Here is a 125,225-nt window from a genome sequence, read left to right on the forward strand (position 1 = left end):
GATGGAGTCAGAAATCGGGAAATACCTAATACCATATTATATTACTTACAAATATCAAATAAACAATACATACACTAAGATAATATACTTACTATACATGCGTGTGTGTTTTCCATGCAACGATAGGTTATAAAATTGTTCACCCAAATAGTTTTCCTTTTTGTCAATCGAGCTCGTCAATACGTTTCAAAGGAGCTCATTTCAACAATTAACAAAATGTAGGTAAATAAAAGAATTACCAGGAAAATAGAAACGAAACATGAGATCCGACCCCAAACACAAGAAACCCTGATTTTTCCGCCATCAATGGCTGTCTAGTCTATCTATAATTAACCCATTCACTGAGCCGTGGAAACCTCAATAGGCCGAAATTACCACAGCGATAGTATTTCACACCAAAACTGATAGTAGTTAATGAGGACAATTCTATTTGGAATGTAATAGCCGTTTCGAAAACTAAATAGCGGTCGCCTAACTAATTGGCGTAGCCTGGTAATCCGGGGCGGGCCTTATAAATAGCTTTATCAATTGATTGGGGGGTTATAGGACAGGGCGTTATACGGAGCATCAAGTAATAGTGAGCGAAGGGATCTAATGTGTCATGGCTAGGTTCTTGGGTGAACATTGATTTCCAATAGTCAATTTGCTAACAATCTTGTAGTTGAAATATCCTACAATCTGGTATTGTTGATATAAAATAAGGTGTTCTAAAATTTTGCCACGGCTTTAATAGAAGGTAGAATGTTTGAAGATTACAATATTTTCATATCCCAGGCCAGTTAATTCAATTTGAGAACATGAAGAAGTTAAAAAAGACATTGATGAAGCGACAGGGCCAGTAAAAAAATAGCTCTTTCATAACAATGCGTAGATTTCTTTGTATGTTTCCTATATCCTATAGTTACTGGTTATGGTAATTTAAAAGTTATAAAATGTTTTAATTAGTACTTCATTGATTTCAATTGACGTTTCTTGGTAATTGTTCCTCAACCAAAAACATCTTTGAACAAAAGAGTATTCCAAAATATTTATGCCCCAGCCAATTCTACCTCTATAAATTATAATAAAGGTACAGGAAAAACGTACTAAAAGATAACATTTTGCAACAGAAATTCAACACATAAGAAATGCCTTCCAGTGTTCTAGAGACAAGAGGTACTCAAAAATGATAGCCGTTCCAAAAGGGGCAGAAAGACATTAAAAGATATCTTTTCAGGTCATGAAAGATAAGAGTGAATGTGAGCATGCAGCGACTGTACTCAAGTAAGTACGGTTTTCGTATTCAGTGGCAACAGTGAGAAGTATTTCCTAGTTTCCATTTTTAGAGATTTCCGACGACAGTATACAGAGTACTTATATTTTGAGTATTTTTGGTTTTTGATATTTTCTTTGCTACTGAAAGAAAATATCCCACCTTTGTGTTACTTTTGTAACTCAGCTTGCGACTAACCAAAAATTTATGTATAACTTTCGTGAGACTTACTGAATTCGTTTTTTTTTTTATATAGAATAGGCCGGTAAACGAGCATAGTATTTATTATGTTATCAGCTGATTCACATAACTATTTGACGAGGAAATCGACTAGTTTCAAGTCATACTAGAGGCTCATATTCATGAGCAGCATTCCGCTACACACGACGTGGCGATTGTCACGGGGCTACTGCTACCTAATAATTAATTAAATGTATAACTATTTATGTTATAGCTCAGTCTTATTTAAAACTTAAAACTTACAAAAGATACAACTCTAGTACACTAAGGAATTGAAAAAATAAATCGGGATGATAACGACCAAACATAAAGCATAAACGATCGACATTAGTACTTGTATATTTTGTACTCTTCCAACCAAATCTATGCCCATTGTTCTTTAAATTAACCTTTTCAACAAGAAAAAATATCCTTTAATAAATACCACCATTTATTCTTTATCTACTGACCCGAACGAGCTATATTAAAATACAACAAAAAAAGAAAACAATCTACGAACGATTTATTCCTTTCTTTCGAACTGAGTGCTTGCGGTTTTAAAATCAGACTTAAATTCTACTAAGAAAAGGGAATATCTTCTATCAGTAATATTTGAATTTTTTGCACAGCTATTAGCCAAATTGAAAAAAAAAGGGTTCAATAATTCCCTGGATAAATTTTCAAGGAAAAAAGGAGGATGATTAAGCCTCTCAAATTGTTGGTTTTCCTAATCTGTTGCGAGGTACACCTTGCTCCCTCATTTATGCACCATTCTCGTGATTATTTTCAACGTTCTTTTTCTTTGTTATTGGTAAATTAAACCTTATGGTCGGTGTTCATTATGGTTTATTTTCGCTCTAATGAATTTGTTTTTTCTTTCTTTTCATTGGAATGCTAATAGAGGGTGGTATTCTTTCTTGAACGGAGCGTATTTGTTTTATTTAGAACCTAATATTGATGCTCATGTACCTTTAATAAGTCGGTAGTTGCCAAAAAGAGACAGTACACTGTCTCTTTGAACGAAGGGATGTAACAGTGATTACTGAGCAAGGAATTTCAAGATCAATCCCTGATTTTTTTATAAAACAAAGACACGGTTTACCTGATGGTAAGCAATCGAAGCCAGCCATAGACACCCAAAACATCAGGGGCATTACAAGTGCGTTGCCAGCCTTTTGGGGTAGGTTAGAAATTTAAGGATTGGAAAGATTAAGGAAGGGATTAATCGGGCCTTCGGTAACTTCAGTCACACTACGATGCACACAACGTAAGCGTTATTTCACGTGAGTTCTGTGAGGCCGTGGTATCACTCCGTTATAGCTTAATGGCGAAGCATGGTTCTCCCACATTTATTTAATGCTTTTGACTAATTATTAATCTTGTTTGCTTTTTGTATTTAAAATTTAAAGCAATGCAATTTACTGCATTTACCATCACCATCGAACCTAAATTATCGTTGAGACTCGTATATTTACGAGGCGACACACCATTCCCGACTTGACAAATGATGGTATTAATTGCATTGAATTAAAACCCAATATACCTATGAGCGTACAAAAGTGTGTAGGTACCCATAAATTAACTTTGTTTATCTTTCATATATCTTCAACAGAACATGCTTATCAAATTCTAATTTACTTAGTAAAATGAAGTTTTTCATCAATTTTCTACAATCAATAAAGAAAATGAGCCACTTACCCCATAATTATTATCGTATCAATAATTATTACGCTGAATCAAATAAATGAAATGTTAATTTATGCATCTTGCCACCAAAACAAACCACACACGGCGAGCAACTGACAATATTGTAAAAAATATACCATTCATAATATTAATAGTATTGATAAGTTTTCATCAGTTGTTTTACAACTATGTGTTTATTTTTAATAAGTAAATAACAAAAATACAAAACAATGTATACCTTAAAACCAAAACTAAAATTAAAGCAACAAATAAAATTACCTATATTTAAAATATTGATCTATTATAAACACAATTACAATAAACTGTTGACCCTCCATAAGGATTGTCCCTCCGTCTAATTGTTACTGTCATGATAATTGTTACAGCTTATTTGCATGGTCAATTTTCATCGAGAAGGGATAGTTTGGTTAAGCCTCAGTTGTCGAACGGGTTAAGAACTTAGGGTTATTTACGATTAATTCAAGGGATTAATGAGGCTCACGCTAATTTTGTTGGGATGGAATAAATAAAATTTTATGACAATCTATTAATTAAGACTGTAAAATACTTCAGTGATTTGCTTAGGGTTAGTTTATACGTTGAAGCGAAACACATTGTAGCAATATAAAACAATAACTATAATCAAAGACACAACTCTCATAATGTATTAGTTCAACAATCACATCACACTAATATTGTTAATGTTTGTCCTTCAGTCATCTACTAAACGAATTTTGGCAGATAGGCAATGATAGTTGACTTGGGTGATGGGATCTAGACACACGGCAGTGTGTCCGCCAAGTTCGAGCAAAAAACCGACACACCGGCCGTGGGTTATATTACACGAACCATTTCGGGCCAAGTTCGACCCACCTATAACTCAAAATCTATTTTATCTACGCATATGAAATTTCTAGTATCTGTCGAGATCTACTTACTTATCTAAAATACAAAATTTCATTAATGTACCTACTGTAGGTCTTGAGATATTGACGTCAGAAAATCGTTATTTTTACTATACACTCACTGACTCACTCACTCATCAAAAACCTAGACCACTTCCAATGGTCGTATTGACTTGAAATTTGGCATGGAGTTAGGTCTTTAGGTTAAGGTAAAGGAAAAAATCTGAAAATGGCCAAGTGTGAGTCAGTTTTAAAAATAATGAAGGTGTAAATTCATGCCCCTAAGGAACTAAAACAAAAAAAATATCTATATCTTCCAATGGTCGTACCGACCTAAAATTGGTTACGAAGGTTGGTATTTAGTCAAAGTAAAGTAAAATAAGAAAAAATACAAAAATAAATGAAATCCCACCCAAAATTACAGATACTTTTTATCCCACGGGAACGCGGACGAAGCCGCTGGCAGAAGCTACGTACCTAATAATAATTAGCTAGCAGGTTTACCGGGGCTCCGGCTTGAAAATCAGGAGTAGGAACGGGGTGGTTTTTAGTCAATAAAAGTCTGACATCTCATCTGCCCTCTCATATTGCCCAAGGCGTCATTGGATGATTTTCCCCGCTCAATAAAAAAGATATACAAATATGACTGAGATTAATGAAATGAGATTAATTTTAGTATCTTACATAATCAATATTATTTTAAAATTGTCCTCAGCGTTCCAATTACAGTCCTTCAACTCTTCTTGGGTTAACGACCTAAAAACTTAATTCATCCGTTTAAATTGAGATGTCAGTTTCTAAAGACTACCCGAAAAGTTATTTTTAATCCTGACATTTCTTGTAAAAATGTTTCTTTAAATACGGACAAAACTGGAATTAATTCTAAGTAACCTAATACGATATTCCATTTATTCCAGTATATATTTATAAAAAGCCTTTGGCAATATCTTAAAACAGTTCTATTTTTAGATCATCCCTTGTCTGGAATTGCTTGATGTACAATAATAGGTCCGTGCCTTGTGACATGGGATTCATGTCGTAATTGGGTCTATATACACCTTTGTGAACCCTTTCATTCCTTTTAGGACCCTATGATATGTTTTGTAAAGACTTTCTTATGTATATTAAGTGTTAGACACCTTTTGAGTACCTAAGTGAATAAAAGATCCCAAAAACCCAATACGTGTTAGTTAGACTAGATCATCTGAACAGTTTCTCATGTATGAGAGTACTAGTTCGAAATTTATCCATCGATAAGTACCAATGTGACTTTTTCCGAGTTACATGTACTCTCTAAGATCATTTTAGACACCACTGAAAAACAGTGAAGGAAAACATCGTGAGGAAACCTAGACTTATAATTTCTAATTATAAGTTTAAAATGCTGAAAACCTTCTCTGTCTGAGAAGAAGCCTTTGGTCAGCAGTGGCCACTTTTAGGCTGAAGGTGTGAACTGAAAAATTTGCGACGCCATTTATGTATTGTATTTTGCTGAACATTGAAAAAAATGGCAGAAGTTAGTCCTTAAGAAAGTAGTTCTTCATTCAATTTTAGCTACTACACCAAAGGCCATTGACTCTAAGTTCCTAAATCAACAAAACATAGCAAATTGGTCACAATCTTGTCTTCCGCAGACCATTTGACAACCGCAGTCTAAATTATCTTTGTCATAAACAACGAGATTAAGGACGACCCCTTACATAATTTATTATTGTGTGGAGCCTAGCACTATTCTCCTATAACTCATATTCTACTTAATATTAAAGTTTTCGTGTAAATTACACGAATGTTCCCATTTTGGACTTATTACCTTGAAAGTAGAAAGTAGACAAATTGCTTCAACACCTAACGTGCTAATTAATGGGGTACCTACGCAATCTTGTGAGTTTAAGAAAGGCTTCCAAGGTAGTAGTGTTATATCTACTGTGTGATGTAGATTTATTTGGTTTCATTTGCTCATTTATTAAATTTAAAGACACAACAACGACTTATTATTTTTTATGGAATAGGGTGCAAAGTAGACAGGTCATCTGATGGTAAGTGAGCTGTGCCACCTATGGACAACACCAGAGAAGTCACAGGCATTATTGGCTAAATTTGACTCGTCATTATCAATTGAAAATAATTGAATCTAAACAAAATCATAAAAAAATAAAGAATATGATAAAAGTATAACAAAGAATTTGTTCTGTAAAAGGATTTAAGATTTGGTTAAGTTGGATAGATAAACTAAATTCTCTATGGGAATGCGTGAACACTCTAATTGTTTACATACTTGGCGTCACATAAGTTCAGGATCTTAAAGAACTTTTAATATGAGTCTTTCTAATAACGGGAGAAAATATTTCTGCTTCTTTACTTGCTGTTTAGCCAGTATACACACAAGGATTGTTAACAAAGGTTTTCAGAGGCGTTCAAGGGAAAGTTTTGCATTCAAGGTCGTCTGCGGTTAAAGAAGTAATTTTGAGCGTTACGTGAGATAAGTGTAGGTTTACTTTACTATATAGTTCAAATACTTCAGGTAACATACGAGCTGTTACGACTTTGTTCCAAGTTACAAGTTGGTTGGCGAAAAAGTTTCTAGAAATTTCTACCGCGTGCATTCCCTTTCATGGGTACCGCATACTAGGGTGGCATTCTTCGCATAGGCGGCAAGTTGTGGCGGATAACCACAGAAGTGTTGGGAACTGTACTGTGTAGAAAGTCGCTCGTCCATTTCCTACTTTTACTCTCGTTTTTCTTTCTGTTTTGTTTGTTTTAAGTTCATACGTCTACAAGCTTTGTTACTGTATGAGACATAATAGAAAATATACTGTGTCTTGCTCAAATCTACTCTCCGGTATACTAAGGATTAGAGTGCTGTTTCCACTAGAGATGTGCTATGTAGCTATGCTACCTATGTATTGTAATAGCTAAGCTGTGATGTGATCGTTTCCACTGATACTAATCTAGAGCTGTGCGAGTAAGATGTGCTACGAAGATACGCGATGTATCGATAGTAGGGAAGCTGCTCCATATGTATACTCATCCATTGCACGCATCTTCCATCCATGTAAAAATATAGCTTACCTAAGTCTGTTATGCTAATGAAAATGAATCGCAAGGTCAGGAAAATCATTATTGTTTTATTTATTTTCTACGTTCAAGATTTCAATTCAACAACGCCTACCTATCTTACACAAAACACACAAGACATCATCAAAAGGTTTCATAAAAAAGTAAATTGCAGTAAGGTAAAAGGCCCAATAGCCGGATCCATAAAGTTGACAACGACTCGTAGTACGGGTATTATCTATTGCTCAATAAATTCTTCAATGGCCTCAATGTGTGAGATGTTATTGGCGACAGGCAGGCGTCTATTTTACGCTCAACTTGACGGACATCAAGGATACAAACACGCACAATGTCACGCCTTTTATCGCCGAAGGGGTAAGCAAAGGTACACCTGCACATTACGACACGTAATGCCACTTTTCACCATGTATCCAGCCCCATGTAATAGGCAGTGAGCCTATTGCCATATATATTAGGCATAATTCTTTGGACATCAAGGATACTCATTGGCACATCGATTTATTGAATTTAATTAAGATTTGTTTGGATTTTTGAACGTTGAACATGAAGTCTCTAATTCATTAATTAATTTTCCGAACAGTTCGGCAAAATATTATTGAGATTTTAATTTGTAAATTCCATGTTTTAGTTTTTGTGCTTTTCTATTTATGCTTAACACAATAGGGAAGATGACGGGGTATGAAAATTAAAAATCTAATTAGTCCGTCTGTTAGGTAATGAAAAAATATTGGACACGTATTTTTATTTTGTCATGTAAGATAACAATACTTAGGTAAAACCAATCAAAGTTTAAGAATGGGAACAAATACGTCATTTCTACGTATAAAATGTACTAGAAGTGACGTCATGCGATATTTCAAATCGATAATACATCTTTGAATAAAAGTTTCTATAAGAAAATAAAATACACGTGTTTAATATTTTAAAATTATCTACAAGACGGACAATAAAAATTAGTCATCTACCCTATTATTAAGACTTCAATTAACCTCGAGACCAAAACAACAAAATTCTTCATTCATCATTTTAAAACATTGAAATGATTTTAAAATTCCTTATATCAAAATCTACATTTCAAATTCGATATACGAGTAATGTAGTTCTGAACGATACTCCGATACCAAAAGTGAGTTTCGCTGTTCCCCGAATAGCAATATGTTCACATTATAATATTAAATTTTCCTATTTCTATGAGCCCTTGTTCTATTATACGGCAGAATATTGTATGTACATTATTACAATACTGCGCTACGGTTTCAAATGTAGTATTCAATACGGTCGGATTATTTGCTCAGTGAAACGGATTTGACGGAATTCTACATAAAGGAATGAAAGGAACAGGAATGGTGATAATAATAATGTAATAATTTGGGCCTATTATTATTCGATACGAAGCAAAGGCTCTATAACCAACAAAAGCAAGCTTGAACGCTTAATTGGAGAAATTATTGCGAATTTAATTAAATCATAACGTACAAGGGCATTGTACGAAAACATCTGAATATACTGCTCGTGTACATATATCGTCACGTATTTTATCCCCGACGGGGTAGTCAGAGGTGCACATTATGACACGTAATGCCCCTGTACAATGTACTCCCACTTTGCACAATTTATGTTGCAAGTCCCATGCGGTGTGCCTATAGCCACATTTCCAGACTCCTTACTACTACTAAGAAAGTTTCGAAAAGCCCAATAATTCTTCGCCCGACTCGGGTATCGAACCAAAGAACCATTGCCCGGTAGTCGCACTTGCAACCTATTGGCCAACGAGGCAGACTCGCTTGTTTACAATAACAGAAAATTAAATATTAGATATATTTATTGAACTGTAAAACCGAACATTCTAATTTCAGATAAACTAGACAATTGACATGGACTGTAAACACCGGACATTCTAATTTCAGATAAACTGTAAAGACAATTGTCAATTTTTATTGATCTTTTTATAGGGGAAAATCATCCAATGACTTATCCCGCCTTGGACCAGGCAAGAAAGAGTGTCAAACTCTTCCAGACTAAAACCACCCTGTTCCTACTCCTCTGGAGCCCCGGTAAACCTGTTAGGCAGTCCGCAGTTCCGGAATTTTTTTAGTCTAGCATTCTCATAAAATCAAGTTTTCTTAAACCGCAGACGGACAGATAAAAACGTAGTGTGATTAAAATGTTACAGGTAATTTAAAAAACTTGTGAATTGAAAAAAACTTACAATGTGAATGAAACACTCGTCCATTATCACTACAGCTCGCAGCTTTACTTCCATTGGAACTAGGACAAAATCCTCTATAAAATGCATCCAATGCTAATACAATTTCCACTCTAGACTCTGCAAAGCAAAAGAAACAATAAGAAAAACATTAATTAGTTTACTTCAAACACCTTTACAAGTTCTCTCGTTCGGGAACAGTGCCAAGAATTTAAGTTATTTAATTTATTTTATTTAGAGAAAAGCATTTTCTATTGGTGTGTATTGATGTGAATCCTCTGTTTTAGTGTACTTGTTCTCACATGAGCTATAAATACAATTTAGATTATCTGTTTTTTATTTTGTAATCACATATTAAGAGTATGTCGAGCTAAATAGTAAAATACTTTCCTGTAGACGTCCTAATTATCAATGACTACAGATCACTTAGACAAGTTAGTAATCTTCTCATTTTGAATGTGTAGATAGAGTAGACAGATATAAAGTGTAGACAGATGTAGAAAGTATAGTGTCTTTCTGTGATACTGTGTGTTTATGTCCCAAAAATAACCAATTCCCAATATACCAAAAGCTTAATTTATATTTTCGTTAATTACACATTAATTCATCTTTAATCACGAAAACACTGCAGAGCTGAAAATTATTCGTTAAATATTTAATGATTTAATAACTGCACTGACTCTTCTCATTCCCGAATTTCCATTGGCGTAGACAAATTGTCATTACTTTACAGAATCATTTACAAATTCAATTTTCGCAGCGTATTTTAATCTGATTGCTGACGGAAACAATTTTGGGCGAAGAGTTTTTAATCAGAATTACAAGAATGGTTCAGCAATAAGTTTTTATGGTTGAGAGAGAAGCTTGGATTAGTTTTCAGGTGGACAAGATTTCGGCCAGACTTTGGATTTAATTTCCGAAATTCGAAAACTTTATTGCCTTCGCAGACTGTTCTCGGAAACTTGTTCATTTTGGATGTCTACCGCGAAATAAAGTTGGTGGGGAAATATTGTATTCTTAAGTTGAACGCGAGCTCGTCTGCCAACTTGGATCAAGTTGAGACTAGTATTTTTATTCATCGGGGATGTCTTTTGGCGTGGTTTGAAAGTTTTAAAGTAAGGTTTGGTTCGTACCAAATTTTACCCATGGGACAATAATTTTGTGTACAATTTTTTTGTTTGTCTTGCAAATTGGTCTTGTAAGTAGGTAAGTGTGTTTTAAACATGTCTAACTTAGTTTTTTTTTCTTTATAAGTTTATAATACTTTTCAAGTAACTTTGTTTCTTGTTTATGTTTTTGTGTTTCCATTACTAACTGATTTAAGATGACAAGATATTTCAATTTATTCAGTAAGAATTTAATTTAAAGAAGAAGACTTTAAACAATAATATACCTACATTTCAATGAAATGAAACCTCATACAAAGGTAGATGTCGGTATTACTATTCAGTAACATCTAGGATTAACTTGGGAAGACGTGACACATTCATAATAGATGAGACTCAACACGAACCAGTTCTTAGTAAAACCTTGAGGTTTAATCAAAGCAAGTTTCTACAATTAGGGAAATGTACTGGGCTGTGCCTTAATTTTGTTTTGTAGGTACCTGGCTTCCTGATGAAGGTGGTATATGTAGGCAGATAACTTTCAGGGTTAATTCATTATATAAACAAAAAAAAGAATGCTCGAGTTTCCTGAATAAATTTCATAGCTATAGAGGAACGTGGGAAAACAACAAAGAAATATTTTTATCGCCAAAAATTTTCCAATTCAAATTTAGAATTGCCGACCTCCGAAGTACAACTCACTATAAAATTTAGTTCCATTAACAAATCACATTAACAGCCTATAAATGGCCACTGCTGACCAAAAGACTCTTCTCGCACGAAAAAGGTTTGAGCATTAATTACCACGCTTTCTCAATGCGGGTTAGCAATTTCAAACTTTTAATTAGAAATTACAAGCTCAGGTTTCCTCACGATATTTTCCTTCACCGTTTGTCAGTGGTGTCCAAATAATCTTAGAAAGTACATTTAAGTCGGAAAAAGTCACATTAGTACTTGCCGTTGGTAGTTTTCATGAATCTCGTCATGTGTATGAAGCGGGTGTCTTAAACCTCTGGACCACCATAACTTTCAACATAATAGCCATCGTCATCATCAGTCAGAACACGTCCACTGTTGGACAAAGGTCTACCTCTTATTCCTCCATGTTAAACGACCATTCGCCATCTGCATCCACTGGCTGCCCACAACTCTGCGGATATCGTCGATCCAAATCGTGGGAGGTTTGACCACGCTACGTCTTCCAGTCCGGGTCGCCACTCGATAGCTTCCTGGCCCAGCGGTCATCACTCCTTAGAGCGACATGGCCTGCCCATTGCTATTTCAGTTTTCAGATCTGAGAGATATTGTCCGAATACTCAAACGCTACTCAATTTTAAGATCGCTCTCAAATATACATAGTTCTGTCACTACCAATTCTTTATAAAATGACTTAGCTCGATATTTCAGTACAACTTAAAATTGTCTAGCGTTTGAGTATTCGGGGTATCTCGGTTATTTCTGGTTCTTTGAATTTTAGATTAACAAATAATAACTTTAAATATGTAATTCTGCCATTGCCAAAACTACTATCCCACTAAACGGTCATGACTTTCCAACAATAGAAAACCTCACTACATTCACTACACAAGTTACCGACTACTTAAGGAATATTATGACTGAATATTGTATGTAATCTGAAGTTCCGTCGGTCGGTACATGAGGATCTCAAGACGGCATTCAGACCGTACCAGTTCATACATGAAAGATCATACTTGTATGAATATGTTACTTGTATCAGCATATAGGTATGTGTCTTATACCACTGCAGTTGAGAAGTGGAACAATGTGTTTTGTGCATTGAAGATTGAAATATATGCATTGCAATGAGAGACGTACTTTGATAATTTTTGAAGCTGAATTTCGGGAAGCTGAACTGCTTTTTATTAAGGTAAGTGTGGATTTTACTTTTAATTAGCGTCTGTATCATTATTCATTTTATATGTCTTAATTTTTTTTAACGTTACCCCGTACTAGGATTCCTCATGTGTCGTGGGTGCGATACAAATATACAAGTTCACATACGATTGACAAACAGACCCAAAACAACAATTTGTGGATCAGACAAAAAGAATCGAATTGCACGGCAGCCGGTTGCTATTTTGAACAAAGGTGGGTAAGAGCAAAGAAAAGAATGTAAAATAAACCTGCAAAAGAATAAAGTAATTTTTATCACATGAAAGATATACTGAAAAAACCGCTATAAGAGTTTATGATCAGATACATGAATATAAAGAAAGCATAAAAATGTATGTAAAAGAAAGTAGAAAAGTGATAAAAGCTGAATTTAAAAGTAATTTCAAAGAAATATATTCTTAAGTTTTCAAAATATTTTTATCAACTGTCACATTGAACCTAACTCCATTATGGTAAACAGTTCAATAATGGTCATTACTGATAATGTGATTGGATGCGACGCAATTGGATTACATAGAATTAATAGACGCGTTAGTAATGTATTGCCAACTCAATCAATTTAATTTGGCAGCGCAAAGCGACTCGATTGTGTTAACTATTAGATACACGTTACATTATTTAAATGTACTTAGTTGCTGTAATTAGAAGGTAAATTCAGTTGCTTTAATAAAAAAAAAATTAGGATTTCTTTTCGTGATTTTGTGAATATGCAGAGCAATTATTATGAATGCTAAAAGATTAATTACAGTATCTCAATATTTTTTTAAGGTGAAAAATCATCCAAATCTCGCGCCTACAGACGAGACCCGTGAGAGAAAAGCTACCTCGCGCTCTCAGGCGAGACCAAGCCTTGAGACGAGAGAGAATCTCCATCACCGTACAGACTCTTACTGACAAAAAACGACTTCGTTCCTACTCCTGCTTTGAGTGGGAAATTCTACAATTCCTAATTTTACCTTTTGTTGATTTCTATTTTCCCATTTGTTACTTATGAAAATTAACGATTGAGAACGACTTTATAACTGCATTCCGTAAATTCATACTTTAGAACAAAAATTAAAAATTAATTACCATACTATCGGCGTACTCAGATAACTGTTTGACGAGGAACTCGACCAGTTTCAAGCCACGTTAGATACTCATATTCAGCAGCAAAGTTATAATAAAAAAAATATTGCTACATCAAATAAAATCTGCTATTTTAAAACGAGCAAAAAGTAAAAACGTATCCAGTTAGCAATGTCTATAAGCCGGAACGAGTACGTAACACAAAGTTTGAGGGCTTTATCTCTGAAATCGTTGACAACATTCCAACTCGTTTTGAGAACAATGCGATTTCAGGAGTTTGTCGCGAGCTTGTTTATTTACTTTTGTGATAGACTTGTGACAACTGTCGATTGGGAAAGAATGCGATTCAGATAGGCGGGGACAGGATTGTTGTACAGTTTGTTTTATTCATTTATTGTTTGTTTTTTATTTTGTTTCCGGGTTCAACTTTTTTTTTTCATTTGAAGATTTGTTTGTTTTTGTAATTAGTGATTTGAGATAGAAGTAATTTAATTTTAAGTAAGCGTGGTGATTAATGCTTAAACCTTCTCCGTGCGAGAAGAGGCCTTTGGTCAGCAGTGGCCACTTATAGGCTATTGATGTGATGTGATGTACAAGGGATTGATACTGACTGAAGTCAATCAAACCCATTGAATATTCTATTCTTTAGTCAGATTATTATTATTTATAAGACAGTCATCTAAGGGACTTAGTCTGAAACCAACATTACTAATTTAATATTGTAACCAAAAACTTTCAAGAGTGGTTCCAGTCCAGTTCCACTCACAAACGGGAGTTAGGTGGAAACTTTAATGACGAATTTCCCTTTTGAAACAAGATAAAGCCATTGACTTTCGTTTCTTAATCTCCTTTTTACGATCAACTTCCTCTATCACATTTAATTTTATTCTTTGCTTTTAAAGAGATTTCTACTTAAAAAAACACATACTAAAATCTTATGTCTAAAAGCGAAATTGGCTAAAACTTTTTATATTATATCTTTTTGCACAGTTTTAAGTTACAAAAATTATGCATTAGCGAGTAGTTAAGTGAATTATCTCGTAAATTATCTTACAAAGCTCTTTATAACATGTAACTTTAAACTAAAATGACTCTCGTGGATAATATTTTTATAATTTCACACAAAAACTAAAAAGACATTTGCTACTTAAAAACAACTTTAACACTTAGCAAGACGTTGATCCAAAGAAAAAGATACTTAAACAACAAAACCTTAAGTACTAAAGTGTCATATCAAGTATGAATACTGACTTGTTCGACATATCTTTTAAAGCCAACTCAATATAATATGTGGTTCGAGAAAGTTCTAGAACTACTTTTGAAAATCTATCGCACTTCAAGTTCTTACACTTTGAAGTTCATTTGAATCTTTCTTCGTTTGAAATAAGATCGTTTTGAACCAGCTCTGACGTTCCATAATGTTAAATCTTTTTGAATTTAGTACCATATTGAATTTGGAATTCGAATTTTGAAGTGAGTTTCTGACAAAATGGCGACGTGGGAGTTTTGAGTGAGCGAGATGTTTCATTGTTTTTGTTTTCAAAGATTCCTTCAGTTTCGCTAAATTGTTCAACAAATGAATTACTTTTGGTTGTACTAATTAAATCAAACAGGAGAGTTTATTTTGTTTCCTGAAACTCTTGCTTTTCTATTCCTGAGAATTGTATAAAATCGTCGTCAAAAATTGTGTAAAAACAAAAATGTTTTAATGATCTTCATTCATTCAGCCTACTCCTGCTGTCGTAGACGTAGGCTACGCATGCTGCTAATGATGAAGAAATTAGTAGAGCTTTTCTTCATTAATATACGTGAGTAAACCGTGATTTTTAGTTGATCTTCATAGACTAACACTTTTAAAAACAAAACAATAGCTACCAAGTAGAAGTAAACTTCGTCTTCCAATAGAACTATTTAATGCAAAACATAGACCAAACAAAATCCTTTCTAAAACTTCTAACTCTTAAACGGACGCCAACGTAACACTAGTAAACATGCTACCTAAGATCGAAAACTTTAACATGGCCAATTTTCAACCAGACAAGTGGAAGAGCACTAGCTATTTACTGGAAAACGTCGAGAAAAATAGCAAGAAGCGGTTCGTATCAAAGTGGGTGAATAGCTATGCTGTCAAGGCTAACACATAAATAAAAGATTTTATCATCCCTGCACTGCTTCTGTATTGAGAAATTGAGCTGTAATTTGTTTGACGTAGATGCTTCGTATCGATCATTATAATCGTTTTGAAGGTGACTGCACTGTGTAATAATGTCGTGGTGGCTTAGAAAAATGTCGTGGTGACTCGGAGGTTTAAGACGCCCGTTTCTCATACATGAGGCGCGGGTTCGAAACCCTACTAATGGAAAGTACTTATGTGATTTTTTCTGAGTATATGTACTTTCTAAGAATATTTAGACACTACTGACAAATGACACATTTTATGAAGGAAAACATCGTGACGTGAATAATTTTTAAGTATTCGTTTGTTAAACCGGGTGGGTAATTGTATTCCCTTGAGCAAGCAAGGTGATTAGTGGTAAAGCCTTCTCCATGCAAGAAGAGACTTTGGTCAGCAATGTCCACTAATAAGCTGGTAATGTTTGTAAGTGAACTGTGTAAGACTCTTTTCTAGAACTGTTTCTTAAAGAAGTCCTTTTTCTTATCAACTCTTTATTAAAACAAATGCATGACCAAAATCTTTATGGCATGTATTTCATAAGTTTTTTTAGGCATTGAGCCTATCAAAAGATTTCATGTAAAAGAACCAAAAAAAAAAACACCATACAATAATAATTATTATCATTTTATAATTAAAGTTTTAATAATTCAAGCTAAAGCACATTTCCAGATTACCTCGTAATGCAGCTGTTATGAAACAGTGAATAAATGGGACGGTAATATTTACTACTCAATACAAACTCCCCAATGGAAAATGTATCATTTAGTAGGTCATTTGGTAGACGCAGTTATATTTGTCATACTCTGATTTCCAATCTGTGTTGGTACTATGTGGTACTTAATTATTTAGATATCTGTGGCTATGTGGTACTTAATTTTCCAATTATTCTGTACATAAAGTTACTTTTGACTTATATAACTTTCGTGAGACATACACTTATTAGGTTTACCAAGTCAGCTCCTAACGCGTTTGCTGCTCTTAGATATGAGTCCCTAGCGTAACTTGAAATTAGTCGAGATCCTCGTTAAATGGGTCAAAAGTCATATTGTATTCAGTCATTTTTAAATATTTTCTAAGCTTAGCTCTTCAATTTGCGTCGTTGATGTTCAATTTCTATACTGAATAATTATTTATTTAAGTCTATTTGAGTTTAAAACAATGAGTCTAAATTTACGAAAAATTCTACATAGTACAGTATCCTTCAACATAGTGTAGAAAAATCCCTTTTCTTATTCTCAACAAGTTTCAACAGTAATACGTATCCAAGTCAACTGCACTTGTGAAATCTTAGCACATAGCATCCTGCTTTCATCAAAATGCATTCAACTGTTTAGAAGCCAAGAGAAAATGAATTCATCTAGCAATTGCAGAATTCTGGAAAATTCTTTTCTTTTTGAAAAATTATTAAATTTACCAAAACAATAGTTCCTTTGTTTCGTCATGGAACAAATTCGTATCATACATAATATAATATTAATACCGAATATCACGCAACGTATCGAATTTACGAAATTCGAGCTCATTGACCAATATTCAAATAATTATTCGATATCTACTGAGAATTAGAGTAAATCATTACTTCTAGCAGTTATGATATGATAATTACTGTAGCAAATACTCGGTTTTAATGAATTAAACATGAATTACCTGGAAATTTAAAGGCTCTCAAGGAAATTTTAAGTCTATAGAATAGGAATGATGACGGGATATGAAAATTAAAAATCTGTTTTGTCCGTCAATTAGGTAGGTAATGAAAAATATTGGACACGTATTTTTTTTTATTTGTCATGTAAGATAACAATACTCAGATAAAACGAATCAAAGTTTAGGAATGGGAGAAAATACATAATTTCTACGTATAAAATGTACTTACCTAAAGTGACGTCATTTCAAATCTTAAAAAAATATAATTTTGGCACACAGCTAGGCATCAGACAATCATAATTCAATTAGGAATTTGTAGGTATTTCATAAACAAGAGATTCAAGTCATCCATTCATCATTATTATTTTACTTTCATTCAATAGCCTCTGGTCAATGCAGGCGAAATGTAAATAGTGTTACACTGCATCCATCAATATCTCTTCTGAGATGTCCATTAGGGAATATGACCCTCTACGAATAATAGATTATCTTGAAGATATTATCATAATGTACGTTTTTCTTTAGTAAATGTGTGATTTATTGCTATTGATGTTTAAAAAATACATGTTTGTTGGCCAAATCAAAATATTTTTTATTTTATATTATTTTTATTTAAATACTTATATATTATATTTTTTATTTAAATTAATAACTAAGTAACAGGGGATTGAATGAGTGCATACCATACAGCACTATAGTAAATTATGGTGGCACGACCAGGTTGGATGCGTGACCAATAACATTCTGTGCTTCTGTCCGAGCTGGTTGCCGCCACATTGGTTACGCAACCAAGTGGACACCAGCTGAGTTACTCTGTAAAGAGCTGTATACATTTTTACCGTAGTGGTGATTTGTTGCGCCGCTATAATTTCCCGGTGAAATATAGCCCTAACATTGTAGACTTCTAGCTGTATAAACCGCTGCAACTCCTGTAAGCCAGTATTTACTAAAGATAAGTACACACATACGTCCCCAGAGTAAAACATAGTCTATGTAAAGTAACATCAAAATACTAAGACTAACCAAACACTAACTAGGTATCAATTCCAATCCCCAACGTATTTACTGTCCCAGTTTACATAAATAAACAACAATACAAATTGTTGAAAGCAAAATCTATTTGCAAGTATGTAAACTGCTTAGAAACATACATTTACTTTCGAAGTAAACAGTTACATTTGGTTTGCTTGAAGTTTGTCTGTATTTGTGGAATGTTCGGTCCCAGTTCCGAACAGAACCGCACCTGACTTGGAATTTCCGAAACGGAATATTCGAAGAGCAATAAGTAAATAGAACAAAGTGTTAAGACTGTGTAAATATGAAGTTTTATTTTTGTTTAGCATTGTTTTTCTGGTGTATAACATGATTTCGTTTATTTGTTATTGTTACAAACTTACATTTGAATCAATGTAACAGTTTTTATCGAAAATAAAATATTATTAATAAACTTTTAGTAAAATGACACGTGTTTTTCACTTTTTAATAGTTACCCCTAATTGAAAATATTTTTTAATGGCAACTCGTAGTTCAACACGCTAAGGTTGTTGACTACTTAACCGGACTAGAGATACTTAGTTTGCAACGAATTCCTTCTAAAACTAGATACTATGGTACTCCTAAGAACTTTGAAAAATACTTGTAGGTAACCATTTGGCTACACGCACCAAGCACATAGGAAAAAAAAACAGAATGACTGTCACATTTTCTATTGGACCATTTTATTACTGACAACAAGAGCTTTACACTATGTCTGTAAATTCATACATCATGCTTCTACACAGATTTTTGAGTCTTGTTGCTCATTAGCAAGATTTTCGTAGAAAATTTCATCAAACCGAATAGGTTAACAGCATAGACGCGTGTCATACTACACGTGTTCAAACGTTATAGGTGACACGTGTATGTTTATTATTCATACACATCAAAGCCGGATCAGGATCAACAATTTCTGGATCACTAAATGTTACATAGTCGTGCGGTGATCAAAGTACTGAAATGCTATTTAGTATGCAGGTTAGGACATGAAGATTGATTCAGTACAGAGTCAGCAATCAATGGTTGGTTACTGAATAGACTAATGGTAACAGAGTGTGCTTTGTTAAAAACTATAATTATCTATTATATAAAAATAAGTCAGGTTTTCCTTCCTGACGCTATAACTCCAGAACGCACGAACCGATTTCCACGGTTTTGCATTCGTTGGAAAGGTCTTGGGCTCCGTGAGGTTTATAGATGAGAAAACACAGGAAAAATTCTAGAGAAAAGCAGGAAAACAGGGAAATACATTGGCGGCGAAACGGAGTTCGCCCGGTTTGCTAGTAATTTATAATTATAAGTCCGGTTTTCCTTCCTGACGATATAACTTCAAAACGCACGAACCGATTTCCATGGTTTTGCATCCGTTGGAAAGGTCTCGGGCTCCGTGGAGGTTTATAGCGAAGAAAATTTTGAAAATTCAAGAGAAAAGCAGGAAAACAGGGAAAATAATTTGTGGTGAAACGGAGTTCATGGGGTTTGCTAGTTTTGTATAATAATAGTTATTATCTCTGTGATAATCAATTCTATATACTTACTTGCATACTAAATAACTGTGCAACAATATACCTCTTCTTAACCTTTAAGTTAAAATACGTTTTGAACCATGTAGGTACCAAAATACATAAAAAATGTTACCTTTATACCTACATAAAGTACATTTTCATGTTAAATAGAATCAGGTAGAAATAGATACTCGAAGGTATTGAAATTGAATCCTTCGACCTCTCAAAATAAATACCATTTTTACAATAATTGACGGCGTGGGCAGCTTTGGTCCTAATACTATTCCACCCACTTACTCTATTAGACCCTTTACATGTGTAATACCGGAATAATATATGATGTAGCTACTTTTAAATATAGGTAAATGTCACAAGTATTATTCAGGAAAAGTAGATGTCTTGATAACTTTGATGTTATTTTAAACGACGTGATATCACGTCGTTTTTTCAAAATATCATTTTTGCCACAATATACTGTCAAACAAACTTAGTTTTATTTTAAGAAATTGACAAAACAATAACCGCAACAAATGAACTTGGAACCGTATTGTTTTATTATTTTGAAAGAGAAAACAGTATTACTAAATTAACAACAAATTTTCTAACCTATAAATAATTACATTACTACCAACAAAATATTTATAATTTAAGGATCATAGAATAAAGACCATACGTATGATGACCTTAAAAAACTAGCATCTGGATTACAAATATGCTAAGTTTTGTTTCAAGCGTAACAAACAATGAATGATATATTATGCATAATTTAAAAATAAACTTAATATTAATATCTTTCACTTGTTAAAATCACTCTAAAATAATAAAAATTCATCCCCCACCATTATAAAAGTAACCAAGAACAATATAGTTCCATAAATTGTTATGATTACATCGTGTAATTTTTTTCATCTTGTCCCGGCGACAACGCAGGATTAATGGCCAGACCTTAGGACCATTATTAAAGGCATATTTTAGTACATAGCTAAACATTTTTATGACCCCCGGAGAATGTTCCGAAATACATGCCTCTTTTAAAGGGAAAATGTGTTAAGTGTCTACAATTTATAGAACCTATAAATATAGAGGGTGTATTATTAAAACAGACGTCGCATGAAATGGTGAATGAAGTAATATCTTTGTTGGAAGATGGTTCATGTTTTAGGTAAGAAAATTCTTTGATGATACTTTTTTGGGGTTTTTATTTTTCTAGGTACGGTTCGTAAGTTGATTTGTTTGTGGACAGAATTTGTTCTGAGTAATTATGCTCAGAATAGCACTTTGTGTAAGAAATTAGGTACATGTTATACGCGTATTAGGAAATATTATTATTTTAGGCGTTGCGCAATGAGCGAATGGCTGTGTTTATATAAACATGTGCGTTTTGTACCATCCTAACTCATCATTGAAAGAAAAACAGTTTGTTTGCACCGTTGTAAAATATTTCAGGCGAAACAAGAAAATATTAAAAAAATAAACATCAATACGGCACTAAAAGACTATCGAGTCATGGCGCTGATTTCCACTAGCGAATTGATACAATTCAATAACAATATTATAAATACACAGAGTCGAAAAAAATTATAAAACATTTCAAAAGTTATACATTTGCAAAAACTTTAGATCAATACATCTATATCTTATGAGCAATAATAAGTACCTGTCTACTCTAAAGTATAACAGCTTTTCAAAAACAAAACAAATAATAAACTAATACGTGTATTTCTAACATATCAAAACTTCAAAAGTGGCGTTAAATAAAATAATTTCAAACTTCAACTTATCATTTATACTTCAATTGAACCATGAAATTAATATTTGAAAAGTACAATAAACATCAAAATTGAAAATAACAACAAACAACCGTTGAATTGAAAAAGAAAAAAATAAAATAACGGAAAATTGAATTCAATTTTAGAATTGCATCGAATTGCCGTTTGTCTATCAATCTAACTTCGTTATCGTCAGAATGGCAGGCAGCGTGTTTAGAAATAGAATAGCTTCGGAGCGTTTGCCAATAGTCTAGGCTTTCTTGTCAATTATTATCTTTATTACTATTTACACAAGATTTAAAATAAATATTCGATGGATTTCGACAGAAATCATTTTTAAAATTCATTGAAAACTCACTATTTACAATTTCAATACGGTTTCTTTCTATGATGGTATTTATTCACTACTAGCAAACCCGGCAAACTCTGTTTCGCCACCAATTATATTACCTGCATTTTCTTGAAGTTTTCCAGAATTTTCTTTTCTATAAACCTCACGGAGCCCGGGACCTTTCCAACGAATGCAAAACGTTCTGAAGTCATATCGTCAGGAAGGAAATCTCGACTTATTTTTATACCTATTATGGATCATCTTCTTTTTCTTCATCTTCTTTTATTTCTTGCTTAGGGACTTTTTGGTCTTGCTTGGATTTGCTTAGGACACTTAATTTTGACAAATTTTGTGTCAGCATCATAAAGAAATTGGCCGATTACTAAACAAAAATCTACCTCTTAAGTATGTGTGGCTTTTCCAAATAGATACACAATACCAACACGTACAGAATACACGCTTTACAAAGATATCCTCTAACGATAATATATTTATTACTTAACCGAGATAAAAAGAAGAATCATTCCGCGTTTAACGTCAGCCAGTTTCATTGATATTGGCTCAACGCCTGCGAACATGATTTGCAGTTTTCTTTTGTTACACGGAATTGTTTTGTATACAAATAAAAATGTTACGCTTAGGGAGATTTTCCAACAGAAATGTGCTATGTAGCTATATTGTGGGGATGTAATAGCTAAGCTGTGAAACTATGTGTTTCCACTGATACTAAGCTATGTAGCTGTGTTCGTAAGATGTGCTATGAGCCTCCGGTAACCTTACTCACACAACGCAAGTGTTGTTTCACGTCGGTGTCCTGTGAGGCCGTGGTATCACTTCGGTCGAGCAGCCGGGCTATTCGTGCCAAAGCATGGCTCTCCTACACATCAATACTGTATTTACTTCAACAAAAGAATAGTTTCGAAATATTTCCTATTTTGTTATTTTGCTTAACGTTTGGTCTAGTTTGTAGTGATTGCGGTCAGGAGCAGATACACATTTTGTTGTATAAAATAAAATAAAAATTTAACAATACCTATACAGAGATCTAAAAGTTTTGCTTGTACAATACATTGTATTCTAGGATCTGATAGTTTGTTGTAACGGACAGGTAGAAATGGAGTTCGGCTAGGAAACAATCTGAACACTATCTGGAAACTATATCTAGACATGAGTTATAGTATAGTGCATACCATTGCAGCATTGTTAGTAAATTGAATGCACTGTTTTGGTGAGAAACATTTAAACAATATACGAGTAATATGTAGGCAGCACACGCTGCTCATGATGAAGAGTCCTTTTGTGATTCGAAACTAGTAGAGCTTTTCTCCATTAATATTTACCTAAGTAACAGTGATTTTTAGTTAATTTAATATAATATATGACATCGAACCTATTCGTTATGGCTGGAGCATACTAATCTAAATTATTTGTTAATTTTTTTATCTTACTCACGGAATTATTTGACGAGTAACTCTGCTAGTTTCAAGCCATTCTAGAGGCTCATATTTGTGAGGAGTATTTCGCGACTCACGACGTGGTGACTATCGCGCTGCTACAATGCAGTAAAAAGTATCTCTGTGACTCGAAACTAGTAGTAGGTTAAATCACGGTTTATTTAACATTTAACATTAAATTTGTATTTGAAATTACTCAATGAAATGTTACAAGTGTTTCTTACAGTAAAACGTGTGTTGCATATTTACAAAACTATGCGTCACACTTTTATACTGACTGATATCGCCAAGAATTTGGAAACCAAACAACCACACTCTCAGCGTATCATTAACAACTCCTGAGTCAACAAAAGGACATCATTATTATCTGTTACTCAATACATCTTAAATATAGAAAACTAAGCCAAAAGAAAGATCCGAACAACGCGGTTCTCTGCACCACCATAAACACATCAATAAATCAAGTGAGTCCACCATATAGATAACATGGTAAGCACAATGGGGTGTTACACCATGGTTAATGGGGCCTGCACAATAGCCAGTGTGGTCCCATAGGCTTAATAAACGAACCTTCCCTTAGAACAAGGTATGCCGTTTCTCGTAACTGTGTAGTTGAGTAGTCATTTATTTTGGATATTATTATTGTTATGAGTGCAGTCTCACTAAAGTGTTGAAAATTTAGGCCAAGGTTATCTGAAGGAAAATCCTGATAGTGAAAATTTATAAAACTTTTTTTTTATGGAATAAACCAGTAAACTAGCAGACGGATCACCTGATGGTAAGCAATCGCCGCCGCCCATGGACAGCCGAAACACCAGAGGCGTTATAAGTACGTTACCGCCCTTTTGGTTCAACTTTGGCTCCACGAAACCCCACTGCAAGCGTTGTTTCGCGTCGATTTTCTGTGAGGCCGTGACGATTTCTCGAGCCTACTAAAAAAAACTGGTTCTATTCATTGCGTTCATATCTTATCGAGAATAGTCTAATCACGTTCAATGCCTTTCATACTATCATAGGTCGTATCAAAAGCTACATTTACAAAACAATATCAGTATCAAAGATATCCAATTCTCACGCTAAACTGCTTAGTGGCAATTGTTCGACCGTGTCGCCAGATGGCGTTGGCATAAACAAAGCATTTTACAGCCAATGAGCTTCGGTTTCCAACTACCCACTCCAATATAACGGGTAGTGTTATTAAAATTTAAATTAATTGGGTCTTGTATATGTATAGTTCACTTTGAGTAATGTTATGTATTCATTGTATTGTTATTGTTTTAGATTTCTATTTTAATATGTATTATTAATTGTTATCTTTAGTTTAGTTTAGTGAAAGAGTAACAGCTTGCATTAATACCACAAAATATTAACTAGCTTATCCTGCATGGTTTCATCAGCAATACTCAGATCTTATTGATCGTACTACAATGAATTATTAGTAATCAAGAAACTACTGACAAAAGAAGCACATACCGTTTTAACCCATTCTTAAAAAGTCCACCAAGATTGCAAAATAAACGCTATCCTCACTCGGTCACGCATAAATTGTCTCTTTTTTCTTTACACTTAAAGTTTATTTTCTATCACTTACTGAAGTACGGTATGGAGACAAATAATCCATTATTCAGTCCATTGAATATGTTTATTCTCGGTTTCCATTTTATATTTTTTTAGGGGAGTAGGGTAAATTCGCCAGTTCGCGTCCACCGAACAGTTCGCGTCCATCCAACAGTCACTTCCATGTTACAGAACGCCCTGTAAAAAATCCCGTAAAAAAGAAAACTACATCCATATTAGTAGTATTTACTCTACTTATGTTTAATCTTACACTTTTTAAGTATCTTACATTTATGGCAATCCGTAATATGGGCGCGAACTGGTGCGTTTACCCTATATTCTGAATCCTTGCCCGTCTAGTTTTCTCGCTTCACACAACAAAGCCATTTTATTTACGACACCGGCAGATGGCGTAAGTAATTTCGAATGTCTGTTGCCTTAATAACTGGGTGTTAAGGTTTCGATTGCGTTAATTTTGATTAGATTTTTGGTTAGCAAGGTCAAATTAATTATTTTAATCAAAAACTAATAAGCAAGACTGTAATTCAATCTTTTCTTTAAGGGAGGAAAGTCATCCAATAACTTCTCCCGCCTTGGACGAAGTAAGAAGGAGTGTCAGACTTACTTTTTTTTTCAATGGGACAAGCCCGCCACAGTTTCCCATACCGCTGCAACTCCTGTAAGCCAGGATCTACAGCAGATACATCCATGAAAACCGGAACACTGTCCGGCGCGTCCCAAGGACATGAATGACTGACCGCCCCGTTTCTACTCCTACTTTTCAAGCTGGAGCCACGGTAATCCCGCTAGGCAGTCCGTAGCTCCGGATCATCCCACTGTTCCCTGCAACTAGGTCTTAAAAAACATGACACAACACCCTATTTTATTTTCTAAAAGAGCACGTAGATACGTGTTTATAGTAAACACAGTTCAAGGATTGACGATATAAAAAGAAACATTATGTACACGTTATTAAATCTGGAATTCGATTGTGTGTGTCTCTTAAAACACAAAAGTAAATAAAAACTTTACTAGAAGTCGAGTTTAGTTATAGTCTTACATATCTCACGGGAGTTCAGCTAGAAAAATCTGGGTCAGTTCTTCAGAGATTACCGACACTATTCCTTTGTATTTCATTATTGCTTTCAGTGGAAACTAGACATTTATTTATGTGATCTGTAACGCTAAATATATTTTACACTGTGGGATGGGAGGTTTGTTTAAGTTTCATAGGAATTGCCATTGAGTTTTTAGAATTAAACCCTTGTTTACTCCTACATATATTATTATCGATTTCTGTTTTTCAAAACATTTGTATGTATGCTATAAGTTATAATAAATAATATAGTCCTATCACTAGTATTTTTTTAATCGACTTCAAAAAAAGGAGGAGGTTCTCAATTCGACCGTTTTTTTTTTTATGTATGTTAATCGATATCTCCGGCAGTTATAGACCGATTTGAGAAATTCTTTTTGTGTTTGAAAGAGTACAATGTCAGTGTGGTCCCATATATTTTTTTTTTTAATCTGACCATAAATGTGGAATATAATCCAGGGAACTCCTCAAAAATGAACAGAATGTGCTCTACGTTTGAGTTTAAGTGATGTATATTAGCTTATCTTTCTGAGTAACCATGAAATTCAGGACAGATAGTAGCATATCTGGTATAGAATGATGGGTAGCTTGATGTGCTGTCTGATTTACATGTGTATGTAGGTACCTAATCTGTTTGTGTTTGACAAATGCATATCTCTGGCAGTTATAGTCCGATTTGAGAAATTCTTTTTGTGTTTGAAAGAGTACGATGGCAGCGTGGTTCCAAATAATTGTTTTTAAAGTCTGACCATAAATGTGGAAGATAATCCAGGGAACTCCTTAAAAATGAGCAGAATGAGCTCTGCGTTTACGTTGAAGTGATGCATACTAGCTTATCTTTCTCAGTACTTTTTAGTGCATATTAATTTATTTTGGAATATTTATTTTTTGAAGTCGGTTTTTTTTTTTGTTAAAATTGTTTTTTATTTTCAAAGAAAGATGGAAGATGGAAGAAAATCGAGCTAGGAATGGACGATTCCGACACTGCTTATGATGCTGCTCACAAGAAAAGTAACAAAAATATGCCACATAAAACTGTAACAAATAATCGATTGATCATTTGACATTTTATTTGAACAGATATTCTCTCTGAATGAAATGCCTCCTTTACTCAGCCGTGGGAGAGTTACAACAGATCAATTGTATTCTTTATCCCTTAGGGTACGTTTCCACCACAGGTATACTATGCTTCGTTGACGTGGATGTGTTTGGCTCCCACCAATCATATTGTACTGGTGGAAACGGACTCATTTAAGCTATGTTTTTATATGGAAAGATGCATACTATGGATGGCGTCCCTACTATGGATACATTGCATACTTAAGCTGCACCTTTTTCTCACACAACACGTAGCTAAGTAGCTTAGTGTCGGTGGAAATGGTTACATAGTTTCACGGCTTGGATATTTTACATCTTCGTGGCATAGTTACATAGCACATCTCTGGTGGAAAGGCACCCTTAGCCATGTATTGATCAATAGTCGATACAGACTAAGTTAGTTCAGTTGTAAGCAATTCTGTTCTTTTCATACAAGTTTATGTAAATGTGTAGGCCCCGTATCTCTTGGGAAATCTATAAAAAACCTTTATATTATCTTGTAACATCGATGTTTTATACACAAATGAAGGTATCCCTGGATGAAAATGTCTATGCCAATAAGACTATTGTGTTTTCGATTTTTGTTCGATTTTATTCCGTTTTGGTTGTAAGCTTTTAGTATTTTCTTTCGTTTTCCTAAGCTCTCTGGGAAATCTGTAAGTGGATGGGAATAAAAACGTTTTTGTTGCTCTAAATACGATTAGTTTGACTTTTTATTTTAGTAATAGGATTTTCTGTGTTACTATAATTGTGTTTATTTAGTTGTATATTTAAATATTAAACATCTAGGTACTATGTTTTATTTGCCATTTTTAACTTTGCGTGGGTAAGTACACATACAATACATATTTTTTAACTGAATTTCCTCGAATGTTTTCGTGCCTAGAGAAGAAACTTTCAGATTCGTCTTCAGTTTCTCATTAACAGAACTAAGCCAACATAGACTACATTTTTAATTGTAAATGTATTGTATCTAAGTGTAATACATATTAATATGATATTATATTAATACAACAGCGTTCATAAATATTACTTAAATCATAAATGTTACACGTGACAATATTCATGGGAAGGAACCCTCGAGGGCATGATAACAAATAAATGTTTGTATAGGAACATCCTCAAGGGACAATCAAACTGAAACAGGAACGGGTACAGTAACTGTAACTGTAACTTTACTGTAAACAAAGATTGTGAACAAAATAATGGTATTTGAGGTTGAAATTATAGTGTTCCCGCACTTAGCTTAAAGTCCCATTAGTTTTGACGCAACTAACCAAAGAATGTATCAGATAGATTGTAAAAATAATATTCTTTTTTAAAAGAGTAACGATGGAGTTTCTTGCTCGTTCTTTTCTATTCGAAGCTACACTTTGGAACGAGCACCTAGCTTCACTGACAGACAGACTGACGGACAATTCAATCTGACGTTTCAAAAGTGTAAAAAGTTGGTGTACATTGTACAGTAGGATTTTTTACATATTCACTGTGAAAGTTGATAGAATATCACCCATGAAAAATTGAGGTAGGCCCCCAGTGTAAAATATATTAACAACACCAAAGTGTTGTTTCACCGAAGTATTTAATATCCACGTTCCATAATCTAGATTTTTCCGATACATTCATCAATCTAAAGCTGACAGATTGTTATAAAAAGTTTGATCATGCCTACAAAATACCTGTATGTAGTCGTTAGCGTAAAGTGTTTGGGCTCGAAAACGACCTAACAAGGTTCATGGAAAAAACCCTGAATACCTAAATATTTCTGAGCAAAATAATTGAAAGGTTACGATGAAAAATTTGTTTAACAGCCTGTACAATGAATTTATCGTGAATTTATATTTTTAAAACATGCATACATAAATAACCTCACGCCTGTGTCCCATGTGGGTAGACAGAGACAATGGAACGCTTATCGTTACGAATCTTACACAATTCTTTTTAATGGAATAAGGGGCAAATGAGCAGTCTTGTCATCTGATGGTAAGAGATCGGCGCTGCCCATGGACACCTAAAATACCAAAGACAGTTCGAGTGTCACCTTTTTCGCTTCATCATGAAAAGACTGATGACTGTTGCCCATCGGTTAAGGGTACTTTTAATTTATTTATTTTTAAAAACGTTTCGTTCTCATAAATATGTCCTTGTATCTTTAGCGATGTTTGTTACTGTTTCTCTTTGGTGGCATTTCAAGACTTCTACATTTATCGAATACAACATATCTACTAATGGAGTGAAGGTGTGAGTAACTGATTAGTCAGTTTTGGAACAGGCAGTGTAAGCTTAATCCGGTTAAAATTTACAGTTTTCATTCAGTTTGAGTAGGAATCAGGTAAAGTAAGATTGTATAGATTATAAACACAGTCTTAAAATTAAAATTTTAAACTATAATAAAATTAATCACACCATATTGTTTTCATTTCTCGATCGCTTTTACTTTGGTCTTACTTTACTACAGCAAAATCGACTTTAGGCTCGTTTTAGTGCCTAATTTTAATATCTAATTAAAGTTTAACAAACTGAACTCTCTTTCTATTAATATACGATAATAAACCCTAGAGAAATGTTCTAGAATTCTAGGTTATAAAGAATTATTAATATCAGGTCATTAGGAATTCAAAGCGTCTTAACTAAAATCTATGTCTATAGGCCATATTATAATATAGCAGGTAAAACCCCAGTGGGATTGTTTATTTTTTCTACCCACGATATTAAATACATTTCACAATAACTAACGTCATCAGAATCGAGTCAGTTATACTATATAACTGACTCGATTCTGATGACGTTAGTTACAGCAGTGGAATATATCTTGGAAAAGACTATTGAAAAACCCAAATTCTGTCAGAAGTCATTGTTCTACGCGGACGAAGTCGCGGTTAACAGCTAGTATTTCTATACATCCTTATTATCTATGTAACCTAGTACACACATTTGACACTAGGTGGAGCTAGTACGCAGTAACTAATATTATTTTGATACAAACTTTGAATGCATATTTTAACATGTTATGTGTTTTAGTACTTGACTTATTATTTTTTAAGTAGTTTAATATTAAATTGTATAGGTATACAATTTGTCATATGTGTGTTATTCCTTGTTTTCTCTGATATCTACCTAACTATTGACTTTAATATTATCTAAACGTTAATTAAAATCTATCACGGGCATCAGCTAGTTAAAATATAGAGTGGTTAAGTCCATAATAAAGTTATCATAGGATATTAATACGACAACAGCTCTAAATTTAATTTTGGTTAACGATGTACCAAAGGGGTTATAGTTGATTAGGAACCAGTTCCAGACCAATTAAGTGGTCCCACTGCCTATCTGGTAGTAACTCGATCAATACTAGCCTTTCTAGGTAATGGAATAATAAATTGTCTAAAGGTTTGTGTAGTTAAATGCTTTAAGGATAGGCTTTAGATTGAGCTCGACCTGGATGTAATCGTTTTCATATGACTGGATTTAATGTCTTTTTTATGGTATAGGCCGGCTAACGAGCAGACGGATCTGCTGATGGTAAGTAATTGTGACGCTGCTCGTGAACACCCGCTACTACACTGGAGTCACAAGTGCGTTGTCGGTGCAGATTTAAGTATTGTCGATTTTGAGGATTGAGAGATTTGGGAGAATAAGTCCTCTGTTGATTGATTACGCGGTAAAACCTGCTTTTATTTCGTTCATGGTCAAATGAGGAATAATAACAATTGAACATACCAATTATATTAAGATTTTAAACAGTGAGAACTCTTGGTTTTTTCAATAAGTATTTAATTAGCGTCGAGATAACTAAGTAATCTAAATTATCAGAATTATGTCGTGTCTGATCAAGTTAAGTGCGACCAAAAAAAGTAGTCTGAATGTAGATTACAGATGGGTTTATTAAGAACTTTTTCAGCTTAAATATTAACTTAAGAAATTAAAAATGCGATGTAAGATCGTGTAGTGATATTTGCACTAAACGAACCATAGCAGTGACGCCTTAAGTAAATTTTGTTTACAACACTCGAGACTTATGTTGCATTAAAGCATTTTGCTCAAGTTTTTTAGGTAGGCACTAACTCCTGAGGATTGAAATATTTTATTGACTATCATACTAATAGGACATTAGTATGTCCTATACTACGCAGGGTCTTTTTAATTATTTAACCGTTAATTATTTTACCATTTGCATTCGGTCGTCAGTGCCGTGAGGCGGCAGGCATCTACGACCTCCATAGAGGAGAGGCTTGCGGGCGACTGACTGTGGAGACAGATGTCCGCTGTATAATCCCGCTTATAGGCAGTAGGCGTTAGTGAAGTATTCCACACGCGCCACTCGAGGAAGGGAAGCAGCCCTCCAGCTCGAGGAAGGCCCTCCAGGTCCTCCTGACGCCGCTAATGTGCCAGGACCTGCCGCAAACATAGCGATAGGTAATTTTGTTAAGGTAAAACGGGTCACGGTCACAGTCAGTGAAGGAACACCGAGGTGGTTTAAGCTGGTAAGAGTCCGGCACACACCCCACGTCTTTCTCACGACACAAAAAGTGTCTGCGGATTCCCATCACAATAGAAAAAAAGGTCATTAGCTTTAAATGAGCTATTTTTAATATTATGTTAAGCGAATGCTAAAGTTCACATGCTTTTATTTAATTTTAATAAAAATACAATAGAAATCCTATTTATTTTTATCAACATGTAAACTTTAGTACATGGAAATTTTGTCTAATTAACTAATTATTTACCTACCTGCTTTATAAATAATTAGTCATACCTACTTTAAAACTGCCACTTGTTCAGTATACAAAATACTTGATAACATTATTTTCTTTACAAAAACAGAATTAATTTTGCCATAGGTCTTAAACCTCCGGGCCACCACTAGGTACACCTCCTCTGGGCCACCACACGTATGAACAAAGTTAAAAATGCTAAATAAACAATAACCAGAATCAGTATAATTTTAAAAACTTTATACTGTTCAATATCTATATAATTTTATTGTAACTTCCGTGAGACATATTCATGAGCAGCATTCCGCGACACACGACGCGGCGATTGTCGCGCTGCTCATGAATATGAGCCTCTAGCATGGCTTGAAACTAGTCGAGTTCCTCGTCAAACAAATACGTGAGTAAGCCGATAACATAATAATTAATATCTATATAGTTTCTAATTTCTATGCACTAAATGTACATAGTACATAGTAATGTACTATATTATGCAAAATAATGATTATACGAGTACACACACTTTTGTAATAAAAGTGATTTGTGTAAGTGGAACCGCGCATTCGGTAAATATTATTCAGTGCTTCATATCTGAATCGAAAACATGGTAATAACTGCATACATAGCTACTTTCAAAACTTTGCATATCTGGTTTCCAAATGCAGTTTTTGAAATGAGACATGTTATGACAAAAAATAACTACTTGTTTGTGTTCAAAAGATATCGTATACTATATTTTATTATCCCACAGCTTGGACTAAGCGGGTTTACCGGAGCTTCGGCTCGAAAAGCAGGAGTAGGAACGGGGTGGTTTTTAGTCGGTAAGAGTCTGACACTCCCTCTCGCCTCGCCCAAGGCGAGAGAAGTCATTGGATAATTTTCCTTCCTTAAAAATAAACTTTATTTTTCAAATTAAATTTTAATTATTTTTAATCTTCAAATATTTTGTGTCGTCTTTCAGCCCCCATTCAATTGGATGCATATCTACATAAACAGTTTTTTTATATATAAAATCGCAGGGCATTTCGCACTACAATACAATATACCACACTTAAAATAAAATAAACTTAGCACAAAGAATGACCAACGCATTTATTATCCTTACAGAAACCCTTTTCATTTGCATAAACTGTCTAATAACATTATCGAAGTTACAATAAGCCTGCCGATTTTATTATTCACATTCAGAATCGAAAAGAAATACTCGATTTTTCAGCATTTTGTTTCGTTAATAAGTTATGAGAGACATTTCAGTGGATAAAGTCGTCTGACTTATTGTCAAAAGGGATTAATTTAAGCCCTTTTTGTACCGATTTACCGATTTTGTTGTGAGCACCGATTTATTACCCTTTTTAGAGGCGGATAATTATGATCTCTTTGTTACATATTTCCACCTACGATATTGGCCTTTGGTTCCATCGGAGGTTATTAAGGCTACTTTTCCACCAGAGATGCTATGCTATTCTTTGTTGCTGTAGATGTGTTTGACATCCACCAATCATATTCATTGGTACACATAGCTGCTAAGCTATCAGCAGAGTCCAATTCCACTTCAAACGGAGTTCAGTTCAAACTGACGCAGCTAAGCTATAATTTTATATGGTCAGATGCGTGCTATGGCTGGCTTCTCTATTATCGATACATCGCATACTCCAGTTGCGCATCTTCCATCTTCCTCGCACAGCTACGTAGCTTAGTTTCAGTGGAAACGGTCACATAATTTCACAGCTTACCTATTACATCTTCGTAGCATAGCTACATACCGCATCTCTGGTGGATAAGCCGCCTAATCCTCAAACCCAATTAGATAACTATAAAAACATACTTTAGCTCTACTTACACGAGCATAACCTTATTAGCTTCTCGCTGTTTATTATCAAGTATTTTGTAATCTACACTTAGCAACACAAACTATAGAATATAAGCTCGACTCGTAGTTTCCCTGTACAAATTTAATAACGCGGTGTAATAGTAATTTAGATCTTAGTGTACCAGTGGCTTGGGAGTTAGTGACCGCTTTCGAACTGTTTCGCTATTATGTAATCCTTGTTTGTTTTAACACTAGTGCCACAGTACGGATACGCTTGGGAAAATTGGAGTGCTAAAAGTTGGTCCTTCGGTACGCGAGGGTATTTTGGCCAGCTTTTGTTTAGTTCGAAAATAATTTGAATGTAATTAGTAGTAGTATGGTGGTTGTTTTTATTTGTAAACATTTTAGTTAAGTAGATGATGGTGTCTGCTTCGTATAAAATCTTGAGTGTTACTGGCCGTATGGTTCTGGATTCAGTTTTTGAGTTTAGTAAAGCGTTATAGTAATATAGCTCGCTTACAAAATTATTTTTTGTTACAACATAGACTCTGAGACTAAAGAGAGAGAGTACACTAAGTATATGTCTTAGGCTTACCAAAATGATAGTGTAATAAGCGAACACTTGTATTTTATGATGACCTTAGCATTTAATCAAAATTTTTATATTTCGATTTGTTATGTCATGTTTGAATAAAATCACTACACAAAAACAAATTACTTAGCCATTATGTAATAGAGTTCAAAGTCGAACTTGAATATTAAATAGAGTGCGAAGTTGAAACAAAACAGAAATGTCCTTGCCAAGTTGGTCCTAATGTCCATTTCATTAACAGCGAACCTTTGAAGCGCCCGATTCAACGGCTTGGCGTAGACAATTTCAGATATTTATAGATAGTCTTACTTGCCAAGGCATAAGTGAATTAATCATGTTGACGTTAAGGACGAAATTTGAATATACCTTTGACAATAAATTTACACATTACTTGAATTTAACCAACTTCCTCTTAGTCCGATAGATACTTAAACTAACAACAATGTGTGATTAATATTATGAAATTCTAATGTGCGGCAACGTTTTTGGTTCTTGCTCACCAGGTTTTGCGCAAATGTAGGAAGAGTTTTTGTCCAATCACAGCAGCTGTCAAATATTGAACGTCCAATGGTGTGACACTAGCTAATTCCCTATTGGACGAAATATGACAGGTTCACACTACCACCATCTCATGAGCAAAAATACAGTAGGCCCCATTGGCTCATACCTACGACTTTAACAGCATACAAAGTTTCGAGATTTTCTTATAAAACATATCGATATAATGTATCACAAACTATATTCAATTACCTGAAGACATTACTGCTTATCATGAAAAACCCTGAAACCTTGAAGATTCCATTTCAGTTTTACAACACGTCATGTAACGTTACGGTCTGTCTGTCATAAAACCCGTGTCTTTGTGCGTACGGTCGTAATAAAAAAGTTAAGTGGTTGTCCAGTTTATATAGGTAAAAGAAACGGTTTTGTGCAGTCCAGCTGAAAATAAATTAAGTAACTCCTTCGATTTGTTTTAAGGGCTCTGTTTTTAGATTGCTTTGAAAATTGTGGTAGTCCCTCTTTTAAATAATAAATTAAGCATATACCTATCTACTATTAAGGTTAAGAATACTTGTCTTGTGACGATATTAGAAGGAGAGGAGGATTAACAGTAATCGCCGCTTCGTCGTCCTGGCAGTAAGCAGGTTGGTGGCCAAACACAGGTTTATCAAAATAAAATAAAAAAAACTTGTTTTGTATATATCTACTCAGAAAATCATGAGTCAAAGTATTGTGATTTATGATCGTAATAAATGTTAAATCGTAATTTTTAAATGTTTTTTTTAATTGCATATTTAAAAATGTATGTAATTATCAAGTTAAGTAAATAAATAAAAATAATAGACTAAGCTTTAATAACTGCTAAAAATAATTAATAGTTACAACAAAAGTATTTTCATTGACAACAAAAAACATTACCGTTCTAATCTGTTCTTTCCATCCAGTAAAAACTATGTAGATACATATTTTCAGTGATAGTCAAGAGCTGTTTGTGTAAACCCACAGCTTCGTTCCCCCAAGGACCATTACCCACAATTTCTGAAAGAAGGGATATTGGAGAGAAAAAACACCATAAAAATTACACGGTTTTCTTTGCGCAATGTGTTTTTGCTACACATTTTGATTTGATAATTTACGATGTTTGCCTTTCGTTCCGGTACTAAATCAGGCCACTTTTTTCTTAAAGGTTTTCCATCCCCCCCTTTTTTCATGTCTTCGCGGTAAGTGCTGGAGTAATTGTGGTTTCATTGGCTAAGGGTTTTGGGACAAAGTGAATAAATAAATGTGTTTGCTACTTTATTGATCCGAGTGTGAATCTTGGATTCGGAAACGAGATATTATGTTTTGTTAGGTACTTTAAGTACCTAGTATCTGCGATTTTGTCGGTCGAATGTTTGTAAGTGTCAATGCTGAAATTTTCTGTTCATTACCAAAAATATCAAAAATTCGTGAAGATTTGCCGATTTTCGAAATACAAAAATACATAGTTTTCTGTTGTACTATTTTCTTTTAATATTTTACTATGTAAATACTTTACCTGCATCTTTATTTTAGCAACCGGTAAATATGCAAATTAAGATTTTTATACAAAAAATAAATTACCTAAGTGCATCATTTGTAACGAATATAAAATTGTTTAGAAGTTCAAGGACTTAGGATACTGATTTCATAAAAAGTCAAAATTGAGTATTTATTATTCTTGTTTTCTGTTGCTTTTAGTCCTCGAAGGTGTTAAACAGAAGTGCATTATGCATTTAATTCCATATAACACTAGCTTTTTGCACTATTTATCTAATAGTTCTATATACATATACGACAACCACGTCTATTATTTTTATAATTATCCTGCAACTTATCTTGCGTGGTATAGTAACTTTGGATAGTTTTCTCGCAATGACAGCTCCTCCATCGTAGGTGATAGTATGATAATATGTAGTTTAATGTTGTCACTTATTAGTAATGGGTAACGGTAAAATGGAGTGGATAGAAACTCAGGGGGTCAATAGAAAAATGTTTTATTAGAATTATTAGTTTGTTTTCATATTTTTGTTTTGAATAGAGCCTTTTTGGTTTTAATAATGCATTAATAAAACATATTCAAATGGTGTAAACAGTTCTAAATTACGTGAAAACACAAAAAAATGTTGTTCCTATTCACCCCTGATTTGTTTCTATTCACCCCGTTTTACGGTACCCAAGCAAAATTTGAAGTAAATCCATGCAGAACATTACCTACATTATGTACATCACATGAGCAGCGTTCCGCGACACACGACGCTGCGACTGCCGAGTCTAGAAACTAGTCGAGTTTCTCTTCAAATAATTACGCTGAAAAATATATAATAATTAATTTGTTTCTTTCTAGCATCTGCCGGCGGCTACGACCGCGTTTCCATAAGATAATAATTAATTTAATATGCCTGACTAAAGTTATAATATAAAAAATGCAGTAAAGGTATGTTTTATAAATCGAATGACAATGAAGGGCTTTTATAATTACTAGCTTCCGCCCGCGACTCCGTCCGCGCGGATGTCGATCTTCGCGTGGAAGTTTTATTTCTCCATTTTGAGTAACTCTGACAATGACATCTTATAAATATCTATTGGACCCAAATATGGCGAGGCCCATAATAATTAAGGAGATCCCTCTTTTGAGCTACTACTGTTGAGCTCGCGTTCTGTAGAATAAAACTGAAAAATAAAGATTTTTTTCTTCGTATTTTTCCGGGATAAATAGTATCCTATTTTATGCCCAGTATAATTATACCAAGTTTCATCGATATCGAACTGTTAGTTTTCACGTGATGCCTGAACATACAGACAGACAGACAAAAACATTTTTAATCACATATTTGGGTTTGGTATCGATCCAGTAACACCCCCTGCTATGTATTCTTTCAATTGCAGATTGCAGATCATATCATATTATATTATAGCAGATATATATTCTTTCAATATTTTCAATGTACAGAATTGACCCTACTACAGATTTATTATAATATGAATGAATGAATGAATGAGACTGTTATAAACGTCAGAGTAGACAAATATAATCAGAAAGCTCCGAACTGCTAAGCTATCGGGAGTTATACGTGTTATTGTGAGTCAACCATAAGAGATAGACATTTGCTGTGGTGGAATATTTTTTAAACAATTTTAAGGAGAACATTTCCGTCATACATTATGTCTGTGTAGCTTTAATCATTAAGGCTGCACACGCGACGGAAGCTTAAAAAATGGAGTAAGTTCTCCTGTTTTCCCAACATTTCCCTTCACTGCTCTGCTCCTATTGATCGTAGCGTGATAAAAAGTATACTATAACCTGCCCAGGAGTATGAAGAACAATTGTACCAAGTTTCATTGAAATCTGTCGAGTGGTTTATGTTTCTATGACTAAAGTTATAATATAAAAAAAATGCAGTAAAGGTATGTTTTATAAATCGAATGACAATGAAGGGCTATTCAATAATAAATAATACTACGACCACAGTCAAGGCAAACCTCTAAGTTTATTACACTGTCAGAAATTATAAATTTATTGCGATAGAGTTAATGGATTTATGATTATTTTATATAAATAATAATGCTCTCATTTGTATTGTGAAGACGTAGTTTCTAATATATATGAGTAGACGCAATAAAACAATAAATAAGTCCTCGTTAGTCAGCCATTAGTTATGGATTTATTCCTTATTCTACCATTTGCCAATAAAATAATTTATTTGAAATTTATTTATTATTCATATTAATTGTCTTGTGATAACTAGTGATGACTACCTCGTTAGCTGAGTGGTTGTACGTGTGACTGCCGGGTAAGGGGGCTCCGGTTTAATTCTCGGGTTTTTGGAAAGTTTTTCAGTATACTTCTGCCTACCACTTTGGGGATAAAAGACGTGACGATAAATATTAATGAATAAATCCACCAATAAGTACTTTTACAGTTGACTGTTTTTTTATGGTGTAAACGGGTAAACGAGCAAACAGATCACTAGATTGTACGCAACCGGCGCTACCCAAGCACACCCGAAATACCAGAGAAGCTACAACAGTTGACGTTTAGCTGACGTACCTATGTCCGTTATCTAATCCTACCAAAACTGCTTCTAAAAATAATTAGTTGCCAAAAAAATCTTATTATCGTCGATTAATTTCAAAGGCGTACAATTTTTTTGGCCGTAACCATTTTGGTATGTCAATTAAAATACCGTATGTTATTAACTTAAAATTGTTCGAACCTGTTTACTTTTTTTAGATTTTTTACAGTTACTATTATAGAAAAACATGATTATTTTAAATTAGCTACAATCAAACTATTTTTAAATTATAATTTTACTCGATTTCGAAAACCGATCGTTAGACTGGCACAAGCAACTAGCCAATCGGTTTGAATGTTAAAAAAATATTTTAGCATAGCATGGTTATTGCGGACTACGAGTGTGGGAATTTTACCTCATTAAAACCACCCCGGTGGCCACCTTGAGCACCGATAAGGGGCACCGAGACCTCTAACTAGACCTGCTCCGGAGCCCCTGTGGTGCAACTGGATTTGTGCCTGTTACAGCACATCCCTAGGTTCATATCCAATGGCAGGTCTCTGAACAGCCTTTGTGATAATATTCCCCCTTAAAAAATACGGCAATATTAAAAAATAATCTTATACATTGATTGATGTTCGATTAATATTGACGCAGTTTTATCAAACAGCCCCGTTGTTAGCCAAAAAAAATAAATAGACTACGACAAATTGCTAAACGCCTCAGTAACAGCGCGTCATTGACATAGTATGTCAGTTACCTTGCGGTCACTAACCTGGGCAATGGATTGTCAACCTGTAATTTGTTAAAATTCGTATTATTAGGTATATTATCAGGGCATTAATAAATTAAATGTCATTTATTTTGTCTGTAACCCTTTTTAGGTGTGAAAACGTTAGGTAGACAAGTTCTTTTTTTTAAATATTTGACGATTTGTTTTATTTTTAGTTTTTAAACGTTGCTCCACACTAGTATTTCTTCTGTGTCGTGAGTACGTTTACTAACTTACAAGTTCACATACACATCACACCTGAAACAACAATTTGTCTATTACATAAAGAGTTGCTCCGTGCGGGAATCGAACCCGCTACTCGTTTCATGGCAGCCAGTTGCCCCACCACCGCGGCAACCGAGCATACAATGTTATGTTTGGATTAAAAGTTAAAATATGATAAAAATATTAATATATAATAAATATTTATTGTCATAATGTTCGGATGTTTGGTTTGACATATTATTCTGAATTGATGTTAAATGTTCTTATTGGCCACAAAAATGTTGGTTCGATCTTTAGTTGATCCGGAAATCATGACCTTCAGATCAACGTGAATTGCAGCTTTTTTATTTTAAAATATTTTCCTCGCATTTTATTATTTATTTTATTCTGAATAATAATTTTATTTTATTGAACTTTAATACAATATAATAAGTAGGTAATTTAAATATTACTATACATGTATCACATTTCGTAGAAATAAAATAAAAAGTATAAAATAAATTATTCAGTACTTAATTCTTTATACTAGAGATACATTGTACCCATATAAAATAATTAGCTTCACCTCATGCAAAAATGGCTATTAAATATCGCTTATTTTAATTGAAAAATTCAATAATTGATATTATAAAGTAATATAAAATTGCATATTAATAAAAAGGTCATCGACCCGCAGCCGACTCTTCAAAGTGAAAATAAAAACGTACTTACATGTCTGGTACAATCGTGATCCTAGACTCCGCAATTAGCTAATAGTTAATATATGCAACGTCACGCCTTTTACCCCGCAAGGATAGGCAGAGGTGTACGTTACGGTACGGACCAACGAGGTGCTGCCTCGTTGGTCCGTACCCAATATATGGCAACAGGGTCACCCCTATTACATGCGACTTTAACACAAATGTTGAAAAGTGGGTGTTCATTGTATAGCTAAAAGTTGATGGTAAATAATGTAGCGGTGACGCATGTTGCGTATTCCTTGGAATATTAGTTTAACATTGTTCTCACATAGTTGAAGCAATCGAAACGATGAAACAAATAATCGTATTGTGAACCTAATTGAAAAAATGTAACTTATGGAGTTTCTTGCTCGTTCTTCTTCATAGGAATCTACACTTTGGAACGAGCAAAGAGCTTCACTGTAGAACTGACCGACAGACAGAATTTTTTTTTTATATTGTAATATTTGCTTTGACGGTCAAAAGTGCTTTCCTGGTCGATTTAAAATAAATATTTTTGACTTTTAATTTTTGAAATAACATTTTAAAATAATTAATCGAGTGACTCATTTGACCAGATTTAAATGAAGTTCCTTAATTTATGTTTTATTATACCGATATAATATGTGATATCTCTATTAATCTTGTTAGAGTGGTTTAGGTCACATTGAATAGTTGATAGAGTGAGAAATCAATTCCATACTTCTCTGCCTTATTATTTTCTACGACATTTTGCCAATATTATCTAATTTAATCGACTTCAAAAAAAGAAGGTTCTGTCAGCATAGTATTTTACAGACTTAAGAGAAGGTTTTAAACGTAGTTTTATCTAAGATTATAGTATACATATATTATGAGCTTTAGGTGGAAAAACATTCGGTGGCCTCTTCTAGCACGGTGAAGGTTCGAGCGCTATTGGTGATTACTGCTCGAACCTGCTTGCTCAATGCGGGTTGTTAATTTCAAACTTATAATTAGTAATTATTTGCCCAGTTTTCCTTACGATATGTTTCTTCACCGTGTCAATGGTGTGTATAATATTAATCTTAATCTTAACCCGGAAAATGACATATTCGTACCTTCTTTCCGTTGGTAGTTTTAAACCTCCGGGACATTACAACAATGTATTTGTAAGTATAATCTTAGAAAGAACATATAACCCGGAAAATGTCATATTGGTACCTACTTTGCCGTTAGTGGGTTTTGAACCTCCGGGCCACTACGACAGTCTATTTACATACTTAACTATTATTGTGAAATAAGTATAACGTGTTTGATGTCATTAACGATTACAATCTGTACTTAATTCATGAGAACTTGTTTTATGAAAATTAATTCCGCAAAACGTGAAATTAGAAGGTCAAATTAGAATTGTCTTTATTATTTTTTTTACATTAATTATTCTGTCGTCGATCTTGTGTTTTAGAATAAAAATCTAGTATAGTTTTTATCATACGCCAATTTATTCGTTAATAAATACATAATAAAGTGTGGAGAACATATCTATATAGGCAACGTGATGCAATAAAAATCATATAAATCATAAAAAATCATAGTTACTTGAAAAATTAACAATGATTAATTTGACGATTAATGTTCACTATTGTCAAGAAAAATTATGTATATAGTTTTCGAAACTAGGCCGTGCCGGAACCGATTAAATGCACTCAATTCAGTCATGGTTAATTTAAATAAAAAGTCATAAAATTTGCATTTAACCTATTTAATTTAAATTGTTTAAATGCAAATTTAAACTACTAATGTTTTACTGAATAAACTACCAGAATTGTCTTGTACAATTGTAAATCAGTACAAATAGATGAAAAGACAAGACTTTTCATAATATTTTTAAAATTACGTTGTAAGAAATATACTTCAATCGCAAATTAATCGCGGACCGTACGTAAAACACAAGTTAAAGTGCGAACTTCCATTTTTAGTTTTAAGTCGGTTAATATTCCTAAAACCTCCTGAATCTTTAAAATACTATTCTGATAACCGCATTAAAATCGGTTCAGCTAAACGCGAGATAATGGCACACAAACATAAATACATACATACAAGTCAAACTGAAAACCTCATTTTTGGAAGTCGGTTAAAAATTGCAATAAACTGATATTTTATACAAAGTGACACCTACCCAGGGCGAAAACCCTGGGTGCGGCGAGAGGGTGTATCAGATTTTTACTGACTATAAACCTTGCTGCAAGCAGGGCCGCGATACATCATTGTGGTTCTCCCGCAACGCAAAGTCATTTAGACTGAATTCAAGAAATAATTTTGATTCAAGAAAATACAGAACCATAATAATTATTTTTGAACAAATATTGTCATATTGTAATCAACAGTTGTATTGTAATAATAATATTCTTGGATTTCAAGCACAAATTCTAGCTCTAAAATTATTTAAATATAACTCACTGAATTCGAATAATTGTGGAGCTGGAATGAGTCTTTGATATGAGACTCCTGAGAATATTGATAACAGAACACAATTTTGAGACGCTGACGTACATAACGACACTCTTGTCCTCATCATAACTAGGTAGACTATACCATATGGAGTAACCTCTTATAACCTAATTTAAACCACACATTTTTTATTGTCTTGGATGATGACTTACAAAAAGCGAAACAGGCCCAGTAGGTGACCCAAAAAGTAACATTATTCTCTTTGAGCTAATTTGAACACTCTTTACAAGTACGACATTATAACAGCCGCGCCATATGTTCGTAATTTTCCTAGACAACCTACAATAATACAGCTCTTCTGTGATCAAAGAATATGGAGCTGTTCACACAGAATTTAGTACTTCATTAATTCAATTATTTATTATATTTCATTTTTTTTTAATTTTCGGTGGTTGTTTCAAAATATTTAGTTGTATTATGCTTCTGAGGACAAGTACTACTTACAGTTTCATTTAAGTCATATGAGAGATCTCCATAGTGTATATAAACTAACTAGATGTAACTATAACAAAATAGTTGAAAATGTCTACAGAAAAACCCTTTTAAATAAACCAATTAGTTTAAAAAGTCAACAGGAAAACCTTTTAGAAAAATAAGAGATGACAATTTATTAACAATTAATCTTAATTGATAGGTAAATCACTTCATTATTTTGTCATTTAGTTTAATTGCATCGGTATAATCTCTAAAGCCGCTTCTTAATGCCCAGTTGCGCTGCGCCAACGCCTAACTGCGCACGCGCCGGCCGCATCGTGACTCTCACGCAACGGCCACGTCGAAGTATAAATCGAAAATCGAATTTAAAAAATACGGAATTAATTTTCGGTTTTGGTTCCGGGTTTTTATATATAATTTGAGTTTGATTTTTATTTTATATAAAACTTATAATTTGTATAAAAAGTCACTGTGATATTCTATGAATTTTAAAACTATTTTCTTATATGTAAAAAAGTGAATTGATATTTTGTGTGATTGATTTTTTTGGAATTTTAATAGTGAGAGAATATAATATAGAAATGTCGCAAATACCGTTGGTGCGTAAGGCGATAGTGGGGGCAGCGTTGGCCAATGCATCCACTTCGAGCAACCCCAATCCTGAGGTGGGTGATGAAGGCCAAGAAAATAATTGGACCCCAGCAGCTTTGGAAAGGGCTGGATCTACTTTGAAAGCACTGAATCGCATGGCCAAACGACCACCGGTGCATCTAGTGTTTGAGGATATTACGTACACAGTAAATTCACATAAAGGTAAGTTTACATTTACTTAATTACTTACATCATTAATTAATTAAAGAGCCAGTATCATTATAAAATGACATGAAAATTTTATTATACTTAGTTTAATAATGAAAAAAATAATATTGTAAAATGAATTATTATACATCTTAGAGAATGTATAACTATTTACATAATGATAATGAGGTCATTTGCTTGTACTTTTTCTACTTATGTTTGATCTGAAATGATCAAAATATCACTATTTAACTTTGACAACATTTTAAAGTGATTCGCTACAAACACTATTTGAATGAAATAGTTTTCGAATAACAATCACTTACAATTAGGCTGGGTTCGATAACCGCTTAAAATTCTTTTGCGTAAGTCAACAACATGCGTATAAACCCCAAATACGTACTATTTAAATTTTTGATTAGAATTTTATTTTTAATTGATTTGATTTCAATGCTTAGTTAAAATGAATGAAGGTATGACTCATTGTTTGTTCGTTTATAGCTTAATATTATACAATAGTTGTATAATAGGTCACACATTGCTAATTTCTGCAGCTGTCCGATTTAAACTGGTTGACATAATATCGCCATAGTATGTTTTTTTTCGTATTAGATGATAAATACTCGTTTTATTTCAAGATTATTTTTTTAGTATATTTAGGTTATACAAATAATGTCAATTTTTATATACAAAATATACCACAATAAAACTTGACGGAAGACGTTAGTTTCCGCATAATTTAACAAATTATAACGTTTGAATCATTTTAATTTGATCACATCGTTCAAAAATATTCCATGCATCTAATTACTATTGCATTGAGTAAAAAACTGTGGAATAATCTTATAACCGATCAAATCTTTTAAGTAATTATTATGTTGTTATCGGCTAACTTCCGTAACTGTTTGACGAGGAACTCGACTAGTTTCAGGCCATGCTAGAGGCATAGATATTCATGACCAGTATTCCAAGGCACGTTAGTAAGCCGATAACATAATAATTCATCTAGTTTGTCTCACGAAAGTTATAACAAGATCAAATATATTGACAAAATAATTAAAAATGTTAGAATAAAATTGATACAACACTGTTTTACCTACAAAACCAACAAAACTGCTTTGACGTCACTAAAAAGTTGAATACGAATTAAAATTTATTAACCTCGTGTATCCAAAAATCCTTGATTTCATAACCGGTCTGATGATTTTGATTTAGCAAAACTAGCTTCTACTTACAAATTCATTCGTATGGCTTACCTATGTCAAACGAGGTTATATTAAGCAAAATATCATTCAGATCAGGTCAAACATTTTGGTTTGGTTAACACAATTTCACATGAATTTCAAATTATACATCATCAGCCTATAAGCGGCCATTGCTGCCCAAAGGCCTCTTATCACACGGAGGACGTCTCACACTATAAGATTGTGAGTGAATCGAAACGTTAATGAAACAAACAAGCTTTCACAGAATTTGTGGAATATTTACTATGTCAGTATCATCCCCGTACATTGATATTTTTTTTTATTTTAGTCTATAAATATGTAGGTATAGTTTTTTTATTTATTTTTGGTTTAATTTTTCTTATCACTCGTCGAATTGTGTTTAAAATGCTAATAATCTCAAATGATTGCTTATATGAAAAAGCTGCTTATTTGTTTAGTTCTGAAGATAAATATTATCATGTATTTTTTCATAGTATCCTTACTTTTATCAACCAAACAATCCCTACACTGTTAATTCTACTTCCTACTCTTTTCGCTGTTAATGCTGATCAAATGTTTTTTTTTTTATTTAAACACAAGAACGTGTGTTTGGTCAAGGGCATCGAGTTTTAACTATGAGTAGTTTTACTTATTAAATCAACTTTTTTTTTCTAAGGAAAAATTTATAAGAGCCTACCGATTTTTTCGAGCGCGATATCTTCTAGTCTTGTAATAATTGTATATGTATATTTTTTATCTTGTCTGACGTTAAAAAAAAAATTATAAGGAATTAATTATATATTCTGTTTTGATCGATTATTGATGATACGTAAGTATACATATAGAGGTACTCAAACATTCTGTGTTAAAGTGGAATTCTTCCGGCTGATGATGATGAAGTTCTTATAATTTCGTTTCGTTTAAATGTGGGAGAGCCATGCTTCGGCACGAATGGGCCGGCTCAACCGGAGTGATACTACGGCCTCACAGAAAACCGACATGAAACAACGTTTGTGTTGTGTTTCGTTGTGTAAGTGAGAATACCAGAGGCCTGATTGCCCCCTTTCCCAATTCCTGATTCTCCAACAACCCTTAAATTCCTAACCCTCAAAAAGCCGGCAAGTCACTTGTAACGCCTCTATTTTGATTGCTTACCATCAGATGATCAGTAGGCTCGATTACCGGCTTATGCTATAAAAAAAAATGGTCTTCGCACATAGGTGTAAAAATCTAAATGGTTATTATCGTTTGATTGCTTTATATTATAGATCAATCAATCCAATTAAATTGTTACTGTTCATGAACTTTAGCAAAATTTTCTCGTTGTTTTATCTTTGGCAAAACAAAATAAAAGAAGAATAATATACTTAGTCGTTTAAATGTGATAATAAATCTTATCTTAGTCTTAAAGTTTGTGTGCATATTTGTTACTCAAATACTTCAAAACGGCTAAAGAGATAGGGATGATATTTGGAACAGGGGTAGATTATGGTCTGGGATAACACATAGGTTACTTTTCATCGAACGGAAACGCTGGTGAAGCGGTGGGTAGAAACTGTAAATTTTTTATATTTCTTATAGTACATTTACAAAATATATTTATACAAAAATATACCTATTAAAAAAAAAATAAACGGAGGCTGGAAATTATTGAATCATGAGTACAAATACGTGTTTGTATCCTTATTATCCTTCACTAATGACCAATCATCCTATATAATTTTCAAACAAAAATATCACCTAAAAACGATTAACATAAGCGACATTTTAGCTAAAAACTTCCATACATTGAACGCTACCGTATCTTTAGATGAGTAAGTACTTGATTAAAAATTAACATGTCATAATGGCGTACGTTGCGGTTGCGACCACAAGCAGCCTTTTTTTTTTTTTTTTTTGAGGGTGCCTCCAGTATGGAGCTCCAGGGTAGGGAATTAAGCGTTGGCGATTCCAGAGACACCGCCACAACGACCCCATTGCATTCCCCGTCGTGAGGTCTCTTACGCGCATGATGGCGTCCACCGTGGAGCGCCCTCTGCGGAAGCCGAATGTATCCGCGAGGTCCGGCCCAACAATCACGAGGCGGTTTAAATATCCTTCACTAATGACCAATCATGGGCCTATATAATCCGCAGGGCGCCCCGGCTTCTTCAAACAAAAATATCACCTTAATACGAGCCTCTAACATAAGCGACATTTTAGCTAAAAACCATACATTAAACGCCACCGTATCTTTAGATGAGTAAGTACTTGATTAAAAATTAACATGTCATAATGGCGTACGTTGCGGTTGCGACCACAACCGTGCAGCCTGCAACCAAATTAAGTGTTGGTTGCATGTTTCACACGCCCACACGTACTAGGTATGCTAAAGTAAGCCTAGAATTTGGTTGCGATTTAGCGTTTTAGGCTAGCTAATTAGTATGGAAGGTTTTTTAACGTATTTTTTTTTTCATATTTTGAAATTAGAATATCAAATAAGGGAATGGACTAATGATAAATGTAAATGGTTTCTTTTTATTTTTGGTAGGCTACTGAATCTCTGATTTATTTTTGTCGACTATACTGCCAGTGTCTATATGTGGGGTGTCTCTGAAATCAACAACCACGTGGCACCAGGTGATCGGCAAGGCTCCAACTGTTATCAGAAAAAAAAACCTACGTCATACAGAAAAAGGACACCGCTTTTTCGTGGATAATACAGAAATCACGATAATTTCAAAATTGTAGAACTTAGATTTTTTTTATATTTTTCCCATATTAGTTGAAACTTGACTGCCTCGTTGGTCGAGTGGTCGCAAGTGCGACTGCCGAACAAGGGGTCTCGGGTTCGATTCCCGGGTCGGGAAAAGTATTACTGGGCTTTTTTCGGATTTTCGAAAAATTTCTCAGTGGTAGCACGGAGTCTGGAATTGTGTCCAGGATATGGCAATAGGCTCACCCCCTATTACATGGGACTTTAACACAAAATGGTGAAAAGTGGGTGTACATTGTATAGGCATTACGTGCCGTAAGGTGCACCTCTGCCTACCCCTTCGGGGATAAAAAAAAGGCGTGACGTTGTGTGTGTGTGTGTAGTTGAAACGTTGCCGATCATCTGGTGCCACTTGGACGTCAACCTGTATAAAAGTTATAAAGGTCTTGATTTCTGATGAATTTAAGTGACGTTGCCCTGTAATTTGTTTTTCCAGAGATGCGATAAAAATTAAGTTTAAAAAATTCAGTCTTTAATTGTGACTAATTAAACAAAATGCATAAACTGATACAATAATTAAGTCTCACCTCCATCACTTCAGGTAGACAAAAATTGCAGCGACAATTTTATTACTTAAAATTAAACAAAAACCTGTCTAAAAAACATGAATCTTTTTATTTTTCTAAGCCAAAATATTTTCAAAATAACTTTGTGTTATTTATCATGGCCTTTATATTAATTAATAAAGCTAAAAAATAAATGATCAATGCGATTTTACAAGGCTAACTGTGACGCAAATTTATATCTGATTAGTCAAAAGAAAAAAAAATTGTGTGATTAAAATTAACTTAATAAAGTTCATAGTTTGAACTTTTCACACGTAGACAGATAGACATACGAATATATATTTTATTTTGTCCTCAGTAACCGACTTCCCAAAACAGAGGAGGTTGTGGCACCGACTTGTAAACTATCAGTGAATAGACACAAGCAGTACAATGATGGTTATTTTTTGGCTTTTAGTTTAAGGTTTTTAGTTTTTGGAAGTCAGTCTTTTTAAACGCAGTTTTAATTTTGACTATAAGTATGCCTTTTTTGAACTCTATTGAGGAGGTAGTAGGATTCATTTATGCTCATTTAAATTAGCCAAAATAATATCATTTGCGTATTCATGTTTTTCAAAATAGATTAAACAATTTCGATAAAATTGATTTAGCTGGGTCAACGACTTCATTTTTTGTTTGTATTAAAAAATCTTTGGGAATCAAGAATTTCCTTTGAATATGTTGATTTAAATTGTTTCCTTGCAAATCAAGACTACTTTATTTCACAAAAGCGGTAATTTTTCTATTTTTGGACTGTATCTTATATTAATCTTTGGACTTTGACTCACAAAATACATAATAACAACGTTATTTTAAATTATTTGTTAGTAGGTAAGTAACCTTTGGTCAGTAAACTTAAAAATACAAATATAAAGAAAAGGTTTGGTCACGTTCCTACAATATTACGACAGAAACTATCCATCTTTTGATTGCACCCTTGTGTGAGATTCATAGGAGAACTTTCATACCGTTTGCCGTGAAAAGTTTTTTCATAGTCATTTTCGATAGAATTTATTGTGAAAGGAATTTATTGGTGTTTCTAGATATTTGGTAGAAGTAATGATAAACGTTCAGAGCTGTAGATTACCTAAAACAAGGTGTTTGAATTGAAGAAGACTAATTTTCTGAGTTAGTCTTTTATCATAGTTATTACTAGCCGATACCCGTTGCTTTTTTCGCGTAAAAGTAGCCTAACTTTTATTTTTTTAACACTAGGATTTTTCCTGTATCGTGGGTGCATTTACAAACATACAAGTTCATATACACATGACATCAAGAGTCGCTCTCCATGCGAGAATCGTTACACGGCAGCCAGTTGCATAGCCCCCGCGCCAACCCTGCAGTTCTCCATAGTATATCAGTTAACCAACAAAAGTCCCGTCAAAATCGGTCTAGTCATTTAACAGATTAGAGAAATAGACAGACAAAAATTAAAAAAAATATATTTTGGTGTATCTTTCGCACGACCATTTTAGAGTGGGTATTGAAATATTACAGTCGGACACTCCAAAATTTATTAGTCTAGATTATTTGGATATTTGCATTCATATTGACACACACACACATCTCTACATCACTTATATAATAAAACTATTATCGTTTTAAATAACTATGAAAATAAATCGTCTTGTCATCATAAAGAAAATATAATATTGAAGAAATTGCTGGAAAACCTTAGCGTAAATAATATGTTTATGGAAAAACCAAATGGTTTTGTTATTGTACATCATGTCATGTACGTAAATATAATTGTTTAAACGTTATTATTAATAATTATTTACCAAGAAATAAAATTATGTATTATGGTGATATATTATTTGGAATAGGGATAGATTATGTATGGTCTGTAAATAACACATACACAACAATATTTACCTAGAAATAAAATTATATAACGCGGTTTCGCTGTATATAAAGAGTTTGTAAAAATATCATAACAAAATAACCTTTAGAAAATACGGAATACCGTTAGTATTAGATATTCACTAAATCATTATTATTTACATATCGTCAGACTTGTCTTCCATTGAGGTAAACAGAGACAATTTTATCATAGCAAAAGAGCTAAATTAAAAACAATTTTGTCATATTTTTTTGGAATTATTTTGTTTTTTTTTTGTATTGTGTACTATTTCCTGTAATATAATTTTACATACATTTAACTCTTCATGCATACTCATTTATTTAATGGTATTTCTAAATCAAACCTTTTTTTAAACAAGTAGTAACAATACCGTAAATTTTGTATATGGTACTCACCGAACATTAATTTTTGAATACACTACAAAACAAAATTAAATGGAACGGAAACAATTATTAGAAAATTACCAGTCTTGTTTCATTGTGTTTACCGATGCGTTACACAGAATATGTCACATAGTAAGTAATTGTTCGTATGTTTGTTACGTAGCTGTACTTAAGTACAGCGTAGGTCACGTGACCTTGTAATTGATACTTTGTACTCGTTTACTAAGTGGGTATCTAAGTAATACTTAGTAAGTATGCCTAGGTTAACGCTTAGGTCTGTTTAATATTGTCCTTTATTAAATTTTGCATTTAAAAGACTGCCCAGTTGGTCGAGAGGTCACAAGTGCGACTGCCGGACAAGGGGTCTCGGGTTCGATTCCCGGGTAGGGCAATAACATTGCAGGGATATTTTCAGGTTTTCGAAAATTTCTCAGTAGTAACACGGAGTCTGAAATTGTGCCCAGTATATGGCAATAGGTTTACCTCCTATTACATGGGATTTAAAACATAAATGTTAAAAAGTGGGTGTACATTGTATAGCGACATTACGTGCCGCATTGTGCACCTCTGCCTACCCCTTCGGGGACAAAAAGGCGTGACATTGTGCCTATTGTGCATTTAAAAGACTTTCAAATGTATTTTAAACATTGATTCTAAATCAGATATAGTACGAAAACGAGTTAAAAACATAACAATAACAACTATTTTAGTTGTCGTAATCGACCAAAATTGTTACGTAAATGTCAAATATTTGCATATTGCATAATGTCTTGCATATTTTTACTCTTGATTATATTAATAAAAAATAGGTAATTGTGTCACAAATAGAAACTTAACATTAAAAATATTGAAACAAATGTTTTCGACTATTTTTCTCTAGTTACGGGTATGTTTATAAACAGCAAAAACTTCAAATATCCTACATCACGCCCTTAATCGGAATAATACTAAATGAATAACTACACGAATAAAAAAATACGTAATGCCGCTATACAATGTACACCCACTTTTTACCATTATTTTATGTTATAAGTCCCATATAATAGCCTATTGCCATAAACTGGACACATTTCCAGACTCCGTGCTACTACTGAGAAATTTTTGTTAAACCGTAAAAAGCCTAGTAGTACTACGCCAGATCCTGGAAATTCAACCCAAAACGCCCCACCTGGCAATCGCACTAGCGACATGTCGACCCAAGGGGCCAGCCATAATTAATATAAAAACAATGTTTTTAAAATATTTGATCAAAAATTTTCCGAAAGAAACATTTTTTATAATGCACAGAAAAGAACATTCAAGAAGCATTTCGATAAATTTGGCATTGAATCAACAAAACGGGTTTCTCTATTTAAAAAATAAAGTAATCTTGTAAACAATCTTTTGCATGATTGCTCTCATAACAGATGTAAACGAATATTTAAATAATTAAACTGTAGTTAATTCAAGGTTAACTTGAGTCAATAAACTTAAATCTCTATGAAGTACCTTTTAAGTAGATTAAAAATGAATAAATAAACAAAGTTTAAGTATAATTTCTTCAAGATTCTCAAGATTCAAGACTCTAAACAGAATAAAAAAAGAACTGTCACTATAAAAATTTCTTGAAAGTGATGTTTGTCACATATTTATACATAAGTAAGTTACTAAACCGATTTTGTTAAAATTGAGTGAAGAGATAGAATAGAAAATAATCGGCATATTCAAATCACGCACTGGTTTGTAACGTCAATTTGCTCAACCATCTATCTGCATTATATTTATGCCATCTTTATAGTACATATTCATGTTGAATATTTTCTGTGGACACTTTGTGACCTGTAGACACATACTAAAACTGCAACAAGAACAAAATAAACAACTTGACTTTTAAATCGTGACTTGAAAGTGTGTCTATATTTGTCACTTTATCTACAAAAACTATTAAACACATTTTGATTGGCATCACGATTCTAAGATGAATTTTTTTGGCGATGACGTGAGTGAATTTATTGACGGAAATTGTTATAAAATAATAATTTATAGAGGGGCAAAGCTTGTGACCCTGACTTTGGTAAAGAGGCCTAAATAAAATCGTAATATAAAAAAAAACATCCTAGTATAAAAAACCTTGATTATTACTCATCCAGAAGTCGCTACCATAATCTTTAGTTTGCGCAGAGATGCAGCCGCCGGATGGGATGGTATTACAGCAGGGCTTCTTCAACAATGCAGCAATAGATTGGTACCAATTATTACACACATCTGTAACATCTGTATAGAGAGTGGTAAATTCCCCAAAGTTTTCAAGAGGGCAATCGTCCACCCGATATACAAGGGGGGTAACAGAGACAATGTGAATAACTATCGGCCAATATCGGTGCTACCAGTTTTATCCAAAGTGCTAGAGAAGATACTTAACTCCCGTCTAGTTAGCTTCTTAGAACATCGCCACATATTAGCGCCAAATCAATTTGGCTTTAGAGCTAGAAAATCCACGGAAGACGCGGTGGCATCACTTGTACATATTGTTAAACTGGATAACCAGAAAAAGTGCGTAGGTATCTTTCTAGACCTAACCAAGGCCTTTGATACCGTCTCTGTCCCCACCTCTTAACAAAACTGGAAGGAATGGGTATACGTTTCATACCTTGGAAATTTTCAAAGACTACCTTTCAGACAGAACTCAGTCGTCAAGATTGATTCGTTTGTAAGTGACGACACTTCCCTTGCTTTCGGGGTGCCTCAGGGTTCGGTTTTGGGCCCCACTCTGTTTCTGGCTTATATTAACTCCCTCTGTAAACTTAGTCTTCCAAACTGTTCAATATTTACCTATGCCGATGACACAGCCTTGATTATCCATGACAGTAACTGGCGTTCAACTATTGCACTTGCAGAACAGGCACTTGGTAATGTGATGAACTGGTTGGCTGATAATCTTTTAACTTTAAACCTAACAAAGACCACATACCTGACTTTTTCATTAACATCCTCCAACCAACCTTCATCAGAATCCCTTGTACTCAAGGCTCATTCTTGCACAACCACCGCTCCCTACTCGCTCTGCGATTGTCCAACTCTAACCAGAGCTGACACTATCAAATATCTCGGAGTGTATATAGATAGCCACCTTAATTGGAAATATCTTAGGAAATCTGAAGTCGCGTGTACGAAAATTAATTTATATTTTTAAAAAATTTATCAATTGACACTAAAATACTAAAAACAATTTATTTTGCTCTTTGTCAGTCCATACTAGGCTATTGCATTTTTGGGGTGGTGCGGCCTGAGCTTCAATTGGAACGAGCACAAAGAGCTGTACTAAAAGTAATGACAAGAAAACCGTTTAAAACCCAACCTCAGTACTCTATGACAATGTCAAATTCAACGTCAGCTCTTCCAAACAGTTTTAACACTACATTGCTATACGAACAAAAAAACGGCGATCATATAACGTAAGGTGGAACGCTTTAGAACTACTCTATAGTCGTCATTATTCATTGGAAGCCATCTTTTAACATCCTGAACGAACACTGTAACTACCCTCTTGCAAACATGCATGTTTGTCATTCGGCTTATGCTGTGACGAAGACCTACTCATATTATCAATACTTTTACCTTAACAAACTATAAACACAATTTATTCTCGCGCTAACACCATTCATACATAACTACACACAGCAAACACAACACAACTAACAAATAACAAACAAACAAACATACATTACACAACACACAAACAGGCTCTTGTGGAAATAAATAACATCAATAATATAAATATAGATTGGAATAAACTGACATCCGCCACCTTCTATGGTAACTGACTACCTGACTGTAATGTAATTGTCTAAGAGCAAACTTAAAGAGCGCTGGTACCCATAACACAAGTTAAATCTTAAATACCAGAGTTCACATCAACACTGTACTTAATGCAGCGATAAATTAATATTGTAAAAAATTAATAGTGTATTTCCAAATGTTTGTGAAATAAACCGCCTATGGACAAGACAAAATTATGTCATAACATGTCCACGCGTAATATGCGTGCGAAATTATAAATGTAGAAGACGCATGTTTTTTTTACCGGTTTTTTATTGTCCTTGTAATTGTTTCAGGAAGGTAGATAAGGGTCAATGTTGTTAAATGGGAATTTTTAACAAATTCCTGTGGACCTTAGGTTTGGATATAAATTAGGTATAAAGTTATCTAGTATTCACAATTTTTAATGATGTAGAGAACTGGCAATATTGGGTTGGCAACTTTAAACTTATTTTACATTACGGATAATTTCTCTTAACCTGAGGCATATTGTACTCTTATCAATATCCTCGAATAACATGAACAAAAGCTTAACAACAACACCGTTACCTCTCTAAAGAAAATAACTTCGAAAATATTTATAATTACTCACTCAATGAGCTAGCACCCTCTTCATTTTTCTTTGAAGCCTGATCACCAAAGAAACAAAGGACACCCTTAAAACACACCCTTTACTAACAATAACAAGTCTTAACTTTAAGTACTTGACGATAACTAATGAACGAAGTTTCCCTATTGCCTTACGCTCTCAGTCTTTCAATGTATTTGTTCGGCTTGTGACTTGTTTTACCTATAAAACTATAGAACACAATTTACGCCCAAAGTTGGTTTTTTTTACGTGTTCTCGCGAGGAGACCATATCTAGGCAAACGTAATGTAGGGCGGCCTCCAACTATGTATGTATAGTGACGATCTCCACAAGATAGCTGGTGGTGGTTAGATACTTGAAGCTGAGATTAGATGCATAAAATATCCAGTTCAATGATGTGTAACTGGCTCTCCAATGGTCAAACATAGGCTACCTATGTCCAGGAGTTCGGAAAACGAACGATGATGATCAATTGAGACATGGAAATAGTATTTAAACTTCTATTATTTAACTCAATTTATAAGAAAGTTTGAACATTCACAGTACTGCTTTGAGAATGCGATGGTTGATAAGACCAAATGACCATGCTCTAGGTCTATCATATATCTAAACGTTGTTAGGTTACGTAGCAACTAAAATGGCCTTGAAACAACTAACCTAGGTCATTGCAAGAATAGTTTGTAAATAAACACTAGGAGTATACTTTACTAATGAGCTAGGTTTATAAACACGCATATTATCTTAGTCATTCAATAACATTAAAAATACCTACTGACACAGTACAATTGTAAATCGTATGTATGTTGTATACTAGTTAGTAAATATGTGCATGTGTATAGAAATGTCTTAAACCGAATGTAATAGTTTCACTCCATTTCTTTTTGAGGTACTATTGCAATGGACATTCAGTTCGGCTTTTACACAATCATTCAGTTGAAGTCGTTGCTAGTTGCGTCTCATGATCATCAAAATTATGTTTTCTGTGGACAAAATAATTTGTTAGTAAAGTTAGATCTTTTTAATCAAATTGTTTAAAAAGTTTTATTTTAATATATGTATAAAGCAGATTGTAGATAAATACACAACATTAATTACGTAAAACTATTAAGACCACAGCAAACAAAATCTAGAACTCGTACTATGGTATTTGAAACCCTTTTTGTGGGGTATAAAATGCAAATTACGTTCTTATGATTTTTTAAGTACTCTTAATACTTACATATATTATGCCGTAATGTGTACACATTCACAGTATCTGCCTACTCCTTCGGGGATGACGTTGCATTTTTTAAATTGAATACATACTCGTAAACAACTCGTTATGAACAATTTATTATTATTATTTAATTATATAGTTAACGTAAACTGTACTGAGTTAATAAACTATATCTTGTCAGTCAACCAGTCTCGATCGCTCTGAGGTCATTGACATCTCGAACATTACTTTCATTTCTTTCACTTTAATACTAGGTATTAACTTAGCGCTTGAGCATCTAGATATTATTTATAATTTCTGCCTAGATTATTTTATAATAGCTACGATCACGTAGATAGTTAGATTGTGTAATTATTGCATAATTATCTTTTTTAACTGCCTGCCTCGTTAGTCGAATGGTCGCAAGTACCACTGCCGGACAAGGGGTCTCAGGGTTTGATTTCCGTAGCGGGCAAAGTATAACTGAGTATTTTTTGGATTTTCGAAAAATTTTCAGTTATACATGAGACTTATAACTTAAATGGTGAAAAGTGGGTGTATCCTTGTGTAGCGGCATTACGTGCCGTGATGTGCACTTCTGCTTACCCTTTCCAGGATAAAAGGCGTGACGTTGCGTATATATATTGAAATTACGTCACTACTATTTGGAAATTTGTTACTTGCAGCTATCTTGAAATTGAAACTTATGTCTCAATTATTGAGTTCAATTTTGAGAACATGTTATTGTATTAGGCTTTTGTGTTTCCAGAAATCTCTGTAGTAGTTCCTTTAGAGTTAGGAATTGTGTTTGTTATAGTACAATAGGCAGAATCTCTCTTAGATTGGATGCCAACATAACTCCAATTCCAACAAAAGGATGTGTAGATATCTATACAGCTTTGTTTACTTCTTCGGGGAATTTAAGGCATGTTGTTATATTTATAGTATACTAGCTTCTGCCAGTGGCTTCGCCCGCGTTTCTGTGGTATAAAAAAGTATCCAATCATTCAAATTAGCTCATACTCTGTTTGAATATCAAATTTGAGCAAAATACGTTCAGTACTTTCAGCGTGATTGACGGACAAACATTCAAACAACCGAACAAAAAACTTTTACATTTATAATATTATTAGTGTGTTTGTATAAAAACTATCATGACACATAGAAAATTGTAACAATTCGACGAGATTATAGTACTCGACTACTGTCAAACATTTATGAACCCTGTCGTAGCTTGAAACTAGTCGTAACGTAATTCTAGCTGTATCACCTTATTTAGTCAGTGAAAAAATTAGTTACTTCCAATCATCGCTATTAATAGAATTCTGTATTAACTATTAATAATCGTTATTATGTATTACGCAAACATGTATGCACTTAGATAAATAAACAGACTTGTATGTGTAAACATACGCAATATTTTCATTAATTTATTTACTAGTAATTATTCCTAAATGCTAATTAAATGTCATAGTTCAAGACACATGTGATTATTGATGTATGTTGGCTATTGATATTCTTAGTAATCTGATATTGTCAGGTTATACTTTTTTATTGGTCGCGGTGTGGCTAGTATAAATGTAGGAGAATCATTGCTTTTTATCCATATTGATTTTTAATGGAATAGCAGGCAAATAGTAAGCCATCACAGGTCCACATCGTACGCAACGGATCTTAGTTTGCCTTGTATAGATACTCATACAACTGCGTCCACTGATCTGCACCGTACGGACCGCATCATCAGCAATGCCTACATGCGATGATTACTGATGACGTCATACGGAATGCGTACGATGCGTGCGATGCGAGCCTGTGGATGCTTACCTATACAAGCAGTCGGTTTACGGGTGGTAAGCGATCAGCGATACTCATGCAACAATACTGTTTTACAAATCAAGTTACAGGCTTCACAATTTATGGTTTGAACAGTGTTAGTGGATTTACAGATGTCGAAAATTTATTTGATGAAGTTTAGTAGCTCCATTTTTTATAAAATTAACAATAACAGTTGTTGCTAACCAAGATTAGTTTAGTAACTAAACCGTCTTTGTTAAGTATGACATAAATAATTTTGTTTGTGCTAGACTCTAGTTATTTTTTATTGACAAAAATGTAAAAATCCTATCCAAATAAAAATAAATACTACAAATAAAAATTCATTGTGCGAATAATAATAAATATAATAATCGGGTAATCGATTAATTTAATTGCGAACTTCATATCGATAACTCGGCACTTATTCACTTCGAATAAAAAATAATTTGCGCCATAAATCCGGCGCGAGAGGCGCGGTGGCGTACAGTTTGCACCTCGTTACGTGTGGAAAAATTAATAAAACCTACCGCTGCCAACGGTAGTCACATCCGAATGCATTCGGCGGACACAATGACGTATGACACCTAGAAGTGGCTGCTCTAATATAGTAAAAATACAAAACGTAACTCCATGCGATTTACCCGTGCGTACGGCGCGTCACGTCGCCTCAAAGCGCCACCAGACCACAACAGATAAGGCCCAGTAGGGCTGATACCTGATCCGGATCTGCTGACTACCTAGCTGGTTTACCGGGGCTCCGACTCGAAAAGTAGGAGTAGGAACGGGGTTGTTTTTAGTCAGTAAGGGTCTGACACTCCTTCTCACCCCGTACAAAAGTGCGACAAGCCATTGGATGATTTACCCCCTTAAGAAAACCGTGTGATTGGTCTGGTTAAGCAATAAACAACCTTAACCTGCGGGACTACCAGTGGTCCTCTCAGAAAAAAATGAATCCGTGTAGTGATGTCAGACTTACACAATTATCACCATCTGTAGGTATTTTCCTTCTTTTTCTAGTAAGTGTCCCAAGGGTATCGTAAGAACTGACTAAGGGATTGCACATTTGATGTAGACCAACCGGCAGTACTTTCTGATTAAACCTAAACCCTTTGACCACTTACAATAAGATTTTTTTGTATTGACATTAAGTATATAATTTGGTTATCTTCTGGTTTTGGTTAAACATATAATAACTACTTGGTACTTGGTGAACTCACCAATATTCAGTTTTATTTAACGTTTTACTTCCGTGGTACAATAAGTGAAATATTGTTTTTATTGATATAATCACATGTTTATTTTCTGATATAGTATCAGGGCCTTTAATTAATAGATTCTCTTTCCTGTTCTCGAGGACAGCAGTTCTATTTCCGTGTCGGTCGAAGTCTCTATGAATAATTATAATTATCAAAAACGAAGGAATTTTTAACAACAGCTGTTGTGGGTTATGCTGTTAAGATAATTCGAAGTGCCTCGTCTGCCTCGACGGCCGATTGGTTGCAAGTGCGACTGCTGGGCAAAGGGTCTCGGGTTCGATCACTGGGCTTTTTTCGGTTTTTCGAAAATTTCTCCGTGGTAGCATGGAGTCTGAAAATGTGCCCGGTATTTGGCAATAGGCTCACAACCTATAACATGGAACTTACAATATAAATTGTGAAATGTGGGTGTACATTGGCATTACGTGCTATAATGTACACCTCTACTTACTCCTTCGGAAATTGAAGGCGCGACGTTGTAAAAAAAAGTTATGTATTTCTTTTTAAACGAGCTATATGTATATTTGATTTGATACCGATTGTTTTGGAAGAAGATTCACAAAGAGGTACCTATACTTCATTCCAGCAGGAATTATTTTTTAAAAAATGCAATGAAATATTTAGTACCTATTCTCAAAATTATCTTGGAACTCATTAAACATACGACTGAGGTTTATTGGTTTTCTTCGAAATCGTATATAGATCATATCACACCTGGGCAGATTATAACAGATAACTTTAAGTGTCATCAAGTCTGTAATTTAATGTCAAAATGTCAAATTGATTAAATAATAATAATACGATAAAATTCAATTAATCCGATATGAAAACGGTTTATTTTCCATTTTTTTTTTTTTGTTGGTATAACAACTCGGGAAATGGAAGTATTATCATGATGATAAAATTATCACTAAAGTTACAATGTTGCAGTATAATAAGCAACAACCGTATCTTAGGTATCCTATCCACAATTATTGTTTCTCATTGAGGTGTGTATAGGTACATACATATGTGTTAGTATTTCAATGTCATATTATTTCGGCTAATAGAGAAATTTTATTGTTCTTTAATTTGATCAGATGAAAACACTAAATGCGAGAAAAATCTGTACATAAATTAAAATAAATACTAATGTACTCGTATATCAAAGAAATAAATGAGTTAAATTCAAGAGGACATCAGAATAACATACAGGCTGTAAACAAAATCGAATTTATTTTCAAAAAATAAGGAATTCAATGTTAATTTTATGTAATAATAGTAATCAACTGCTTAAGGCTAATATTGCATGAATAACACGAAAACAAAAACGACTAAACTTATAAAAACAAAAAAAAAAATTGTAGCGTTTTTCAAGAGCATTCCGTTTACATCCTGTATAGTATATACCAAAAAAAAAATAACATCACAATTATTTACCACATCCAGTCAACCGACATCTTCGTACACTGTATCCATATCGATATGCAATTTGGCAGTTTCGCGGCAACGGTACGAATATGCGATATTCGGCAAAGCCATCGCGATTCCGGCCGATATATACGGAGTACGTGACAGAGAATCTGTCTGTTCGCGCCATGATACCGGCTCACGTTTATTTTTCATATTTATCTCTTTGTTTATACCTGTTTGTTTGGAGATAGTGTTTAGACTGGTTTCGAAGTAGATACGAAGATTTAAGTTGGTTAATGGTTGTGATATCTTTTGGGTTTAGATAGTTTTAAGTATTGTAGTTGGTGAAGTGATAAACTAAGGTATATTAATATTGTAAGCCATGGAAATTATATAGAAATCTTAATCCCCAATAACTAAAAATATATTAGAAAACTACTAGTTATCTGCTTGCAACTTTACCCGTGTCGTATGGTATGGTCAGAAAGGAAAAAAATCACATGCCGTTTGCGTTGGTAGATTGCTCGCACTCTCATGCATGAGAAGCGGTCTTCTTAAACATCCGGGCCACCACGATCATTAAATATATAATTATACATAAATATCTTTACATAAGGACATAATTTGTGTTAAAAAACTGATCAATTCTTTATATTTTAAGTCTATAAATAAAATCTTTCCTGGTATTTGCAAAGCAATTATTACAAATAGAAAATTACTATATTTGCATAATCAATAAGAAACACCTATAATAGTTCACTTTTTCAATCGGAAAAAAGACAATAATAATTATTAGGTAAATAGCCTCCTTGAAGTTAATAGCTGTGAATAAATTCAACATTTAATGATAGTTAATATTTTAATTACAAGCTTCGGAAGTCATTGAAAGAATGCTTAGAATGTCATTTTATTTTGTAATCAATGTCAACAATCATTAATGAAATGCAACTGATAACAAGTTTAGAAGCCTTCTGTCCGGTTATGCAGATATTTTTCCTTGTGCAAAGAAATAATAGTAGATACAATCGTAAAAAAATAATTATGATTTTCGGCTTACTCGTTTAATTATTTGACGAGAAATTCGACTAGTTTCAACCCATGCTAGAAGCTCATATTCATGAGCAGCATTCCGCGATACACGACGTGGCGATTGTCGCGCTGCTACTATTATTTAGTATGTCTCACGGAAGTTATAATATAAACCACCTGTACACGCGGGCGCATGCGAGCGAAGCCGCTGATAGAAGCTAGTATTATGACAATATGGTAGTTATACTAGTAATATTATTACAAGGAGTGTTTATTTAAAATAAACTTCCTGTCCTAATTCAATATTCTAATTGTAGTTACTTAGAGTCAGCATAATGTCTTCTACTTTCCACCACATTTTTGGGGGGGGTGGGGAATCATCCAATGACTTCTTCCGCCTTGGATGAGGCGTTAGGGAGTGTCAGACTTTTACTGACTAAAAACCACCCCGTTCCTTCTCCTGCTTTGAGCCGGAGCCCCGGTAACCATTTTCCCCCACCTTCAGACTATGATTCTTAAATAAAATAAAATAATACACTGCACGTTTGGTGCGGTAGCTGGGCAACCGTCTGCCGCTTTTCATACATGAGGATGCGGGTGCGAAAACTACCAACAGTAGTAGGTACAATATGATTTTTTCCGATTTAGGTATACGTATTTTTAAGAACATTTAGACGCCACTGACAATCAGCGAAGGAATACATCGTGAAAAAACCTTCGTGAGTGTCAGAGTCTTACTGACTAAATACCACCCAGTTCCTTCTCCTACTTTGAGCAGGAGCCCCGGTATCCTGTTACGTTGTCCGCAGCTCCGGATCGTGAGAAACCTGGACTTAGAATTTCTAAATATAACTTTGAAATGACCAATCTGCATTGACTAGATAAGAGAGTGGTGTTGATGTTGTTGTTGATATTAGTAAAATATATATGAAGACGGATATATTATGCCAAACAGTTTCGTGTTCATCATAAAAATTCACTTTAAATATATATTTTTTTAATATTTTGTCAAAAATGTCATACGATGACGATATCAATATTTCTTAATACCTACATTAAATATATAAACTACAGAGACCGTGTATATGTAAAAACATTTTCCTCTTAGTATAGGTTTTTATTTACTGAAAGGTCAATGGACTCTATATCAAGAACTACCATTTTTTTTATATTTTTTCTTGTAACCGAGCAGGAAAAAAATGGTTCAACCAGAGGAATAACACAGAGAAACAAAAAAATACTCTATATTTCGAAATCAGAAAAATACTATATTAACAGATACAAATAATGATATAATGACTGACTCGTTGGTCGATTGGTTGCAAGTCCGGACAAGGGGTCTCGGGTTCAATTCTGAGGTCGGGCAAAGTATTACGGGGCTTTTTTCAGTTTTTCGAAAATTTATCAGTGATAGCACGGAGTCTTGAATTGTCTCCAGTATATGGCACTAGGTTCACCCCCACTTCATGGGACTTGTAACACAAGTGTTGAAAATTGGGTTTATATTGTATAGCGGCATAACATATTATCATAGATAATGCGCACCTCTGTCTACCCCTTCGGGGATAAAAGGCGTGATGTTGACAGTAAAACAAATATAAAATCGCGAACTAAAGCTACTATAATATAAAAATAAAAGTTTTATCTATTTGTGACATCGTTCTCACATTATATGCTAACCTTATACATATTATAAACTACCGATTCTTTAATATATTCCGGACGTTAAACGACTTTTTCTGCCCACTTTTTTGCCTAGGAATGCATAATAAATATGGGTAATGAAAATTTAACTTAAGTCAAGAAATTATTAAATAATAACCAATCTTGATCCACTATATATCATTAAATTTAGGAGAAAAAAACTACCAAACAGAATGTTTCATTTTTATGTGTGAATATAATGGAACAATCATTAACAATTTTGTAATCATTCACTAAATCTGTCACGTGTTTGCATAAATTATGAAGTGGAAGCGCAACTAGTCTTGTGAATTAATTGATATAATATATAAGTAATATAATATTGTAAAGCTGAAGAGTTTGTTTGTTTGATTGTTTGTTCGAACGCGCTAATCTCAGGAACTACTTCTTTGAATTGAATAATTATTTTTGTGTTGGATAGTGCATTTATCGAGGAAGGCTATAGGCTATAAAACATCACGCTATGGCCAATAGGAGCCGAGCAGAGCGGGTGAAACCGCGCGAAAGTAGCTAGTTGATAATAATCATCGACAAAAACATGCACTCTATCAACACGGCGCTTTGAGCGGTCGAGAACTAGAATCAAACACGTGAGACCTTACTTTTTGTACATTTTATATGTGATGATACACATTTAAGATCCGCATAGTAGATATTTTATTTTACATAATAATATATCTATACAACGTGTAACAAAATACCTATATACATCAAGAAGCACTGAAGAATACAGGTTGCATAGAATATCTACACAAAGTTTCAGCTTAAAATACGCTTAAAAAATTGGTACCAAATGTGTGGTGTCACATGGTTCTTGATTTTAAATCACACAAACGTGTCACAACACTACTCTGCAGGAGTCACTCGCTATTTACGAAACGTTTCTTCTGTAAATCTGATCCTATCTGCCTAATTAAGATCCGCATAAAAAAATAAAAAAATATTGGAAAAATTCATAACTTCATCCCATGAAAACATGAGTTTAAAAAACCTGTCCCGTATAGTTTGTTATGTTATCTAGAAACCGTGCACTTGATATGTATACCTCCTTTTTGTTACACCGTTTATATTATGTGTATATATAGCTGAAGAGGTTGTTTGTTTGAATGCGCGAATATCCGGAACTACTGGTCATTTTTGAAAAAATCTATTTGTATTAGATAATCTATTTATCGAGGATGGTTATATGACATCACGTGTATAATAAAAATGAGACTGTCTGAATGTAACTAGTGTATAATAAAAATGATTCTGAATCCACATTCACACACAAAATTTTGAAATGACGAACAGGTTAATTAATACTTTGGACTTAGAACATTTTAAGTCTTATTCAATATATTTTTGTAATAGTACAATAGTTTAAGTTTAATAACGGATTACTGCGCCTAGTCTAACTGTAAAAAATGAGCTACAATTCGAATCTTGTTTGTCCAAGCGATCCAAACTTAATTTGACCTTGATATTTTTGATTCGGTCTAAGAGATGTGCTAGATCGCCTTATAGGTCGAGTTTGTCGATCAAAAAACTTGAAATTCGTAGGCGTTAGCACATCACAATGTCGAACATGTCAATCTTCAGTGTTTTTTTTATTGCATTATGATGACTTCAAATAACAAATATTATAACAATAATGCTGATACGGTTTAGTTTTATGAATCAATTATTGAAAATTATATAACATGTATTTTGAATTGTTATATAGTATATATTTTTTAATATTCTATTTTAATTTATGTATTGTTGTGTGAGCAACAATACTAGTAAGATATTACCATATTAATTACTTCTATATATTTATAAACAGGATATAATATAATATTCGGATCGTATTTATAAACAGGGATAAGTAATTAACTTATAATTTTCTTAAAATAACTTTGGATTCAAAGAAGGAACCTTCACGCTTATGTCACTCAATAATATTTTAAAAATAGAAAGCTAAAAATAAAAACAAAATTAAGGTGGAATGATGCTAATGTCCTTTGTGAAGGTTGCACAAAAATAACTGAAGTAAAACCGATGCTATAATTATATAAATGCATATTTTTAGCATTTGTTTATACATAATATACCGTATAGGGAATCTATAATATCATCAACTTTTTTGGGAACGTGGGGCTGTTCATACAGAATTTAATACTTAATTAATTTAATCATTTATTTTGTTTCAAAATAATATTTTTTTATTTAAATATTTGAATTAAATTAAAAACCAGAACACCATAGATAACTCAATAACCAAAAAACGTCGGACTTAACTTCAGACAGAATAACTTCGATCGATAAGTTTAAAAAAGAAAATCAGAGAGAACGTAAAAATAAACACATTACAGAATCACAAACATAATAAATAAACAATTTACATATATATACGTTATATGTAATAATAAAGTAAGAAACTAATTTCCCGCTACAATAAAACAGCGGACGACGGACTCCTCAAACGTTCGACAGGCGAATTTTAACAAAATGGCTCCTAATTAATTCCCCCCCGCCCCTCTCCTAACAAGTTGGTTGCGGTTTTCAAATTGGAATTTCTTGAATCAACGTGAACAATTTTAAGTGGCAAGGTTTAATTAGTTTCGCAAAATGTTCAAGGAGCTTCATAGAGCTGGTGATCTTAGAGAAATATGGTAATTTATAGGTGTTATATTAACAGTTATTTTGTGACTTTATTGTCAGTTTTTGGAATGCGAATATTGGACATGATTTTTAGTATTTTTTAAGTTTCGTGAGACACACGACGCGGCGACTGTCGCGCTGATATTGGCAGTCGCGGAATGCTGCTCATGAATATGAGCCCCTATCATGGCTTGAAACTAGTTGAGTTTCTCGTTAAATAATTACGTGAGCAAGCCAAAAATGTATTAATTATTTTTTATAATCGTTGAGATTAAATACAGTTAGTTAATTTATGAAGAACATTATATTATTATATATATTGAATTTTTTATTTCGTAATTACGTAGTTTCGTAAAATACATGTTACATTTGAAATCGATATTATTAACGAGTCAGTGTGGCGTTATACTTGATAGTTTTTAATGCAATAAATTGCGTAAAAATCGTTGAAGAAGTAATAATTTTTGTTACGTATTTTATTGTTTGCTAGTTAACATAATTAGTCACAGCAGGTTTATTCACATTTATTATGTTCAATATTTTCTAATACTCATTTACTGCACTGCACGTATAAAATACATAAATCTTGATTTGTTGCCAGTAGAACTGAATCTTTAAAAAAAGAAATAAAAACTAACTAGGCGTTGAAGAAATAATCCCCATCGGAGTCGTGAGATAGGTTACCCAAAAGACTGGCAGCATTGCCATGTTGCTTATGCTTAACTTTTGACCAAAGATATAGCCAGCCTATCATTTACCTACCAACCATGCATGGTTAACACATGCATCAACCATCCTCTTTACAACATCTTTGTAAAGGAAATATGCACTTGGGCCCCACAGTCCTAAAATGTCAACCCCGAAAATATGTGTAAATATTAATTTGCCAATATATAATAACAAACCGTAGTTTAACCGGATTCTAGTGATAACAATTTTATTAATATGTGAGATCTGTCTTAGTCATAGCAACGTGATATAGCTAAAAAAATATGTATATAATAATAATTTCGTTTCAAACTACAGTCTTCTTATTACCATATATGCAAGATAAATGTATAAGAGTTTCTGGTGTTTAAATTAATTTAAAATTACTCAACCAGAGAATAAATTTAAAATTTGAAACTATAATTTATTCGCTAACGAGTTTTTTTTTATATTTTTGTTATTACTTGCACTTTTTTGTAGGTGGATGGTCATCCAATGACTTGTCCACAGACAGGGTATACTCTTTATCTATATCAACTAATATATAAAGCTGAAGAGTTTGTTTGAACGCGTTAATCTCCGGAACTACTGGTCCGATTTGAATATTTATTTGTGTTGGATAGTGCATTTATATCGAGGAAGGCTATACAACATTACGCTATGTCCAATAAGGGCCAAACAGAGCGGGTGAAACCGCGGGAAGTAGCTAGTCCTTTATATTACTGACTTGGTTGATATGATACTCTTTATCCGATGTGAAACAACGCTTGCGTTGTGTGAGTGAGGTTACCGGAGGCCCAATTCCCCGCAGTCAACCCTTAAATTCCTTACCCCCAAAAAGCCGGCAACGCACTTGTAAAGCCTCTGGTGTTTCAAATGTCCATGGAAGGCAGCGATTGCTTACCATCAGGTGATGCGTCTGCTCGTTTACGTGTTTCATAAAAAAACCTTCAAATTATCTGTCAAACGTAAAGATCGTGGGAAATTATGAAACAAGAGGTATTCATTAGAGGCATATAGTCCTGCAACGGAAGGTTACTGGCTGTTCATGATGTTGAAAAAAAAATATTCTGCTTATTGTATCATAAATGCATTAATAGCAGTACCTATTATACTCGTATTGTTAAAAATCTTTATTATGAGAAGTAATATAACCATTCATTATTGTTTTAAAAGTTATCGCTGTATGTGACAATGGGCATTATTAATTAATATGATTGTGATTTTAAGATTTGTCTTTTAATTATAAATAACAATAATCGATTTAAAGCCGAATCCAATTGAATTATTCGATTCGTTCGAATAGATTGCGGTGATACGTGAAATGTAATAAATTTTCCACCCAAGTAGGTAATTTTTTTCACCCAGAAATACGAGTAGGTAAATTAATTTTGAATATTATTTAAATGAAACTAATTTTGAAGAAACCATTTTAATGTTTTATTGCGAGTGTTTCAAGTTATATGAGGCAGTTAAAATTTTCACACAAAACCGTCTGCCTAAGCACAAATAACTTAGGAAGTAGAACAATCGCTCCTTAGATGCGTTAAGTTTGTATTCCACCTAAAAGCTATAAATATTGGTATTTACTAGTATTTTTTTCGTCATAAAAAATTAACATGATTTGATCAGATGTTTATCAAAATACAGAATGATATGTTGACTTAGGTAAGTTGTAACTAATTTGTATTTTAGTAAAAAATGCTTTTATTTGAAATGGATGACCGAATAAAAACCCAGTAATACTTTGCCCGACACGGGAATCGAACCCAAGACCACTTGCTCGACAGTTGCAACTGCGACCACTCGACCAACGAGACAGTCCAACCTAAAACAATCTAAAGCATATAAATACATACATAAATATCATAGACTAGTTTTAACTAAAAACATTTTGACAAAAATCCTCTGCATCGCATCGTGAAACAGCTTTGACGATCCATTTGGCGTAAACATTATTCAGTTTCGTCCCGTTTTTAACACGAATTTAAATAGCACAAATTGTTTCTGTGTCCCCGCTAGTGTTTTAATAAAACTTTGGTGGTTGACATTCGGCCTGTGGTTTTAGATTCCGTATCAACAGTTGTATGTGTATTATAAAATGAATTCTAAACTGGATTTATCATTAAACGATGAAAAATTCAAATACATATGGAGGATGGCTATTGTTCGTGAGTAGAATATAGTGCCATCAATTGGATAACAGTTGTAATTATAAATAATATGACAATACCATAATATACTTGAGTCAATAGTTCGGTTAGGTCACTGAAGGGAGCGTAGTGATGTGTCATGGACAGTCGAGGGCCGAAGACGCGAAAACGTATATTAATTATAATCAAAACTGGATTTGCGTCGCGACATAAATACTATAAAATATATTCTTGAAACAAAGAAAGCCTCTAGCATTTTTTATTCTTCATATCTTGATAAATATTTTCTGCCACAAATATTTTATTAATTGTTGACGTATGTCGTAAGAAAGGCAATTTAATTACCTTTACAATAAGAGTATTTTGTTGCAAAACGGATATTTATTTTTAAAGGTATAGAGGATTTTAAAACGAAAAAATAAACCCTACTGGCTCTGTTTCTATGCTCCCAGGTGTATATTCTATACTTAAATACTATCCTCTATATTATGTACTATTACATTCATATTTATGTATTTACTAGCGGACCCGACAGACGTTGTCCTGTCTACACGTCTTTAATTTGAAAATTTTAAACTTTTTTAATAAGCTAAAACATTCTGGACCTTTTTGGTGAAAATTATTATTCAAATGTTATGACAATATCTAACGTCATTAATATTTGACACTGCGATGGTAGCGACGTCAGTCGGATCCAATGTAAAACATTCCAAAATCAACAACTACTAATAAATTAAAAATTAATTAAAAAAACATTGTCCAGTGGACAAAATTGTGTATCTAAACCATTCTCAGATCCTCTTGAACACACACAAACAGTTTCATCAAAATCGGTCTAGTCGTTTAAGAGGAGTTCAGTGACATACACACGTACAGAAGAATTATATATATAAAGATTGTACAACTTACGTTCCGAATATAAATTGATTAGGTAAAGTAGGTATTATTATAAATATTTTTTAAATAAATTAATGTAAATTATATTCAACCTAAACTTGACCTTGCAAAAATCTTTATTATAGCTTTGTCAGTGTCCACGATCTTTTTTCAAAGAGGGCATATTATTTTCGGCAATAGTCGCCGAGATTCGTTGAGATATACGACCTACATTACCGGTCTTGTCTCTCAGTAAGATGTATAGCTGGCTTCCTGATACCTTTTGAAGATTTTCCAGAGGTCCCAAATACGAGAGACGCTTTGTTTTCATTCCTTTTTTGAGAAAAGTCTTTTGAATTCAGATTGATAGAAAATACCTAGGTTAAACTCAATAATTTATCGCTGAACAATATTTCGATTCCATATTTTATTTAGTAAATATGTACATATCTACGTAGTTTGAAATATTTTTGTTATAACTTTCGTGAGACATACTAAATTAATTAATATGTTAACGATTTCTCACGTAACTGTTTGACGAGGAACTCGAGTATTTTCAAGCCATGCTAGATTATAGCTCATATTCATGAGCAGCATTTCGCGACAATTACCGCGTCGTGGGTAAGCCGATAATATAATAATTAATTTAGTTTTAAATAAACCATAATATAAAGATTCTGTCACCGTTTTCACTATTAGTCACACTCGTTTACTTTAACTAAGCTATATCTAAACAGCAAAACAATTTGCTTTCCAAGAGTTGCCGTTACGGTCAACCACATCTGCGGTCATTAGAAAAAATCTAGATAAAGCCTCTCATTTTTATAACAGTTTCGACTTTCTATTTACCTGCTTCGTTTGTTCATCTAATTTATTTGTTAATTTCTTTATGTACTTAGTATATACATAGGTATTATAATATTTTTTTTATTTTAGTGTTCTTGTTCTTGTTCTTGTAGATTATTTTAAAACATTAGACACGTATTTTTTGTTTCTTAGTCAGTTCACATTTCACGGAACATGCGTCGCATATCATCGGTCGCGTAACGCCAGAACAGACAAATGTATAGAATGGCAATTGGCCGTTCACACTCGGAAAAAAATATTTTCGAAGATAAATGGATTTGAAATATTGATTGACATCACTTCTAGATATACGTTTTATACGTATTTGTTCGCCCTCCTAAACTTTGATTTGTATTATCTAAGTATCATTATCTTATATTATGACAAAATAATAACAATACGTCTCTAATATATTATGTTTTCATTACCTAACTGACGGACTAAATAGAATTTTAATTTTCAAACCCCGTCATCATCCCTATTATCTTCAAAAGAAAATTGCTACCTCGGTTTCTAAATCAAACCTCTGAAGTCATTATTTGCTGATTCTATGTTAACAACTCAGCTAAACGACTGACTATTGAATTTTTTTGTCACAAGAAGTAAATATCTAGAACACAATAAGATTTTTTGCTAGAAAATTGTGACCGTCACGGCGACCCTAGCGTCTAAGAGAAACTGGCGTCATTTTGTCAAATCCGGTACGATTCAGTAAAAAAAAACAAACCCAAATCAATCAGAGATCTCTTAGATTCTATTTTTATTGCTCTTTATTAGATATTTACTTTCGTTTGTCGTTATTACATTCTTCGCTGTTTCATTTTAACTTTACGATGTCACCAAGATGCGAGGCTGTCGTATAAAAAAGAATTGGAAAGTAATTTTTATTAGAAAATACACTTGAGCTTAAGATCTCTTTTTCTTGAAATTAAATTCACAATAAACATTTGTTTCATTGTGTGTATATTTACACTAATTTTGTCAACGTTTTCTTTTTAATTTTATCGCCCATTGTTTTTGTTAATAATATACCCATTTATGTAAACATAAACACAATTAGATGTAAATCAAGTCAGCTATGGTAAATATTTTGTAGGAATTATGAAGATTAAAATAATATGAATATTATTCAAACCGTCTTGAATCACGTGCATAACTGAATTCAAGACAGATAATTCAGATATTAATTAAACACAGCACATGTTTCTAGTCACAACAAACCCGTCAAGCAATTAAAATAATAAGACTGAAATACCTTATTAGGTATTCCTAACCAGAAATTGTATTGTGTACCATTTTTTGTTTTGTTTGTGTAATGATAAGAGGATTTGAATTTAATGAATACTTACAAAGGTAATTTGAATTTATTCATAAAATTTTAGGACGATTCAATGTTTTAGCTTTAGATTGGGAGAAGGAGGATATTGTGAGATTAATCGGAATATACGATTCAATCACGTGAATTAATGGAGAAAAGATATACTAATTTCAAGCTAGACCGGGATTGATATGAATCTTATTTTGAGGTATAAGCCGGTAAACGAACAGACGGATCACCTGTTACTAAGCTATCGCCGCCGCACATGTACTACTCCCGATACACCAGAGGCGTTACATGTGCGTTGCCGGCCTTTTGGGGGGTTAGGAATTTAAGGGTTATTGGGGAATCGCGGATTGGGAAGGGTAATTGGGCCTCCGGTAATCTAACTTACACGAAACACAACGCAAGTGACGTTTCACGTCGGTTTTCTATGAGGCCGTAGTATCACACCGGACGAGCCGGCCCGTTCGTGCTGAAACATGGCTCTCCCACACTTAAAACCAGTGAATGATTTAACTTTTGTCTAATATTACGGTATAACACCTCATGAAATTACCCTACACATTGTTCTTTACAAATCAATCTCCAAAAAAGATTGGTTACGTCAAGTCAAGTCTATGTTGAAGAAATATTGGCTACATAGACGGTAATACGAACAAGCCCAAGGAAACGGGTGTTTCACGGTATGGGCAGAACAAATTACACCAATTTCCATATTGTTACGTTCCTTACGACTTCGTTTTAACATTTTGTGGGAATTGATGACGTGTTGCTCGTTTGGGTGTACCATATATATTTATCATGTTGAATGGACAAATAAATTTGGATGTGTTTAGTACTTATGATGGTAATGTGAGATGTGGGAGAATAAAAACAGTAGTCTTACGATAAACTATAAGCAAATTATTTGGTTTTTTTTTCGAAGTAATTGGATCAAGTGTCATTATAAATTATTCGTCCAGGTTTTCTCATCATATTTTTATTATCCGAATGTATTTATGTTTAAGTAATCTTTAAAAAGTTGCCGTTGGTAGGTTTCGAACTCGCACTGCCTTACATGAGAAGCAGGCGTCTTAAGCCTCCAAGCCACCACGAAATTATTTTACGCTGTTTTTCGTTCCGAGTTGGCCTATTCGTGCCCAATCATGGCTCTTCCACGTGATATTTTATACATCATCATTACGTCTTGCGAATAATAAAATACTTGTATTTTAAAATTAACTTTTTGTATTAAAATTTCATCAATTACTTAATTGCTACAGTTTAATTACTCGTTCTTTTAAACCCTTTTAAGTGGGCACCTACTTGTGCGTATAATACCTATAGGTAGGTATTTATTATTAAGTTTTTGCATACATCAATAAAATTGGTTATCGATAAGGATGTTATAATTATAACTACAGACCGTACTAAAATTTTATGACTAATATTTTAGACCAGTATTTTTTACATTATTTAATTATTTTTATTGATACACGTGTCTGCTTCCTTGAAGTTAGAAATATGTAGGTATTTTCAAGTACTTATTTATAAAATATTCTTGTAGATTTTGTAGCTCTTAGATATTTAATGGTTACCAAGTTTATTTTGACGTAAAATAACGATGCATGCGGACAAATGTGAGTATCAAGATTATATTTTCTGAGTAAAGGTTTACATAAAAATAATAAATATGAAACTAGATTAGGAATAAAATCAAGATCACGAGATTGAATATATCTAATTAAGAGTTCTTGTTTTGTGAAACGGGAAGTAATAAATAATCAATTATAATTACTATCAATCTTAATTAATTATAATTATACACGTGCTGTTGAACTGAACTTGATTTTTACACCAGATTTTAAGCTATGTATAATGTGTACAATTTAAATAAAATTGAGTTTTAGAGTGCTTTTCCATCAAAAATGTGCTATGATTTTTAATAATTTGGTATCAAAAAATTTCACAAATCACTTGCTGCATCTGTAACTAAACATAGAATCGTTAATCATTAGGGTGCTTTTCCACCAGAGATGTGCTTGCTATGGATGCGTTTGACTTCAACCAATCATATTCACTGGTACATATTTATTACTAGCTTCCGCCCGCGACTCCGTCCGCGTGGATGTCGGTCTTCGCGCGGAAGTCGGTCTTCGCGTGGATGTTTTACTTCTCCATTTTGTTACCCCGTTCCTACTCCTGCTTTTCGAGCCGGAGCCCCGGTAGTCCGCAGCTCCGGATCAGGCATCAGCCGTACCGGGCCCCATCTGTGGTGGTCTGATGGCTCTCTGAGGCGCGCGCGGAACGCGACGCGCTGCTCGCACGGGTTTGGTTCTGGTAGGCGGTGAGCTACCCTTGCTCGCCGTCCGCAGACCCGCACTTACGGTGGCCGGAGATCGTCCCGCGATCCCTGACGCCCGGAGTGTCTCTCGCGACGGCTGGGGCGTGAGGAGGTTTGTTCTCTCACGCGCCCCGCCTCCTCCTCCAGTTGCTATTAATTTTTTCAATATTTTCAACGTACAGAATTGACCCTTCTTCAGATTTATTATATGTATAGATAAAACTACATGCCTATAACTACTATAATTAATCATACCTATACCTATAATTAATATAAGTACTTACGCCTTTACCTACTTAATATAAACTAAGCGTAATTCATGTATATCTTTGTTGTTTCTGTACCGATTTCTATGATTCTTTTTTTATTAAATAGGTAATAATGTAAACATTTTTAATTAGGAATGAATGAGTGTTATAAACGTAAGAATAGGTAGACAAATATAATCAGAAAGTTCCGAACTGCTAAGCTATCGGGAGTTATACGTGTTATTGTGAGTCAACCATAAAAGATAGACATTTGCTGTCGTGGAATATGTTTTAAACAATTTTAAGGAGAACATTTCCGTCATACATGATTTCTGTGTAGCTTTAACCATTAAGGCTGCACACGCGACGGAAGCTTCAAATGGAGTAAGTGCTCCGGTTTTCCCAACATTTCCCTTCACTGCTCTGCTCCTATTGATCGTAGCGTGATGAAAAGTATACTATAACCTGCCCAGGAGTATGAAGAACAATTGTACCAAGTTTCGTTAAAATCTGTCGAGTGGTTTTTGTTTCTATAAAGAACATACAGACAGACAGACAGACAGACAGATAAAAAAATATCTGATTGCATTTTTGGCGTCAGTATCGATCACTAATCACCCGCTGATAGTTATTTTGGAAATATATTTCATGTACAGAATTGACCTCTCTACAGATTTATTATAAGTATAAATAAATAATTTATTTCTTATATTTATTTTTTGATTTTTGAAATAAAAATATATCTATGTCCTTTTTAAGGTTCTAAACTATATCTGTACCAAATTTCAACCAAATCCGTCAAATAGTTGCGGAGATTAATGGTATCAGCATAGAATGTTCGACGTGATTCTTTAATTTGACATAACTTTTTTATTTATGAACCGATTGACATGAAACAAACACTAAATGTAAATTTAAGCATCCCACAATATATTCGTGAAAACCGCATCCAACTCGGATCAGCCGTTTCTGAGATTAGCGCGCACAGACGAACAGACAAACAGACAAACAGACAAACAGACAAACAGACAAACAGACAAACAGACAAACAGACAAAAAAAAAGTTAATTACATTTTTGGGTTCGACATCGACATAACAATAACCCCTGCTATTTTTTTTATTTTTATTTTCAATGTACAGACAGCACTTTTCTACGATTTTATTATATGTATAGATTTCAACGTACAGAATTGACCCTTCTTCAGATTTATTATATGTATAGATAAAACTACATGCCTATAACTACTATAATTAATCATACCTTTACCTATAATTAATATAAGTACTTACGCCTTTACCTACTTAATATAAACTAAGCGTAATTCATGTATATCTTTGTTGTTTCTGTACCGATTTCTATGATTCTTTTTTTATTAAATAGGTAATAATGTAAACATTTTTAATTAGGAATGAATGAGTGTTATAAACGTAAGAATAGGTAGACAAATATAATCAGAAAGTTCCGAACTGCTAAGCTATCGGGAGTTATACGTGTTATTGTGAGTCAACCATAAAAGATAGACATTTGCTGTCGTGGAATATGTTTTAAACAATTTTAAGGAGAACATTTCCGTCATACATGATTTCTGTGTAGCTTTAACCATTAAGGCTGCACACGCGACGGAAGCTTCAAAAATGGAGTAAGTGCTCCGGTTTTCCCAACATTTCCCTTCACTGCTCTGCTCCTATTGATCGTAGCGTGATGAAAAGTATACTATAACCTGCCCAGGAGTATGAAGAACAATTGTACCAAGTTTCGTTAAAATCTGTCGAGTGGTTTTTGTTTCTATAAAGAACATACAGACAGACAGACAGACAGACAGACAGACAGACAAAAAAATATCTGATTGCATTTTTGGCGTCAGTATCGATCACTAATCACCCGCTGATAGTTATTTTGGAAATATATTTCATGTACAGAATTGACCTCTCTACAGATTTATTATAAGTATAAATAAATAATTTATTTCTTATATTTATTTTTTGATTTTTGAAATAAAAATATATCTATGTCCTTTTTAAGGTTCTAAACTATATCTGTACCAAATTTCAACCAAATCCGTCAAATAGTTGCGGAGATTAATGGTATCAGCATAGAATGTTCGACGTGATTCTTTAATTTGACATAACTTTTTTATTTATGAACCGATTGACATGAAACAAACACTAAATGTAAATTTAAGCATCCCACAATATATTCGTGAAAACCGCATCCAACTCGGATCAGCCGTTTCTGAGATTAGCGCGCACAGACGAACAGACAAACAGACAAACAGACAAACAGACAAACAGACAAACAGACAAACAGACAAACAGACAAACAGACAAAAAAAAAGTTAATTACATTTTTGGGTTCGACATCGACATAACAATAACCCCTGCTATTTTTTTTATTTTTATTTTCAATGTACAGACAGCACTTTTCTACGATTTTATTATATGTAATATAGATAGCTTAGCACTGGTGGAAATGAACTCAGCTAAGCTATGTTTTTATATGGAAAGATGCGTGCTATGGATGCATGCTATAGATGTGTGCTATGGATGGCTTCTCTATTATCGATACATTGCATAGTCGACCTCCGCATCTTCCTCGCACAGCTACATAACTTCGTATCAGTGGAAACAGTCACATAGTTTCACAGCTTACCTATTACATCTTCGTAGTATAACTACATAGCGCATCTTTGGTGGAAAACGTAACCTTTAACGCCATTAGTAATTTGAAGTTGGATTCAAAATTAATACTGGCAATTTTTATTACAAGTTTGACCCTCGTGTGATTTTCTTTTACCATAGTTGGTGGTATACAGGATGGTAGACTCATTATTTTATATTTCTTCAGCGAGTTGATCGAATAATAAAGAGAAATTTAAATATTTAAATAGGTACTTAAAAGTACAAACAGTTTTTTTTATGTACTGCACTTATTTAAATTAATATAAGTACATTCTTGCATTCACTTGAGAAACGCAGTGAGAGGTGAAGAGAGTGTAAAATGACTTTCCTTTTACAATTGCGACATCGGATGATTCCGTCGTCAACCGAATCAAGGTAAACGACTTAATTTCTTTTGTTCGCGTGCATTCGTCTTTTACAAAAGAAAGGTATAAATCATTTCCTTTATTTACGCATATTTTGACCTTCATTTTGATTTACTGTCTCGTCGGAAAGTTCACTGACTTCATGATCCTGGCTTCAGGTTTTGTGTCTAGATAAATATGTATACTTAACATCTATGAAAAATATGTGACTTATAATTAAAACATTGATCTAATAGGTGTATTCAGTGTACAAGGTATTTCAATAAAGTTAAAATGTTACACACACAAACGCCTTTTTATCCTTGAAGGGCTAGGCAGAGGTACACATTACGGTATTTAGGTAATGCTACTATAAAATGTACACTCAATTTTGCAGACTCCGTGTACTGAAAAATGTTCGAAAAACCGAAAAAAGCCTAGTAATACTTTGCCCGGCCTGAGAATCGAACCCGAGACCCTTTGTCCAGCGGTCCTACTTGCGGCCATTGGACCAATAAGGCAGTCAACTTATTTTAACTAGGTATAAAATTATGAATTGATGCAAGTTTATTTATCCTCGTTTTTGTATTATACCTAAACACTGCTGAATTATGACTGAATACAATATCACTCTTTTATTATTTTTTGTCATAAAATAATGTAGGTAGTGTTTAAATGAGTAATTTAGATGACAATAAAATTGACAATGGTCGTATATTAGCTTAATAATAAACAAAATCCCACGAAATTATTAACTCTTTTAGATTTTATCAAATCAGAACAGGTAAGTTTAGTAGTAGGTAACCTGCACTTTGAAACAAGTAAATAACTTCACAAGAGGGCTGACAGACAGACTGACACGTTTAAATACTTTTTATGTTCGACGTTCAAAAGTGCCTTCCTGGTCCAGTTGAATAAATAATTTTGACTTTACTTTCATTTCTTTTTTGGTAGTAACTCTTTGAAAGCTAGTTTGATTGGGGCTGTAGTTTCGAATATTAAAAAAGTCTATATTTGAAAATAATAAGAGGTATAGATAGAATTCCTCTAGAATTCTACTACGTCTTTAATTGTCGTATGTCAAGCTGAAAGCAAGATCAGGTTGATATCCGGTATTAATTTATTTATTACAATGGTATTAGGTATATCAAAAAGTCCCGGAGTTGCGGACAACTTTACGGGTTACTAGGGTTTATTATAGGAGTAGCAACGGCAGTAAATAGGTAGGTAGTTTTTAGTCATTGGTCTATTTTCTTCTCTCAAAAAAGTATATCAAAAGTTAGACTATGTAACCTGGCCTTTCCTAAATTAGTCTTTATCAGATTTCAGCGACTATCAAATATTCTCTTATCCATCGTTTATAAATAAGATATTTTTTTAATAATTTGTAATTATTTTTTTTTTGCCAGGCACATAATATTTTTTACAAAGTATCCTATAAACCCCTAATAAAGGACAAGCTATTAAGCTTGTCCCTTATAATTAAGCCTGTATCTATATTACTTCTTAGTACATCTAACAATAACAATATCAAATCAAAACAAAAGAACGGCTGGCCACGACATATCTGTTTGAAACTAGAAAAACACGTTCTTCGACATTTTCAAAATTGATCGACTTTTAAATAGTATGAACTGATCTTTCAAAAGGTGCAATGGACAACTAGATTCCTATCAATATTTAATACCAACGGACTGACCTCGTGGCGTACTGACTAATGTCGAGCACAATTCCATCTTAAACCGTAAAAGCAGTTGTCACAGATATTTCAGTCGGAACTCTCAAAGACTTTGGAAACTACCAGTGAAAAATTAAAATGAAAACTTCGCTACGTAACGCTAAGAAACTCTTAATTAAGAGGTGCTTTAGGGGTGGTTGGTGAAAGCGGCTATTAGATACAATAAAACAGTTTCCTGTATCATCAACAACAGACAACTGCCTCTATAGATGTTCGCACCATGATTGCTTATCATCAAGCAATTCCTAACCTTTAGTAAGTAGTAATATAATGTACAAACTTACTAGCTTCTGCCAGCAGCTTCGCCTGTGGTACCGAGGGATAAAAAGTAGCATATGTGTTATTCCAGACCGTAATCTTCCCCTGTTCCAAATTTCGTTCCATTCCCTTCAGCAGTTTTGGTGTAATTGAGTAGCAAATATTCAAAATAACACATAAAATTTTGAATTTATAATATTAATTAAGTAAGATTAGTAAGATTGGTGCTATAAAAATAAGTTTCAATACGAATATTCATTTAAAATGGCTTATGAAATTGAAATGATTAACAAAAGTTGTTTTTATTCAACAACATTTAGTCTCATTAAAACCAAAATGCAATCTTTTAAAAATTAATTATCATTATTAAATCTTAAGTTACGACTTAAATACCACTTAAGTGCATCCGCATAATTCTTCTAGAAACAAATTGACGTAATTTTTGCATAACAAGATATACAGACATTTGAGTAAGTAGGTACTAGAGTACCTACTACCAACACAACTATACGGACACTTCAATCTACTCAAAATATATGCACTTGGCCTCTCTTTTAAATATTAAAGAAGGTCCAAACGGTCTTCTGCTATCAATAAGGTTCACGTTTTACTGCATGGCGTCTCACTCTTCAACCAAACTACTCAATCCTTACCTTTCCAATTTGTTTTCTTTTATGGTTGGCCCATGGCATTTACTCGTGGTATGTAGTTTTCTAGTAATGAAAAATGGAAACATAATATATTATATTTACCACAATTTTGTAACTTGTACCGTGTCTTGATAACATAAAATCATTGATAACATAACATAAAATGATGACTTTATAGGTTTGAATCTTTATTTTTTTAATTGTAATAAATACACAAAAGAAATACCTTTTTGAGGGAAATATACGAGTACAAAAACAGTTTTGACAAAATAAAACACAGTAGTTAAGTTTATTTGGAGAAACAGCTCCTTCACTGTATTTATTAAGCAAACGATTCCCTTAAAGGCGTTATTAAACTTGTAAATTATCTGAATATTCACTTAAGTATAGTTAAAAGGTCGATTTCGATACATTCACATCATAAAATACTTCCTTGTAAATAAATCATTTACGTATTCAGAGTTGACGAACTCAAAGTATTTTTTAATTTAATAAATTTATACGGAATATTCATGTAATTATATGCATTTTCTTTGTAAATAAATTATCATTATATTTGTTTTATGAAATATGCATCACCTGATGGTAAGCAATCCCCGCCGGCCATGAGCACTTGAAATACCAGAGGCGTTACAAGTGCGTTGCCGGTCTTTTGGGGGTAAGGAATTTAAGGGTTGTTGGGGAATCGGGGATTGGGAAGGGGTAATTGGGGTAATTAAAAATTACCTACATATCTATTGTTATTACTGCCTCGTTAGTCGAGTGGTTGCAAGTGCGTTTGCCAGGCAATGGCTCTCAGATCAGCATTATCATACTTCGATCTAATGTGTTAACAGCCAAAATCTGTTCGCCTATTCAGGAAATAAAAAACATATGCTGTCATTACCTTGATCGAGGCTAAAGAAACAACTTTGATAACTTGATCTATTTAATTATGTATGTAGTCAGACAGCAGATAAGTCAAAATTTTGAAGGCCAAGGTCTATAAACTGGCCACCATGATTGTCCATTGTTGACTAAAGGCCTCATCTCGCACGGGGAAGGTTTGAGCATTAATCACCACGTATGCTCAATGCGGGCTGGCGATTTCAAACTTGTAATGATAATGTTTAATCATTAAATGAAAAAAAAAAAACAGTTTTATTGTAACTTTCGTGATAATAAACTAATTATTATGTTATCGGCTTACTTACGTAAAGTTTTGACGCAGCAGTAGCAGCGCGACAATCGCCGCATCGTGTGTCGCGGAATGCTGCTCATGAATATGAGCCTCTAGCAAGTCTTGAAACTAGTCGAGTTCCTCGTCTAAACGTTACGTGAGTAAGCCGAAAACATAATAATTAAAATCCAGTTTGTTTTAATCGAAATCTCAAAAGATTATTTCCGTCTTTAAAAGCATTGAACCTTATCGATTTACTTAGTAACCATTCAACCAACAAGATAGTCCGAATAAAAAGACTGATGATGATATTTATTCAAACTTTCTAGATAATGACTCTCAGCAAAACAAGTACTTAAGCCGTTAAGTACCTAAGCCATTGCTCAAAGCGTAAGAACATTATGATTGCACAGTTAGTCATTTTACAACAGCCCATTTCATTATCTTTGCAATATCCGTCCTGGTTTTCCATTTATGCAATCTGATCCTACGTGATGTTACTTCGATAGGTGACCAGGCTCTCGCACACCTACATTGTAGACTATTATTTAATGTAAATTTCTTAATTTTACTATAAAATTGTTGTATATTGAAGTTATAAGTTGAAATTAAAGTGTAAAATTTCGTGTATGCTAAAATTTTTTTTTCTTTAGGTGGAAATTTATAAATATCGTGTATCGTAAAGAAAAATATAGTTTAGTTATATATTTTTCGAAACTGCGGACTTCCTAGCGTGTTTACCGGGGCTCCTGCTAGAAAAGCAGGAGTAGGAACGGGGTGGTTTTTAGTCAGTAAGTTGTATATTTGTAAAGAAAGCCTACCCACGTCACCGTAGAAAACCTTAGTGTGGGGCAAGGTTTTAAAAATACCAGTACTTAGTTGACACCTTTAATAAACACAGATATAACGTATTTTTTTCTAAACAATTACGATACATATTATTATTTAATTAAATAGTACAGTCGAGTGAGATAAATTACAAGTTAATAGATTGCAGTTAGAAATAACATATAATTTAATTTAATGTGTTAGTGTAGTATTACCCTCACACGATACACCTTGGTGACGCATTTATAGCACGTGGAACACGTGATGATAGTCTGAGGATCTCAAAGTTATTATTAATTTTGTGATTTTGTTTATTATTTTTATAAATAAATTACCAAAGTTACATAATATATGTATATATTGTATTACTATTTTTTATTTACATATGTAGCTTCGGACTAACTAGTGGGTTTACAGGGGCTCCGGCTCGAAAAACAGGAGTAGGAACGGGTGGTTTTTAGTCAGTAAGAGTCTGAAACTCGCCAAGGCGAAAGAAAACAAAATAACAAACGTCCGAATTGAGTACCTCTTCTATTTTCGCATCATTAAAAAAGCCTTCTTTCTTATTGTCAAACTATTACAGCGACAAATTGTTAAAGGCCTTTATTTATAAAATAATGTACTTTATTATAAACTTTGAGAATACTAATTAAATTATGACAACCATAAAATGTGTCATAAAATAAAATTATAGTTGTCAAAGGATAAAATTAATTATCACTTGGCTACTGTTTAATTGCGCGTATGAATGGAAGAAGCCTTTCTGTTTATAATACCCGTATATTATTATCCACTAGTTGATATGCGCAGCTTCACTTGCGTGGATTGCAAACTTAACTTCATTTAAAATAAAAGTAGCATACGTTGTTCCTTAGTATATCAGCTACTTGCCAATAAATTGCTTGCCATTTCCTCTGAAATGGCTGGACCGATTTTGACGGGACTTTTCATCGGAACCAAATGACAGACAGACAAAAATTTTAAAACATGATATTTTATTCATCGTATGTTTATTCATATACGTTTAGAAAAAAAAAAAACATTTATATCCGATTTTATTTATTAGTCTACATTTAATTTAGACTTTTAACCGACTTGATCTGTCCCAGATCAAACATTTCCATTTTATGTGTCACTATCTGCTCCGATCCGGTTTTTCATCTATTGGTCGTAGCGTGATGTTTTATAGCCTTTTTCGATAAACTTACTATTCAATACAAAAACTAACGTTGGTCTTATGACCGATTCCCGTTTGGCGACAAACTAGTCACCGTCGAATTAAATTTAATAAAAAAATTCAATTACACATCAAAACGTATTTTGACGACCGCAACATAAAACAAAAACGTAATATTTTTTTAACACGTTTATAAAACAAGAATCACATTTGATTTATAATGTACCTACCTATTCAATAGCATTGACGTAAGGCACAAACCACTCCCATTGTAACAAGATGATTTTTGAAATAAACAAATAGTAAATAAATAATATTTTGTACCTAATTCATGATTAAAATTATTATGACGTATGAAGCTATGGAACATTCATATGATCTAACTGTACATATCGAAAACAACTGGCAGAAGCTAGTATTAAATACCTAAAGTATACAAACGTACCTATATGAGTTTGTATTTTACCCTCATGTATAACATACATACGATTAATTGTAAACCATTAACTTGTTAGGATAACTAAAAATTTGGGTTTACTCACATACATAAATGGAGTAAAGATCTACTAGTTTCGAGTATCACGGGACTCTTCATCATGAGCAGCGTGCGCAGACACGGCGACGAAGCCCCGTCTATTCATACTATTACAGTGTTTTTTAGTTATGCATTTACGATTGTTTTAATAAAAACTTGTTATGTAGAAAATTATTTTTCATGACATTTTAATTAGTATTCAGAACAAAAGAGATATCATTTGCATGAAATATTATTATTATTAGTTGCGACTTTTTTCTGCGACTAATTGCGCTGCAGTTGCTACAAATCGGTTTGCTCACGCCATTCTCTTATTGTTGGCTTGTCACTTGGTATCTTGCTTAATTAGCATTTATATTATCTACTTCAATATTTTATTTTTATATTTATTTATTATTTTCCTTAAACCAACAGGTGTAATAAATAGATATAAAGACTTAAAAAAATATTAAAACATAATATTGATTTCAGATCGAAATGCATATAGTTATGTTAATAGACAAATAAATTTAAAAATCTAGTAGGTATTCGTATAATTCAAAAAATACAAAAGCATAAAAATGAATCAAATGTATAAATAAATAAATAAAAGAAAAGGAGGAAATATTATTTGTTACCAACTATTGCTTGTGACTTCGTCCGCGTGATTAATGAACCCGGAAAAACTTAAAGTCTTTGATTTTATTCTAAACTAAAATATTTTTACTAAAATAATAGTAGCCTAAGTTACTTCTTAGTACATAACCTACCTACCAATGATAGTCATATGAAAACCGGCACAACCGTTTCAGTGATTACCTAGAACAAACAGACAGACAGAAAAGGTGTATCGTATGTACATTCATACGCATGTAGTAAAAAGCGGTTATTTCAAAATAATATATGGAGACAACAATTTTATTTATTAGTAGAATAGTGTATCATGCAGATGTAGATTAATAAAATGATAGTACCGTACCTAAATAGGCTACAATCAAATATTTCATCTACAAGTAATTTTTTTTTTCTTTCTTTCCAGGAGAACGCAAGATTCTTCATAATGTCTCCGGGGAGTTTCGTTCTGGTGAACTTACCTGCATTCTTGGTCCATCTGGAGCGGGAAAATCCACACTACTGAACATTTTGGCTGGCTATAAGTAAGTACTGTATCTATATAAGGTCTTGACAAAATACATAATAGTTGAGACTTATCAAAGTCAAAATCATTTATTTCAAATAGACCAGGAAGCCACTTTTTAACATCAAAGCAAATATAATAATATTAATAACGTCTGTCTGTCGGTCAGTCCTCTAGTGAAGCTATTTGCTCGTTTCATAGTGTAGATTCCTATGGAGAAGAACGAGCAAGAGACTCCATAGCTTAATCTTTTTCAATCAGATTCACAATATCAATCTTGGTTTATTCTTGGTATATTTCGATTACTTCAACTATGTGAGAACTTATAGATTTGGATTCCCAAAAACTCTTTTTAGCTATGTCCTCCTATGTGCATGAAGATTAATAAAGTAAATTAATTTTGATTAATAATCATTATCATCGTCATCATCATCATATCAGCTACAAGACGTCCACTGCTGAACATAGGCCTGCCTCAATGACTTCCAGATAGGCCGGTTGGAAGCGATCTGCATCCAGCGGTTAATTAATTAATTAATTTTGATTGTGTCAATTTAACATACTTCTTGTTGACGTCAACAAATTAACATACTTGGATGAAGGCAGTATTAAAACAAGTTTTAAGTATTTACGTATTTCTTTTGCTGGGGTATTTTTGGACAGTAAACGTCACAGATCCTTACTCTAGATCATGAAGATAATATGGCCGCGATAATTAATGAGGAAAACAAACAGTCCTCAATAACATTTAGCTTGGAATATTCCACTTGTAATATTCAGAGATATCAAAACCCCTTCTTACCACCATATTTAAGCTTCCTGTGAATCGATAAGAAATACGTTTTATGCCAGAAACTGCCTAAATTTTATAGTCTGTTTAGCGTCATCAAATAAAACGCTACATTAATTTTGAATTTATTTAGATGTTAAAGGTTTAATTGAGAAGAAAAATATAACAATAAATATTAGTATGCATCATTAGTAGAGTAATTGATTAGTGGTCTCATAAAGACTGGAAATAACATTATTTTACATAGACTTACAGCACGGCAGCGCCTGGGTTAGGGTTATACCTTTTAGGCTCTGAATTATTTCAAGTTTTGTATATCTGTATAGGGTTTTTTTGAGCAGGGAATATCATCCCATTGCTTCTCCTGCCTTGGGCGAGGTGAGAGGGAGTGTCAGACTCTTACTGACTAAAAACTGCCCCCGTTCCCACTTCTGCTTTTGGAGCCAAAGCCCGCTACGCAGTCTGGAGCTTCGCGGTTTTTAGACTTTAATTGTAGATTTTCGAGATTCAAATAAAATTGTAAAATGATATTTATTTTACAATTTTATTTCGATATATCCGATTTTTTTATTTGTAAAGGTCAAAGACTTCTATACTGTTAGTTATCAATTACACTTGTATTTAATCATTGAGATCCGGAGCTACGGCCTAGCGGGTTACCGGGGCTCCGGTTCGAAAAGCAGGCTCAAAAAAAAAATCATTATTCAGATATGTATGACATAATGATGGTCAGGTGAAGTCAGGTCAGGTTGCTTGTAATAATTTTTAACTGTAATACTATACTACCATAGGCATTGAGTTTATTGAACTAAAGTGTTTTTGTTGACTAAGAAAAAACTCAGTAGGTTTCCACGGATGTTTTTAACTTCTGTAATTTTTTGTTGCCTGTCATTTACATAACAGTGTTGTTAAACAACTGCTAACAAGTTGTAAAAACTATACGACATACTTAGTTACATTGATATAAACGTTGAGATAATTGAGTTTAATAAATAGTGATATTAAAACAATAAATGTTTTATATTCATTGTTATGATAGAAGTACATAATTTTGTATCTATGACTAAAACTCTCAAAGAACTTCCAAATACATTAAATCATTTTTTGAATAATTAGGGACCCTTTCCCACCAGAGATGTGCTATGCTACGCTGCTGTAGATGCATTTGGCTTCCATCAATCATATACATTGGTACACATAGCTTAACACTGGTGGAAACGGACTCATGTAAGCTATATTTTTATATGGGTGGCTTCCCTACTATCGATACAAATAAAATACAAATATTGTTTTATATACACATATTGTATTCGCATAGTGTATTCTCATACTCGAGGTGCGCATCTTCCTCGCACAGCTACATCGTTTGGTATCGGTTGAAACGGTCACATAAAACTCACAGTCAGCAGTCGGATCACACGCCGACCGTCAAGCGTGAGTTTCAAGGGTTCAAGAGTGACCTTGGCAAAGCAGCCTAACAAACCTTCATAAAAGGATTGGCCTAGTAATAACCTACCTTATAGGAATGGTAAACGATCAATTATGACAATTATTATCATTAAAAACATGCAATAAATAAGCCACTTCAACAGGGCGTGAATAATTAAAATTATATCTTTGCTAAATCTCATTCAACTTTTAATAAAACTATAAAAATTGCCAATGGTGTTATAAATTGCTTCGAATGTCCTATGTGTAATAGATTTTTTTTTTTTATTTACTAATTGTACAATATCTTCTCCGCAAAATAAAAATACGTGTCTAACGTTTTAATAATAATCTACCAGACGGACATTAAAATAAAAATTAGTCGTTTACCCTATTACTACTTACGATTGATTTACTCGTGTAACCTTCTTTTAAATTGCTATGTTTTACATTTATATCACATCTGTTTAACACACTTTAAAAGGATAACTAGGTAAAGGTTTACGAACAGTTCACCTAGTTTTGACCAGTAGATAGACTTTGTACATAATATTGTACTGTAAAATGAGGACAATACTCTTAGTACAAGTTCGGTTTACGTTGAATGAAAACGAAATGAGAGTGCGTTCGTCGCCCTTATTGGCCAACATGAATGAACTTACCAACCAGTAGTAAGTTTATAATTTAAGTATAGATAACTTTTAATAATGTGTACAGCAAGGATGTACCCTAACTCTAACTCCAAAATGCCACATGTAGCTTCTCTGTTAGGGATATCCAAGATCAGAGTCGATTGCTTACCATCACGTGGTGTGTTACTGGAACTGACACTCGTTATAAAACTAATATTTCAATATTTTTTTATAAGTCGTCATTATAGAAAACCCTATATCGCTTTACCAGTGAATATCTGAAATCCTTTACTCTACAAAACTAAGAACTTTAAAAATATACATTCAAACTGTACTTAACATCATTTTCATTATAAAAGACTAAACCAATTAGACAGTCTAGCATCTTCTGTCTTCTTATCTAGTTTTAACTTGGAAATTAACTCAAATTCATTAAGCCTATCGTCTTAGCTCGTGTAACCTCAATATGTCAATCTCATATAAAATTACCTTAATTACTGTTAAATTGACCTTCTCATTAGAATAATAAATTGATCAAAGGATTAATTTGTTATTGCATAATAGTATGACGTCAAGATAAGTTAAAGTTGTCTTGACATCATCGTTTATTTTTGTTTAAATTTTTAACATGTGTCCTTGAAATTGAATCCTGAATTCAATTTCAAGGACACAAGGTACTTGATGAAATTGAATCCTGAATTCAATTTCACACTTTAATGTCACTCGATTTTTTTTTATTTCTCAAATGTAAAGAGAACATTTTATATTTTATTAATTTAATTAATTTACAAACAAATGACAAAGTTGCAAATTGAATCATTGAGTTATTATTATACTGCTATTTTACCAGTCATACTCGTATTCATTGGTACACATAGCTTAGTACTGTTGGAAAAGAAAAGGGCTCAGCTAAGTTATGTTTTTTTTTATACGGAAGATACGTGCTATCGATGCGTACTATGAATGTGTGCTATGCAGGGCTTCCCTATGCAGGACTATCGATACATCGCATCGAGCTACACATCTTCCTCGCACTGCTACGTAGCTTAGTATCAGTGGAAACGGTCACAGTTTCACAGCTTAGCTGTTACATCTTCGTTGCATAGCTACATAGCACGTCTCTGGTGGAAAAACACTCTTAGATACAGCTATCTTTGAATGCAACCATTGTATTTTCATTCGAAGTGAATGTGAACGATTCATTCAGATGATATAGTTCGGGTTTCCAGCGAATACGAATGAACTACATATTTGGTTATACGTTGGAATGGCTGTGCGTGGATTCGTTCGTTCGTTTGGGAATTTCGGCCATGCACCAAAAAGCAGTGGAAATAGTTCTCGAAACTATTTCGTAGCAATATTTGTTGATTGTACCCGTTTTAATAAAGACATACATACGTACAGAAGCTTTCGCCTATCTCCCATGAGGGTAGGTAGAGATAATGGAATGCCAATTGCTACGAAGCTTACATACTTCCTTCGCTTCACCAACAGTCATCATCATTATTTTCAAGCATACTCGTTTTAATGAAAACACTTAAAACTAATATTAAATAAATTAATTGTACTGTACTGTTTTATATACATAATTCTGTTGGTTTTAGCAAAAAGCAACAATACAAAACAATACGGCTCATAGTTTTTGTAGCAGTTGAATCAAAATAATAATATGAAATGAATGGAACAAGAATCAATAAATATTTTTATTCAAATCCTCTAGGAGACTGAAATAACCTTTTTTTTCTTTTGCAGTTCAAATGGAGTAAAAGGTAGAATAACAGTGAACGGTCACACTCGTGAAATGAAGCTGTTCAAGAAACTCAGTACTTACATCATGCAGGAGGATCTCCTTCAACCAAGGTTGACAGTGCAAGAGTCCATGATAATCGCAGCCAATTTGAAGCTTGGCAAAGAACTGGGAAAGGCTGAGAAGGAACTAATAGTAAGAATGTCATTTTTATTCTTCATGGCTTGTTTTAACTCTTCTAATGTTGGAAGTTTAAATAATGGCGCTGATTATACAATCATGTGATATATTATCTGTCCAGTCTGCTCCTGAGTGGAAAAATAATATTAAAATATTTTTATGCATCAATTCTACATTCAATTTGACAAATTTTTATCTGTACCATATCATACATTATCGAAACTTTATTTATGCAAAATAAAATATATAGATCATATAAACTATACAATAATAGTCAAAAGCACTTTAAATGTCACAGTAAATGGCAATATTGATTGTAGGAAGAATGTAGGTATTCTCGTCATAAAGGAATGTCCTTTTAAAATTAAATAACCATTCAGGCAATTATAGGTTTAATCAAGGTCATTTTTATTTATTTTTAGTAGAGTCTCGGAAGTAGGAAAGGAGTTTATGTAAAAATATTATTATCTGCCTCATAATAAAGTCTTTTTTTTTTTTTTTTTTTGAGGGGGGCAAATCATCCAATGACTTCTCCCGCCTTGGGTGAGGCGGGAGGGAGTGTCAGACTCTTACTGACTAAAAACCACCCCGTTCCTTCTCCTGCTTTGAGCCGGAGCCCCGGTAACCTTCATAATAAAGTCTAGGAACTAAAAGAAGAAGTATTTTCCATGTATCAGACAAATTTGTGTAATAAAATAGTGTACAATGGTTGTCATATGCGCCTGACCGAGTTAATGTTTGCTTGCACCTAATAAGAAGCGGGGTAGTAGCAGTTCACGGCGCCGGCGCAGGTTGTGGAACAACATCAAACGCACCATTTACACGTGATGTGTCACTAAGCTGTGATGATATAGCTTTTCTATTAGATTAGACATTTATGGAGCATGGCTTAATGTTTTTCGGGGTGCAAGCAAAAAAATTTCAAAGATTTTTTTTTATACCTAAATCGAAACCTAAACCGTCATAATTCTTTTTGTACATATGTAAATACGTAACATCAAAAATACGATAGTCATTATTATTATTTTTTGGAAATACTAACGAGTAGGTTCTACGAAATTCTTATCCTAGCTTAGAATAAAAACAAGTTAATCATAGTGTATGAGAAGAGCTATTAAATAAACATAACGATATAAATCAGTCTCAGTCAGAAACCACGAAAATAAATACCTACAAATAACTGTATTATAAGATAGAAGTCATTCCTAATTAGAAATTATACTCTATCTAACTTTAATTAAGTATACTTTGCAGTACCTTTTAAATCGGATTGAGTCACGTTTGCTTTATATTGGACCATGAAAACTTTTAGATTGGATACTGAAGCAATCAGTCACTGACCGCTGATCTGGTTAGAAAGAGTAGGTATAAGATGGTCGATGATTTTTTTTAAACGAAGCCCCATACTAGGCTTTCTCCTGTGTCGTCGGTACGTTTACAAACATACATGTTCTCATACGTATGACACACAGACCCAAAACAGCAATATGTGGATCACAGAAAAAGTATCTGCGGAAACGAACCCGCTACACGTTGCGTGACAGCCAGTTGCCCAGCCACCGCGCCAACCGTGAAGTCATGATAATTTTACTTTATGCTTAAGATCTTAGATAAATAAATCTTTATCGAAAAATTTATAAGCTGAACCTTATGCTTGGAAGTATAAAAAACCACTCAAAGAATCTTCTGCCATTTTTTTTTACTTCTAACGCATTAATTATTATGTTTTTCGGCTTACTTGCGTAATTATTTGACGAAGAACTCGACCAGTTTTCTTAAGAATTTTAAGCCATGCTAGAGGCTCATATTCCTGAACAGGCATTCGTAAATAATTACCTGCGTGAGCTGAAAAACATGAGAATTGATTTGGTTGGTCTCACGAAAGTTATAATTTTAATGCATTGTTTTAGGTAGAAGAAATTCTTCAGACTCTTGGTTTATGGACACACAAGGCGACTATGACTGAAAAACTTTCAGGTGGTCAACTAAAGAGGCTGTCTGTTGCACTGGAGTTGGTCAATAACCCACCTATTATCTTTTTGGATGAGCCTACAACGTAAGTACAATCTTTCCATATATGTATTTCTACTTATTTTAGAAATCATTGTAGTATTAAATTTAACTTTCCTATTTTGATATTCATTTTAAAAAATCTCTTTTTATATAATCTTACTAACTACTACTAAATTTATTTAATCTAACTGACCTGTTATTCTTGTTTCGAAAAAAAGCTACATCCGCATGTGGCATATCACATATGCATATATGTATCACTCATACATAGATATAACTGTGATATATCAAAGGTAATATTGGCACCTTGCTAAGCAAGTTTGCAAACGTTTTCACAATGATAGAATGTCCACCAATTTACTATCTACATTTAAACAGATGATTCAATTATAAACAGATTAGCATATAAGTATACCACATAAAGGGGTTTGAGTAACTTTGTATGGACTTGTGGCGTCATTTATTTTTTCAGCGGCCACCAATAATTTTCATGTTACTTTGTTCTGCTGTGTTCATTATACATATATGTTCAATTATTTTTATCCTAAGTTATATCGAAGCTGAGATATTTGAGTTTGAAGAATTTAAAAATGTAGTCTCTATAAATACTTCAATTACCGTCCTGTGTGAAAAAAAATCTTAGTTATTGTATATTATTAGAAGATTGATATTAGTTATTGGCTTTACTGTTTCTCGACCTCTCGTCTATCAATGTGACGTTAGTATTGGGCCCTAGGAAATAATAAAAACACAGTATTATACCTTATTGCATTCATTACATGATTTTTAAACACACATTTACATATTAACTTTCTTAGTCCATTACCATCGAATAATGGTATCTAAAAATTGTGCCGGCGGAGTCAGATTATTTTGATATCTGCCCCATCCCATGTACCATATAATGGACATTATATGCGAACAGCAGTCTAAGGTCCGTTTTCCGATTATACATGAGCAATAGTAGCCCAATATTGCATCTAGCCCTTGTGCATCTTGCCCTTCCAGTGTTTCTACCAGAAAGTCGACCCATGATATGTGTGACCAAAAAAAAAAAATTATGTAATATTTTAAATAGATTCATAGGTAGTCATACAGACCTTTGCCAAACAGGGGATGTACTATGCTAACTAGACACATAACGCTCTGTAATGTCTAGGTACGCATTTTTCGGGGGGGTTTGAACCCCCAACCCTGGCTACGCCTATGGTCGTTATAATTATCCACAAGTCCACGAGAGATTAGAAGCGCGCCACACCATCGGCCCATAGATAAAGAGTGCAATAACATTTAATAACTTCTTCGATTTCAATGACCAATATAAAACCAAATATCTCAGTTCCGATATGGTTTAGAGAAATATGACCATAATAGCTTTTGATCGCTGTATTCTGTTCTTTCATAATATTTAAGTTTCATTACTGGCCGCTCAACTTCAAAACGACGCCAACTTTACCCAAACCCCTTTATCGCTACCAGATAAATTAAAAATATCCAGCTCTAGATACCTTCCGAACAAAAACATCACAATTCATTTACTGTGCCAAAACCACAAATAACGTAAAAACATCCCATGTTTTTCAACCCCGATGACGTTTCTCTCGTTACAAGGGGCGAGTTAAAAAAAACAATTAGACACAGCCATAACAAGAATAATGCGAACGTTTGAGGAAAAACATAATCCTCGGATTAGACATGAGTAATTGGAGTCATTATGCTTCCCTCATATGTTAGTAATACAATTTTTCTGGACCAAACCTTCTTATGGACAACGAAAATTCCCTTATTTAATTTAGGTAACCCTTATTTCGTAATGAGGTAAACGTGTTTTCTTGTTCGTCATCCGGGAGAAGGCATGTAAAAAATTGGATTGTATCAAATAAACATCCAGGTAACCCTTGTTTTTTGCTTTCCAGAACATTAGTCCATTTCGGACATAGTCCATTTAATTTTAACCTTCATGAAAATTCTTCCAATAATGCTTCATTACAAATTGCCTGTTAGTTAGGTATAGGTACATAAGCTACCCTTCTAATGTAACTAAAGCGATTGAAAGAGAAAATTCCCTAACAAAATAGACTGTAATCTGTATTCATCCTGAATCCGAGCTGAACAGCAATCTTTTGAAAGCTCGATATCTTTGAGGCAATTCATTAATATCTATTGCCCAAAAGGTCTGACCCAATCGAAAAGCTAAACAAAATTATATAAGCACAATGGGAGGTAATTGGCTTAATCACTAAGTCCCCCCATAACCTTTTATAGGACGTTTAACCTGAAACGTGTTTACGGAATCACGGTCATGTACTCAATCCATCGAGAGTGGCCATTTTGTCAAAAATTGTTAGTAGAACCCTTGAAACTGATTTGTGGGACCTTTTTGAGGAGATCGGGCTTGTGTTGCATTAATTTGATCCTGGTCCTTCAGGCCTTATTTTGTAGTATCGATGAGACAATGTATGATTACTACTGAAAATTAATGTTAAATTTAATCGTTCTAAAAAATTATCTTACGATGAAAAAAAATTGGACCCGCTTGTACTTTTTAAATGTTTCTTTACTTGAACTAATTCAACGATTATCAGTAGTCAAAGTCAAAGTCAAAATTATTTATTTCAAATAGACCAGGAAGGCACTTTTGAACGTCAAAGCTGTCGGTCAGTCCTCTAGTGAAGCTATTTGCTCGTTCCAAAGTGTAGATTCCTATGGAGAAGAACAAGTAAGAAACTCCATAGGTTACTCCTTTTCAATCAGATTCACAATACAATTCTTGGTTACATTGTTTCGATTACTTCAGCTATGTGAGAACAATGTAAAACTAATATACAGTCAAAGTGACAGAAAAAGAAAATAACCCAGAGGACAATAAAAATTAATGCAGTCCGGAGCTGACCAGTCCCAGTTGACAGCGCCCGTTCACGAACATGACACGTACACCAGCACCGCCCAACTCAACCATGTTGCAGGGAATCGAGCGATCCAATGCCCGTGCCGCCGCCAATGAGACCTTTGAGTGAGCATGACAACTCCAAGCTGACATAAATGCATTCTACTAGTCTAATTTGATTTCAGTTAATTACAGGGCTCCCACATTTACAATAATTGTATAAAGTACAGAATACATCGAAATAACATGGTTATATTACTACGTTTTATTAGTTAGTATCATCTCTGTTTAAATACGTGTAAAATTATCTTTTTAAATAGCGTGTTAAAAAAGGTCAAGTAGTATAAAGAAGTTAATTATATAATTCAGTAACAGGCGAAGCTACAACGCAAACTGTACTAGATTTCAGAGATCCAAATAAAAGAAGAGTAGCGTTCTACAGCTATATTCATACTCCAGCATTTTCATTCATGGTGCACTAATTTATTCATTATCTTTTGTACCATATGGGATTTACGTGTCGGATCTTTATTCCGATTTGATTTAGGATCCATGTTCAATTGTGCCCAATAAAACAAAATGAAAGATCTCAAATATAAAATGTAAGTGATTAGAACAAATTCTGTAGATTAATTTTCTTTGTTCAGGAATTTTTAATTAATGAAATATTTGAAGTCTTAATATATGATGTAATTAAGTTAAGATTTATAGAAAAAAATACCAAAGAATCATCGAAATCTAGGTTTTTTATAGTTAGTACGTACAATGAATCGGAATTGTTTGTAAAACCTTTATTTAAGTTTTAACAAAAGTAGGCCAGAAAATTATAAGACAACTTACCATATTACATTTCTTCTCGTTACCTTAATATCTATCCAAACTTCTTTAAAAATATATTTCGTCTCGAAGGACCAAAAAATCCTTAAGAATAAAGATTTATCTTCTTACCTAGCCAATTTGAAAATATAATGATATCCAACAAACCTTTTGTAGTTCATGGTTGAATATGTTATTATATTATTGTGGCCGAGATATATAATAAATCTAACAAGTATTTATTTATAATAGCCTTGTAACTTAATATATTTCTTGCGTGCAAACCGTTAATGGTCCTTTGTGAGGTATACTTGGCCATCTGCATCTTAAGTTTTTACCGCAAAAAGCAATTATTTTAAACTAAGTTCTTTGTTGATTGTGTCATTGGTGCTTCAATGTAATTAAGTTGTTATGTTATATTTATTTATAATATTTAATTTTAAATACTTAGTTGATACAGTGGATAGAAATTTTTTGCAGATCGTGTAGTACCGACTAAGACTAATACCGACGATAATTATTAAAACTTTTCGGTTATTGAGAAATCAGCCATAGCAACCGCATAATATAACGTAACATTTTATAATCTATATTTGAACTATCGGCTTCGTTTAGACTATCAACCAACTTATTTTTTTTAAACATCATAGTTTTAAATCTATGTAAAATATTTTAAACACATAAAATCACATTATACTAATATTATAAATGTGAAAGTTTATTTGTTTGTCAATCAATCACGCTGAAACTACTGAACGGATCTTGATGAAATTTAGTTTACAGACAGGGTATAAGTTGCCTTGGGTGATTGGATTTTATCCGTTTTATCCGACGTTTTATCCCAAAAGAATGCAGGTGAAGCCACTGGCACAAGCTAAATATATTAAATCACTCGTATTTTCAGTCGTCATCACATTTTCATACACAAAACATAAAAGTTGCCTACCTCACAAACTCGTGCCTGTAAAATTTTGTAACCGGCTTTAATTTTAACCGTATTTAACTTCATGGGGTCATAACTCAATTTCATTTGCTTAGGCATGTCAACAAAGCGTAAAATTTAAGGATAATAAAACAATGCTCTTTGCCAAGTGTAAAATACTGTGTTTACTATGCCAGTGGAAAATTATTGTAATATTCAATTAAATTGTACTTAAAGTACCAGAGCTATGTTTCGGCACGAATAAGCCGGCTCGACCGGAGTGGTACTACAGCCTCATAGAAAGCCGACGTGAAACAACGCTTGCGTTGTTTTTCATTGTGTGGGAGAGGTTACCGGAGGCCCAATTAGTTCCCTCCCCAATCTTCCCAAACCTCGATTCCCCAAAAACCTAAGTCCTAACCACCAAAAAGCTAAAAACGCACTTGTAACGCATCTGGTCTGTCGGTGTAACGTAGATTTGATTGAACCTCGTTTTATTTTAAGATTTTATTAAGTTTTTAATAATTGCCAAAAATGTTGGTCGCTTTTTCAAAATTAGCGTTAAAATAGAACTAAAGAGCAATAATACTATTTGGAAATAAAATATTTACTACTAAAATAACAATAATATTTTTTTTTATTACAGTGGTCTGGATGTCGTCTCCATTCGTCAGCTGGTGGTACTCCTTCGACTCCTGTCTCGTCAGGGCAGGACCATTGTGTGCACAGTCCATCAGCCATCTGCCTCGCTCTTCACCCTCTTCGACAGAATCTACGTATTGGCTCGGGGAATGTGTTGTTATCAGGTATTTAGTGTTGCATCTTTTGTAGGAGTGGCTGAATATAATATTGTGTCACCTTTTGCAAGTTTTTTGGTCATTGCCCGGTGTCATGTAGGCCATTGTGAAGTGTTTTGTATAATTAGTTAAATAACTAATTACACAAGTAAATGTAGATTTTCAACCCGCATTGAGCAAGCGTGGTGATTAATGCTCAAACCTTCTCCGTGTGCGAAGAGGCTTTTGGTTAGCAGTGGCTACTTATTATAGGCTGTTGATGTTGTTGTGACGTGGAATGATGATTCACAAGTCTTCATATTGTGACAAATTTGTAACAAAATTTATAAAACCTGAAACGGAATGTTTACACTCGTATTTGTACACTCCTTATTTTACTTATGTCAGAGACTAGAAATTATTTTTATCTCTATACATACAGAACTAAAATCGTTCCTCGCAAAAGTAGTTAGAGAAAATACATAACTGAATGATAGAACTGAATTGACTCCGTTCAACAATCGGCCTTGTGTCTTAGTCCAAACCAAGTGTCTAAAATTTAGTCTGATGTTGGAAACTGGAGCATGAAATCAAAGGTCCATTAATAAGTATTTGTATCACGCACACAATACCTTACAAATAGTCAAACCACTACGAAACTTAGATTGTCTTACGAACTAATTATCCAACTTCCTATCAGGAAAGGTGTCAATCAAGTGAAACTTCCCTTATACCCAAATCAAATGGTTTATTCATTAAAATCGTCACGTTTTGATTTACTTATGTCACCAATTTAATTGTTTTTGCCGTATTTTCAAAAGGGCTTCGGTTTTGTAGTACGATTTTGACGTTTACGATATTTGGGTAATATTGTGGTGTATTACATACAGTATACGTCGTAGTGGCCCGTAGGTTTAAGACGTCAGCTTCTCATGCATGAAAATGCGAATTAAAAACCTACAAACGACAAGTACCGATGTGACTTTTCCGAGTTATATGGACTTTCCAAGATTACTTAGACACCACTGACAAACGGCTTATAATTCCTAATTATAAGTTTGAAATCGCCAACCCGCATTGAACAAGCGTGGTGATTAATGCTCGAATTTCTCCGTATGAGAAGAGGCTTTTAAGCAGCAATGACCACTATTGATGTGATGTGTTATAATATTTTGTTTATGTTTATAGAAAGTCAGATGACTTTTACATATTGAAGCGCATTAGTATCTAAATAATAATTATTTTATCTTAAAATTATAATTTATTTAAAGCGTTATAGATAATTATTGTATGTTTTTATCGTATTTTACTTAAACACGTTAATTCTCTTGTTAGGAATTCTTGTTTAAATATGTCCAAATTTTTTTAACTTAATTAATCTGACTAAAGACCTACATTAATCGACCTTCAACATTTTTTTCATACTTTAAACCTAGGTGAGTAATTTGAAATATTTTTAGTATTAAACTTTTTAATTAATTTAAATGATCGTCATTAGTATTCAGATAGGACGCCGTACACCTGACGCCAGTGATTACTACAACTAGTTTTCATAGAAATTATTTTATTTTAGTACTTAGGTACTTTTAGTTAGAAGACATTAGAAGTAAGGAATTGTACATAGATTAGACTGGAACAGAGGCCCAACTCAGTTGATAGAAGATACGTAAGTACTTCTAACTCCTCTGGTATTGCTAGTGTCCATGTGCTGATCAGTTTTCCATCAGTTCACGCGTTACCTCGTTTGCCCCATTAGAATATTTATTCACAAGCTTATGGGCCCCTTGATAGTAAACGGTCTTGGACATTACAGCAACTGTTTAATAGGACCATCATTTTTCCAGATCCTTCCAATTTATCTCATCCGAACGACCTTGCGGTTTACCGGGGCTTCAGTTCGAAGTAGAAATAGAAACAGCGTGGTTTTAAGTCAGTAAAGAGTCTGAAACTCTCTTTAGCCTTACTCAAGGCCAAAGACGACATTTGATGACTTTCATGACGGTCTATATAATCAGTTGTATAAGAAAAGTCTGATCGAATTTAGTTTCACTAAAGAAACTGTAATGGCGGCTTGACAAAAAATATTTATTACCTTTTTATAAACAGACAATGGCAACAAAGTTACATACTGTGACATCAGATATCACTACCAGGAATTTAACTAAAAACTATTTGGTATTATTTTGTTATAATCAACAAAAGCGAAGCAAACAAATGCGTTTAACGACTTGAGTTTTGTAAGCTTACTTACAAAATCTAAAAATAACCACTAAAAGAATCAGTGTACCTATTTTTAAAGGCAAAGATAAAGAAATTTATGAATAACTGCGACTATAAAAGTTCCAACCATCTAACTCCCACATACTTCCATCGTTTGATTTATTCACAACTAACACTGAAGCGAGAAAACTTTTGTAAACATTTGTTTTATTCGTCTTCTCAAGTTCATAAGCTGTTTACGAGGTATTGATTCGGTATCAATTTCCTTTTCAAAAGTTATTTTGATATAGCGTAATATAATACGAATATTATACAATATTCCAGGATGGGTCGTATTTTTAAAAGTAACGTTGAGTTTTCGTGTGTTTTGCTAGGATTCCTTTGTAATAAGAGATTTATTTCTGTAGACTGTCTACTGAGCTTTCATTGACGCTGCATAGTATACGGTATTATTATATGAGTAATATGCCAAATACCTGACTCACGGTATTTTAAAAAAAGAGCAAGTTAAATTGGTTCATTACATCTAAAACTACAGCGTCACCGACAAACATGACATACATAAATATAACACCCATTTTGCATAGATGTTTAAAATCGATCGGGTTGACTGCACGGTTGGTGCGGTGGCTGGGTATCCGGCTGCGGCTCAACGTGTAGCGGGTTCGATTCCCGCAAAGAGAAATTCATTGTGAGATCCAGAAATTGTTTGTAAACGCGCCCACGACACTGGAGAAAATTCTAGTGCTGGGCAACTTTTTTTAGGTATCTATGTAAATTCATGCCGATTGATTTATTGGTCAAATTGATTGTAACATTTCAATCCTTTCAAATTTAATAAGAGCAATCGCTTATCAAAATGATTGTCTATTAACTTTAACGATAAAATTAAATACTGTATCTAATTGACATCAAATAGATCTTGAAAGTTTTTTTGAAGCTTAATCTTCATTATGAGAAATGAGGCATTTCATTTGCAATAATATCGCATCAATTACCAAATAATGAATAGAATATTATAATATTACTAATACTAAAGGGGCCACCAGAGATCTGCTATGTAGCTATTCTAGTTGTAAAATAGCTGTGCGAGGAAGATGCACATCTTGAGTATGCGATGTATCGATAACAGGGAAGCCATCTAAAGCACACATCAAAAGCATGCATCCATAGCACGCACCTTTCCATACACAAAACATAGCTGTGGAAGCCAAACGCATCCACAGCAACGTAAAGCAGCACATTTCTGGTGAAAAAGCACCATAATGATTGACGATACTATGTTTAGTTACAAAGGCAGGAAAATGATTTGTGAAAGTTAAAACAAAATTAATATATTCTAGACATTTTCGACATCAATCAGCTTAGCAAAATTTATTTAGGTATACTTGAATTATAATAATATAAACTAATATTTCTATCCATTTACTTCAAGTTATTATTTTGTTACCTCAAGTTAACAAACAAATCCTAAAAACACATTTACTTAGCTCTCACTTAACACGTTTTAATACAAGGGCGGTGACTACATAAACTTAACAGCTACGATACGTGTTTAACCCTAAAATGATGTCTCGATAATAGTCTGTCATAACTTCGGAGTGTTTCACTTAACCCTTGCGTGAGTAATGGTTCGGATATAAAACCCTTTTATGACGATTACTTTAAAATCTATTCGATTTTGCGAGTTTGTCACTCTATTTGAGAAGTTTCTTTTATATTTTTGTGTGATTTATGTATTTTGCATACAATGTTTAGGTTTGAAATTTGACCGTCTTTTGAGCTTGTTCGTAACAAGTTCAAAGTCTAGACTCAGCTCAGTATGAGCATGACTCTTCTAAGCATATTTTATAATATTATTATTTATATAGTTATAATGAACTGCGTCAACGTCCTTATCGGAATAGATTTTGGATTAACTTACTAATAAGCGTTTATAAACTTATAGGGCAATATTCTGTACCCTTAGTATGAATCTGCTATACGTTTAAAGTACTTAATCAAAACGAGAGCGCCTTTGGAGCACTGATTGTCCAGCTCAAATAAACCAGCCAATCAGATCGCTGGTCTTTCGTTTCAATTGGTTTAATTGTAGAACAAACTCATACTAAGGGTACAGATCGCCCTGTAAGTTTGTTAACGCTTATTAGTAGGTACAATAAAATCCTGTAAGTAGTAAAAAATATATCGAGAAAAAGTATCAGACATTTTTAATTCAAAAAGAACAGTACTAAAAGCTCTAATCTTTCTTAATACTACACAAAACGATTCAACTCGAAATTAATCTACATAGAAACCGAATCCCCACAAAATCTGATCATTAAAGTAACAATGTTATAAGATTTACTCCACAATTTAACACCAGCATTAAGGAGGTTTAATGCCAAGAGACAAGTTTAGTATTTAGTACTTAAACGGGTATTAAGATCATGCTAAGTTATTCATGACTTAACTTTGGTTGGGACATAAAAACTTGGACTATAAAATAAACATATTATTACATTTGACTCGATGTGAAGTTTGAAATATTAAGGTAGGTCCAGGCAGGTGGGGGGGCTATGAACGTTTACCCAAGGAGTCCCTAAAGGATTAGCAAGCACGGTGATAGTCTTTATGAGCTTGTGAATGCAGGATGGATGTATATAGAGTTTCTTGCTCGTTCTTCTCCATAGGAATCTACACTTTGGAACGAGCAAATAGCTTTGCTAGAGGACTGACCGAGAGACAGACATTTTATTTTAATATTGTAATATTTGCTTTGACGTTCAAAAGTGCCTTCCCGGTCTATTTGAAATAAATAATGTTGACTTTGACTTTGACTCTGACAAAAGCGTTGGAAAGTAGACAGATATGATATGACGATGTAAATGTGATATTTTTGTAGAATTAAAAATAGACGTTATAATGATTGGAGTGACCTCATTTTTAATAATGTTGTTAGAACAATATTATGTTGCTTTGCTATTACATATAACAATATCCATTTTGCGAAAAAAAAACTTTACATTTTTTATAGAATTGTTCTTATTTTAGCTACATTTATGTATAGCCTAGAATATAAAACTAACAGTTTAGTGGAAAACTAGGATTATTTATTTGAAATTTAGTATTACTCCTTCAATAATAACGAAATTTATTTTATTCCAGGGTGCACCTCAGCTTCTAGTACCGTACATGGCTGAAGCCGGCCACATTTGCCCCAAAACCCACAACCCAGCAGACTTCGTACTGGAAACTCTGGTGACTGATATCGAAACATCAGCTCCACTATCAGAGTTGTGCCAGAATGGAAAACTTTGCAGAAGACTGGACAGAATGATACCTAGAGGCCGGTTAGTAGTTGATTGTTTTTTTTTTTTTTTATTAACACATTGAACGATGTGGTGGTAAACGGTGGCCGACGTTAGCGGAGGATTTGTCTTCAACAGTTTTCTATTGGCAGTCAAAGATTTAATGGAGTTTATGAAATTACCACGATAGATAGGTAGACAGTCAATTAATGAACGGTATGCTATAATAATATTAATACGATAAATTAAACACAATTATAACGGTTTACTTGTGAGATCATGCTTTGTTCATGCCAAAGAAAGGATCGACTGAAGTGATACATCTGTGTCGCAAGAAATTCGTTTCGCCTTATGAATGAGGTTACTGAATACTCAATAAAGCAAATAATATATCACACACAGAACCTCCCGTCATTTTATACCCGAAGGAGTAGTTAAAGGTACATACTGTACGACTGGCACGTAAATTTTTTATAACATAAATAATTTATTTTTTCAGAAAACCCGTACTGCATTCAGAAGAGTCAATACAGAGAATATTTACGGAGCACGTGGCGAAAGACCAGCTCTCCAAAGTTGAATTCCCAACATCGTTCTGGGCACAATTTCTTATACTGAGCAGGCGAATGTTTATACAGAACAGACGAAATTCGGTAAGGAAGACTTTGTTTCAATAAAATTGTAATCTTAACACATTGAACGCCGTGGTGGTCACCGGTGACCGACGGTAGCGGAGGATTTGCCTTCAACAGTTTTCTATTGGCAGTCAAAGACTTAATATCATGTTCGAAAAGAAGCCAAACATATACTTTGATATTATATAGGGTTACAGGTTAAAGAGACTTTGATCCTTTAAGAGACATGATAGTTTTCATCATTTCTGACCGATTTGACCAGGGAACTCCATATCCCAAAATTTACCGTTCTCAAGTTATCGGCCTTTAATTTGCTTTTATTAACTATTCTAAGCGCCTGTTCCAGCATCTTCACATAAGTGCCCGATAAACTTATGTGACAGATAATGTACCTATACATATTACGTTCTTAATTCAAAGTATCTGACACATAGCGGCTAACCAGACATTGGTTTCAGACATCATTACCATTTCAAGACTCTATATTAATTTGTATAAAAATATTAATTGTAAAAAGCTCAATATCACATCTTTTACGACTAGACCAATTGTATAGTATTGTTTTTTATTTTTTAAATTAATCAAGTATTATTTTAAATTTCAGGCCTCACTATGGATTCAATTAACACATCATGTTTTATCAGCTATACTCCTGGGCAGTATATTCTTCAACGTGGGGAATAACGCGGCGAACCCTGTAGTCAACTTCAAATTCTGTCTAAGCTGCCTGGTCTTCTTCATGTATACCCATACTATGATTCCTGTTCTCATATGTAAGTAGAAATGAAACGAACTTGCATGGTTCTCACTCTTTTTTTAGAAAAATGATGATCTGGAATAATACATAACCTACTTTTAATCCCGCTAGTACGCGGGCGAAGCGGCGTCATTTTGATACCTAGCTTCATTTGTTAAGATTTCAAAAGGGACTTTGACTTTGAAATTCTATATGATTTTGTAACCGATTTTCTACGTTTTCATTATAAAAATCTGTTTCCAAAACGTTTCAATTAGAGTAAATGGTGTGTAAGATAATAACTTTTTTTTCCATTTTCAGTTCCGTTCCAAGTACAGTTACTTCGACGAGAATACTTTAACCGCTGGTATAGCCTTAAAGCGTACTACGCGGCTTTAACATTAGCCAGTGTTCCAAATATGGTAAGAACATTAAGATATTTTGTAATTTAAAGAAAACACTGATTAGAAATGTTTTGTTGCCTTACGTCCGCACCACAATGTGATTTGTTTGCAGCAAGACGGTAGGATGTATGTCGTGAATGTTTAAAATTTTGTAAGACGATGGGAAGCTCATGAATTAATTTTAAAATAAAAAAATATTCTTCTTTTTTAATATTTAGGTAATTACATAACGTGAAGCATTATATATCGCTTTAACTGTATAATATTTTGGCTTGAGCTGTGAAATTGTCCATGTTTATACTGATAAATAAATTGCTTCATTATGTTTCTGTATTTGATTCGTGTTATATTGACTAGGTTTAACCTCGATAAAAATAGAAATCTAGTCTTGAAAAGAATTACAACATGGCAATGAAAAGTTGAATTATTATTTTTATAACATCGCACGGATGTGATTTAAACCCTATATTTTATATTCATGTACTAGTAGCGTGATCATATTTTTCTTTTTCTATGAGAACCTGATCATCAATAAATAGCAATTTTTAATCTTACATTTGTCGTGGTAAGCTTCAAAGAAAACCTTGGAAACGGGGATCATACAATGACTTCTCTCGCCTTGGGCGGGGCGAGAGAGAATCTTAGACTTTTCCTTACCAAAAACCACCCCGTTCCTACTCCTGCTTTTTAAGCCGAAACTTCGATAAACCCTCTAGGTAGTCCGCAGCTCCTTAGAAAACCTAAGCTTCCTAAAAATCGTTTCCTTTTAATATAATAATCGTTCTCTTTTCAGATAATACTTGGAATATTTTTCTTGGTTATTTCTTATCTGATGTCTGGTCAACTGCTGGAATGGAACCGCTTCGTGTTGTTTTCCATCAGTGCTTTGCTCATAGCGACGTGTTCTGAAGGACTTGGATTGGCTGTAGGATCTGCTTTAAGCGTTACTGTGAGTTTTTTTTATTGATTTATTTAGTATGTTTTCCGGGTGGAAAGCTTACCTATGCCCAGTAGTGGGTTAAAGGATGTATGATGTGACATTAACCAGCAAGTAACGATGCGATGTCGTCTTCTTCCAAAAGTCTAATTCAAAAAAAAGTGTTAGATAACGTTTATTCTTTTTTTTTCATAATATTCAACTGCTTTTACTTGTTTAATAGGGATGAAACGGGGTTTGAAAATTAAAAATCTACATATTTAGTTCGTCAGTTAGGTAATGAAAAAATATTAGACTGGTATTTTCATTATTTTGTAAAGTATTTGTTTTCAATAAATAATCTGCAAGACGGACATTACAATAAAATTTAGCTATCTACACAGTTACATAGTACAGTTAGATAGATTAGACATTTTCTGACAGATTTAACTAATTAATGCTTTGTTACAGAACGGCTCCATAGTGGCTCCAGCAATTGCAGCTCCTCTTCTCGCCTTATCCTGCTACGGTATGGGATTCGGACCGTACATCGAAGGCACAATGAAAGCGCTCATGTCCGTATCATTCCTGCGATACGGCGTCACAGGACTATCAATAGCTCTTTACCAAAACAGACAGAAGATGGAATGTAACCAAGAATTCTGTCTTTATTCAGAACCTAAGTTATTAATACGAGATCTAGGCATGGAAGGGGATACATATATAATTCAAGTTGTTGGTCTAATAGGATTCACTGTTATACATAGGTCATTAGCGTACCTAGCTTTAAGGTATCGATTAACAAATGAATTTTCAAATAAATTCATGTGTTATGTTAGTAAATTTTTGAAACATAGATAATTAGGTAAATTCGTTTGTACATATTATTTATATGAACAAAGAAATTTGTATAAATCTTTTGTAAGTGATCTCGATTAATAATGTCTTGCCAGAGTTTTGAGATCGTAGTGGAGCGGAAATTTTGACTAATTTACGTATGATTTGTGGTCAAATGTAAGATGTTTTTGTGTTGTGTTTGTAGGAATTATAAAACTGCGATCTTGCTGATAATTGAATGAGGCATTGAGGGTAAAAATATATAAATATCCACTGAGTATACCGAAGTTTGATATCAAGTGGAACTTCAAAATCCGAGAATTAAATGATTATAAAATTTAATTAGACAGAACTTTGACTTTCTTATCACTTTTAATAGGTTGATGATTAACTAAAAAAATATGTGTTCTCACGCAAATTAATATAGAAAAGCTCTACTTGTTTCGAGTCACAGTAATTTCTCCATAAATTTGCGTGAGTAAACCGTGATTTTTAGTTAATTTAGTATGTCTCACGATAGTTATTATAAAAAAAGGTTGATAATTTCTAAATTCTTAGCACAAATCCTTTAATTTTATCGTTAGCCTTGCCTGAAGGTTGTAAAATAGTGTTTAGTAACTTATACCATAATTAATACTGTAACAAATTATGTATTGAGGTATCTGTGATAGTTAATATAATAATTGTGATGCGATAATGACTTAATAGATAATCATAATGATAATGATAATGTAAGAATTGAATGCCAAACCATTTATTACCTATTTCCTGACTTGTCATATCCCATTCTGTCAGCTAATAAAATTATTGTATAGAATGGGATTTTTCCTAAAACTAAAATCATACACTAATAAATACATACATAAAAATAATGTATAATATAGAAGAAAAATAAAAATGTGAATCGTATTTTTTACCAATGTATTAATAATAAAAAAAAAATCTACAAAAAATAAAATGAGAGTAGGTAGTATTTTGTCCATCGCACACATTAAATGAATAGAATTATTTATTTTTAATAATGTGTTATGTATTAAGCGACTGTGGTGGGGTTATAAAAATAAATAATTATGTTTCCTGAATATTTTTTTATTTCATTATTTTACCCTTTTTTGTAACTTATCTTATAAACTAATATTAACAGTCATTTTTAACAATAAAATGTTTTTTAACATTTAGAGGTATATGTGGTGTAATAACATAAACTAATCTATATAATATTTAATACTACTTTAAAATATAAAGCTGAAGTCTGTTTGTTTGAACGCGCTAATCTCCAGAAGTACTGGTCCGATTTCAACAATTATTTGTGTTGGATAGAGCACTTATCGCAGGAGGCTACAGGCTATAAAACATCACGCTACAATCCTTAAGAGCTGAGCAGCAAGTGAATTCACACGATAACAGCTAGTTATTTTATAATTGCGTTTTCATTTCTTTCTCTACCATTTCTGGTTCTAGAGCAGGAGCAACCTTCTGTGGTGGTCTTCTTGGTCCTGAAAACATAAAAATAATATTTTTTTAATAAATTGATCTCAATCTTATTAAGCGTGGGAGAGCCATGCTTCAACACGAATGAGCCAGCTCGATCGGAGTGATACCACGGCCTCACAGAAAACCGACGTGAAACAACGCTTGCGTTGTGTTTCGTTGTGTGAGTGAAGTTACCGGAGGCCCAATTGCCCCCTCCCAATCCCCGATTCTCGAACAACAACCCTTAAATTCCTAACCCCCAAAAAGCCTGCAACGCATTTGTAACGCCTCTGGTGTTTCAAGTGTCCATGGGCGGCGGCGATTGCTTACTATCGGGTGATACGTCTGCTCGTTTAGCACTCGTGTTTCATAAAAAAAATCGTTTTGAAATAAATGCATTTTTTTTTCTTTTCTTTCTTTCTTTTCTCTAGACCTATAAGATAGCCCCATGCCCCCCTCACACCTTGTGAGAGTGGCCAACAGGGTGGTTTCAGTAAGGTAAGAATTCAAGCTCACTCCTAGTCTTTTTCCAAAAAAGGTACTTATTAGTATCTAAAAACTTACCTCCTCCCATAAAATGTTTGATGAGTACAGAACACGGTGAGTCGATCAGAATAGTGACTATGAACGCCACTATCACTGCCAACAAAAAGTCCGCAAAGAAGTTGTACAGCTGAAATGGTAATAAAAGCCGTATTAGTATTTTGGTGTTTGCAATAATAAGTTCCTAGTTTACTTATGACTATTACTTAAGCGGTACCTACAATAGGGTTTATGACGAGGTATGAAAATTTAAAATCTATTTAGTCCGTCAGTTAGATAATGAAAAAATATTAGGTACACATGATTTTTTTTTTATTTTGTCGTACTTAACATACTTAGATAAAAACTATATATAAGAGACATCTCTCGGCGTATTTGTGAACTATGCAGGGTTTAAGGTAACGTTCTCTAGATAAAAGTACTAGCGTTGAAGTTCTACTGAGTGCCAATAGATGGAGCTAAAATCAACTATGAACATTGAAAGTGAGCAAAATAGTGTTACTGTACTTACTACTGTATAGGTACTATATGTTATTAGTTTACACGAAATTTAAAAATATAAGCAAACAGATAAAATTCTGAATAAATGATTATAAAAAAGCAATTTGTAAACATGATTTTCTCCTATTAAATTTGATTCAACGAAAATAACTTACCGAAAACTGTACATCGAAATAGATAGGTACAATTGGCATTGCAAGGACGACGAACATAAGAGGATAATGCACTAGATACATAGCGTAGGACAGACGTCCTAGCACTTTCCAGGCACGGAGGCATAGTACCCAGTTCACTGGTCCTGAAATAGAAATATAACATCATAATTATTATTTACTATTTATCATAAATAATTTTCCAACACAACAATTATTCCCTACCCCAATCCTCTATTTCCTAATTACCATTACATTTCTAACCTCCAGAAGACTGGCAACCCACATGTAACGCCTCTGTTGTTTCGACTAATGGGTGAGGGCGATTGCTTACTATCAGATGATCCGTTTGCTCGTATACCGGCTCATAAAAAATAACAAATGCTTCTTTTTCCAGATAAATCACTGAAGTTTCCAATTTTTGTAGTATATTTATATGGTGTAATGCCTTACATCACGACTCGTGAGAGTCGGTATTCCACAATCCTCCCGCCCTGAGACCCTCAAGGAAGAGGAGGATCGCGTTCCCTATCGACGTATATAGTATTCCCTAAAACTTTAGTGAGGATGGTGGTTGTATGGATGGCTGCCTGTTTCTGTATGATGTGTATATTGTAAAGAATACCTATAATATATAATTATGTATTATGTTTTTATAGTGTAACATGAAATCTTTTGTTTTATCAACATGACTGCCTCGTTGGTTAAGTCGCAAGATCAACACCTAAACAAGTAAAATATAACCAGTAAAAAGCGGGTATACATTGTACAGTGGCTTTAGGTACATGCCATAATGTGCATCTCCCTTCTCACCCTTCGAGGAAAAATGGCGAGACGGTATAAAATTGAAGTAAAGTAACTAAAATAGTACATACCTCCGTAACCATGTTCACAAGCGAAGATCATCCATCCAATGAACATGGCCCACGCAGGTCTCATGAAGGAATTGATCATGCTGTCAGCAAATTGGTTCTTCCAATCAAGCTGCATGATGGGGTACGAGGAGTATATGATGAGCAGCGCTATTACTGTCGTACACACCCACATTACTGTTGCAGACCACTGGAAAGTGTGAATAAATTATTATTATTATTCATGAAAATATGTAGAAAAAAAAACAACCTCACAAACTGTTGCAACTCCTGTAAGCCAGGATCTTTAGAAGATACAACCATGAAAACACCGGAACATTGAAGTCCAGTACGTTCCAGGGACAAGAATAACTGTCTTGGATCCCGCAACAAAATAAATCAGACGAAAAAATTTGACGAAAAGTAAATAAAACGATAGTTTCCACTCACGCGTAAATCTCATCGCATCAAACCAAACAGATTTTAGCAAATTTAATGGTTTTAATTGGTACTGAGACAATTGTATCGTAATTGAATGGGTCAAACAGCTGTTTGATATAAAACTTATGTAATGCTTATATTTACTTACAAAGTTAATAACAACTTTCGTCCCTCGATTTAGATGTAAAATGTATCCAAATATGAGTCCCACGAAGAATGGTGAAGCTCTCGTCAATGTGTTGACATAGTAGTTAATTAAATAATCTGGAGTATCGTATGGGCGCCTGAAAATAATTAAATCAATTTGTATCATACATTTCTCTAACAATTTGTTTACAATATTACATCACTCTTCACTGCTGATATGGTTAAAACAAAATTTGGTTATCCAGAATAATCCAGATTTAACAATTAATTTTGGAGTGAGGGCTTATGTCGTAACATAGAAGCAAGTAATTGTACATAAGCACAAACATTTCGTTGTGTTTTTAACTCAGGTCTTTGAGTTAACCATGAGCTAAGTCTCATGTAATCAATTGTAATAAGAACACATTTGTTTTTAAGACAAAGAAAATCTCTCAAGTAGGTACTGACTAAAAAAAACATCATATGAACTTTTACATCGACAAAATAAATAAGTGTGAGAGAGCCATGCTTCGGCACTAATGGGCCGGCTCGACCGGAGTGATACCACGGCCTCATAGAAAACTGACGTGAAATAACGTTTGCGTTGTGTGAGTGAGGTTACGGGAAGCTCAATTATCCCCATTTTCAATAACCTTTGAATTCCTAAACCCTAAAAGGCCGGAAATGCACAATGGCATGTGTAACGCCTCTGGTGTTTCGGATGTTCATAGGCGGCGGTGATTGCTAACCATCAGGTGATCCATCTGCTCATTTACCGGCTTATACCATAAAAAAATATTACAGTCACGAATTATTTTCAATACTCACGAAGGTATAACAGGTCCAGATTGGAACTCCTTTATGAAGTTGTAAGTGGTAGCAGCAGCAAGGACTGCTATCAAAGACCCAACGAGTGCTGACCACGCCAATTTCCTCTTGCCCGTCAAAATCCATACAAGGACTATAGGTGACAGGATATGTAGCTGAACGTCTATGGCCAGGTACCAGGAATGTGAGAGACACTGCACACAATAAATAAAATTATATTACTGTTGCCTTGTTTGGCGAGTGGACGCAAGTCGGATTGCCCGTCAAGGGGTTTCGGGTTCGATTCCAGGGTCGGGCTTTACTGGGGTTTTTTTGGTACTTTCGATAATTTCTCAGTAGTAGCACGGAGTCTGGAATTGTGTCCAGTTTATTGGCAAAAGGTTCACCCTTTACTACATAGGACTTATAACACAAATGGTGAAAAGTGGGTGTGAATTGTATAGCGGTATTACGTGTCTTAACGTGCATTTCTGCCTACCCCTTCGGGAATAAAAGGCATGGCGTTTCATTGTTGACTGGCCTTATTTTCTAATCACATTTATATAAAAAAACAGTATATAATTATAGGTCAACTTAATCCTTTAATATTTATGTTTGTATGTATATTTATTCCATATATTATATCGTAAAAATCGGATTTTACGATTTGTATGAAATATTATACTTCGATAAGATATTTGTGCCAATGTTTATTTATCTATATAGGTTGTATTTTTTGTCTTGTATCTGCACAGTTGTTGTTAATCTTTGATTTAAGCTGAATGAAAACTAATACATACGTGTGTATTATACAATTAACCGCCTATACTTTTTTTAAGGCAGTTCCGTTTCAAAAGCGGTTAAACCAAACGCGAGGTATTCGCACACAAATACACATAGACACAGGTCAAAATAAGAAGCACCTCTTATTTTTATAAGTCGGTTAAAAAGAGAATTTTATGACCTTATCTTAGGTATGAATTTATAAAAAACCAAATACTGGCAGTATTTCGTTTTGAATGGAATTCAGATTATGTAGCCTATCCACTGAATAAGTACCGTATTATTTGTCATTATTTCTAAATGCGGGATACAAAAAAATATTTCTAAATTTTATACATAGATTCTATACGTACCATATGACTTGGGTTGACATAATTCTGTATGTGTAGCAGCGTCGACCACCAATATACTCGGCATCTATGAGTATTCGTCATCTCGACATTCCAATATGGACCGTCAGCCACTCGGTTGAAGATTGAAATTTGCATTAGAATAACTGCAGCAAGCACGGGGAACATTCGAAGCAAACGATTGAGGTAGAAAAGGTGGAGATTTTTGAGTAATTTTACTGGAAACAAAACAAAACATAATTATGATTTGTTTTAAAAGTTTAGATGGATTTTTTTTTCGATAGAAGTAAGATGTCGTTCGTGTTTTGCCAGGCACCAGGCAATATCCCTAGGCTTACTATTTTTTTGTTGAACAAAACATTTAAATAGTATGTTTTTAATGTTTCAAACAAATACTTTTGTACCTAGCTATATCGATTTGATATCTCGCGCGACGTCACTTCTAGGTACATTTTATACGTAGAAATGACGTATTTGCTCCCTGTCAAACTCACTTCTAAACTTTAATTAAGTATTGTTATCATATTATATGCCAAAAAAAAAGAATCGTAGGTATAGAATATTTTTCATTACGTTACTGATTGGTTGAATAGATTTTTAATTTTCATACCCCGTCATCATCCCTATTAAGGCTACATTGTACAATGTTAAAATATGTTAAAAACCTATCAAGTAGGTATTTTGGTGTATGCTTTGTTGGTTGCCCTTAAATAAATAAATTCATGGACAAAACAACTACTACGTCTAATAAAAATTACTCATTAACAGATTAGAACTATCGACAAAGGACACTTAGATATCTAATAACATTGATACGTGATTTGTGGCGTATAGTTTTTGTTAATTGATTAAATCAAAAATACCTACTTTGAATATGGGGGAATTCTTCATATCATATTATTTATACTATGTATTTACATCATTATTTTTTTTACACAGACTAAATCAATTTATAAGGATTCCAAACTCTATAAAGTTTTTTAATGTCGTGGTGGCCCGGAGGTTTAAAACACCTGCTTCTCATGCATGAGGGCGCGGGTCCAAAACTAACGACAAGTACCAATGTGGTGATTTCCAAGTAATATGAATTTTCTAAAATGATTTATACACCACTGACAAACGGTAAAGGAAATTATTGTGAGGAAACTCGGGTTGAAATTTCTATTTATAACTTCGAAATGGCCCACCAGCATTGACCAAGCGAAATGTCGTGATGCATTTTCAAACCTTCTCCGTGTGAGAAAATGCTTTTGATCGGCATTTGCCACTTATAGGCTGTTGATGAATGAATGTGAAAGTTTATTGGATAATAATACAGAACAAAATGTTACTTACAACTAGTCAATTTTCCAGCTGTAGTATAAACAAGCAGAAGTCCACTTAGAGTGAAGAAAGTGTCCACAGTTATAGGAGCTGCTGTGATCCAGACGGATTGGAGTGACGTCATCCACTAAAATTTCCAAAAAATATTTATCTTCAAAAATAACAATTACATATTTAAAAGTATTGTTTTATTCTCGCTTGAATAACTAAATTAAATATGTTTCACGGCTTTGCGAGTAAGCCTTAACTTAAAGACTTAATTAAGAGACTAACTTAAAGAGAAATCGTTTATCGCGCAATGCTGCTTATGAACCCCCAGTCTGGCTTGAAACTATTCGAATCACGTTGTCAAACAGTTATGGGTGTAAGCCGCAAAACATAATTATTTAACCTGAATATGATTCGTTAGATTTCGAATAAGAACGAGAATAAGAAGTCTTTATTAAACCTTTTTGCTACAAAACTTACAGCTAAAGCATCAGCAGGGTTTCCCATAATCTGACTTTGAGTTTGAGTGACGAACGTGTGGCCAATGATGACCCACATCATAGCGAATGATCTGATGCCGTCCAGACATTCCAAGGTTCCAGGAACAGGGGTGTACGTGACCAGACGACGAGTGTTTGTGTAAGCGGAGAAGGCCACCCATAGCTTGTTGATTTTCTTCGGATCTGTTAAACAAAAAGTATAATTTATTAGTAAGTCATGAAATTAACGTCATACTTTACAAATTTAATTTAATCATTATATACGTTTGGCTTCAAGTTTAAAATCGTAATGTGAAAACTGTTTAGACATCTCTATGGATAGATTATTCTTCAATGAATATTGCATAATTGCTTTGGATTGCTTATTTTGAATGAACTATTAGTCTAACAGTATCCATCAGACCTGACCAGACCAGAGCTATTAGACCACTACAGATGGAGCCCAGTAGGGCTGATACCTGATTCAGAGCTACGGACTACCAAATTGGTTACCAGGGTTCCGGCTCAAAGCAAGAGTAGAAACGGCTTGGCGTTTAGTCAGTAATAGTATGGCATTCTTTCGCCTCATCCAAGGCGGGATAGGACATTAGATGATATTCTCCTATCAAAAAAAAAAAAAAGATTTGATTTATTTATTAAACGTATAATAGGCTGGTATGTCTAATGTAGTCACACGTGCTGTTTATCTATCTAATTCGCAATTTTGTTGTGACATACTCGTGTATAATCACAAGGGAAATACCGATACAGTAATCGTTCATTTTGTACGAGATTTAATATTTTAATTACTACTTACAATTTGATACTTATCTTCGTGATAAGGTGGAATGGAAAAACAAATCTTATTTTGTGATTTCAACTATGATAACGCTTCAAATGTCTAATAGACGTAGAAACATGAGGATAGCATATTTGTTATCTACTAATAGGTAGTGTACCTATTTGTATGATAAGGTGTGCTGCTATGAATCCGGTAGTTAAGTAGTTTATAATTTTTTTTGTGCCTTTACGTCACATGAAGTATCTATGACATTCTTGTGGTTTTACGTTTTTACGTAAATAAAAATTATTTACGTTAATTTATGGGGTAAATCATCCAACGGTTTTTCCGGCCATGGGCAAGGCGAGAGTGAATGTCAGACTCTTACTGAATAAAAACCACCCCATTCGTACTCCTGCTTTTCGAGCCGGATCCCCGGTAACTCGCTAGACAGTTCGGAGCTCCGGATGTTCAAATAGCATATGCCCGCGACTTCGTATGCGCAATCCAGTTTTTCTATTCCCATGGAATTTTCTGGATATCGTTGGATAAAAAGTGCCTAATGTCTACTGTCTTCTGATTTTGAAGCCAAAGAGATTTTGCCGTTCGCGAGTTATAAAGATTTTAAGGACGTGAGCAAAAAATAAAGAGAATCTAAGGATGATAAGATTTTGAACTTTAATCCCAATACAAATAAAATTCAATTTTCATATCAGATTTTACATAGGCAATTTTCCAGTACGTGACGAAAAAAAATCAAGATTATATCTACAGTAGTAGTACTTGGACTCGCAGGTGTTACAGATTAAGACAATGATTAATTAAAAAATAAAGATTGATTGCATCAAAAACGGTGATTCATAAAAATATTTTTAATTTTCGATGAATAAAAAAATTCAATATTGTTTATGCGCTCGTAAACTGAGAAACACACTTAGTATTTTTTTTTTTGTATATGCCAGTAAATGAGCTGCCTGGACTTGAAACGGATTACCTGCTGGTTAAGCAATCGCCGTTACCTATGGAAACCCGAAAAATCAGAGGCGTTATATGTACGTTGCCGGCCTTTGGAGGGTTTAGGAATTTAATGGTTGTTGGAAGGGGGTAATTGAGCCTCCGGTAGCCTCACTCACACAACGAAACTCAACATAAGCGATGTCTCACGTTGCTTTTCTGTGAGGGGCCGTAATATCACTCCGGTTGAGCGGGCCCATTCGTATCGAGGCATAGCTTTCCCACACTTAATAATATTGCATAAAGCCTAATTTACGAAGAATTTCGTCTAGTTTTGAATAAACCTGAGTCAACGATGACTAAGTAGTAATAAACTAAATGCGTAATGCAAGTACAATCGTGTGATTCATTTTTTAGATTACTAATTTAACCAAAATCGGCAGCTTAATACTATAATGCCATTTTCGAAGTATGGACGTGACAAGAGTCATTAAAAATTTTAATATGTTGATGGAAAATTTAATACTGATTGTTTTTGTACTAAGGTCATTGATTTGGAACTGAACAAAAGAAAGTGTCACCTTATTCGATCATGATTAACCTACATAAAGTAAATATATTATTATCATTGCACTTTCTGAATGTAACTGATATTAATTTAAGTGATATTAACAACGATTTTTAGATTGGGATATCGTAAACAGTGCCTAAAAAAGTATTGATTTTATCCACATTTTTGTAAATTAATATTTTAAATCAAATCAAATCAATTTATTTGTTCACAAGGGTGTAGTACATGACTAGGGTGTTATATTGTTTAAGTTATAATATACAGATCTCTTTGTTCTACCTAATAGGCATCTAAATATATGATTAACATTAGGTGTCGATATCAATTTTAGTTTCCACTTAAAATAAATCAATAGTTTAAAAAACTGAAAACACGCTTTTATACGTGCACGTAAAAGTCAAAAATAAATTAAGGATCGTCAGGACACGCGTGAAAAATGGTTTAATATTTTGAAAACAATTCCTATTGACGACCGATTACAATAGATTATAATTAAGATACTGCAAAAATTTCCGTAAGTACCCAATTCAAATTGTAATTGCATAATCAAAACACCAATTCAATGATATCGATCTCGGGTCATTATTCAAGATAATGTTTCTATTGGTCACATGCGGAAACTCAAATACGGTATTCCCAAAATGCAAAACTACTTACTCAATACAACTTTAGGGAATAGATATAGAAGATCGGGAAAGGATGATCCTCCGACCAGGCGAAGTGATCGTCCCTGGTAGGCTACTACCGAACAGTTGTTCGTTGAGATTTTATATCCATGTCTATTTTATCATGGATATTTACCATGTTTATTTGTTTTTGCAAGTTTCCGATATTAATTAATTTATTTATTTATAACGATATTTATAAAAAAAAAACTTATCACATGTTTCACTTGCCGGGTAGAACTAGAATTTTATTAGATTTGTTGTAATTTTTGTGTATATTTGAGGCCTTTGCCCTGCATTGGGACGAATATGGCTGAAATCTGATTTAAATTTAATTTATTTATACTTATTAAAGAACTTACCTTTTTGAAGGAAGATGTTATGTCGTATATCGTAAGCAGTGCTTATCGCCACGAGAAGAATGAAAATTCCAAATATTACTCTGAAACAACCAAAACAATTAGGTATTAAGCATCCAAAAGACAAAGTAATTCTGCCGTGCAGGCCCTAAAATGCAGTATGAGGAAAAACGCTAATTTTTTTAAATAGGCCTATAGCAAAATTCGTCATCAAAAAATATCTTTCACGGGTAAAAGTAATTAAGCAATCAGATCCTAAAAATACGCACATTATCAAAAAATGAGTCAGAATATAAAAACAAGCGTGTAATCATGAACTATGTACTTACAGTGCTACGTAATCGCCGGCTACCCAGTGCTTATCTTTAGGCAAACGGCAATATGATTCTTCAAACTCAATTGGTGATGTATTCAAGCCACCAAATATAGAATTTATTGCTGATCTCGGTGTGCAGGCTTTTGGTATACAAACTCCGAGACGGAATGTGAGCGCAGCTAGAGCAGAGCTGTGAAAAAATAGATGAAACAAAATCGAAATTATGCTTAAAATAACTTTGTAAAATCCATAGAATGTCAAAACAACAGCCTATAAATGGCCAGTGCTGACCAAATGCCTATTCTCACTCGGAAAAGATTTGAGCATGAACTCCACGCTTGCTCAATGCGGGTTAGCGATGCGATGGCGAAAACCAGGAGAAGGAACTTAATGGTTTTTAATCAGTAAGAGTCTGACACTTCCTCTCGCCTCGCCCAAGACAGAAGAAGCCATTAGACGAGTTTTCCCCATCAAAAATAAAAACTAACAAAATTAAAATTACAATAAAAAAAGAATATTTTTAACAACAATGTATCGCGTCTCTAACACGCTTTTACTTTATTTTCCCATTAAGATGTTAGTTCAAGTACTTCTAGCATAACCTATTATTATATCGGCTATTTAATAGGATATAACTAAATTTGAATACGGAGCAATAGCAATATTAAACCATTTTAATCAGCCATAACGTTAACCATACATTACTAATTATTGGACTTTGATCAGTAAGATTGAAATCAACAATTAATTTGTTTCTAGTAATTAAAATAGTAGATTATGATTTGTCGATAACGAATAGGTAAAATGATTAGTAGGAAACGCTGACTATACTATAATGACTGTTGTGAACGTGACGATTTATTTGATAGTTATTATTAAAACTGATTTACCTAGTACCTACGCGATAGTAACGATATGACATTACAGTTTTTTTGTACCATAAAGGATGCGATTCTAAATTACTAAATATTTTTATCTAAAACTTGAATTTCCCAAATGAGTTTTTTTTAAGGGGGGAAAATCATCAAATTACTTCTCCCGCCTTGGCGAGGCGAATCGAAGTGTCAAACTCTTAATAAATAAAAACCATCCCGTTCCTCCTCCTGCTCTTTGAGCCGGAACCCCAGTAAACCTGCTAGGTAGTCCGCAGCTCCGAATCGGGCATCAGCCCTACTGAGCCCAATCTATTCTGTCTGGCTCTGTGAAGCTGTCGCGGTATGCGACGGGCCGTACGCATGGCTCTGGTTCTGGTCACCGTCGACCACATCCCTAAAGACACGGTGGTGCATAGCCCATGCAGGGCACACCGCCACCGTATTCTCCACCGTGTCCTACGATCGGTCCTCGCAGTAAACCTAAATGGATTAAGAATTTCAATTTACCTGCTTTCATTCGTAGCTCCACTGAACGAATCATAGCCTGCCATCGCCACACGAAGTTCACTTGATTTCTTTGCAACATTTTCTCTCCATTTTAAATATCGTTGGTTCTGTGGAGGCCATGTGATATCTGGCCATGTAATATCTGGCAGGGAAGGTGTTGTTGGCAAACTTGGCCAATCTTGGTCCAATGGTACATTTATCATGCAATATTTTCCTTCGACCACTGAAGATGGTATTTGTTTGCGTATGCCCAAACATTGGTGATAGTTGCCAAGATCTAAGACGCCGCCAGTCAATATACCTCTTGGAGTTCGGATGCCGGCATCGAAGACTGTAAGAAAAAATTAAAGTTAAGATGTTGTTCACATGCTAAATAGAATAAATAAATGCCAAAGGCTCAATTGAATTGAGGGATACTATAATTTAACATGAGACACATCAATTGTTATGGCTAAAAAAATAATTTAATTTTGATTTTGCTTTGTGCGACAGCCTTCTTATTTCGGTTATTTCCCAAAGACAACTTGCCTATGTCTCGCTAGCCTTTTTTTTTTATTAAGACTTATGGTAGTTTATCACTGGAAATCGTGTTTTATTTTTTTAGAAACAGGTAAGTACCGGATGGATATCCTATTCATTACAACAACATGAGATAAACCATTTCTTTAAAAAAATACAAATTCTATTTTAACAATATCATAAAATAAGTGCAGTTTTTTATTTGTATTTCCCAACACATTTTAATTTATTTTTAGTTGCAGATAAAAGTTGTTTAATGTGACATTTTACTTACATTCAAATAACAGTTCTTGGTCATTATCCAGCATATGATTTAATTGTTTTTCACATAATTCAGGATCTAACACAGATTCATAGAGATTCAAATCAAAAACATTTTTATGGTCAGGAACGACCATATCTAAATGAGCATTAACGAAACATCCATTTTTTAAAACGGTAATTAAAAATAATAAAACTAACAACTTCATTTTTTCCAAATTATTTTCTATTGTTTAACAAATACGTCCTGTTCCGACTAAATGAACACTTATTTTAAGATTTATTTAGTTTATTTTTAATTGATTGTATCTATTGAGCCAATAATGTTGATAAGATTACACTAATCAATATCATATACGTAGTACTTACCTACAATGATAAAATGATTAATAGTAATATATTAGTGTTGGACAGATTTATCAATGATATTAGAGATTAGGATGGCATTGTCTTAGATTTGTAGAAACTAGTTGTTAAAATAAATCGTAATAGTAGTCATACAATAAAATTTATTGACAGACGAATATTTACTAACAATCAATTTATCATCATCATCATCATATCAGCCACAAGACGTCCATTGCTGAACATAGGCCTCCCTCAATGTCTTCAAGAAAGGCAGGTTAGAAACAACCTGTATCAATCAGCTCCCTGCAACCTTAATTCCACCTTGTGAGTTGACATCTTACGCTGCATTTGCCGGTACGCGGTCTCCACTCGAAAACCTTTCTGCCCCTTAATAATATAACACACACACACACAACGTCACTAGTAGTAGGCAGAGGTGCACATTACGGCACGTAAGGCCGCTATACAATGTACTATGTACTAATATAACAAATTAATTAATTTATATAAACAGTATGAAAATGTTACAAAGGCGACACAATGTTACCCTGAGGTACACCTTACATTAAAATAATTTCAAGAAATAATTTGTTTTGTTTTAATAGATCTAAATAACTATTTAACTTTTAAATACGTTTAATCGAATAGCTTTAATAAGTAATGTGTGTTATAAACTTAATTTTAAACAACTATCTTGAAAAAGTATACCTTTAGGATTCGAATGCTCTACTGAAATCCATAAATAGTTTATTTTAATAATTTCGTGCAACGTATTTATAATGACTGATCACCAATTTTAAAGAAATATACGTAATATTATTATCTAATTTGTAATTTCCGAAACCGAAAGGTAACGCCGTAGAATTTGTTATAGGATTTACTTAGTATTATCTCGTGTCTGAGCATTTAATCCAAATAATCCGATATCACGTGAAGTGCACCTGTTTACTCAACTTCTAACATTTATATCAAGTAAATATTTGTGCTCTGATATAAATTAAATATTTATCAATTAGGGCATTTCATTGAAGAACACGGAAAACACAGAAACAGTAGCCGTTGTGTTTGTAAACTCTTGTATGAAATCATTGTTTGTCAATAAAAGTATACCAACAGATTACAAAATTATTTGTGATTTATATGCTTATCCTTAAGTTTTAAATTCCTTTACACCTGCCATATTTATCGAGAGGTTGTAAAAATATAACAAAGGTCTGAGTTCAATAGGGATGATGACGGGGTATGAAAATTAAAAATCTATTTAGTCCGTCAGTTAGGTACCTAATGAAAAAATATTAGAAACGTATTTTTTATTTTGTAATATAAGATAACAATACTAAAATAATACTAATATTTCTACGCGTAAAATGTACCTAGAAGTGACGTCATACAATAAAAAATAATTATCTACCCTATTTATAGAATAATAATGTTGACAATAAGGTAAACGCTACGTTGATTTATTTAATCCCACCACAATTTTAATCTGCAGGGTTTTTACCAAAATTATTCAACACAACATTATAAAATTAACTCATGACTAATAATGATAACTTTTGTGAAGATAAGAACACAAATAGCATAAAAGATTTTACAAAATTCACTCAACACCAAACAGAGCCATCTTCTTTATATTGGAGGAACTATATTAAAAAGGTAACACAAACGGTGAAGACGGTTCTCTACCGTTAGTTTTCTTATAAACTGGTTTATAAACATTCCGTGTAGGCTCGATAGGGAGCGCTGTACGAAATTAGTAGATCTCATTAATTTCAATATTTATCGATTAAAATCTTTATATCTTTTTTAATTAAGACACTTTTTATTATATTTTTTTTACAAAAAAATTCTAATGTGGACATTAGGATTTTTTCCTGTGTCGTGGGTGCGTTTACAAACATACAAGTTTACATACACATGACACCCAGACCCGAAACAACAATTTGTGGATCATACAAAGAGTTGCTCCGTGCGGGAATCGCACCCGCTACTCGTTGCACGGCAGCCGGTTGTCCAACCACCGCGTCAATCGATTGCAATCAGACATAATTTATTATATTGTAAGATACATTTTCTTGTAAATTCTATGTGTTTACGTCAATATTAGTAACAAGTCCGAGAATATACATTTTTTCAAAGAAATGATTCAATAGTCTCTGTGTTACTGAGTAATTTGTTATAAGCTTCAGAAAATATTATTATTATTTTTATATCACTAGTTATCAATTCATCACGTGAATAGATAGGTATATTCAAACCAATTTAAACTGGATATTAAATACTTTATTTTTGAACATAGTGATTAACTTATCAAAATTAATATTTTAATCGTTTAGCAAAATTACGCATGTTTGGGCCGAAGTGATAATTCAGATAGCCTTAAAAAAATGTTTATGGAAAGTTTTATAGGCATAAAACATAGTTGAAATTTAGGTTATAGGAATCATAATGATCTTAATATTTGGACGAAAACTAATGTTAAAAATCAAAATTTGCTAAGAAATATTGCGTTTTTATGGTATAAGCCGGTAAACGAGCATGCGGATTATGTGATTGTCTAGCAACCGCTTTCGAATATAAAATTCTCAAGAAGCAGCAACATAGGACCAATTCACGATCTTTTGAGACGTTTCATTAGATTATCACCCAAATCATGTATGTTAAAATAATATATCTCTGTATTCAAAGAGAACACTGCCAATAACACATAACTCACCGCATACATAAAAGGACAAGCGATGGACAAAACGTTTGACATTCAAAAGTGTCTTTCCAGTGTATTTGAAATAAATAACTTTGATTTTGACTTTGAAAAAATAAAATGTTTTTGTTCATCGCTCATCCCTTTATTTCATTTGAGATGACTCATTTTATTTCTTTATTTCATTGAGAAGATTCTCAGAGAGTACCCATAATGTATTTGAAACACTTTGTTTGACTACATCCTAGGACAGAGTTTAATAAAGATGCTCCAAAAATCATATCCGTCCAAGATAATTTCACGCGACCAATATCCAGGATCACCTACCGCTTCACTCATAAAAGGACAAGGGATGAACAAAAACAAACTTTCAAAGAGCACCATCAATTAATTCGATAGAACACGCAGCTATAACTTAACTTGGCTGTGCAAATCGTCCGGCCTGGTAATTATCGGCAGCATTACTCCTGAGTATAATGTCTCATTGTTAATTGTTAGCCGGGGGATATCTTTGGCGGATCTCTTTAGTCTCTGCTCCTGTCTGCGTTATCTCTGTGAGAGGGCCCGCTTCTTGTAAGGCCGCCTGTTCAGGTTTCGGATGTTTTGTCGCAGTACGTACATGCTTATATAGTCTTTAATAGTTTAAAAAATTCTGTTTAGAAACGCTTTTATCAAAAATATCTTTATTTTTAATGACACGTTCGGTTCCCGCACCGAGTATCTTTATGTATTGTGTTATCCACAAATTTTTAGTCCCGGTCTGGGTGTCATGTGTGAATTTGTATGTTGTTAACGCACCCACAACAGGAGAAAACCTAACGTGAAGGCAATGTTAAAAATCCTAATTTATGAGTATCAGTGAAATTTGTAAGTCATTAGTAAATTTTCCTCCATTCTTGTGTGGATATAAGTGAGAAAAGTATTCAGTCGGAATAAACAAAAGATTGTTTTTCAATTCAGTGTTCTTTGTCTACCAAACAATCCATAACCTCTAAAATAATGTAAAATATTGACATCATTTGCACTTCAAACAAATCCATTATCACAGCAGTCACAATAAATAATTACAATCTAAACGATACAACCCTCCATACTGCCAATATTGTCCCAAAGCACATTCATATTACTTATAAGGAAAATTAATGACCGATACAATTTTATAAGCCAATGTCTTACTATGAATGGGCATCGTTATCTGTTCATTTTGCTTGCAATTAGCACTCCATGTAGTAGCAGAATTTCTAAAGAATATCAGTATTATAAAAGGTTGATATATGACTGGTGTATGGGTTTTAAGTACGGCTTTTGTGTTAGTTGTAGCATCGTAGTTAAATTTACCTACCTATGGTTTTATGGCTACTGAATTTTCAAGATCTATTTTTTTACTTTCAGTAATGTGGGCAACATTTTTTGGTTAAATATTTGGTCATATTCAGACTATCACAGAATAGAACACTGCTCTGTTATAGTTTTAAATATTGTTCTCGAAATTATCCAGTTAATCTTTATTTTTGTTAACCGAGAGAGATATTTTTTTCCAATCTTTTTTCGATCTTTATTTATATCTAGAACACAGTAATAAACTGTTACTTTCAGGTCATATTTAATTATTTAAATATTCTTATTTAATCACTTCTGATCTGAAGAAAGAAGACCAAAGGATTAGGAAATTAGAAAAACTCATTCTTACAATTTGCTATTCAATTAATTGTAGGCACTTTTAGTTCAAGGAAATAGATTTCACTTCAATTGAAGACAGATTTGATAAAATATATATTGATTATTTGAATGAATCAACTTAAGACTTCATTATTATGTTTTTCCGCTTACTCACGTAATTATTTGACGAGGATCTCGACTAGTTTCAATCCATGCATGTTAGAAGCTAAGACTGAGTAGTAGCTCAGTAACGGTGCGACTGTCACCGCGTCGTGTGTCACAAAATGCTGCTTATGAGCCTCTAGCATGGCTTGAAACTAGTTGAGTCCCTCGTCAAATAGTAACGTGAGTAATCCGATATTATACTTAATTATTAATTTA

General features: G+C 33.6%; 2 protein-coding genes across 2 annotated transcripts; one reads left to right on the plus strand and one right to left on the minus strand.

Moving 5' to 3' along the window:
* Positions 1–43,624: 43,624 nt before the first annotated feature.
* On the plus strand, positions 43,625–107,593 carry LOC118265299 (ATP-binding cassette subfamily G member 4-like). Its single transcript, XM_050705904.1, has 11 exons — positions 43,625–44,181; positions 85,184–85,301; positions 89,885–90,074; positions 91,970–92,115; positions 97,344–97,503; positions 102,841–103,025; positions 103,483–103,636; positions 104,223–104,391; positions 104,676–104,776; positions 105,552–105,707; positions 106,146–107,593. The coding sequence occupies exons 1-11, from the start codon at positions 43,950–43,952 to the stop codon at positions 106,533–106,535; spliced, it is 2,001 nt and encodes a 666-aa protein (XP_050561861.1). The 5' UTR covers positions 43,625–43,949; the 3' UTR covers positions 106,536–107,593.
* Positions 107,594–107,740: 147 nt separating this feature from the next.
* On the minus strand, positions 107,741–120,419 carry LOC118265421 (nose resistant to fluoxetine protein 6-like). The gene is made up of 13 exons (XM_050705902.1): positions 120,150–120,419; positions 119,357–119,687; positions 117,988–118,164; positions 117,662–117,741; positions 114,330–114,532; positions 113,874–113,988; positions 112,542–112,756; positions 111,427–111,620; positions 110,621–110,756; positions 110,056–110,242; positions 109,184–109,326; positions 108,549–108,657; positions 107,741–108,007 (listed from the first exon to the last, which is right to left on the minus strand). Exons 1-13 carry the CDS (start codon positions 120,343–120,345, stop codon positions 107,928–107,930), a joined length of 2,166 nt encoding a protein of 721 aa, XP_050561859.1. The 5' UTR covers positions 120,346–120,419; the 3' UTR covers positions 107,741–107,927.
* Positions 120,420–125,225: the final 4,806 nt, after the last annotated feature.

Source organism: Spodoptera frugiperda, chromosome 28 (assembly GCF_023101765.2).
Source record: "Spodoptera frugiperda isolate SF20-4 chromosome 28, AGI-APGP_CSIRO_Sfru_2.0, whole genome shotgun sequence".
In the NCBI taxonomy this organism is placed as follows: domain Eukaryota; kingdom Metazoa; phylum Arthropoda; class Insecta; order Lepidoptera; family Noctuidae; genus Spodoptera; species Spodoptera frugiperda.

Excerpts from the sequence above, each read along its gene's own strand:
- LOC118265299 (XM_050705904.1), top strand. The coding sequence starts at position 43,950 with ATGTCGCAAATACCGTTGGTGCGTAAGGCGATAGTGGGGGCAGCGTTG. Across the intron at positions 44,182-85,183 it reads CACAGTAAATTCACATAAAG|GAGAACGCAAGATTCTTCAT; the intron begins GTAAGTTTACAT and ends CTTTCTTTCCAG. Across the intron at positions 103,026-103,482 it reads AGAATGATACCTAGAGGCCG|AAAACCCGTACTGCATTCAG; the intron begins GTTAGTAGTTGA and ends TTATTTTTTCAG.
- LOC118265421 (XM_050705902.1), bottom strand. The coding sequence starts at position 120,345 with ATGAAGTTGTTAGTTTTATTATTTTTAATTACCGTTTTAAAAAATGGA. Across the intron at positions 118,165-119,356 it reads GGAGCTACGAATGAAAGCAG|CTCTGCTCTAGCTGCGCTCA; the intron begins GTAAATTGAAAT and ends ATTTTTTCACAG. Across the intron at positions 110,243-110,620 it reads CGAAAGTTGTTATTAACTTT|TGGTCTGCAACAGTAATGTG; the intron begins GTAAGTAAATAT and ends CACACTTTCCAG.